Raw genomic sequence first — 144179 nt, 5'->3', positions numbered from 1 at the left:
TTATGCATTTGTGACCTTGGACCACAAAACCAGTCTTAAGTAGCACGGTCATATTTGTAGCAATAGCCAAAATTACATTGTATGGGTCAAAATTATCTTGTATTATTTTGTAAATTCCCTATCAAAACGTAATTTTTGATTAGTAATATGCATTGCTAATAACTTAATTTGGACTTTAAATGCAATTTACTCAATATTTAGATTTTTTTTTTTTTTGCACCCTCAGATTTGAGAATTTAATTTCATATCTCAGCCAAATATTGTCCTATCATAACAAACCATACATTAATAGAAAGCTTATTTATTCGGCTTTCATATGATGCATAAATCTCAATAATAATAAAAAAATTGATGCTTACGACTGGTTTTGTGGTCGAGGGTCAGTGTTGGGGGTAACGCATTACAAGTAACGCAAGTTACGTAATCAGATTTCTTTTTTCAAGTAACTAGTAAAGTAACGAATCAATTTTTAATTTACAAGAAAATATCTGAGTTACTTTTTCAAAAAAGTAAGGCCAGTTACTGTTTTCCCATTTATTGACTGACAAGTCTCCTGTCCCCATGTTGGGAGAAATCGGAAGTACAGATGTGTTGTGTATGAACATGATGTTACTGTAGTTCTAGACTAAATGAGAATGTGCATTAATTCATCTCACTCGGAAAAAAAAATCTAAACATCCAGTGGGTTCCCTCGTGGCATTTCCTCTTCCTCCTCAACAGCAATGATCAGGCTCCTTTTTTTAAAAGCATTAAAAAAAGTGTTAGTATATGTCACAACAAGTCATAGAATTAACCCTTGTGTGGAAAGATATATTTAAATTTTAATAAATGAAAATAAAGGTGTGAAGGACCAGAGTAGTGTTTATTCAGTAGGGAGTTTGCCCATTTAAAACCCTGTAGTACTTTTCCAAAACTTTTGTCTTCCAGAGCTGTTGGTCAACTGGATTTATTTGGGAAAAACTTTCAGGGTTTATCAGCTGAATGTTCTTGAGCTGGAATTGAATTTTTATTAATAAAACAACCAAATAAATATAAATGAACAAATATAAATAATAAATCAACACACCTTTATACAAACCCAATGTTACGGGGCTGACGAGACGTGAGACATGCGGATCCATATGCAAAGCTTTATTACAAAACATGGTCAGTAAACAGGCAGGGTCAGACAGTGGCAAACAGGTATGGTGGAGGCAAGACAAAGCAATCCGTGGAGCAAGCGTGGGTCGACGATCGGCGAACAGTATTCAAAGGGGCAAGGCAGAGAGATAATCCAGAGACGAGAGCAATAATCCAAACGGGGAGCGAACAGAGTCCAAACGGCAGAGGCGAAGGGTAAATCCAGGAAACACGGGCAGGGTCAGACACGGCAAGAAAAACAAGGCAAGACTAAGACTAATCACTAAGGCTCCGTAAAGTAGCTATCCCTGGGAGAGTGATAAGTGCTATACAATACAGGAACACAACAGAAACACGGAATGGCAGCTAGCGCTAGGTGAGCACTAAACGCAGATCAATACTCGGCCCTGATGCTGAGGAAGTCCATGGCTTAAATAGTGTGTGTGATAGGGTGATCAGTGAAATCAGCTGTGTAATCAGTGACAGCTGTGTGTATCGTCAGTGCAATGTATTGTGGGAACTGTAGTCCAGTGTGCTGTGTGGTGTACGAGTCCATGTGGTGAGGGAGTGACATCTGGTGGCGAGTTCACGGAAGAGCATGGCCAGGATTCGTGACACCCAAAGCAACTTTAAGATAGGTACAAGTGGAAATATAACACACATGACCTTTTTTGTAATCCATATTAAGAAAGCCTATTAGAACTAGAACTGTCAAGACCCAACTCTATTCTTCTGAAGCATAATGACTCTGAATCAAAGGCAAACTGAAATTTAATATGTTTTTCATTCTGCTAATAGGCCTACAGTCTGAATCAAAAATGGTGGCACACTACATTACATCTAACATCCTTGGATATCATGATGTCCTTCATGTGGTGTGAAAGAACCTGTGTTTGTCTGGGCTGTGTATGCATGAGTTGATAAATGTATAGATTTAAATTTCAGTCTAAAATATTGTACTGCTTCAGAAGACCCATTACATTAGCAAAAATAGCAATTCATCCAAAAATGAAAAATTAAGAAATATACTTAAATAACCCTTCATAAAGTGATGATGTTCATCTCAAATAACACTAAAACCCATCAGTTAAATCAATGTGAATTCTACTTGCTTCATTTAGGCCCATAATATTGCAGCCATCTTGTTGCCTTTGACATCCCAGCACTCAACCCCCTGTAACTACACACATGTAACAACCCTCAGAATGCTATGTGTAAGTACAAATGTATAAGAAGACATTGGTAACAACACTTTTTGGTAATGAAAGTACAAATGTGTAACAGGACTAAGCACTTTTGGTACAGAAAGTGTTACACTTGATATTAAGAAAACAATACCTATGGATTTACCATGTAATTACTCTGATGTTATACATCAGCGGCCAGTAAGTTAGGCTTTACATATAAATTGTGGTTGGTGTCCAGAAGTTACACTTTATATTAAGTGGACAGTTCCTGAGGAGTTACCATGCAAGTACACTGGTATTACAGTGGTGCACCAACTCCAGATCCAACTCCTCCCACTTTACATATCCCTAAACCTACCCGTTTCCACCCCCTTGATCCCATTTCCACCCCTAAACCTACCCATTTCCACCCCCTGGATCCCATTCCACCCCTAAACCTACCCATCTTCACCCCCTGGATGAAATTGTTCCATTTACTCTTATACATATTATTGTTACAAAATGTAGTACTCTGTTACACGAGTACTTAGTGAAGTGAAAAAAGTGCTGTTACCAATGTCCTGTTACACATTTGTACTTACACATACCATTCTGAGGGTTGTTACATGTGTGTAGTTACAGAAATATTACAGCTGTAGATATTATGTATCAATGTGTACTTATGGTAGATGTTTTGTTTCATTAACACTTATTTCCCAGTGTTTTAATAAGCTGTTGAAATATTGTAAATTATCTGTGCATAAGACGTTTCTTTTTGAAACAAGCACCAATAGCTTGAAAGACATCTGTATGTTCATGTGATAACATTAAAAAAACCTGATTCAATTAATAACATAATTCTTTGAAATTGAAAACCTGTTTTCATGTGACTATTTTATGTGAATTTATGTGACTAGATGGCGCTCTAATACATATATCTGCATTTTTATGGATTAATATATCAGGCAATTTGTTTTTGCAAATATAATAATAATAATAAAAAGATAGGTGTTTTATTGTTAATTGATTGTTTCAATACATTAAATAAACTAATTGAAGTATTGTTTAAACAATGTATTAGGCCTGGTAGATCTGGTCCACACTCCAAACCAGTTGGTGGCGATAAACCCTGGAAGAAGAAAGTCCTCTAGCGGTCAAACACTGCATTAGTTTCGTTTCTGAGGGTGTCTGCTTTCTCTGGCAGTTTTTAGGTTTACGAAACAGAAACATGAGGTGGAGACACATTTGATGCGGGATGCTATTTATGTAAAACGACACAACATGACAACTTTGCAGCCCAACACACACACACACACACACAAATCTAGCAGACGAACCGGAACGGATGCTAGTGCTGTTGCCGGTGTGTTATTATTATGGTCATTTAGTGTTCCTGCACATGTTTTATTATCATGTAGCATTAAATCCTCGACGCATTTGATGCTCTTTATTTGACTGAGAGATGTTTTGTGGGACCTCATAAACTCGGCTTCGGCTAAATAGCGTCTTTGTGTCATTTTTCTTAGTAATGAACGCAGATTTATTTATCAGTGTGTCAGCTTTAATGAAACACTTCAGTCTTGTGTTCCAGGAACGCATGGTTCCTCATTCTGTGTGTTGCTGAGGAGAGGTGTGCTGTTATTTATAGTTACCACCAGACTTGTGGTTTTCACCTGCTGGACGAGGAATCGGGTGAAGTCCCTCAGACGCACAATGAACGAGGGACCGACACATATACAGACCAGAGTATGTCAGAGACTATCATATCAGTCATGTGGGCTCTTTTGACCAGTAAACATCCACCTACTCGGAGCACACTAGCATAGGTAATCAAATTTACCAGGACATTCCTCTAACCACGTTTTGGCTATTGCTTTTGTCTACTAAGATTAAACAAGTGGTTTGTATTGTTAGTTGGATAACACTCCTTCACCCCATCACTCATGTTGTGTTCCCTGATCCTCAGGCGGCGGAGCAGAGCTGGAGCTGGAGCAGATATCCTGAGCACTCAACATATCTGATCTTTGCAATTATGACTGAAAACTTAAGGTGAGATCTGATTATGATCTTAATCTGACACTTTCAGTTTCAACCACTGGTTTAGTATAGACAGAAGTCATGCTATTGAAAAAAAAATGGTTTGTTGGTTTCTCATCAAAGCTGATGCAATCAAAATAATTGATTAACCACCATCAAACACAAATCATAAATTGTAAATCATACATTGCATTTATTCATTAAATGACCCAGACACTGGCAGAAAACAAACAAAAAAACAGAATAGTTCTGCTTAGCAAGATTAGAAACTACTGAAACAACACTCTCAGAAAAAAGGTGAGCTCTCAATGGTGCATCACCTTTTTGTCCATTTAGGTACTAAAATGCACACTTAATGGGTAAATAAGATACAAAGGTGTACTTTATGAAAAGGTACTGCACATGCCAGTTTGTGTACCTTTTTTTCTGAGAGTGAAGGACTGCTTCACTGCAGGATCACTGTATGAGATCATCAAGCACACAAAGTATATACTATTTCATTTTTTCATACTAATATCACTTTTTGATTGAGACCTTTTTGTCAAAAATCAGCATTAAAGGGGTCATGACATGAGAAATCAATTTTGCCTTGATCTTTTGGCATATAAGAGGTCTCTGTACCATTAAAACATCCTGCAAGTTTCATAGCTTTAAATGTCCCCAATATGGTCTGGCACTTGCACTCTCAGACACTTGCACTTCCGCGAGTGACGTCACTTGCAGTCTTTTTTATTTTGTTAAATTTATTGACTTCTATTTATTGATTATAAAAAATAATCAATAAATAGAACAAAATAAAAAAATTTAAAAGACTGCAAGTGACGTCACTCGCAGAAGCGCAAGTGTCTGATAGTGCAAGTGCAAGTCTGCAGCCAGACCCTTCTCAGATGACGTCACCAGGGCACAAATATTTGCATAAACACTGCCTCCAGAGCAAGACATCGACCTAGGCCCTAACCTCCGCCGTTCAGTCGCTAACACCTGATCATCACGCTGAATGCGAGTGTTGCGACGCGTCAAAAGCAAACAGAAATTGCAGTCACTGCCGATATCTTGTCCTCACTGGATACAGCACTGTAAAAAAAAAAAAGAAAAGTTGTTTCAACTTAAAATAATTTGTTAGCCCGCTGACTTAAATTTTTTAGTTTATACAACTAAAATATTCCAGTTGTCCAATTTTAAGTCAGCGGGGGTAACAAATTATTTTAATTTGAAGCAACTTTTTGGAACAAATTTTTACAGTGAGTATAGAGATGCGCGTTCACTTTTTGACACAGTCCACACACTTGAATCTGTTGCAATCAGGCAAATGGAGTGAAAGAACGTTCGCTTTGATGCGTTTGGTTTAAACAGCTTGTTCGTGTCTTTGTACAGATATCAGAAGGATCCCAGCATAAGGAACAAGTGGATAGTTTAGTTTTAATGGCACCCCAGATCATGTTAGAGGATTGATCAGAGGATTTTGTTTTGAAATCGAGGCACAGTGCCATGGAGAGTTCACAAAGAAACATTTGTTGAAAGATGAAGCGGTACTAGATCTGACTGCAGCTGCATCACTAACCGTAAGTAAATTAATTCTTAATGCTTTGTCTGGAAATGACCGTTTTCTTTTGATTATGTTGTCAAAACACTCAAAACATGCAATAGCGAGGGAGTGTTGATACCGTTTCCTATGCAGTGACATTAGCAGTGGCCGATTACTGAGAAGCCTTAAAGGACCCGGCCCTTTTAAAAACAGGCTGTTTCTGAGAAAGGTTCAGAATGAGGGTTAAAAAAAAAAAAAAAAGGAACATTTTAAAATGATTTAAAAAAAAAAATCCATGTCATGACCCCTTTAATGATTTTAGTATTTTGTAGTAAAGTGGCTTCCATGTAGTGCAAAAATCAAAGGTTTCATGTGAGCATACATGAGAAATCCTTGCAACGACATGTTGATCACACAGACTGGCACCTCAGACGCACTCGCACCGTCACACACTGACACCTCAGACGCACTCGCACCGTCACACACTGACACCTCAGACGCACTCGCACCGTCACGCACTGACACCTCAGAAACACTCGCACGGCACACACTCACACAGACATAGTACTGACACCTCAGACACAGATACACACTCAAACAGACACTATTGACACCTTAGTAACACACTAACGAACTGCCATCAAATGCAAGCATCCAGCAGTAAACACATTCTCATGCACAAACTGTTTTTTCTACCAAACAGATCAAACCACATTTCTGTACAGATGTTAATAATCAATACCACAGCAGAGTTCACTTTGTCACCTTTTGACAACAAGTTTGCATCTATGTTTTGCAAATGTGAAAATGCTGCAATGAAAATGCTCATCCATAGACCACAGTGGCTGAGGGCGTTGCAGGAGGTTCCCGATGAAGATGATCAGACAATAAATGTCTTGTATTTAGAACAGCATCAAAGTTTGATCATCTTCTGATTTTGATTGGTGCATATACCACATGATCCTCTTCAACTTTCTGTAAAACCAAACAAACAATTATAACACAATATATAATAATAATAATAATGATAACAATAACAAAAATATTAATACTAAATGTAATGTTTTTTTTTAACCAAGTCTTTTATAAACACACGGTGTGGTTGTGTGATAGTGATTGTTATGTTATGAAAGCTCATTACTGCCTTATGCCTGTTGCAATAATCAATATATTGAGTTATTGCACAATATATGCAAAATGCGGACAAGTTAAAAGAAGGCAACATTTGAGCCCCTATAGTGTTTTCCTTACAACTCCAGACTCCAGTATGAGTCAAAGAATCGACTCAAAGCCACACTTCACAGTTCTGGTGCATATGTGAATGTAACAACGCACAATGGTGCTCTCTCACAGCCAGCGTAAAGGGAGTTTCACAAAGGAGAGAATGCATTTTTGCATTCCGCTTGTGCTGATTATTTATTTATTTATTTTTGGATGTTTTTCTGTGTAAGCGTGCATTAGATGGATGCGTATATTATCATTACATATTTAGTGGCATAAAATGGTCTTAAAATGACAATAATACCAAATTATTTCTGGGACAATACATTGCAAAAGTAGTTATTGTGACAATAAGAAAAAAAAGTAATGCTCTGGTAAATCATAATAATAAAAAAAGGAAAATTATATTAAAAAAAAAATGTGATTAAAAATGACAAATTATAACATAAGTCAGATAATGATATATGCAAGTTAAAATTAGTATGTAATAATTTCAACATTTTCAATTAGAATTTTAACTTGTTAGTCGCATTATTTAAACTTTGTATATGAGATTTTCAGCTTTTAATTTATGATTTTGAATTCTCATACTTTCAATGTCATAATTTCTGTGATTTACCAGAACATTATTATTTTTTTTTTCTTAAGTAGTTGAATTGAACTTATATATTATCCAGACAAAATCAAAAGTACACACTGCTCTACATTAGACTCTCTTCTAAAAGTATAAGGCAACAGTTTACACTAAGGTTTCATTAGTTAACAGTACTTAACTACTTTAGTTAACATAAACTGAGAATGAACAATACTTCTACAGCATTTAAAAAAAAAAGAAGTTAATATTAAATTAAACATTTGCTAATGCGTTATTAAAATTAAAAATAGTTTGTTAACATAAGTTAATGCACTGTGAACTAATAGTGAACAACTGTACTTTTTATTAACTAACATTAACAAAGATTAATAAATACTGTACTAAATGTATTGTTCATTGTTATTTCATGTTAGGTAATAAATTAACTAATGTTAAATGACACCTTATTGTAAAGTGATACCAATTATACAAATACTCAAGAAATTAACAATAAATTGTCTTACTGATTTCGGTGCGCTTCTTTTGCAGAATGTCGTCTCGGCATAAGTGATCTCTTCTTCACAAGTCTCAGCTGTTTTAACTAATAACATGCAAAAACTCAGTCATAATTAGATCTGGTTCTTCACAGTCTGTTATTATTAGGGCTTTCAAATTTAACACCAAAGTAACACTCAAAGATTTGAAAAAAGGCATTAACAAATTAATTATAGCCATTAGGCAATAGGCCTATAACACAAATAGTTTCTAAAAGAGTGTTTATCATTACATCTAGAGAGACACATAAATCACACATTAATTTATACATAAATCAAACACAAATGTGATGTTTAACAAAGCAAAGTATTTTACAATCTTTTTTTATTTAATCAGCACTTAAGTTCAACAAGCCCAACAAAAGATATGTAAGATTACATGTAAGATTATGTTCATAAAATGGAGATGAGGTAAAATATTTTTTTTTCTTGTTTTTTTTGTGTGAGTGGGATTATTAAAGAAGGACGTTCAGTGTCATTATAAACAAATAGACATTTATTATAACAATAAAGTATGAAAATAATTGTAATTAAATTATAAAATAGGGCTATCCATTGGCTAAAATAGTGAGAACATATTTTTGAATAATTATTTCTGATTTGACCTGTTTAAAAGGAGATGGTAATACTTGCCTTCTTGATCAGTTTTTCTGTGTTTCCTGCAGATGCAGAAGATCACAACTACAGCAACTATCAACAGAGATCCAGCAGCAGAAACAGAGATCAACACTATCAGAGAAACTGGAGGAACTGAAGTAGAATAAAACAGAGAACGTGTTTAATGTAAGTGATTGAATCAGTCTGATCTACAACAGAAGACAGAGATCAGCTCAATGAATAAACACATATATCAGCGCTGCTGTACCTGCACATGTGTGACAGAGTTTCCTGATGTCCAGATGTTGAGTCTGGTTGCTGATGGGATTGTTGAGCACACAGCTGTAGGTGTTTTTATCCTGATATTCCACCTCCAGAGGTAGAGAGAGACTGATGCTGAGATCAGACACACTGATGCTGGACAATAAACTGTTTCCTTTGTACCAGGAGAGAGTCACATGACCCACATTCACCACTGAACACAGCAATGAACAATTCTGCTGTGATGATGATGATGATGATGATGAAGAACATTGTGAAGAATTACTCTTGATGACAGGAACAGGCAGACGAGCTGAAAACATGAGAATAAGAGGAATATGAACACATTCTCTGATTTTCAACATTGTGAATTGTAGTGAATCTGTAGATTTAGTGTTGAGTGAGTGTTTAGTGTGTTGACGGTCACTGAATGTGTCTGTCATCTCAAAATATAAAATAAATAAATATTTGACTATGTAAATAGAATATGTGAACATTTTGACAAGTGATCTCTACTCACCGTAGACAGAAACGTTGAATGTTTTTGATGTCTTTTTTGCTCCAGTTATCTGTAGTTCGTAACATCCAGCATGTTTAGTTGTGATGTTTGTGATGGTCAGAGATCCAGTTTGATTGTCCAGCTTCAGTCTGTCTCTGAATCTCCCATCAAGAGCATCAGATGAGACGTTTTGCTTCTTTTTGTTTATTCTAGCAATTTGTTTCTTTTCAGCTCCATATTTCCACAGTATGTTGTCGCGTTCATGTATTTCAGTAAGATCAGTGTTTAGAGTAACAGAATCTCCCTCCATCACTGACACTGAGTCACCAAACACACCTGATGAACAGATTGTACATGGATTAAATCCTCTGATGGCTGACAAACCCTGAAATCAGCTTCATTTACATGTGAAGTTACAGAAACCCGCTACTGTTACCAATACAGAGACTGTTAGAATCAAACAGACAGAGAAAACACTGAAGCAGCACTTACGAATTGCTGAAAATATACTTAAAATAGAAATTAGTAGAGTATATGGCAGCATAATTTATGAAACAGGAGAAAAAACACATATAACAATCTACAACAACCCCGAGCCCCCTTCATAGTAGCTTAATGCTACAGTTCTACAACAAGAATTATCTATTTCAAAAATGTCAGTTTTAAACACACAGTGATACACTATATTCACACTAAATACCTTATTGATGCAACACATCTTTAATCTTAAATTTGTTTTAAAGTGTAGAGGACAATCAATGTTTAAAGTTTCATAATTGATTGACAATAAATACATGATAATTATTGCTGATTGAAAGTACAGTTTTAATTGTTCTAAATATATATATATATATATATATATATATATATATATATATATATATATATATATATATATATATATATATATATATATATATATTTATGTTAATAAATTAGAGATTTAGATCATTAGTTCACTGGATAGTCTTCCATGAACTATAAAGTTACCTATAGTTTCCATGACATTTGTAGATTTATGATAGCTTATGATAGCTGCAGAAGTATTTTGAAATAAGTAATACTAATAATTATGTTACATACCTCCTTTAGACTGCAAAACAGTAGCCATGCGACGAGATATACATAAACACACACACACATATATACATATATATATACTTTTTTTTTTTTTTTAAGAAATGTATTTTTAAAAGGACAACATATGGCTGATATTCGAAAGCAGCTCAACAGAAAGTTCACAGTTTCTGAACATTCACTGATTCACTGTAATGGATTTCCATTATTATTCATGACCTTTTCCATACCTGGAAACTTTCCGAAAACCCCAAAAGAGACCTGAATTCAGAGTTAGTAAATATTGTATTATTTTCATTATTCATTTTGGTACATTTTTTTTACTTACCAGACAGACTCCAGCAGCACAGACAGTACAAGACAAACTTGTGAAACATTTTCTTCAGTGGTTCAGTGTGTGATCTAACAGAACTGTTAAAAGGTTGCGTGAATCCTCCCCTGACAGCGTGTCACAGTTTAATTCCTGTTTGCCCATATTTGGTTTTGTTCCGGTTCTTCTCATTAGTTCATTATTAGTCTATCATCGTTCATTCACCTGTGTTTATTAATCATCTTGTTTGCTCCTTCGGTCCCATTCCTTTATAAGTCCTCAGTTCTCCCCTTTTTGTTGTCTCTGCTTAATGTTGATTAAAGGTTTAAAGTGTGTTGATGCTACTTCGTTCTCCTGATCCTTTATTTTATTTGTCTACAACCACGAATACCGTAACTCAGCGTTTGACCCTCCTAGTTCACATCCTGCATTTGCATATGATATAATATTATATGTCATCTAGCCCTTATTAAGATTTTTACTGGATTTAATGGATAAAAAATATTGTTGACTTTTATCAAGTGTTCATATTAGAAGGGTTCATATCACTGCCTCAGTGACAGATTTTCTTCTGAGAACGTAGTTAGCTACCTGACTGTGTGAAATGGATACAGGTAGAACACCATTGCGTGAATTGTGGATGAACTACATTTCATGGTGAACATATAGTGATTTTAAAATTGTATATTTATTCAAAATTTTAGTGAATGGAAAAACCCAGAATACAAATTTAAAACCGTGTTACGGTCTCACAGTACAGGCTTTACTTTACTAGAGTCAAACTGAAACCAGCTGTGGTTAATATTCTAATTTTGATCCATTGGGTGGACAAACATATGTCAGTGACTGGGCATTCAGAGCATGAATATTTAATTTGTAGGTGACAAGTTTCTTCCTGTGCTGCTACTATTTACAGCGTTGTAAGTTTCTTTAATTTACTGGAGAAAAAAAAAAAAACATTAGAAACTGCTAAAAAAAAATGGCAAAATCATCTGTCACACTTTAGTATAGGGTCCAGTTCTTACTAACTTCACGCCATTACCAGCAATCCATGAAATGGGCCCAAGATCACTGAGAATGGTAGAAAGTGGCCTGGTCTGATGAATCAAGATTTCAATGCCGATTACATGATTCAATGATACGGCACCTTTATGCACTGTTGAGTGGACACAGGCCAGCATCAAAGGCAGTGTTATGCGAGATGTCTATAATCTAAGTGTAGCTACTCCATTTGATGATATGCGGAACACTGGAGGTCGACAAATGCGCTCTTCATGTCCAGTGTCTGCTCTATTTTTCCTATAGAGGAAATTCCTATTTGTTATCTACTGATAACAAATATTTTTGAACACTTTTAAACCAACGCTGGGCTATCCCATTCCCTCTCGCTCACAAGTGTTTGTCAATTGTTGCAGTCGCTATTTTGTTGTTGTTCCCTCTCTTTAGTTTTGTTTTCTACTGTGAAGCAACGGCCCGGGACAGTGTTGCCACCTTGTGGAACAACTGATTACTGCTAAAATTCAATGCGCATGTGCGACCTGTGCATACAAAAATATGACGAAATTCGTGTCTGTATGCTGACCCTTGTGTATGCATAAAAAGTGAAGTATACTTTGGGCTTTACCACAGGATAATGCATCATACCACACTGTCAGAATCATCAAGGAGTGGTTTGAGGAACATGATGGTGAATTTCTATCAATGCCTTGGCCTCCAAATTCACCTGACACGAACCCAATAGAACTTTGTTGTTCGACTTGGAAAAGTGGGATTGCGCAACCACCACCCTGCAATATACAGGAACTGGAGGACCAGTTGTTGACATTATGGTACCAGATACATAAGACACCACCTCGACGAATCAATGCCTCGTCGCATGGCTACTGTTTTGCAGTCTAAAGGAGGTCCTGCAGGTTATTAGGTGGCCATAATGTAATGGTTCATTGGTGTATAGATCTAATAAAAATCTATTATAATCTCTCATCTAGGAATATTGGATTTAGATATTTTACTAGATCTCGTCAGAAGACATCTATTTTGTTTACTAAAGCTGCCAGTAGACTATAGACTCGTACCCAAAACCAGCTTCAAAAACAAAACTATTTCACAGCACTTTAATTTCAAGTGTCTAAAGATCAACAGCACCATCAACTTTAGGAGCTTCAGTGTTTCTATCACTGCTGACTATAGTTTAGTCATTCACTGCATTTTCATTTGAGGAATGCAAAACATACATTTTTAAATCAGTCCAATAAATGAAAAAGTGAGCTTTGAACATAACAAAGATCATCTCTATCAACTTCACATGCACATCAAGTGACAGCAAAGTTTGGAGACACAATTTTCATATTATGTGTTATGTCACATGACACTTGCAGTCAACTGTTGCATAGTGCTGTAATGCTGTTTTAGCTGCTGTTATTTAAAACACACCAGATGGTGCCACTTGAAAATAAATGACAGTATAACGATATTTTATTCCAATAAACTGAAGTAATCTGTGTTTAATTGAGTTTGTTGTTGTTGTTATTATATATTATTATAAACTGCAGTGACTATGAAAACAGCAACATCTACTTATAGTGCCCTCTATTGTATAAAATGTGAATTTGTGTTGCTTTTTTGCTTTGGACACTAGAGAGCGATGATGTCCTTGTGCTGAGTTTGCCAGTTTTCTCTTCATACTGTGATAAAGGATTGTTGAAAATCTGACAGTAATCAGTGTTAAGTGCTGTAAGGTTACCCCTGCTTGCCTTAAATTTCTGAAAATAATTAACTGTTAGTTAAAAATAATCAAAAAGTAATCACATGTAATCAGTCACATTAGATTTAAATAAAGTGCATGAAATAATTACACTACTTATTACATTTTAAATAGGGTAACTTGTAATCTGTAACCTATTACATTTACAAAGTAACATTCCCAACACTGAATACAACTTAGGACAGTGCATGCCAAAAATAAATAAAAATAAATAATCAATGTGGCACAAACAGCAGAGAATAAATATGAACTAAAAGGTGTGAGTCAGGGCTCATATGAGCTCTCTAGGACATGTTTCATATTTCTAAGTTGAGAAATCTGTTCTCTGAGGTGAATAAAACAGAGCAATTAAAAAAAGGATAAGCGTTTTAAGGCACCACTTTCTCATTATCTCTCTTCAACCACGACAAATACGGAAGTAAATCTAACCCCAGATGATAAAGATTTGACTCTCTTTCTTCCGGTGTTATGCAGAAAGGGGCTGACGGTTTCCGTTCACGTTCATTGTATGAAAAAAGGTGATAATGATCGACGACAGGCTGTCATTCTGCCTAATAGAACTCATGCAGGATTATTACGGTGAGTAAATTATTATTATTATTATGGACGATCTAATCATTGAATATAATAATAGTAAGCAATAAAAATAATAATAATTTATCTTCATTCACGTAACACGAGTTCGTTTATTCAATAGCCTAGTATTCATGCATCGAAAGTGAAAGTGATATAATGTGACAACATAATAAGCAGTTAATAAATCGTAGTTGAAAAGCATGTTAATACCACTTAAAACAATAATGTTAACGGTTGATCATTGTGATCGGATCACCGAAAACGTGGTGTTACTTTCATCTCATCTCACTTTGCGTCTTCTCAGCCAATCATCGTGGAGAGTGACTCTCTCTCTCTCTCTCTCTCTCTCTCTCTCTCTCTCTCTCTCTCTCTCGAGCACAATTGAACGTTCCTGCCGCGTTTAGGTCGAAGTTTCCAAACCGAGGTCATTAACTAGGTAGCCTACAAAGGTAGGCCTATGCCTAGTTATTTATCTATTGTGGTAATTTACAGTTTGTGTCAAAAAGTTGTTGATCTAGATCAGAGGTTTTCAAACTTTTTTGTCAGCCGAACCCCTTTGACATAAATTATTTAATTAAAGTACCCTGATATTTTAATTAAATATTTCAATCATTTAATTGCACATTTGCACAATAGTTTAACTTTAAAAACAATTTTGTATCAGTTTTAAAGATTCAGTAATATTTATATAGCTATTGTTATTATAATTTTTTTTTTTTAAATCATATTACTTTAATTTACAAATTTTTTCACAATACTTTTTTTAAATAGGGTTTTCCAAAAAGATAATTATTTTATACATTTAAGATTTTACATTTACATGACAGTTGTATAAACCTGTAACATACATTTGCAAAAACTTTTTAATGTATTTATTTTTGTTATTTTTTATGAATTCGCTAATGGTATACATTTGTAGACATACCTTGTAACAACTCATGAACCCCCTGCAATTCCCTCACGAACCACCAGGGGTTTGCGAACCCCACTTTGGGAAACCCTGGTCTAGATAAATAGCTTTTTTCTGTACGTTTGACACATTTTCTTCCAAATACAATCATTTTGAGCTTCTGGTACGATACTTGGACATTTCCAATCCGGCACACTGTCTTGTTCTGCTTCTCCAGAATGAATAGGCCTATATATAATTAGTTTAATTTTCCGAATACAGTGCACAGCATAAATGAGTTCACCCCCTCTGAATAAATATAAATATGTATTTTCTTAATGATCACTAATATAATTCATAGAAAGATGGCAAAATTAAAAAGTATTAAACATATGCTTAATAAAAAAGTATTAGATGAGTAAATTAGCCAATTTTGTTTAAATGAAGGATTGCAGAAATGAGTACACCCTAGATTTAATAAAGCAAATGTATAATATTCTAGTAGGTACTTAGTATGTCCTCCAGAACTTTAAGTGCTCTGACCCTCTTGGCAAGGTCATGACAAATTTTCACATCTGTCCTGTTTAACTCCTGGAGGACGACCTCCTTGAATGCTCTGGTCTTTGATGGGGAGTTTTGCTCAGCTCGTCTCTACAGAATCCCCCACAGCTGCTCAAGAGTATTAAGATTGAGTGAAATACATGTCGACTCAAGGATTTTCACCTTAGGAGAATGAATATCTTCATTGTCATGCTGAAAAAATTCCCAATAATGCAGGGAATGAGGGGAGGGTAGCATCTTCTGTTTCAAGTTTTTGTGGTGTGTGAATTCATGACAGCATTGATAAAGCACAACTCCCTCACACCTTACTCCTCCTCTAGCAACACCAGAATCCGTAGTAGAGGGGGTGGCCAAGATGGCGTCGTAGCAAGACAGGTTTGCAGGAGCTCTTAAAAACTTTGCTCAGATCCCGTTTTTTTTATTTTTATTTTTTTTTAACAGTTCATGTTCAGAACTAACTGGAAAGATACAGTTTATATTATATATATCAGTTTATATATAATTTTTTTTTTACTATTTGAGCTATACTGAAGACGCTTTTGCCAGCTCGTCGCTAATAATAATAATTCACGTGCTTTTGCTATAAATTGCTGTGCTGACTTGCGAATATGGAGGATAAAGAAGAAACTCTCCTTGCTACGCACAGCTATGCAAAGAGAACTATAAACGCTGAATTGGATGCAGTTGGACAGTCTGAGTTCACGCTTTTACCCGATACACCTGAACCGAACCCTGCGAAAAAAGTAAAGAATAAAATTAAAGAATTAATTGCTAGCTATTGGAAAGCAGCCACAATTCAAAATTCTTTTGGTACCAATTGGGAGCTTTCTAAGTTTGAGACAGGTGTTTATTTAAGAAAAGCTGGAACACTTTTAGCCAAAAAAAAAAGGAAGGGTTCTTGAAGACAACCTAATCGTGAAATGATCTCAGTCTAATAATTTTGATTGCACGTCTCTAGAGGAAAGATCTGAAATTGCAGTTTTACAAATTAAATTGATGAATTGTACTTATCAAAGGCTAGGGGTGCTTATATAAGATCCAGGAAAAAATAGCTCGAAGACGGAGAACTCAATTCCGCATATTTTTTTAAGCTAGAAAAGCATAATTTTACCCTCTCAACAATTGAACAACTTTGTGTTGAAGGCAAAATTGTTAAAGATCCAAAGGAAATAGCAAACTACAGTGCCAATTTTTATAAGAATCTTTATAGTTCAAGGTATTCAGAGCAGACAACGTCCTTATTACTAGACTCGGTCAATTATGTTAAGGTTATATCTGAAAGTGACAGATTTTTCTGTGATAGCATTGTTACTCCTGAGGAAGTACAAAGAGCAATTAAGAGATTGAAAAACAATAAGTCCCCAGGGTGTGATGGATTTACAGCTGAGCTGTACAAATTATTTGCTGATGAATTTACTCCCTTTTTAACTCAGGTTTTTAGAGAAAGTATTGAAAAAGAGGCTTTACCTCCTACATTGATGCAAGCTATCATAACTTTAATTCCTAAACCTAAGAAAGATCTTACCAATTTAGACAACTGGCGACCCATCACGCTCCTTAACAATTACTATAAAATCTTCGCCATAATATTTGCTAAAAGACCTAAAGATTGTTCGGATACTGTTATAGATGAGACTCAGTCTGGATTTATGAGGGACCGACATATAACGAATAATATTAGATAATAATAGTAATATTCTCTATTGCTGACAAACAGATCAGACAGCTGGCTGATGATAACACTCTTTTTTTGCAAGATGCTAATCAAGATCCTTTAGCATGAAAGTTTATCCAGCAATTGTCCAAAGCATCAGGCCTGTTCTTGAACCTCTCAAAGTGTGAACTGATGTCCATCAAAGAATGTAATTTGTCAGAAATGTGTAATATTCAATTCAAAGATCAAGTATCTTATTTAGGTGTTATTATAACAAAAAATGAATTAGAAAGATGCTCCTTAAATTTGAATCCATTCATTGAGAGTACTCAGAAAAAACTGAATATGTGGCTCCAGCGTGATGATCTCTCATAGAAGGGAAGAATCTTACTAGCCAAAGCTGAAGGTTTGTCAACGTTAACATATGCTGCTCTCTCTTTGAATGTTGACACTGTCATTCTTAAAAAAAAAAAATGATGCAATGCTTCTCAACTTTGTTTGGAAGAATAAAACTCATTTTATTAGAAAATCTGTATTTATGAACACCATTGAGAAAGGGGGTTTAAACTTTCTTGATTTCACCACTTTAAACAACACCTTTAAAATAAATTGGATTAAAAACTGTATCAATAAGTCCTCATCTATATGGAATCGTATCCCTAATGTTGTTTTTTTCCAAACTAGGTGGTTTACATTTTTTATTAATCTGTAACTATAACATCATGAAAATCCCTGTCAAATTATTTTTTTTTCATAGGCAAATGTTATTAGCTTGGTCCCTCATTTTTAAACAATTTTACACCTCACTCGTATCTAATCTGGAATAACAAGAATCTACTGTATAAACACAAATCTCTCTCTTTTAAAAAAAAAATTGGTTTTAGTATTTATGGAATTCCTGTTAGTCTGAAAGAGTTTGCAGTTGTTGCTGATGCAGTGCCACATGAGTTCTCATGCTTTTTAGAGGTCTTTCTTTTCCAATCTCATGTCACTCAGTGGATCTTTGTGAAACATTTGTTGGAAAACAGTGCCTTTCGTCATCCAAGTCAAAAAACAATCAGAAAATGAGAGTTTTGTTTCAGATGGAGTCTGTTTCTGTGCCTTATGTAATCTCATATTGGAATGGTTTAGTAAGTGATATTCCCTGGAAGAAAGTTTGCTCATTACCTCACAAATATTTAATTACTAACAAAATGAGAGAAACTGCATTTAAGTTGATTCATAGAATTGACCCAGATAAGCGTTCTCTTAAAAGACTTAAGAATGATATTAACACCAACTGTTCTTTCTGTTTAGAAAACAATGAAATGTCTTTACATTTATTCTGGAAGTGCTCCTACACAACATTATTTTGGTGTGACATTCTTGACTTGATCACATGTGAATCCTAATTCTGAGTTTACTTGAAATGTAATTTTTGGCTTTCATGAATGTGAAAAAAGGAATGATGCTTATTTTATAAACCTTATTTTCCTGTTAGCTAAATATCATATTCATAAATGTAAATTTTCTAAAAGCAAACCTCTTTTTTTAAGATTCAAAATTGAACTGAAAATGTATTTTGATTCAATTGAGTTCTCTAAGAATTTAAAAGCAATGAAAACGGTGGCTTTGCTGAGGGACTTGGTGCTTCCTTTGGACTGAGAGACCCTGGATTGTTATGTTATTGTGAGTTAACAATGTTGACAATTGTTATTGTTCTTTTTCAAGTGTTCCAAAAAAAAAAAAAAGAATCTGTAGTAGAGTGTGGAGTGCATGAGAGTTTCCTCATTTCTAGTGAATTATTTTAATTGTGTGCATGCATCTAAAAAACCACACAAAACCCACATGTTTGTATCTGCTTGTGGAAATAAATCTTCTGTGAAGCAAGAAGCATCTTCGTTGCGTTTTGATCAGACGTACCACAGTGATTAATTCACCCGAACCACATTAGTACAGTACAGGTTATGTTACACTTTTAATTGTCAGGAAACTACTTGTGTGTTGTTGTTTTTTTGATAATAACTATAGACTTTCATAGCTTTTATAGTTTAACGGCATTGGGCAATGTGCAATAATTCCCTTTAAAGTTTCACAGAAGTGTGCTGATTGCAGTGTATGGTGTGGGTGACTGATTAATTTGTGGTGTGATTCCCTGTTTGTGTATTGGGTTTTGTATTTAAAGGGTTTATGACCTGCCTTGCCTACATTACATTATATCCTTATTTATTTTTTATTTTTAAATTGATCTTGTTGTGAAGCAAATGTCTTAGCAACGATATATGTATATGCAGGTGTAATAAGAAATAAAATTATGTAATTTTGTGCACCTGCCTTTCTCCTTTAATTAGGATATGTATGAATATCTCATTAGTCTATTAAATGTCTATACATTGTCCCTGTTATTGACAGTTTAATCTGACCTTTGGTTCACTTCTGGGTACGGTAAGGCACGTGAAGGCCACATAAGAGTGATTTCTGAATTTAAGTTTTAGAGGGGGTGGTGTACTCATTTATGCTGTGCACTGTATATGCAGGAGAGGTGGGATAGAGAATTGATATAGTGCATACACTTAGTTTAAGTAGCAAAAGCATTTACATTTTACGCCCTACTGAAGGTAATAATTAAAACTGACCATTTGCATCTCTTCACTGACCATCTGATGCTCTCACACACAAAACTTAATTCAGACTAACTGATCAAATCAACTTGCAACAGTCAAAATAATCTTGCCCTTTTTTTTTTTTTACACAATGCTGAATCATTTTTGTTTTTCTCCTGGATCTGGACTGCATTAACAATAACTATAAAACAACATTTTCAATCTGATATCAAGATTTGTGGCTTACCATATATTTATATGTATGGTTTTTATAAGTGTGAATGTAGATGGATATAGTTGCATTTCTATGAGAGATACAAAATGTTAATATTTTGGCATTATTTTACTTATTTATTTTTTGATGTCCTGACCACTTTTTTTTTTTTTTTTACATTTCCTGTAGATGCAGCAGACCATGACTGCAATTATAATCAGCAGAGATCCAGCAGCAGCAACAGGGATCAGCACTATCACAGATACAAAGTCTGGAGGAACTGAAGGAGAATAAAAGACCAACAGTCTGTCATGAATGTAAGTGAATCATGATCCTTCAGAAATCATCATAGCATGCCTATTTGATACTCCGTTATTATCAGTGCTTAAATTTTTTTTTTTTTGTAACCTGTGATACTCTTTTCAGGATTCAATGATGAATAAAAAGTTTAAAAGAGCAGCATTTATTCAAATATAAATCTTTTCTATGTGATAAGTCTTTCACATTTTATCAATTGAACGCATCTTGCTGAATAAAAGTTTTAATTTCTTTCATAAAAGAAAGTAAATGTCTCTCTCTCTCTCGTCTCATTTGAATAGATTGTCCCGTGACTCTTGAGTTCAGACGCACTCGCTGAATCCATTGGTGGTCAGATCGTTCTTTCACGGCAAAAAGAGGATTCAAATGCGAGTGCAAGTAAAACAGTTTATTGATGAGTTGAAGCAAGCAGGACACAAGGATCAGTAGCAGGTGCAACCAGAGAGAATCCTGGAAAGGAGGATGCAGAGTACAGACCATCCACAACAGGAATCCAGTCAGTACGACCGCAGAAGTCCAGAGCATGAACAGAACCCGGTCGACACAGGAGCTCCGCCAGGACAAGACTCCACACCTCAACAACAACAACTGACAACATAAGGTAGGAAGCAAGGAATTAAATAGAGAAGCTAAATGAGTCACAGCTGAACCTGCTCTGCTCATCAGCGGAAGAACACACACCCACAAACACACACACAGGCACACACAGGCACAGGGAGAGAGAGAGAGAGAGAGAGAGAGAGAGAGAGAGAGAGAGAGAGTCAATGAACCGGCGAACCGTGACAGTATTGTTACAAAAAATATATCTTTGTGAAAAAACAGCTGATTTTTTATTTTTTATTTATATTCATCAATGAATCCTGAAAAAAGTATCACATTACAAAATCAATAAAGTTTTTAATATATGTTACAAATGTTGTGGATTGAGTTGAAGTTGTACTGAATACTCTTTTAATAAAACAAGAATATTTGAAGAACAGGACAAATGGCGTCTCTACGGGAAACACTGAATGTTTTCAATGTCCGATTCTCTCCACTTATCCCAAGTTGATAAACTCCAGTGTGTTCAGTTCTGGTGTTTGTGATGGTCAGAGATCCAGTTTTACTGTCCAGCTTCAGTCTGTCTCTGAATCTCCCATCAGGAATGTCACGTGGAGAAGATTGTCGTCTTTTTTAATTTTAGCTATGGGATAGTTTTCAGCTCCATACTTCCACATAACATTGTTGCCTTCACATATTTCAGTAACACAGTGTATAAAGTGACAGAATCTCCCTGCATAACTGACACTGTCTCACCAAACACACCTGATGAACAAACCAGTTTTACACAGATTAAAGCTTCTGAGAGATTTCTATCCAGAGGATAGTATATGAAGCTACTAAATCATTTATATAATAAAAATCACCTTGATATTTAACTTCTGTAAAGAATGTTACTGACATTAAAATAAAAAATATGTATTTTCACTTACCAGTCAGACACCACCAGCACAGACATAAAGCAAACACATGAAGCTTTTTCTGAAATGTCTGATCTAATGAAACTATCTGCTGGAAGCACCTGAGCTGGTGTGTGAATCCTCCCACGACAGTTTAACCCTGCTTGTGGGCGCTTTACAGGCACTTTACAAATGATTTATAGTTACATATAAGTGCTCTTCTAGCACTTAAGACTTCATAGTAGAAAACATTTTTCATTTTATTATTTAATACTCAGCATTTTTTCAAATGTAGTTGATTTACCGTGTTATTGTGCATGGTAAAACACAACAAAAAGTTAAGACTATCTTCCGTCTCACATTGTTACTCTTGCAGATCATCTTTTGAATCAAACTGAAACCTGCTGCGGTTGGTTTGCTTCAGAGATGTGGGTTGATCTGGATGAACTTTCTTCCTGTCTTGCTTCTTTTTTATGAACCTCACAAGCAATTTTACAGTCAAATAAAATACCGTATCCTCTTAGCATTAACCATGCATATACATCATTCCTTTAGACTGGACGTAGATGGCAATAAAACATTGTGTGATGCTGTGTGTGTATATATGTATATGTGTGTGTGTGTGTATATATATATATAACCACGATTTGCTTACCCTCAAGCCATCCTAGATTTATGAGTTTGAAGCCTGAAAAAGTACATCCATCTATCAAGTAATCCACATAATAAAGGCCTTCTGAAGTAAAGTGATGGGTTTTTGTACTTTAAAAGCTATATAACTAGCTTCTGGAAAACAGCCGTACGCAAGTTGATTTATTGCAGAAGTGTGACCTCTAACCTTATTCTAATCTAGACTTAAAAAACAGTTTTAACTTGGCATAAACACAACACATTATCACATATCAATAATTTGAATTGTATGGCTCCATAAATTAGATCAACTGGAACCAGGAACACTTTCCACAACATCCAGTGTACTTGTATTATTAATGTGTAATATTTTTCTGTCTGTCTCATCCTTATCCCAAGGTTACAGTCAGCCGGATCCAGACCAGATGGTGAACCTGCACCTATACACAACCTCATGACGATCCTCATGAGACCTCATCTACATGTCAGCCATTGGAACAGATCCTCAGCAAAGACCACAAGAACCAGTCAAGCTGCACAGACTCTTGTGGCCAGCTTAGTCTCCATACCAGCGTGATGAATCCGATCTTTAAGCAGAAGGTACTGGATGAAATATTCTGAATGCTACCAATCCCAATCTGACTTGTGATCCAGGCTCAATCATAATTATTCAGTGTTCATTTGTTGGTCAGCAGAGAACTGGCCCCCCGACCAACGTTATTTCCACCAATAAATTCTATGATTTGGCATCTGGAACTCGAGTGATTTTTGCAATGAGGGGAAGACTATTTTCACAACAGCTTCAGCTGAACAACATCCAAAATGCATTGTCTTCCTGTTATCACTGTAAAGCTGCTTCAAAAGTGCTATATAAATAAAGGTGACTTGACTTGGAAGATTTGTTGTATTTAAGTGTTCACACACATTGTTGACTCACTCGCTTTGACCTGTTTAATCTGTAAATTTTGTCTTTTATAGATAGATAGATGGATGGATTTATTGAATTATTAAAGTAATAAACAATCATTTGACTATTAATAAATGAATAAACTCCTGACTCCCAGTTTGCTTTCACTTTAGGTGTGTTCATGGCGCTGCACTGAGTGGTCAATGACAAAGTATCGCGACAGCCAAGTCTGCTCTCTTATCGGTCTCGCGGTACTTTGATGTCACGTACTTGGCTAATGTTTGTTTTATATTCGCACATTCACAACATTCGCACATTTCCGCGTTCAATAACTTTATAGTTATATGTGCAATAAAGTTATATTTTGTAAGTTCTAATCAGCAACATCATTGTCAACCTACTTATTTATTTTTTTCACAATCGATCAAATTGGCCAAGTATTGTTTGATTACATATTTACTTGCGAATGTCCAATGTAGTGTGGTTAAAGTAATTGAATGCAGAAGTCCGAAACGCTGTAAGGCGGACGAACAATTATGAATCAGAAGCTGCATTAATTTTTTGAGGGGAAAAGTGGTGATAATGAAGTTTTTCCTCGCAGTGACTGTACTGTACCATGGTGAGATCTTACTCGCTATAATCTCTATTCCGTCCATTGCTACGCTTCTTTGTAGCCTTATTGTTGGGATAATTCGGCTGAGAACAAGAGCCTAACACTTCACAGGAATCGATAGTCACTAGTCAGTGGAAAACATTTTGTTCCAGCTGATCTCCCAGCCTGACGCTTGGGTAAAGTTGGTTTTATATTCGCACATTCAGACTTGCATTCAATTACTTTGTTAACCACACTACATTGGACATTCGCAAGTAAATATGCCATCAAAACAATACTTGGCCATTTTGATCGATTGTGAAAAAAATGAAGTAGGTTGACAATGATGTCGCTGATTAGAATTTGCAAAATATAACTTTATTGCACATATAATTAGAAAGTTATTGAACGCGGAAATGTGCGAATGTTGTGAATGTGCCAATGTAAAACCAACTTTACCCAAGTCAGCTAGACCAGCTAAGACCAGCCTGGCCAGCTGGCAAAGTGGCCAAAACCCCTCTAAAACCAGCCTGCTGACCAGCCAACCAGCTTGTCATTTATGTAATCTTTATTATGAGTCTATGAAAATGTTTGATTAATTGAATGTTCAAATAGGCCTATATTTATAGGGAAAGGGTGTAGAATTATGAATCAGGAAGTGGATTGTGTGAATCTCTTCTGCTGTTTGATTGCATGCTACATTATGAATCAGGAAGTGTATTGTGTTGTTTTAGATCATCCATGAGACTCTGATGAGTGAATGTGTGAATCTCTTCTGCTGTTTGATTGCATGCTACATTATGAATCCAGACATATTTCTCTATGTTTATGACCTGTAGAAAAACATTTTCACAGCATTATTGTATATTTTGCTTATGTTTCTTCTTCAGTTGTGACTAGTTTTGGTTCAGATAAAGTATCAGTGTCTGTGGCGGAGGGAGATTCAGTCACTCTACACACTGGAGTTCAAACAAACCAACAAGATGATATTCAATGGTATTTCAGCAACACTCGCATCGCACAAATCAATGGAGATCTCAGTGATATCTGTACAGATGTTCAGTGTAATAATGGTACTGAGAGATTCAGAGACAGACTGAAGCTGGATAATCAAACTGGATCTCTCACCATCATGAACATCACAAACATAAACTCTGGGGAATATATACTGGAAATCATAAGCAGCGAAGACAGTGAAAAGATATTCAGTGTTTCTGTCACTGGTGAGTCTTTTAATGATTGTTTAAATGCTGTTTTTATATATGTTTAAAATACAAGATCCTCCAGCAGCTGTTGGTTTGTGTTTCAGATGTTCCTGCTGCTGAACTATATGAAATGAAGGAAGGAGAATCTGTCACTTTAGATTCTGGTGTAATAAAACACCCAAATGATGTGATGACGTGGTATTTTAATGAAACTGAAATCACTGGAGATCAGAGTAAGATCTGTACAGATGATCAGTGTAAAGAGAGATTCAGAGACAGACTGAAGCTGGATCATCAGACTGGATCTCTGACCATCATGAACACCAGAACCACAGACTCTGGAGATTATAAACTGCAGATCATCATCAGTGACAGCAGCTTCAGCATCACCAGAGTGAAGAGATTCAGTGTTTCTGTCACTGGTGAGTAAATAACTTTGTCATTCAATGCATTTTCCCTTGAGGAATTGTAGGAAAAAAAAAACTTTACAACCCAATATGTTTTGGGGTTTGGGACTGTGGACAGTTTTGAGTCCGTAACACTTTGATGTTATGAACATGCAGAATGAATGAATATCAGCCAGTTTCACTATGAGTGATACCGCTTCCTGTTGAGTGGAGCGTGCTGTGATGCTGTTTAACTGCTGTTGCTAGAAGGTGAAGGTGTCACGTATCGTAACAAGAAAGTGAAGTGGCGTGTGGCCAGATATGGTGTTCCATACTCGGAATGTGTGCTTTGCATTTAATCCATCCAAGTGCACACACACAGTAGTGAACACACACAAACACACCATAAACAGACCCGGAGCAGTACATATAATTTGAAGATATTGCTAAATAATGGATTTATTATCATTCACTCTAGTAATAATGTCTGTCTGTCTTTATCTGTTCCAGAATCAGATCTGTCTTCAGGTGCTGTAGCAGGAATAGTTGTTGGTGTTCTTCTGGTGGTGGCTGCTGCTGCTGTAACTGTTGGTGTGATTTACTGTCGCCGCAGGAGCCATACAGCAGTACCACAGAATGTACGTATTATATACAGCTGATTTAACAAAATATATATGAGATTTACTGTGCAAAAAAGAAAAAAAAGTTTAATTATTGTTGACTGAAACAAACGTGCACTGTAAACAGTCATCTTGTATTTGAACAACACAGATCCAGATATTCACAAGTAAGGCAATGTCAAAACATTTGAAAAAACAAATAACTCCCAAATAAACTAAATAACAATTAATATAACAACACAAAGTACAACCTTGTTGCAAAGCTATTGTCTTATTAGAAAAAATCAATGCATCATTTCAAGAATCCTAGATTTGATATTGAAATGACCTTTGAATTGAATGACCATTCATTGAAATGAAAGTAGATGACCGTCTGATGCAGTTTAAGACATTGTGCTAAATTATTAGGGAAAGGAAACCCCTCCACAAACAACCGAGAAAAAAAAAAAACACAATTCCATGTCTCTAGTAAAGTCAAAAAAGAAACCTCATTCCACTTGCAGCTGCTTTTTTCTTGCAAATTTCTTATGTTTAAATATTGGTATGAACATATAAAGATTGAACAGTTAAAACATAAGCAGAACAAATTTCACAGACGTGATGAACAGTAATGGAAGAGGGTCGATATCAAAAGTTTCTTGCGTGTCGAGCAGCTGCTTTTTTAGAAATAGAAAATACTCTTTACTGCCCTAAGTTATTGAAACTCTGACATTAATTGTCTTCTGTTAGTGTCTTAAGAACTGTTTCACAAGTGCATGCAAAAATTGTTTGTTCATCGAACAAGAATGAAAGTCATTGATTAAACTCTTTCCAGTGAAGATCTGTAAAGCTTATTCAGATTATCTTTAAAGTACATTGGTCTGAAAAGTACATTTTTTGTTGTTTATTTTTGTGTGTGCAACTTAAACATCAGACCTCCTCATTAATTTGACCTTTTTTGAATGTTTTATTTCAGGTGGGTGATGATAACTCGCCGCCTGATCCAAAAGACATTCCTCTGAGATAGATTATAGGATGTTCTTAAACTCTGTTCACTCACAACGTGATCCCAAGATTTCAGTAGTCTCTATCAATGCCAGTACAATTGTCACACCTATTATATAGCAAACCAGTTTAAATCAAAAACTGTTTTTAAAATTTTTGACCTTTGACCTTTAGCCTTGAGCAGTATAGGAAAGGAAGTAAAGGATGTGAGGTGTGGCCAAGTATGGTGACCCATACTCAGAATATGTGCTCTGCATTTAACCCATCCAAGTGCGCACACACAGCAGTGAGTAGTGAACACACACACACAGACACACACCGTGAACACACACCCGGAGCAGTGGGCAGACATTTTTATGCTGCGGCGTCAGGGGAGCAGTTGGGGGTTCAGTGCCATGTTTCATGTCTTTTGCACTAAAAGAAGTATTAATCCACTGATCTGGTTTGACATTTCAGTCATTATGTCCAGCCTCTTTAAATCCGCAATGATAGAACTGCGTTTCCACAGATAGCGCACCAAGGTGGGCATTATACTGCAGGGAATTTTTATTTTTATTTTTTTCTCCCCAATATTTTTGTTTTGTTTCCCATTATATCCAGATGCATTAATGTAAGAATAAAAAAAATATATATAATGTCTTGTTTTCTGAAAAAATAAAAAAATAAAGAGTTTGTGCTTAATTAAAAAAGAAATAAATAATCTAGCAGTGGCATCAGAAAACTCAATCAGCTGAGAGTTAGATGATGCAAGCTTGATTAATATGACCTAACAGAGCTAAAGCTATGCTTGATTATGTTGTTAATGTCTATGATTCAACCACTAAAATTAACCCTTAGTCATCCACCTTCAACAGAAAACACTGGTTGACTAACTTTGAATAGCATAGCTCTTTATATATACCAGCTACACCAAAACTAAAACCATCTTAAACCCTTGTGCATCCGTTTAAATTATAGCTGCGAGCAGAAATTATAGGGGTTCAAGCGCTTTAAGGCCTTTAAAGCAATGCCTAAAGAATTATTCTGTTTTCTTTAGCAAGCATGTAAACACATCATAGAGAGAAAATATAATTTACAGCCAGCACAAGCCATTTACAGGTTGAGCCAATAATCTAGGACTAGTTTGCAAAAATTGGCTTTTTGCAAACTAGTCAAAAACAAAAAAAATCACCAGATGACCTTAAGGATGCACAAAGGTATAAGCTTGGACTTTTATTTATTTATTTTTGCTGAGTGTCTTTATGCCTGTAAATGGATGCATATGATACAAGCTGCGTTAAATACTCTGGCATTAAACCTTGCTAAAATACTAATGTGTTGTTTGTCTGGAGGGATGTTACAACACAATTTATGTGTGTTACTATAATTGCTATAAAAATGGACTGTTTTCATGCATTTGGTAGATATTTCTTTATATTCATCAAACAAAACCTTTGGGATATTTATGAGGTGCTGATTAGTATTTTATTTGTTTGTACGCTTGTTTTTTGTGCATGTGTTACTGATGTTTTACTGATGTCCATCTTCAGAGTCATTTTTCTTTAGAGATGTGGTTTGATTTGTTGGGTGGACAAACATCTTATTGAGTGGTTATTCAAGGCACAAATGTTCATGAAACCATGTCTATCTTTTGTCAGATGAACTCAATCGGAGTTATAAAAAAAAAACACTGGTTCTTCCAAGCTTTATAATTGTATTAATTAGCTATTTATTATGTTTTTCTGTTTCAGTTGTGTTTGCTTAAGTCATGTATTACCTTAATAAATATCTACTTTTGGGTTGATTGAATTTGCGTGTGGCCTCCCTGTTTATGTGACTCTGCCCTGAACCATGGGATTTGTAACTGTACTCAGCCTAAATTTACTCGTCTCCAACTGAAGATAGAAACAAGTTCAAGGGGTAAAGTAGTTGTAATGCTTTTCATTGGAACCCTCTTGTGGGTGAAAACCCTGTTAGCAACAGACCCGCCCTCAAGTCGGCAGCTCCGCTGTACAGTCAGACTCTGTTCGGTCATTGGCCCAGAATATGCCCCGCCTCCGGCTCGCGCGCTGTCATTTTGCGGACTCGTTACTGATACTGCATGGATTCTCCATCCGAACGCACTTTTTTTTTTTTTTTTTTTTTTAACCAGCTGTGCCGTTTCAGCCAGAATGGAGAAGCTGGGGCCGGCCAGGTTGAAGAGGACTAAACATGGTAAGAATACTGTTTAAATATGCTTTATTTGTATAGTTGCCATCAACATTAATAAAAATAGTTAATTGCTTTGTTGTCATTTTTAATTCTGAAATTGCGTTGTGGAAGGTCAAATTATGTTAGCTCTTCAGCACATTAGCATTATCATAGATTCTGAGATATAACAGGCCCGTTTAGATGGGATCTCCTTTTTGTGAGACAGGGTAATTTTTCACCCCTCTTCAGGTGATATTATGCTATATTTTTCATTGAAATTTAGTTCTGGAATATTAGCTCAAGTATATTTTTGTTTATATATTTTGACAAATATATTCCCTACCTCTTGTAATGTGGTTTCAAATAATATATATGAAATTGAAAAAAAAAAAAATAAAAAAAAAAAAATACTAAGATACTGTATGTGTGTGTGTGTGTGTGTGCTCTTTACAGCTCATTCAAGTGCTCCAGACTGGTTTTTGATTCTACTTCATCCTTCGATGTTCTGTTTCATCTTTAAAAGTAAGATTACATAGAGTTTAGAACTGGATTTAGCCAACTATTTTGTCAAATACTGACAATGATCTACACTACAGCTTTTACATGGAATAAATGTGCAATGTCAAAAGATTCCTATCAATAGAAAACAGGAATGTGGTTGTCACAATGGCAATGCATTCTGGGAATTTAGGACACAGGCTACAGCAGAGACTGGATAGTATTGAATGTAGATGTTGTATGTTATTTTATGTTTATATTATTTTAATTAAGATCACGTTGGAGTGGTTAAGGCTTACTGTATCATCAATTGCCATAGCCCTTTTCACAGCCTAGTGAAAAAAAGAAGCTTTTTCCGTGATAGAAAGCTGAAAAAGCAGAGGTATTTCATGCAGACATAGTCAAGGGCTATGGCAATTAATGATACAGTACGAGTTAATCATTCCAGCGCGATCTGTTAGTCAAACATAAAATATTATAAAAATGTCTACATTCACTACGGAACACCGATGAAAACTGAAATTCAGCATGGTAAACAACTAAAATTAAATGTGGCCTTATAATTGATATCTGTAGATTTAGTCTGTAGATTATAGATACAGGGATTTTCATTAAACTGTGAGCGCTCACACCACAAATAAATAAAGAAATCATATATGGAAAAGCTATCTGTGGCAGCTTGTTGATACCTGGCCACTTGTTTGTAGGTATTAAGATTATTCATTGATTTTTCTACTTTTAAACCCTACATTTAACAGTGATCTTTGCTATGAGATGTCATAAAATTTGTATGAAAATGTGCTTGTGTGATTACAGGTGCTGTGAGAAAAAGTCAACACTGATACTTATGTTTCTGTCTCACTCTTGTCCTAAGGTTATCATACTCAGCCGGATGCGGTCCGTGTCCAGACCAGATAATGGACCTGCACCCGGAGATTACCACAACGCAGCCCTGAATGTCAGCGAAGACCACGACAAGTGAACATCACGACTAGACAGACAGCACAGATCCTCAGAAAAAGACCACGAGAAACAGACAAGTCCTCTGCACAGACCTCTACGGCCAGCAGTGAACGTGTCATGCCAGGAGCTGCTAGGACCACGATGCAGTTTTATCATGCTTACAGTCACTGTTAAACCAGTCGTCCACTACTGGCTAAACAGCAGCCCTGCTGGACAGACTACAGCTTCTCCTCCAACCAAATGACAGCGTGACGTATCCTGATCTTCCAGCAGCAGGAGCTGGATGAAATATTGTGAATGACATCAGTCCACAATCTCACTAGTGATGCAGCCTGAAATCATAATCACACCATCTGTGTTCATTTAGCCAGAGGAGAGCTGAGCTGACTGCTCCTGGTTTATCCCAAGGTGTTTTTTCTTCGTTTTAGTCACCTGTTGGAGTTTGGGTTCCACTGTCACCTCTGGATTGCTTAGCTGGGGTTTAAAAGATGCTGAATATTCAGGAATAATACTGATTTGATTGTATTGCATAATGACAAAACTTGAACTGAATTGTTGGATTATGATATCACTGTTTTGTCCAGAGCTGCTTTATTGCTGAATCGACTTTGTTTCATAATGTATTAATTTTGCAACATTTTTACTGATATTGAGTTTTATTAAATCAACATCAAGCTGACACAAAGTGAATAATGAAACTTTTGCTATAAAATTCCTTATAGCTGAATTGAGCTAATTCATTCGTAAAGATTAACTTTACCAAGTTATCGAACTGAATTTTCTTTTTAGAGGTAAAGTTTTTCTAAATTTTTGTAAATGTTTTTGTACAATTTGTGGTTGCATTTTATTTTTATTTATCTTCATGTAATACCTACATTTTATATAGGGTTTCATTGTTATTGGCCAAGAAAAGTTGAGATTTTTTCCAAGTTTTGAACGATTTTCTGGTTTATTAATATTAATAAAGGGAGACATATGGAATATTTAAGCATTTATAGAGCAATCTAGTCTACATAATGTTTGTCAGCTCTATTTTAGGTATTTCCATAGCTAGTTTTGGCCAGATTACTCATTTTAAATAAGGTATAAACCCACCTGTTCGGATCTGGGTCGGATGAGCTACTTCATGAACAGGTCTGCTTGTTCGCAATGCAAGGGTAAAAAAGTAACTGGTGTTTGAACAAGTACAAGTGCCCCTCCTTTTTAACTAAAGTCATCACGCTGCGGATGTGGAAACTCCAGTTTGCTTTTATTTAGCTAGTGGGGACTTCACTGCTATAAGGCAGTCAAACACTTATGAATCAGAAGCTGTATTCATTTCCTGAGGGAGGATGTGGTGATAATGAAGCTTTTCCTTTATGTACTCGCAGTGACTTTGACTTTACAGAGTTTCTGATATTGTCAAGAAACTATCGTAGGCTGTGGTCGCAAGACCGTAACAACGGCCCTGTCTTCAGTTCGTACCTCTCTCACTGTATCGTGCAGTGTGTCTTGGGCTTAAAACAATTCCCAGACAACAAGCAGTGTTGGCCCACATCTGGCCCGCATGGATTTCACACGGGCCGGATCTGGGCCAAAACTATGTTGCTGTCTGGGTTACATCGTCGATAATGATTAGTATTAATTTTGATATTATGCTTTTAAATGTGATGTGAAGGAGATACCGCATAAACCATGATGGTGGATTTTTTATTATTATTATGATTATTTATAAACGTTCAAATATATGAATGGGGAAAGGGGGTGAAAATGTAAATATGATAATCATGATACTCGTATGTTTGTCTGATGGGTGAATGTGTGAATCGATGTTCTTCTGTTGTTTGTTTGCATGTGTTATATTATGAATCCAGACTCTACTCTCTGTTGAAAAGCATCTTCACTGCACTATTTTTTGCTTAGGTGTGTCTGTTGATTCATACAAAGTGTTATTGATGGAGGGAGATTCAGTCACTCTACAGACTGGTGCTCAAACAAACCAACAAGACCGAATTAAATGGTATTTCAATGACACTCGCATCACTCAAATCAGTGGAGATGTCAGCAGGATCTGTACAGATGTTCAGTATAATGAAGGTACCGAGAGATTCAGAGACAGACTGAAGCTGGATCATCAGACTGGATCTCTGACCATCATGAACACCAGAACCACAGACTCTGGACTTTATAAACTACAGATCAGCAGCAGTGGCAGCAGCTTCAGCATCACCAGAGTGAAAAGATTCAGTGTTTCTGTCACTGGTGAGTAAATAACTTAGTCATTCAATGCATTTTCCTTTGATGAATTGGAGAGACAAAAAAAATTTACAACTCAATGTGTTTTGGGGTTTGGAATTGTGCTGAGTCCGTAACACTTTGATGTTGTGAACATGCAGAATGAATATCAGCTAGTTTCACGATGAGTGATGTCGCTTCCTGTTGAGCTGAGCGTGATGCTGTTTAACTGCTGTTGCTAGAAGGTGAAGATGTCACTTATCAGTTTAATCAATGTCATACATCTGACGACTGAAGTAGAAAGTGAAGTGACATGTGGCCAAATATGGTGTTCTATACTCAGAATGTGTGCTTTGCATTTAATCCATCCAAGTGCACACACACACACACAGACACACACCATGAACAGACCCGGAGCAGTAAATATCATTTGAAGATATTGCTAAATATTGGATTTATTATCATTCACTCTAGTAATAATAACTGTCTTTATCTGTTCCAGATTCAGGTCTGTCTTCAGCTGCTGTAGCAGGAATAGTTGTTGTTCTTCTGGTGGCCGCTGCTGCTGTAATTGTTGGTGTGGTTTACTATCGCCGCAGGAGCCATACAGCAGTACCACGGAATGTAAGTATTACAGCCTCTTTAAATCCGCAATGATAGAACTGCGTTTCCACAGATACCGCACCAAGGTGGGCATTATACTGGAGGGAAGACATTTTTATTTTTTCTCCCCAATATTTTTGTTTTCTTTCACATTATATCCAGATGCATTAATGTAAGAAGAAAACATATGATATAATGTCTTGTTTTTTGAAAAAAAAAGAGTTTGTGCTTAGTTAAAAAAGAAATAAATAATCTACCAGTGGCATCAGAAAACTCAATCACAGGGGGATCACGTGACCCTTCGACAGCGATGCAGGCTTGAATCTTTCGCTCTGCTCACTTTGCCATATTTTGCATGATCCTGTCAGAAAAGTTTTAACCACTCTGCATTGGACCTGTCATGAGTGTTAAGGCAGACAAAGGGGATCGGAAAAGAGAGATTGAGCAATCGCCAATGAAGAAAATTTTTTTCAGAAAAAAAGAGTTTGAGATCATAGCTACCGCATCGAAGCAGACACGTGACCGCATAGATTCTGTTCAAGCAGCTGCACGTGAGGATAGGAGGACAGTCACGGGCTTAAGAAATCAGCTGGAGCGACTCACCGACAAGGTGACGGATATGGAGGACAGGTGCAGGAGGAACAACGTACGACTGGTGGGGCTGCCAGAGGGGGCTGAGGGATCCGACGCGGCTGGTTTCCTCAAAGTTAATATTTCTAAGTGGATTCCTTCCTTGAAGGGCCGTGACATTGAGATCGACCGGGCACATCGCGTGTATGACGGAGGGAGGGGCTCCGATCGGCCGCGCACCCTCATCTTCCGTGTACTGAGATGGCATGACAGATCATATCCTGAAGGGTGCTCGAAAGGCTTATCCGGTGAAATGCGCACAGAACAATGTCACACTGCTATTTTTTCCCGACTTTAGTCCAGCTACAGTGATTAGGAGAAAGGCATTATTTGGTCCGGTTTTGAAGAAGACGACAGCGCTTGGTCTCCAGCCCTTCCTCATCTATCCGGCCGTAATCAAGCTACGGCACAAGGGGGAACAGAAAAGCTTCGATTCCCCTCAGAAAGCGGAGGATTTTATTAGCTCCCTGTCCCAGCAGAAGACGTATGCCGCGGCTCTGCGTGGGGGAACGGCGGCCGCTGTTTCTTGATGGTCGGGATGAACATGGTCCCAGCTGCTCAGGAGCTGATGATGGCAGAATGGACATGGACGCTGACTAAACTTGGTTTTTGCTTTTTTTTTATTCTCTCCCCTCTACTACTGAGATATTGTTTCTATATATCCGGTAAAACGATCTCATTGCTGGCAAGACTGGCACCCCTTTTTTCTTTTTTGGAGGGGACTAATGGAGAGTTGGTTTAATTTTAATTATATTTTTTTTGGCAGTACGAGCTTTTTGGGAGACATTTCCTGCGTTGGAGTGGATCGGTCACGAACCATCACTATTTTTTGTTGCTCAGTCAGACCTATGTTCTCGGTAATGTGCGGTCTGAGTTGTTCCTTGTTTAAGGTTGTCAGTTCATGTTTTTATGTGGTTTTTACTTTTTACAACAGACGTTTATACTTTTATTTATTTTACCTTATTTCTAAAGGGATTTTTCATCTAGGAGGTTTGGTATCTAAAATACACGTCAACGTTTACACGCTATATATTCAATGCATACTCTAAATATTTTATCACTAAATGTGAATGGGTTAAATTCTGCGGTTAAACGAACTCGTGTGTTAGAATATTTACATCGTAAATCTATTTCCTGTGCCCTAATTCAAGAGACACATTTAAAGCAATCCGACGTGGCACGTTTCCAGAATAAGTATTGCAAATTGGGGAAGTCGTGGCCTAATGGTTAGAGAGTTGGACTTGTAATCCGAAGGTTGCGAGTTCGAGTCTCCGGCCGGCAGGAATTGTAGGTGGGGGGAGTGAATGTCCAGCGCTCTCTCCACCCTCAATACCACGACTGAGGTGCCCTTGAGCAAGGCACCGAACCCCCAACTGCTCCCCGGGCGCTGCAGCATAAAATGGCTGCCCACTGCTCCGGGTGTGTGTTCACGGTGTGTGTGTGTGTGTGTGTGTGTGTGTGCATTTGTTCACTACTCACTGCTGTGTGTGTGCACTTGGATGGGTTAAACGCAGAGCACCAATTTCGAGTATGGGTCACCATACTTGACAATACATCACGACTTTACTTTAAATTAGCAGCTTTTTCCTGCGCTCAAAATAAAACTAAGGGGGTGCTTATCCTTGTTAACCGGAAGTTAAATTTAACAATTGAACACCTTGGTAGTGATGAGAAGGGTAGATTTGTTTTTATCCGATGCAAAATATATAATAATAGGTTAGCCTTGGTCTCTATTTATGGTCCGAATGAGACAGACAGTGCATTCCTTTCACAGATCTCCAAAACTCTGCTTGAGCAGATTGATTGCCCTCTAGTGGTGGGTGGGGATTTTAATGCTGTCATAAATCCTGCTTTAGATAAATCTCAATCTGATACAACAGCTAATCCATCCTCTAAATTACTGAATAAATTTATCACTGAGCTTAACGTAATCGATCTTTGGAGAATTCAGAATACTAAATCTAAGGACTTCACTTTTTTCTCTAATAGACACAAGACTTTCTCTAGGATAGACTACATATTTCTCAGCCCATCTTTAATTTCGTCTGATTCCTCCATCTCTATATTACCAATTTTATTATCTGATCATTCTGCTGTGCTATGCAGCGTTCCTCTTTCCGATGTTAAAGCCAAGTCCCCTAGATGGCGCTTTAACGTATCATTATTAAGTAATCAGTCTTTCATTCCTTCTTTAAAAGAATATATTACGGAGTTTCTGGAAATTAATATGCCCTCTGGTGTGGATCCTCAAAAACTGTGGGAGATGACTAAGTGCGCTATACGAGGTTTCTGTATATCTTTCTCTTCTACTCTTGCCAAAGCGAAAACCCGCCAGTTTACACAATTAGAAAATAAAATCCAATCATTACAAAACCTACAAAAACAACATTTTACTGAGCAACAGACTACACAGTTGTCCTCTTTAAAAGAAGAATATGATTTGCTTTCACAATCAAAGGCGGAGTTTATTTTACATAGGACTAGGCAAAAATATTATTTTGAATCGGAGAGACCTAGTCATTTATTGGCTCTTAGGTTGAGAGAATGCGAGTCTAAGGCATATATTAGCGCAATAAAATCATCGGATGATCAGGTCACCACAAACCCTGTGGCAATTAATTAAATATTTAAAGGTTTCTACACAAATCTATATAAAGCCGAAACAGATTTTGATGAATCAATCTGTAAGCAGTATTTAGATAAATTGGAACTGCCTCGGATCTCACAGATGGATAAAGAATCTTTGGAGGCCCCATTAAGTTTGGAGGAACTCCATGTCTCTTTAAAAAGCCTTCAGAAGGGCAAATCGCCAGGCCTAGATGGTCTCCCCCCAGAATTATACGTAGAAATTTGGGATTTGGTAGGGACACTTATGCTTAATTCATTTAATTTTGCAATTGAACATGGGGTATTTCATAGAGATCAAAAAACATCACTGATTTCATTACTTCTTAAAAAAGGGAAAGATCCATTAGATTGTTCCAACTACAGACCAATTTCGCTTATCTCATGTGATCTAAAAATGTATGCTAAAGTTTTTGCTTCTCGTATGGAGAAGGTAATTCATAGTCTGATCAAGGAGGACCAAACTGGTTTCATCAAGGGGCGTAATGCATCTGATAATATGCGTCGACTCCTTCATATTCTTGACTTTGCAGACTCCCACCCAACCCCTTGTGCAGTCTTTTCACTTGATGCAGAAAAAGCCTTTGACAGGCTAGAGTGGAATTGTACGTGGGCAGTTTTGCAATGTTTTGGCTTCGGTGAACACTTCATTTCTATGATTAAGACATTATACCACTCACCTGCAGCATCAGTCATAACTGGTAATGTTATTTCCCCCCCATTCCCTTTACAGCGGGGAACGAGGCAGGGCTGTCCGCTTTCCCCCTTATTGTTTTGTCTATCTCTTGAACCCTTAGCACAAGCCATCAGGAAGTCTGAAGTATCGATTAAGATTTATGATCATAATCATAGTATTTCGTTATATGCTGATGATATTATTCTATATTTAGACCACTTTGATGTTTCAGTCCCTAATATAATTAAGGAATTTTATAATTTTAGTAGCTTATCAGGATATAAAATAAATTGGAGCAAATCTGCTTTAATGCCAATTAACAATATTAAAGTTAATTCTTCTATTCCCTCATTCATCCCTATTAAGGACTCTTTCACCTATCTGGGCGTTACCATATAAAAACATTCATAAGATTGCCAGGGACAATTTTAATAATATTTTAGTTAAGGTCAAGAATGACATTCAAAGATGGAAGAATCTTAACGTTTCCCTCCAAGGAAGAATCTCCACTGTTAAGATGAATTTGCTACCTCGATTAAATTTTTTTTTCTCTATGCTACCGCTTTCTCCCCCTCCAGGTTACTTTAAGGAGATTAACTCCATAATCACAAAATTTATCTGGAATGATAAATGCCCCAGAATTAAACTTACCACATTACAACATCCTAATAGCGCAGGAGGACTGGCTGTACCAGATTTTGAACTGTATTATTGGTCGTTCCAGCTTAAGGCTCTTCATACTTGGGTTGATCCTCAATCTACAATTTCTTGGAGAGTGATTGAAGCTGACAAGGTTAAACCAAATAGACTCCAAGATATTTTATTTACTGGCACAGGGAAAAAAGGGGATAATTATAAATTTGGTCCGGTTGTGGCCAATTCTATTCAAATCTGGAAAACGGTTGAACGTCGGATTGGAGGACCCTTCAAATTTTGTAATAGTACACCTTTATGGCACAATTTTAATTTTGTATGCGGAAATCGCCGATTTGTCCAACCCTCTTGGTCTTCTTTAGGTGTAAACACGTGCGGTGATATATATGATAACCAGGGCCTATGTTCATTTCAGACGTTAAGAACTAAATTTTGTCTACCAGCATCTGCATATTTTGTCTTTCTTCAATTACGTTCCGCTCTCAAAGCGTATGGCGTTCCTTGGTCTTCTCCCGTTTCCTCTCATCCTATGCGGGACTGGATTGCACCATCTGCTGGTCGGCCATCTGCTTCCTTAATATATAATACGATTCTTGATTGCATTATAAAACCTCTCTCTATTAAAACTATTTGGAATAGGGAATTATCTGACCTTAATTAATCTGTCGACTGGGAGAGGGTGTGGTCTAATCTAAGTTTAACATCTAAAAATCTGGCGCATCGTCTTATTCACTTCAACGTCATTCATAGAGCATACACAACTCCTTACAAAAGATTCAAAATGAAACTACAATCAAATTTCAACTGCCATATATGTAATACTACATCATCAGGTACTTTTCTGCATATGTTTTGGGAATGTCCTATCACTATCAGTCTATGGACACATGTAAACCTGGTTTTATCATCCTTACTGCAAATTGATTGATCAGTTAACCCAAGTTTGTGTCTTCTTAATGATGATTCTGGTCTTTGTATAAGTTCGATGCAAAAGAGAATGTTGTTTGCTGGTTTTACAGCTGCGAAGAAGACAATAATACAGAACTGGTTTACACCGCATATGTGTGGGAAAACATATTGGATCCGTAGCCTCCTGCAAATAGTGTCTTGTGAATGTACAACAGCACGAATCAATGGAGCCAAGCCTTCTACCATTGCTGCTTGGCAGTGCTTTCTCTTTGAAATACGTGACTGTATGGAGGAGTGACTTCTGTGGGTTTCTTTTTTCTGTCCTTCCTTTTCTCCCTCCTTTTGACTGGACTTTGAGATGTTGAGTATATGTCTGTTGTTTTATATTATTATTTTATTTTATTTTTTATATATTGTTTTTTTATGTTGTGTTATGTATGAAAAATAAAAATAAAAAATGTTGATAACAAAAAAAAAACAAAAAAAAACTATTTCACAGCACTTTCAAGTGTCTGGATTTTAACAACTAAAGATCAACAGCACCATCAACTTTAGGAGCTTCAGTGTTTCTATCACTGCTGACTATAGTTTAGTCATTCACTGCATTTTCATTTGAGGAATGTAAAACATACATTTTTAAATCAGTCCAATAAATGAAAAAGTGAGCTATGACTCAGCATTAAAGCATAATGAAGATCATCTCTATCAACTTCACATGCACATCAAGTGACAGCAAAGTTTGGTGACACAATTTTCATATTATGTGTTATGTCACATGACTCGTACAGTCACCTGTTAGTGCATAGTGCTGTAATGCTGTATTAGCTGCTGTTATTTAAAGCACACCAGATGGCGCCACTTGAAAAGACATTACAGTATAAAGATATTTTATTCCAATAAACTGAATTAATCGGTTTAATTGAGTTTGTTGTTGTTGTTATATAGTATTATAAACAGCAGTGACTATAAAAACAGCAACGTCTAGTTATAGTGCCCGCTATTGTGTAAAATGTGTTTAACACTGAATACAACTTAGGACAGTGCATGCACAAAATAAAATAAATAATGTGGCACAAACAGCAGAGAATAAATATGAACTAAAAGGTGTGAGTCAGGGCTCATATGAGCTCTCTGGGACATTCTGTTTCATATTTCTAAGTTGAGAAATCTGTTCTCTGAGGTGACAGAGCGATTAAAAAAAGGATAAGCGTTTTAACCACTTTCTCATCATCTCTCTCAAACCACGAAAAACACGGAAGTAAATATAACCTGAGACGATAAAGATTTGACTTTCTTTCTTCCGGTGTTATGCAGAAAGGGACCGACAGTTTCTGTTCACTTTCATTGTATGAAAAAAGGTGATAATCATCGGCGACAGGCTGTCATTCTGCCTAATAGAACTCATGCAGGATTATTACGGTGATTATTATGGACGATCTAATCATTCAATATAATAATGGTAAGCAATAAAAATAATAATAATTTATCTTCATTCACGTGACACGAGTTCGTTTATTCAATAGCCTAGTATTCCTGCACCGAAAGTGAAAGTGATGTAATGTGACAACATAATAAGCAGTTAATAAATCGTAGTTGAAAAGCATGTTAGTAATACTTGTAAACAATAATGTTAACGGTTGATAATTGTGATCGGATCACCGAAAACGTGGTGTTACTTTCATCTCATCTCACGTTGCGTCTTCTCGCCCAATCATCGTGGAGACTCTCTCTCGCTCTCTCTCTCTCTCTCTCTCTCTCTCTCTCTCTCTCTCTCGAGCACAATTGAACGTCCCCGCCGCGTTTAGGTCGACGTTTCCAAACCGAGGTCATTAACTAAGTAGGCCTAGTTATCTATTGTGGTAATTTACAGTTTGTGTCAAAAAGTTGTTGGTCTAGATAACTGTATTCTGTATGTTTGACACATGTGCGATCATTTTCTTCCAAATTCAATCATTTTGAGCTTCCGGTACAATACTAGGACATTTCCAATCTGGCACACTGTCTTGTTAACAGGCAGTGCTTCTCCAGAATGAATAGGCCTAGCTATAATTAGTTTAATGGGGCAGTGGCGGCCTAATGTTTAGAGAGTCGGACTCGTGATCCAAAGGTTGCAGGTTCGAGTCTCCGGCCGGCAGGGATTGTAGGTGGGGGGAGTGAATGTCCAGCGCTCTCTCCACCCTCAATACCACGACTGAGGTGCCCTTGAGCAAGGCACCGAACCCCCAACTGCTCCCCGGGTGGTGCAGCATAAATGGCTTCCGGGTGTGTGTGCACTTTGGATGGGTTAAATGCAGAGCATGAATTCCAAGTATGGGTCGCCATATGTCATTTCACTTTAATTTTCCGAATACAGTGCACAGCATAAATGAGTTCACCCCCTCTGAATAAATATAAAGGTGTATTTTCTTAATGATCATTAATATTATTCATGGAAAGATGTCAATGTAAATGTATTAAACATATACTTCATAAAAACAACAAAATATATGCCAATATTTTCTGCAAGATAATTAAATTAGCCAATTTGGTTTAAATGAAGGATTTCAGAAATGAGTACACCCTACAGTTAATTCAGTAAATGTATAATATTCTAGTAGGTTAGTATGTCCTCCAGAACTTTAAGTATACTGCTCTGACCCTTCTTGGCACTGAGTGTACAAGTTCCTGACACATTTTCACATCTGTCCTGTTTAACTCCTGGAGGACGACCTCCTTAAATGCTCTGGTCTTTAATGGGGAGTTTTGTTCAGCTCGTCTCCACAGAATCCCTCACAGCTGCTCAAGAGCGTTAAGATTGAGTGAAATACATGTCCACTGAAGGATTTTCACCTTGGGAGAATGAATATCTTCATTGTCATGCTGAAAAAATGCCCAATAATGCAGGGAATGAGGGGAGGGTAGCATCTTTGTTTCAAGTTTTTGTATTCCATCTCACAGTGGTGTGTGAATTCATGACAGGGTAGAGTTGATAAAGCACAACTCCCTCAGACCTTCAGCACTCACTCATCCCTACATAAAAGCTTGCTTTACTACCACTGAACGTCACTGTGGGCACCAAGCACTTCTCACTGTACTCCTCTAGCAACACCAGAACATTTTGGATGATTTTAGATCCAAAATGATTGACTTGGTCTCTTGAGACCAGAGTATGGATTCCCAGAAGTCTCTGTTTTGTAAATATGGGTAAATATAGTTCTCTCCCAAGTGGTTCCACTGCTGCCAGCATTAAGTTGGAGTATGATTCAGTAGGCTATGTTACACTTTTAATTGTCAGGAAATTACTTGGTTTTTTTTGTTTGTTTTTTTTAGTTTTATTTAGTAACTTTTAGGAGGGTGTACTCATTTTTGCAACACAACATTTTATCACTTTGATAAGAAAATCTTATTTTGATATATAATTTTGACATTCTTCTTTGGTAACTGATCAAGCAGGCTTGTTGGAACATTATATATCCAAAGAAACCTAATATGTCATCTAAGTAAAGAGTAATTGCTGAATTTGTTAAGTTTTAGAGGGGGTGTACTCATTTATGCTGTGCACTGTATATGCAGGAGAGGTGGGATAGAGAATTGATATAGTACATACACTTAGTTTAATTAGCATAACATAATTTACGTTACGCCCTACTGAAGGTAATAATTAAAACTGACCATCCACATCTCTTCACTGACTATCTGATGCTATTGCACACAAAACTTAATTCAGACTAACTGACCACAACAACTTGCTACAGTCAAAATGACCTTGCCATTTTTTGTGTTTTACACAATGCTGAATCAGTTTTGTTTTTCTTCTGGGTCTGGACTGCATTAACAATAATCATGTTAAAACCACGTTTTAAATCTGATATTAAAATTTGTGGTTACCATACATTTATATGTATGTTTTTTTATGAGTGTGAATGTAGATGGATATAGTTGTATTTCTATGAGAGATGTGAAATTTCGTTGTAAGCTACATGCAATGACAATAAAGGTATTCTATTCTTACAAAAGGTGAATATTTTGACATTGGCATTATTTAATTAATTAATTTTAATTTCCTGACCTCCTTTTTTACATTTCTTGCAGATGCAGCAGACCATGACTGCAATTATAATCAACAGAGATCCAGCAGCAGCGTTTGAATAGTTTGTCCTATGATCCTCCTGTTGATCCATATGGGTGGCATTACTCGCCAGGAAGTTCTGGAGCTCAGACGCACTCGCTGAATCCATTGGTTCAGTCAGGGCAAAAAAAGGATTCAAATGCGAGTGTAAGTAAAACAGTTTATTGATGGCAAGCAAGACAAAAGGATCAGTAACAGGTGCAACCGGAGAGAATCCTGGAAACGAGGATGCAGAGTACAGACCACCCACAACAGGAATCCAGTCAGTATGACCGCAGAAGTCCAGAGCGCAAACAGAAGCCAGTCGACACAGGGTTCTGTTTTCATAAAACAAGTTTACCAAATGAGCCAGGCTTATTTCAGTTATTCTGACTTATTTGGAATCAAATCAACTGACAATAATTCTGACTAACTGAAATAAACCTGGCTTATTAGGTAAACTTGTTTTATGAAACAGGCCCCAGGACAAGACTCCACACCTCAACAACAACAAGTTGACAACATAAGGTAAGAAGCAAGGAATTAAATAGAGAAGCTGAATGAGTCACAGCTGAACCTGCTCTGCTCATCAGCGGAAGAACACACACCCACAAACACACACACAGGCACAGGGAGAGAGAGAGAGAGAGAGAGAGTCAATGAACCTGTGAACCGTGACAATATTGTTACAAAAAATGTATATATTTGTAAAAAAAAAAAAAAAAAAACGTCTGTTCTTTTTTTTTTTTTTTTTATCAGCAGTATGCCTCAAATGTTGTTGATTGAGCTGAAGTTGTACTGAATGCTCTTAATAAAACAAGAATATTTGAAAAACAGGACAAATGTCATCTCTACTCACCATAGACGGAAACACTGCATGTTTTCAGTGTCAGAACCACAACAAAAAGTTCATATTGTCTTCCATCTCGCATTGTTACTCTTGCAGATCATCTTCTGAGTCAAACTGAAACTGCTGTGGCTGGCTTCCTTCAGAGATGTGGTTTGAGCTGGATAAACTTGTAGGTAAAGTTTCTTCATGTCTTGCTTTTATGAACCTGACAAGCAGGCAAATAAAATACTGTATCTTCGCATTAACCGTGCATATACATTGTTCCTATAGACTAAAAGTAGATGTCAATAAAACATGGTGTGATACTGTACATGTGTGTGTATATACATCACGGTTTACTCGCCCTCAAGACATACTAGATTTTGATTTTGAAGCCTGAAAAATTGCATCCATCCATCAAATAATCCACATAATTAAGGCCTTCTGAAGTAAAGTGATGTGGTTTTTGTACTTTAAAAACTATATAAGTAGCTTCCGGAAAACAGCCATATCCAAGTTGATTTACGGCAGAAGAGTGACCTAGTCTAACCCTATTCTAATCTAGACTGAACCCCCCCCCATTGTTTTAACTTGGCATACACAACACATTATCACATTTCAATAATTCAAATTGTATCGCTGCATAAATTAAATCAACCGGAACCAGGAACAGTTCCCACAGCATCCAGTGTACTTGTATTATTAATGTTTAATATTAGTCTGTCTGTCTCATCCTTATCCCAAGGTTACAGACAGCTGGATCCAGACCAGGTGGTGGACCTGCACCTATACACAACCTCATGACGATCCTCATGAGACCTCGTCTACATGTCAGCCTTTGGAACAGATCCTCAGCAAAGACCACAAGAACCAGTCAAGCTGCACAGACTCCTGAAATATTCTGAATGCTACCAATCCCAATCTGACTTGTGATGCTGCCTTAATCATAACACCCCCCCCTCCCCCCCGGAATCTGGAACGATTTTTTTTGCAATGAGGGGAAGACTATTTGAGGGGAACAACATCCAAAATGCATCATCTTCCTTGTATCACTGTAAAGCTGCTTCAAAAGTGCTATATAAATAAAGGTGACTTGGAAGATTTGAAGCATTCAACATTGTTGCACATATCATGTTGACTCATTCGCTTTGACCTGTTTAATCTACGAAGTTCTGAATTATTAAAGCAATATACAGTCGTTTGACTATTAATTATAAACACCTGACTCCCAGTTTGCTTTCACTTTAGGCGCCTGCGACTTTAAGAGGTGCTGCACAGACTGGTCAGTGACATCAAAGTACCGCGAGAGCCATTCGAAAGAATAGGATCCCTCTGCTCTCTCTTATCGGTCTCGCGGTACTGTGATGTCACTGAATCAGTTTGGGTTATGTTGGTTTTACATTCGCACTTTCACAACATTCACACATTTCCACGTTCAATAACTTTATAATATGTGCAATAATTTGTTTGGTAGTGGGAGCTTCACCGCTATAAGGCGGTAGAACTCTTGTGAATCAGAAGCTGAATTTGTTTTCTGAGGGGAAAAGTGGTGATGATGAAGTTTTTTTTTAATGTACTCGCAGTGACTATACTCTACAGTGGTGAGATATTACTCGTTACAATCTCTATTCCGTACATTGCTGTGGCCTAAAGGCCTATACGCTTCTTTGGCACTGTAGCCTTATTGTTGGGATAATTAGGCTGAAAACAGAGCCCAACACTGTTTACAGGAATCGATGGTCAGATGGTCAAAACATTTTAACAACAAAAAAACGCTTCTATGGCAGTTTAAGCGAGATCACGTAACGTATAAACAAGTAACTGAAGTAAAAGTTGACATTTCATATCAGTGCATAAACTGATCCAGTGTAATGCGAGTCGCTTTGGTTGAAAGCTTTTGCCAAATTCATAAAATGTTGGCGTAAATGTTGCCTACATACGTTATGGGAGATTAAGCTCTAAAATATGTTTATAAAATGTAGGAAACACGGCACTGTATGTCTTTAAGCCGTGTAAAATAATTATCTTGTGGGTACTAGTCATGTAAACTTTATTATGAGTCCATGAAAATGTTTGATTAATTGAATGTTCAAATAGGCCTATATGTTTAGGGAAAGGGTGTAAAATTATGAATCAGGAAGTGTATTGTGTTGTATTAGATCATCCATGAGACTCATGTGTGTGTTTGTCTGAAGAGTGAATGTGTGAATCTCTTCTGCAGTTTGTTTGCGTGCTACATTATGAATTCAGACATATTTCTCTCTGTACATTTATACATTTTCACAGCATTATTGTATATTTTGTTTCTTCAGGTGCATCTGGTGTTGGTTCAGATAAAGTATCAGTGTCTGTGATGGAGGGAGATTCAGTCACTCTACACACTGGAGTTCAAACAAACCAACAAGATTACATTCAATGGTATTTAAATGACACTCGCATCGCACAAATCAATGGAGATCTCAGTTTTATCTGTACAGATGTTCAGTGTAATAAAGATAATGAGAGATTCAGAGGAAAACTGCATCTGGATCATCAGACTGGATGTCTGACCATCATGAATATCACAAACATAAACTCTGGGAAATATATACTGAAAATAAGCAGCAAAGACAGTGACACAATCTTCAGTGTTTCTGTCACTGGTGAGTTTTTAATGAGCGTTTAAATGCACTTCAAAATACAAGATCCTCCAGGAGCTGTTGGTTTGTGTTTCAGATGTTCCTCCTGCTGAACTACATGAAATGAAGGAGGGAGAATCTGTCACTTTAGATTCTGGTGTAATAGAACACCCAAATAAAGTGATGACGTGGTATTTTAATGAGATTGAAATCACTGGAGAGCAGAGTAAGATCTGTACAGATGATCAGTGTAAAGAGAGATTCAGAGACAGACTGAAGCTGGATCATCAGACTGGATCTCTGACCATCACAAACACCAGAACCACAGACTCTGGACTTTATAAACTGCAGATCAACATCAGTGACAGCAGCTTCAGCATCACCAGAGTGAAGAGATTCAGTGTCACTGTCACTGGTGAGTAAATAACTTAGTCATTCAATGCATTTTCCCCCAAAAAAACTTTACAACCTAAAATGTGTTGGGGTTTGGGACTGTGGACTGTTTTGAGTCTGCAACACTTTGATGTTATGAACATGCAGAATGAATAAATATCAGCCAGTTTCACTAGAAGTCATGCTACTTGTTGAGCTTAGCGTGCTGTGATGCTGTTTAACTGCTGTTGCTAGAAGGTGAAAGTGTCACATCAGTTTAATCAATGGCATACATCTGATGACTGAAGTAGAAAGTGAAAGTGACGTGTGGCCAAATATGGTGTTCCATACTTGGAATTTGTGCTTTGCATTTAAACCATCCAAGTGCACACACACACACACACACACACACACCTGGAGCAGTAAATATCACTTGAAGATATTGCTAAATATTTGATTTATTATCATTCACTCTAGTTTTAATAACTGTCTTTATCTGTTCCAGATTCAGGTCTGTCTTCAGCTGCTGTAGCAGGAATAGTTGTTGGTGTTCTGCTGGTGGCTGCTGCTGCTGTAACTGTTGGTGTGTTTTACTGTCGCCGCAGGAGCCGTACAGCAGTACCACAGAATGTAGGTATTACATACAGCTGATTTAACAAAATATATATGAGATTTACTGTGGGAGAAAAAAATGTAATTACAGGAACAGTGATATGAATACTTTTTTATATTAATATTATTTATTTATCGTATAATACTTTTTTTATTTATCGTTTACTGAAACAAAAAAATGCACTGTAAATAGTCATCTTGTATTTAATTTTAACATCTCAGAACCAGATATTCAAGAGTGAGGCAATGTCAAAACATTTGAAAACACAAATAACTCCCAAATAAACTAAATAACAATTAATATAACAACACAAAGTGCATCCTTTGTCGCAGGGCAGTTGTCTTGTTAGAAAACACCAATGCATCAGTTCAAGAATTATAGATGTGATATTGAAATAAAACACTACTTCAAGTTTATACTAAAGTAGATGACCATCTGATGCAGTTTAAGACATTGTGTTAAATTATTATTTTATATAGGATTATAGTAGTCTTAAGAACTGTTTCACAAGTGCATGCAATAATGGTTTATGTTCATTGAACAAGCATGAAAAACATTGTTTAAACTCTTTCCAGTGAAAATTTGTTAAACTTATTCGATTGATCTTAAAAAAACAACAACTACATTGTAGTGAAAAGGTACAATTCTTTTTTGCCGAGTACGTACTTATTTATTTATTTATTTTTGTGTAACTTAAACATCAGGCAACCTATTAATTTTACCTTTTGTGAATGTGTATTTTTACAGGAGGATGATGATAACTCGCCACCTGATCCTAATAACGTTTGGGATCGTTTGAGGTAGATGGGATGTCTTTAAACTGTTTACTTACAAAGTGATCCCAAGATTTCAATATATTCAGTACCAATACCAGTACAATTGTCACACCTATTATGTAGCATACCAATTTAAATGACATAAAAATATTTGTATTATATATATATATATTTAAATAGATTAAAAAGTAACATTTAGCCTTGAACAGTATATGAGAAATACTGTAGGCAACATGGTACCATCATTAGAACATAGTTTTTTTTTTTTTTTTTTTTGTGTAGAGGTTTATCAAATCTCAAGTGATTGAGATGGAAACCGAATGTCTCGGTTACGTATGTAACCCTCGTTCCCTGAAGGAGGGAACAGAGACGTCACCTCGGTGACCGACGAATTGGGATCTCGCTTAGAGAAACCAATCCTCTTCGAGTGTAACTATACAAGCCAATGCACATTGGCATGTGATTATTGCATCCAGCTGCCGATGATCACAGCGTGATTATAAGTAGGCAGCAGGTGCAGCGCATATTCAGGTTTTCGCTTCGGAGCTGAGCGTTCGTCGTTCTGCTCCTGACTTCCGCTGACTGGTGGTACAGCAGCTGTGGCGACGGGACATGACGTCTCCGTTCCCTCCTTCAGGGAACGAGGGTTACATACGTAATCGGGATGTTCCCTATCAGTCGGTCACTCCGAGTCACGTCGGTGACCAACGAATTGGGATCCCTACCAAAGGGCCACGGATAGTGCCCCTTCCAGTGTCCTGTGGAAGCCTCCTGCACCCCTATTTTTTGGCGCAGGTCAGGGCTTAGCACAGAAGACCAGTTACTGTTGCTATGGCACTACCCACTCAGTAAGACTGGATAACACTGGGGAAACGTACCCGTTCCACTTGGAACCGGATGCTGCGGAAGCCCACCCTTCCCGAAGGAGGTTCAGAAGCACTTACGCATATGAACAACCGTTTAGGCGCATATGGAAGATTAGAGGAGATAGTACCTCTTGGACAAAGGCAGAACATCTGCCGGGGAAACACGGGCTCTCAGGCTATACCGTGGACTTTACACATATGGGATCCAATTAGGTCTCACCCAGCCCTCTACCGGTTCTCACGGATTCATCGAGTGAGGGCCTGGCGTCAGACGCTCCACCACGTCTGACTGCCGAGGGAATGGAGGAGCTCGACAGGGTCTACAGTACGGACTCTCTGGAGAAGTTTTAGCAAGCCGACCCGAAAAACCATGTCAATATGCATTGGCTCGTTTAGTTACACTCGAAGTGGATTGGTCTCTCTAAGCGAGATCCCAATTCGTCGGTCATCGATGTGACTCGGAGGGACCGACTGATAGGGAACAGTGGGACATCTGTTTCATGTCTTTTGCATTACAAGAAGTATTAATCCACTGATCTGGTTTGACACATCAGTCCGCACTGATAGAATGGCGTTTCCACAGATACACAGTTCTATCAGGTAGGCATTACACTGGGTGAATTATTTTTCAATATTTTTGTTTTGTTTCCCATTACATCAAGATGCATTAATGTAAGAAGAAAAATTAAGATATGTCTTGTTTTCTGAAAAAAAAAATGGTGCTTCATTAAAAAAAAAGTGGCAGTGGCATCAGGAAAAACCCGATTCAAAAAGAAAACAACTTTTCAGAGCTAACACTATGCTTGATTATGGTGCTAATATTTATAATTTAACCACTAACATTAACCCTTCCACCTTCAACAAAAAAACACTGGTTGATTAACTGAATAGCATAGCTCTTTATACACTCACCTAAAGGATTATTAGGAACACCATACTAATACTGTGTTTGACCCCCTTTCGCCTTCAGAACTGCCTTAATTCTACGTGGCATTGATTCAAGAAGGTGCTGAAAGCATTCTTTAGAAATGTTGGCCCGTATTGATAGGATAGCATCTTGCAGTTGATGGAGATTTGTGGGATGCACATCCAGGGCACGAAGCTCCCGTTCCACCACATCCCAAATATGCTGTATTGGGTTGAGATCTGGTGACTGTGGGGGCCATTTTAGTACAGTGAACTCATTGTCATGTTCAAGAAACCAATTTGAAATGATTCGAGCTTTGTGACATGGTGCATTATCCTGCTGGAAGTAGCCATCAGAGTATGGGTACATGGTGGTCATAAAGGGATGGACATGATCAGAAACAATGCTCAGGTAGGCCGTGGCATTTAAACGATGCCCAATTGGCACTAAGGGGCCTAAAGTGTGCCAAGAAAACATCCCCCACACCATTACACCACCACCACCAGCCTGCACAGTGGTAACAAGGCATGATGGATCCATGTTCTCATTCTGTTTACGCCAAATTCTGACACTACCATCTGAATGTCTCAACAGAAAACGAGACTCATCAGACCAGGCAACATTTTTCCAGTCTTCAACCGTCCAATTTTGGTGAGCTCGTGCAAATTTGAAAAAACTTTTTCCTATTTGTAGTGGAGATGAGTAGTACCCGGTGGGGTCTTCTGCTGTTGTAGCCCATCCACCTCAAGGTTGTGCGTGTTGTGGCTTCACAAATGCTTTGCTGCATACCTCGGTTGTAACGAGTGGATATTTCAGTCAAAGTTGCTCTTCTATCAGCTTGAATCAGTCGGCCCATTCTCCTCTGACCTCTAGCATCAACAAGCCATTTTCGCCCACAGGACTGCCGCATACTGGATGTTTTCACACCATTCTTTGTAAACCGTAGAAATGGTTGTGCGTGAAAATCCCAGTAACTGAGCAGATTGTGAAATACTCAGACCGGCCCGTCTGGCTCCAACAACCATGCCACGCTCAAAATTGCTTAAATCACCTTTCTTTCCCATTCTGACATTCAGTTTGGAGTTCAGGAGATTGTCTTGACCAGGACCACACCCCTAAATGCATTGAAGCAACTGCCATGTGATTGGTTGATTAGATAATTGCATTAATGAGAAATTGAACAGGTGTTCCTAATAATCCTTTAGGTGAGTGTATACCAGCTACACCCAAACTATAATATATTTATTAAAGTTAAATATACTCAGAATGGAGAAAAAAAAAAAAAAGCAGCAGAGGACTTTAAGAATGCACAAGGGTATAAGCGTGGATGTTTTTTTTTTTTTTTTTTTTGCTAAGCATTATGCCTGTAAATGGATATGTATGATAGAAGCTACGTTAAATACTCTTGCATTAAACATTGCAAAAATACTAATGTGGTGTTTGTCTGGAGTGAGGTGCTGATTAGTATTTTATGTGATGTTTTATTAACAAAGTTTGGGAGGAGCACGTCAGATAGTTAGCCTAATTAACACAGGAGGTTCGCACACAAGTTAATCAGTGCACGGATATAAATACAGCTGACATACCTCTATTCATTTGATGGTTAATCAGCATCCCTCCACCGCCCCTTCTCCACTCAAGCGGTATCACTAGAGTTCTCACCAGACTATGGGGGGTACTCTGGGTTCGGGCCATTCCTGAGCCCGGAGCCCTTCCCCAGGACAGCACGCCAACTACGCATTACTATACTCGCCAAATAAGCATTACCTTACCCGTGCTAAATATATGTAAGTGTGAACTCGTGAATTGTTTGTATGCTTGTTTTTTGTGCATGTGAGATGAATGACACAACAGGTCTTCATCTAGTCTCTTTTTCAGTTCTATTGTGTTCAGCTGTGATTGGCAGTTTTTGTTGTTGTTGTTATTGTATTTTGCTGATGTATTTGTCTTGTAGAATATTATCAAAGTTTGATGGCGATGAGTGCCTTTACATAATTTTCAGTTCAGCCATTCTTCTTCAGCTTTAGACTTCAGTTTTCAAGGTTCTTTGTTTTGATAGCATTCTTGTTTTTTGATTTGTCTTGCAATTGGTGTTGCTCATTTTCTTTTATTTACTATTAATTTTACATCAGTCAAGGGAAAAAGTGCCTTGAAGTAAAACCCACAACAGTCTTTTCTGAAACACAAAACATCATGTATGTATGTTTATGTGCTAAACGTTATTAAAAACATAATCAAAGGTTTTTTTTTTTTTTTATTCATTATAAATAACATTTCCTTTCCTTACAGGATTAATATTTATATGCTTTTGAATACTAAATGACTCTTAACACTTTGGCCAAAGTTACTGTGTGTTGAATAAGAGGAAACAACACAAGACAGCTGCCTGAAAACATATAAATATATAAACCTCACGACTTCAGTAACAAGCTGAAGTAATCAAGAAACCTAGATTTGCTTTGAGCTAGTAACAGGGTTTGCTGAATTATCACACATGAAGAACCAATAATATTAGAGAAGAAATATCTAATGATCACTTCTGTCATGCACTTACTCTGTATAAACTGTACTCTTTTTGTTGGGGGGACTGGTGTCAGATCCTCCTGGCCATTATTAAATCTTTTCAAAGGCATTGTCTGGAGTCTGTCTGGTCATTTATTACATCTTCTCTTGTAATGAGAAGTGTTTCTAAACCTGTTGTCCAACAAAAGAGAACATTATAGCATGTTTTTACTTAACATAAGTTGAATGTTAGAAATAACTTCCTTCTGTGATTATAGTATGATGCCTTGTCACAGTTGAGTGTTTATTCAAAAAGCTTCTATATTCTTTTTACTCAGTTACAGCAATAGCTGGATGCCTTTGTCCATGTTATGGATTTCCTGGAGTGTCATTTCTATTATTTTCGATTATCACGCATCTGTGGGTTTTCAGCGCGAGGGCGCCCTCTGGCGTCCAGACATTATATACATTAAATTATGTTATGAATGAAACTGAGATACATGTGTATAAAACAAATACAGCAAGAATAGCACATCTGTCAGTGAGGTTTCCAGTAATCTCAGCTGTCCTCCTAGTAACAAAAGTTACAAAAAAAAAACTTTAGTAATTTACCTAATATACATGCATTTTTTCCCCCTCAATGCATACTATTAGTCTTTGGACCCTTAAGATTTTAAGTGTTCTTATTGTGTGATAAAGTATTTGTCTGTTTTAAATGGCTAAAAGTAGAGAAATATTGTGTGAATTTTGTATTAACTACATTTCATGATAAAATAGAAAGCAACTAGTGTTATTGAAATTGTGTATTTATTCAATTCTCAATTATAGTGCATGGGGGAAAAGTACATACTTAAACTGTGTATGATCTCACAGTGCCAGTTTTACTGACGTTCATCTTCTGAGACATTTTTATTTAGGATGTTGTTTGATTTGTTGGGTGAGTTATATTAAAACATACACTGGTTCGTCCAAGCTTTATAATTTTATTAATTAGCTGTTTATTTTAATTTTTTTAATTTTCTGTTTTCTGTTTCAGTTGTGTTTGCTTAATTCATTTATGTATTACCTTAATAAATATCTACTTTTGGGTAGATTTAATTTATGTGTGGCCTCCCTGTTTATGTGAACCATGGGATTTGTAACTGTACTCAGCCTAACTTTACTCGTCTCCAACTGAAGATAGAAACAAGTTCAAGGGGTAAAGTAGTTGTAATGCTTTTCATTGGAGCCCTCTTGTGGGTGAAAAGTCTTTTTTTCTTGTTGTATTTGTTGCTTTTCTTATTTTTGGGCAACCACCTAACCAAATGCAACATTTATATTTTTATTCTGTATTTATTGTATTTTTAATTTAATTTTTAATATATACTAATTGAATCATAAATGTATTGTTTATTTGTATACATTTTTTACTTTTTTTGCTTTACATTTAGGCTATATGTTTTATATTTATTGTTTGTTTGTTTCTTCTATAGCCACAACATCAATAAAGAATGATGCTTGTTGCAGTCAGAGTGCTGCAGAGACAGGATGCTCTTGTTTTGTTTGTTTTTTTTTGTCCCGCTTATGATTTTTCCTCTGCACCTTAGCTCTCCCTTTCTGAAAAACTTGATTAAAAGTCATTTGGCCAGAGTCAATTTAATGTAATGTATGTATTTTATTTCCACAAGGCTACTCTCACATTACTCATGTTATGTAATATGTTCCCTGCACAGAGCACTTTTTCTGTGGTAGAGTCTGTCTTTAATGCAGAGGGACACTGTGATGGACTTTGGATTGGCAGGGGGAAGGTTAAGTCCTTCTTCCACTGCGGTCTGAAGATGAGCCATGCGAGAAGCCTCCAGTACAGCAACAGAAGCACAAACAAATGTAATTTCCCTTGTGACTTGAAAGTGAAAAAGGGAAAGTGAAAGTGTGAGACTGCAGTACTGTGAAGAGCACTGTTTTGTGAAGTAAACACATGCATGTTTTGTCATTGATTTCTCAGTAATGTTGGAGATGTGGCACTGTGCATAGATTTGGAGAGCACCAGACTTCAGTTGGACGGGTTTGAATATCCCACTTAGCAGCTCTGCCCTCTTTATGTAGGCCTGTGCATTCAGACCTTTTGTGGTGATGGTTTTCACTAGCTGGAGGAGGTTGTTGAAGTCCTCACTGCGAGCAATATTTGCAAAGGTAACACTATCGTTGTTTACGAGCAGAGGATAATGGCGCCTATAGGTGCCACGGAGGAGAGGAATTGTTGAAAAAGTTGTTATTTTTGTACAGTTGAACCACTGATGTCACATGTGTCAGAAAGTCCTTAATTTCATCAAAAATATCTTAATTTGTGTTCCAAAGATGAACGAAGGTATTTCGGGTTTAGAACAACATGAGGGTGAGTAATTAATGACAGAATTTTCATTTTTAGGTGAACTATCCCTTTAAACTATATTTTATAAACCAATTGATGAATTCTTTTGATAACTTTTTTTGTCATCGGGGTCTCTAGACCTTTTTTTGCATGGCAAAAAAACATTCTTATTAGTTTTATTCTGCTTGACTCTATATAAAAAAATAGATTGTAACGTATGGTTGCGCTGAGATATGAGCAAAATATAAAAGTAATACAATAGGGTTTAGGTTTGGTGCCTGGACATGGGAAGGTGACAAGAGTTGGAATGCAGTTCCATTGTGGAATAATGAATGTGGAATAGCTATTAGAACCAGGAACAGAGCATTTAAGAAGATAAAAGCATCTCACTCATATCTAGATCTAAATAACAGCAAGAAAGAACAAGCTCCAGTCAAGAACCATAAGAACTGAAAAGTGAAGTTACCAGAGAGAATTCTGCAATATTATGAGAAACTTTGAACATAAAAGAGCCATTGCTAGGGCAAAGAAGACCAAATGATCTGACTGCTGATGCTCAGAACTGAGGTGACACTGACCTCAGCTGGTGAAAATGAGTTATTGGTTCCGGATATGACTAGTGCTAGTCTATATTGTATAATATTTTAATATATATGTATAATATAGACAAATAAAGCATAAATCCTTCTGTCTTTCTTTCTTTCTTTCTGCTTGTTGACACTACTTACATCAAAAAGACTCATTTTGTAACATCCGAAAGGCGCATTTTTGTGCCTTTAAAAGAAAGGAAAGGGAAAGGGAAGTGGTGTGTGGCCAAGCATGGTGTACGGAATTTGTGCTCTGCATTTAACCCATCCAGGTGTACACACAGTAGTGAACATACACATAAATGATGTAAAAGAAACTGAAAGTTTTGCAGACAAGTCCAGAAGACGAAATGGAGATAGATAGACAGACAGACAGACAGACAGACAGACAGACAGATAGACAGATAGATAGATAGATAGATAGATAGATAGACAGATAGATAGATAGATAGATAGATAGATAGATAGATAGATAGATAGATAGATAGATAGATAGATAGATAGATAGATAGATAGATAGACAGACAAACAAACGTAGCTAATCATCAGGATGATGCAATTCAGAGGCACCCAAACATCAGATTTCTTTCAAATCTCATGCTTGAGATCGAGCGCCTTCACAAACCTTAACGCAACCTGACAACCGTTTAACCCACGTGAGCAGTTTAAAAGTTGGCCACTTCCAGGAAACCCAGACTTTCAGAGAAGCAGTCTCTCTTAAAGGATGTACTCTTGCCATGACGAGTGTTTGTGTTGAGAAACCATTCTCCACACGCTTTCGTTACTGCATGGTGCTCACGACCCTTGTGCAATTCCAAGTACATTTTTTAATTAATTGTTAGGTAATCCTTTTATAAATGCATTATGCAACGCTTTTTAATATAAAGTATCTCGTTTTATTTTAGGCTGTTGTTTTACCATGATGCAAAATCGAAAGCATCTAACGGATGTTATGCGGGTAAGTGAAATCAACGATGCTTTAATGTATTTGTGTAAAAAAATATCAGCTATGATTAAATAGAATGTTTCAGTGCACTTAACACAATTAGTCAGCTATTGTGTGAGCCTTTGAAATTAGTAATAAATTGTGAGCACGAGGTAATGATTAAATGATGTCTGCAAAAGGGCTATGGTTCTTTGGCTCATGAGTAAATATGAGTGTAATTTCATGTAAAACTGCAATACAGAAAGTTTTGTTTCTTACCAACTCACCATTCAATATTTTCACCTCTGCATGTAGGGGAGAGTGGGCTAAGATTAGCCGCTTTTTACTTATGTATTCCTCGAGATAAGGGAAAATGACGCAGAAGTACAATCAAAGTATCTAAAGTAATTTCAGGATGTTTCCTATCATTTTAAATTATGAGAATGTATCTATGACAAAGGGTTCTAAAAATATGGCTTCTTGTAAAAAAGTGTTCCTGTGGCTCAGTTTGCCCCAGGTTAGGGGTAAGTTGACCCGAGTCAGTGGGTAAGATGAACCACCTGGGTGTAAACTGACCATCTGACTGAATCTGGTTCATGTTCAATTTGAAAGATAATGTATCTCTTTTTAAAACTAATTTAATAATCAAATTTCCTTTTTTCAAACAATCTTATTTATTTTCTTAAAGTTTAAATTTCCATCTTTAATTGTTTGCATTTCTGAAATAATATGTCGAACACCAAAGTTGAAATCTTCCCAAAAAACAGACTAAACAGAGTGTTTGAGTAAAATTAAATACAAAACTGAATTAGAATGAAGGAATAAATGTTACTGAAACTGATGAACAATTTGGCATGGTAGCTTTTCTACAGTGTCGAACAGGCCATTAGAGACTACATGTGGAAAGATATATCTGATTATAATGTGATGAAAAGCATCTTCTGGTTCTTATCATAGATTGATTTGGTGCAGTTGTACACTGTCCCTATTAAACTACAAATAATATATATATATACAGTATGATAAACTAAAGCAGTTGTGTAACATCACATTAAAATACCAGTTAATTCAGATAATTTATTCAGTGCTTTATGGTAGGGTAAGATAAAATGCTGGCTCAATTTACCCAACGACATTTAGCTCACTTTGCCCCATAGCTGCCATTTTGGAAAAAAAAAACACAAAAGTAATATTGTGTCTAAAATGTAAGTCACTTAATGTTAACTACTTGTTATAAATATAAAAATGTGCCTGAGTGAGAGAGTACTTCTCCAGGCACTGACCAGGTTAAATGACCCACACGGTATTGATGTTCCATGCATATGAGTGGTAAAAACCCGATCGCCCGTTCCATGTATTTGCCCCCTGGGGTGTATTTCTCAAAGCAGCTATGGTTGCAAGTGCCGTCATTACCAATAGAGTTCAATGGAACTTAGTTATGACCATAGTTAGCTAATGATGCTTTTGGGAACCACACCCCTGGGTGGTTGCTCCTGTCTCCCATGCCTATATCCACCACTATCTACAAAACTGAGTGCAACAAACACTCAGTTATAAAGTGTCCAGTGATCAGAGTCCAATGGTGTAAGAGGTGTAGTGTTTAGCTTCTCAGTTACAACTTTCGTTTCTCTATCAAAAAGGCATTTTACAATGTCACAAAAATAGGTGTGGCTAAGTTTCTTTTAAAAATAGCCAAATTTTGAACAACAAGCTGTGAAAATAATATTTTTTTTTTTCCCAAAAACTGTCCGGATTTAATTCAGAACGATGATCAAAACGTAGATGGAGTAGATTGCTTCCATCAACACTCCCAAAGTTTCACAGTCTTATACCACTTCCTGGTCAGTATTTTGTTCGGCAGTGGTAGTTTTGATTTATATGCTGTTTAAAGTCTGATGATTGGGTTAGCTTACATGTGCATAAGTTTTGGGAGAATTGTTTTGGGAGATTATGTGTAATAGCGCCCCCTACCATATAACAGTGAAAACACGGATGGCTGGAAAATCCCAATTCTTTATTTCTGCAATACCAGAGGCTGCATTTTCGTGACTGCGTTTCCAGGACTTGCACCACCTAGCCAATTCTACTCCAGCGGAGGAAATCTGAATTAAACCTGAAACAAAGAGATGCAAAAACATAGTTCTAGCATTTCAAACTCGATATCACAGCCTGCTAATTATCATAATAAAATAAAGTCGACCAAATATGGGAAAAACCACACTGCTCAATTTAAATAGCCCATAGTATAATCTGTACCATTCAGCTTGACAACAATACTGCCGTGATTTTGTGCCAAGCACTTTTTTTATATACTGTACATGGATTTTGGATTAATGAATGAATCATACAATAAATCATAGTTTGACATCCAAATACATAGTGAATATGGAAACATTTGGATTCATGCCATATGAGAGAGGCTATGTGAGCACAATGTTGGTTCCTGTTTCAGTTTTGTTTTAAATGCGTTTGCTTTGACTTGTCATTTATAGAGTTGGATATATTTTAAACCCTTTATTTAAAATATTCTAGCTGACCCCTCAGCAATGTTCCCTTTATTTTTTTTCCCTTGTTGAGCAAAACTTTTCTCTATTGGGTGGGCATTTCTGCCATCTGAGGAAAAACATTCTATATACCAGACCCGTACAGCACACAAAGAGTGTAACTTTTAACTTTAATGTGCTATTTATATTTGATTTGACTAAATTATGTAACTAAATGATGTGCATTTTAGGTTACCTGAGAATATCTTTTGCAGTATAATACACTACCGTTCAAAAGTTTGTTAAAGACATTAAATATTAGTACTGAAAGTAACAAACTGGGTTCAGTTTTCTCACTCAAAGTGTTAAGCACAGTATAAATGACTATTCCCTAATGACCTTATACTTTGAGTCAGGTGTCAGACTACTTGATTATTCTACATATACTGTATATTTGTTTGTAATCAACTTGTAACTTTTATATAGTGTTTTTTTTTTTTTTTTCATTATTTTCCTGAATAACTGCTATATTATTGATCTCAATAACACATCATCATCTCCAGGTCATACTGAGAAGCTGACTGTATAGAAAAACCCGATGTTTAGCTGCAGTATGGCAGAGGAGCCAGGAAAGAACTCTCCGTCTGAGATGAGTCTCGCAGAGAAACAGAGGTAAGATTGATTATTTATTTATTAATTCATTCATTGAAATACTTTTAAACTATACATGGTACACAGGGCTTTATGGACAGTCAAACTTAATAACTAATGCTGGGTACACACTAAAAGATTTTTAAAATCTTATAAGATCTTCAAAATGTGAGAGAATAAAATCATAGGTTTAACCGATTTGCTCCTATAGTGTGTAGTGTCCTCGGGGTTCCCCCCCACAAATCAGGATTCAACATGTTGAATATTTACGATTCACGATCGGGGCACCTCCGACGTTCTTCCGAGCAGATTCATTCACTCTTAACACCACAGGAAAATCTGATAAAATAATCTGTAGAACCACCAAGATAATTGGGAGATTACCTAGGATTGTCGGAAGGGGAGAAATCGGCCCAAAATCAGCCCGATTATCTTGTGGTGTGTGCCCAGCATTAGTAACATATATATGTATATATATATATATTTTATTACAATGTATAAAAAGTGTCTACATTTATGATATGTGTCCAGTTCTGTGTCTGTAAAGAGTGACTTGTCAAAAGGTGGCATGCCGAACTTCAGAGAGAAAAAAGCATCATCTACCAAAAGGTATTTCATGTGTTTTACAGTATAGCGTTATAGCTTTATTTGTCCACAGGGGTAGTATGTGAAAGAACTTTACTGAAGCAGACTTAAAATAAATTACTGACCACACAATTTTGGTGACCATTATTCACCTCATTCTGGAGCTTCTTTCAGTAAAACAACTACACAGGCAACAGTGTTGGCAGCAATGCATTACTTAGTTATGCGTTACTGTAATTTGATTATTTTTTAGTAACGGACTAATTTAACGTGTTAGAATTTTCAAAATGGTAATTAGAGTATAGCTACAAGCCGAGGTCTCTATTTGTTACTGCTGCGTTTCATTGTTGACAGAATGCAGTGTTTTATAATCTAGATTGTAAAAAGGGTGTAGCACATGCACTGTCGAGTCTAGTGCCAGTGGTTTAGAGCAGTGGTTCTCAAACCTGTCCTGCGATGTCTCTCTCATAGGCCACACCCAGTTCAAGTCTTGCAGATTCTACTAATGAGCTGACGAGTTGAATCAGGTGTGTTAAATGAGGGAGACATACAAAATATGCTGTGGTTGGGGGTCCCTAGGACAGGTTTGAGAACCACTGGTTTAGAGACATGACGCAACAGAGTGCGGCGCAGGACAAGATGGACAAGTGCTGGTGCAGGCAGGTAGACTCCCATGCGTGTGCGGGATGCGGGAAAATAAAATGATTCACGGGATTCCCGCAAAATAGAAATATCGAAAAATAAAATATCTAAAACATATAAATTGTTATTCATCTATTGCACAGAAGCAACAATAACTAATATCGTATTTAAAACACGTATTTGCACATTTACATTTAGTCATTTGGCAGACGCTTTTATCCAAAGCGACTTACAATTTGCAGCGTTGAGTAATGTTGATTTCTGGAACGCAATGGCCAGTGCTGAAATGTGGGTGCTCACGAATCCTCTCCTTATAACACACGAATTGTAGACATTATGAAAGATTCATTATGCATATATTTGTAACCAAGCGATACTCTGCGATCACACTAGATTCCGACTATGCCTCCGGGGTTTATACCCACGTAAATAACTGAACACAGCAACACAAGATCAATAGCCCATAATGAAGGAAGAACAGAGACGTGACCTTCGAGTTTAACACTTTTATTAACAAGCCGTAGGTATTGTTTAGATGGATAATCAACTTTAATAACTTGTAAAAAGAGGTAATCACAACTTTAAAAGATCTGGGCCCATATTCATTAAAAATGTTAGTGCTAAGAGTTGCTCCTAGTAACAAAATTCTAAGAAAATTCTTAGAAATGTGGGTGTTTCCTCTTAAAATTAAAGAAAAGATCCTAGTAAAGAAAAAAGTAATTCATAAAGCATCTTAACCCTTAAAAGAGGTCTTAAGGTCCAAAATTGTTAGGAGTACGGACAAGGACTTTTAAGAGGCTTAATAGTTTCTTTAGCAGTGGAGAAAATGGACGAAACATGAAGAGGGAGAAGAAATGTGTTGCACACAATGCATGACAGTGAGTTATTAAGACACTACACATTAGATCGTGCAGGGATCATGTTTGTGACCGATCTTATTAAAGACATGCTAACATCTCAGACACCGCGCTGAAATGCCGTAGCACCAGAAATGAATGTAATCACTACATTAACATATCTGACAACTGGAAAAATGCAACTATGCAGCAGTGATGATTTGGGTCTGTTACAGCACTTATTAGGCTATGTCTCTGTTCATTTCCTATAAAATACGGTAAGTATGACAGCATGGTAAATCAAAAATAAAGAATATATAGACATTTATAATGTGTGTGTGTGAGAAAGAGAGCGAGAGCGAGTACGGTAAAACAGGAAAAATTACACCTGTAATTTCAAAGTGAAGGTTTATAATACACCTTACTCTTAAAATCGCTCTTTTATTTCCTTCTTCACAACAAACCAATCACAGTCTTCAAAAGAATGTGTCATAGCTAGCAACAGGGTCAGCCCCGCCTCCTCACTAAGATAAAAGATTTTATCTTTTCCTCCCTCATATTCATTGTGTTATAACAGAGCTTTGTGAGATTGCGTTGAACTGATGCCATCTTTTTAGAGATTATAAAAGCAGCGCTATTTGCTGGCATTCTGCCATGCCAACCATGTAGGCTACGCAGCACCCTATGCTTGCTTTAGTTAAAAATAACAGTGTTTGTGAATGTTGATGCTTTATTAACAAATATTTATCGGGAGCGTTTATGCTGGGATTTCGAGTAAATTTCATGGATGTAGTCACAGAAAAAAGTAATGTACCTATGTAACTAATTACTTTTGAAATAAAGTAATCAGAACAGTAACGTGATTACTTTTAAAAGGAGTAATCAGTAGTTTAATTACATTTTCAGAGTAACTTTCCCACCACTGACAGGCAATCACTAAGAGGCATACAGTACATGCAAATTCAGCATGGAAAATAAAGATCATGCAACCAAACATGAATATATCCATCCAAACATAGTCATAGCAGGATGAAATGCACAGCTATACTGTATCTAATTAGTAATTATCATTTGCAGCATTAAAACCTTTTAAATGATACTGAAATACCTCCTGTGTTATAGAGTTTTTTTCTTCTTTCTCTCTCTCTCTCTCTCTCTTTCTGCTCTTTATGTCATTAGTGTCGGATCAGACTCACATGTATCCAGCTCTGTGTCTGTGAAGAGTGAACAGTCAAATGATACACCAGTGAACTTCAGTGACAAAAAAACACCAAATGTCAGAAGGTATTTCAAGTGTTTCCGATTTTTGGTCTCACAGACTCTGTTAGAAAGTTTATCCGTGAATACATATTATGAAACTTTTTTTTTAGGTCAAATATTTATATAAACTATGATATGTTTATCAGGTATTTCTGTAATATTGTGCCTGGAAATGCAGTATTTTGTTCTATATATTTGCCAACAGGATTCAAAATGAGACATTAGATTCAGACTTCCAGACTCACAGGAACCACAAGAATTTCAAAGACAATCTTTTAGGGATCTTCCAGGTAAAAGTGTTTAATGTTTATAAATATGTTATTGAACACAGATTTAATTTTAAAAATTTAATTAATTAAAATTTATAAATAGCTTTGGCAAAATACGGATGTACAATTAGGTTTAAATTAGGTCTTTTTTTTTTTTTTTTTGCAGGAACTTGAGAGCAAAATAATCCGATTCCTGAAGAATGAGCTTGAAAAGTTTAAGAAAATATTACAAAACGACAACCCACAATACTTTGTGAAGGACTTTAATGAGAATAAATGTAGTATCAAAGAAGCAGCTCTTGACCTCACACTCTACTTCCTGAGGGAGATGAAGCAAGATGAAGCTGCTGATACTCTAGAAGGTAAGAGACTCATGACCATCTGTCATATTGTCACTTATCAGGGCTCCAGAATGCAACCAAATGGTCGTATTTTGTGATATTTTTTTTTCTGCCGGTGCAATTAAATTTTGTCCACTGTGCTGCCCAATTCATAAGCGCCACCATTTCTTTTTCATATGAGAAACGTTAAACCGCAAATGAAACAAAAGCGTAACGAAACTGCACTACTCATTTAATCTGCACAATGTGGACCATTTATTAATTCAGACCAATAATTGACCACAGCGCATGCAAACTGGTCCAAGCTCAGAAAAGGTTTACTCCAGAACCAATGTAGTCAAATGTTATTACATACTTCATTTCAGTGTTTGTACGACCTTTTGAAAGAGAAATTGATGACTTTGATGAATCAATGACGTTCAAGTATTTGACACAACTATTTCCAGCACTTTAAAGATCTAAACCAGATGTTAAAATTGTTATTTTTAAAGGGATGACTAAAATATACTTTGTAGTAAACAAACACTTATTTAAAATAAAAAAAGACATTAACTTACTTACTTAAAAGTTGAGCACTTTTTGTGTATGAAGTAAGAAAAATCTGTGCCTTGAAAAACACAAAATTAGATTTTGCACATTATTAATAAAAGTTCAGTTTAAAATCAAGTTCAGTGCTTTACAGTGAAATGTGTATTACTAAGGAATAAACATGTAATATTATTAGCAACTGCACTTATTAATGTAAAGCATTAGTAAATGTATGATTAAATTATCTTTTGTTTTAATTTCATTCAACCACCCCTCCCAGCGCTACCGAATCTGCTTCTTGTGCCACCATGTGTAGAACGTAGTGGCACTGCTGCCAATGCTCTCAAATTTTATTCTGGAGCCCTGCTTATAAATGTATTAAAGAAAATGAACTGACACCCCCCCCCCCTCCTGTGTTTAGATGATCTTATTTTCATTCATCAGCTAAAATGTAGCCTAAAGAAGAAGTATCAATGTGTGTCTGAAGGAATTGCAAAGCAAGGGGACTCTACACTTCTGAATAACATCTACACAGATCTCTATATCACTCAAGGTTTTAGTGAACAGGTCAATACTGAACATGAGATAAGACAAATTGAAGTTTCTTCCAGGCATCATGAATCACAAGAAATACCCATTGAATGCACAAAGATGTTTGAAACCCCTGAACAAGACAAGGAGATCAGAACTGTCCTGACACAAGGCATTGCTGGCATCGGAAAATCAGTCTCTGTGCAGAAGTTTATTCTGGATTGGGCTGAAGGAAAAAAAAATCAGGATATCAGTTTTATGTTCCCTCTTCCATTCAGAGAGATGAACTTAAAGGAGGAAAAAAAACAAAGTTTAATGGACCTTATAACTCAGTTTTTCCCAAAGACAAAAGGACTGAACCTCACAAGAAGGAATCAGTTCAAAGTCATGTTTATCCTTGATGGACTGGATGAATGTCGTCTTCCTCTAAACTTTCAGGGTAATGAGATGTGGTCTGATGTATCTTCACCATCCTCTCTGGATGTTCTCCTGACGAACCTCATCAAGGGAAATCTGCTTCCTTCTGCTGTCATCTGGATCACCACCAGACCAGCAGCTGCCAGTAAGATTCCTCCTGAGTGTATCGACCGGGTGACAGAGGTCAGAGGGTTCAGTGATGCGCAAAAAGAGAAGTACTTCAAAAAAAGATTCATGGATGAAAATCAGGCCAAAGAAATCATTGATCATGTTAAAAAATCCAAGAGTCTATTTATTATGTGCCACATCCCAGTCTTCTGTTGGATTTCAGCCACTGTTCTCCAGAGCATTTTAGAGGAGAAAAGAAATAATAACCTGAAAAACAATCAGGCTGACGACGGCTCTAAAACACTGCAGGAATCAAATATTGAAGACATTCCCAAGACTCTGACACAAATGTACACGCACTTTCTCCGCTTTCAGATCCAGCAGATCCGCCGAAAGCATGGTGGAGAAAACACACCAGATGTTTCCTGGAATAAAGATGCTATCCTTTCACTGGGGAAACTGGCATTTCATCAACTGGAAAGAAATAACCTGATCTTCTATGAATCAGACCTGGAAGCCTGTGGTATTGACATTGATAAGGCATCAGTGTATTCAGGCATGTGTACCCAGATCTTTAAGGAGGAAACAGGCATCATTCTCGGTACCATGTATTGCTTTGTTCACTTGAGCATTCAAGAGTTTATTGCAGCCCTTTATGCACATCTGTTTCTAGACAAAAACAAGAAAAGTGTATTTGCTCAAGACTCTACAGAACAGGAAAACAACAATGAAGCCATGATTGATTTGCTCAAGACCGCAGTGGACAAGGCACTTGAGAGTGACAATGGAAATCTGGACCTTTTCCTTCGCTTCCTTCTTGCTCTGTCACTCCAGTCCAATCGACGACTCTTACAAGGTCTGTTAACACAGCAAGACAGCAATGACCAGAGCAAGAAGGAAATAGTTCAGTACATCAAGCAGAAATTAGAAGATAATCTGTCTCCAGAGAGATCCATCAATCTGTTCTACTGTCTGAATGAACTGAACGACCAAACTCTGGTGAGAGAGATTCAGACTCACCTTAGCAAAGGAAGTCTCTCATCTGGTGACCTTTCTCCTGCTCAGTGGTCTGCTTTGGCCTTTGTGTTGTTGACATCAGAGGAGGAGCTGGAGGAGTTTGAGCTTCAGAAATTCAAGAAATCAGATGAGTGTCTCATTAGACTATCAGCAGTCATCAAAACCTCCAAAAGAGCTCTGTAAGTCATTTAATGCATTTTATCATGTTTTGGTTTAATTTAAAATGTGCATTTATCTTCATTGCGCTATGGGGATTCTTTAACACTTTACAAATATGATTAATGTTATATTTTTCTTATCTTTTCTTCTTTTTTATGATTACAGGATAATTAAAGTGTAATGCTCATTATTTATTGCTTTTTATTAATAGTGTCCCTTTTATATTTATGTAGTATGTAGCAGTGTTAATTTTGACAGCAAATTTTGATTTAGTTTTAGTCAGTCTTTTGACTAAAATGCCATTTAGTTTATTATATTTTAGTCTGAATTGTTTTAGTTTTAGTCAACTAAAATATTATACGACTTTAGTCGACTAAATCTACAGTAGATTTAGTCAACTAAAATTGAATAACGTTTTTTTTTTTTTTATGCATTAAAGTGGTAATGCTTTTTTTTTTGCAATGCATTAAAGGGTTACTCCTCCCCAAAATGAAAATGTTGTCATTAATCACTTACCCCCATGTCGTTCCAAACCCGTAAAAGCTTCGTTGTCTTCGGAACACAATTTAAGAAATTTTGGTTGAAAACTTGTGACTGTCCCATTGACTGCCAAGTAATGAACACTATCAAGGCCCAGAAAAGTATGAAAGACATCGTCAAAATAGCCCATATGCCATCAGTGATTCAAACGTAACATTATGAAGCTACGAGAATACTTTTTGTACGGAAAGAACACAAAAATAATGACTTCAATTATTAGTCACCGTAGCGTCACTGTAGCGCCATTTTGGAGAATATCCTCTGGAAGCAAATTGCGTATGCTTTTCTATGTCAGCTGCGCCACAGGGACACACTGTTTTCATTCAAATCAAAGCGTAAATAAACGTAGAAGATCCGTGTGGTGTATCGATTGTTTAATGTGCACAACACATTGGTTCAGATATTTTCACTAACTTTTACTATGTACTTCTCTTCAATTTCTGCTTTAAAGCATATACTGTACGCTCTTACATAACCTAAAATGTTTAAATCATTAAAACCCCAGAATCTCCTCCTCAAGACACTCATCAAGCAACTCATTGTTATTAAAGCTATTGATCTTAATAAACATGCTTAATTTTATCTTGCAAATGTCATCGTTTTTAAATAGGAATGTTAGTGTAGTTTACTGCTCATGTAAAATAATGGGAAAATATTTCATATTTGTATGTTGAAAATTTATTGTATACATTCCTCCTAATTCTGTGATGGGATTTATTTCCGTTGCAGACTAAATGATTGTAACTTAACAGACAAAAGCTGTCCATATCTTGCTAAACTTCTTGGATCAGATACTAGTCTGAAAGAGCTGAACATGAACAATAATAATCTGCAGGATGCAGGAGTGAAGAAAATCTGTACTGGATTGAAGAGGGTAAAGTGTGAGTTGGAGATACTGAGGTAAGTTGTGAGAGAACAGGTGTTTTAGGTATTTTTATTCTTTAAAATGTGTAACAATGTATTATTTGGATAAAACTAAATACAAAAGATGAATGTCCTGTTTTACTATTTCTTTTGTTAAGAAATATGGGCAGTGTGCAAATGCTGGATTAATTTTTTTTTGGTATATATATTATTTGCCTAAACTTATCTAACTTTCATTATCAAGGTGTTAAAAAGCACAATTTCTAAATTTAAATCTGGCAGCAACTAGCTACTAATGATTAAAGAGCCATTAAAACCAGACCACATATTACAAACCAGACTTGATCAAAAATATTATCCTCAGAATGGCATTAGAACAGGCTTGATCTTATAAGGATACATACTTTCAATAGTGCTACAGGTATGAAATGAGCAATGAGCAATGATTGCTTGTAGAGCAGGACTGCAACAACGTTCTATCTGAAGAATTAAGATTTGATAAGACAAACTCATGCATGTGCATTGAATTGACAGAGCTTAATAAGAAGCTCGAAAACTCTGACTGAAATCTTTTAAGTATTTGTCATTGGATGTTGTTGGACTTCAATCTGAGGTTTAAAATTGTATCTGGAATGCCTGTAATTGTGATTATTATGAGTGCAGTAACTCCAAAGGGATTTTAGTAATTGGATATAGACTACTCTATATATGTAGATTCCTGAGTTAACACTTAGATGGCGCTGTTTTTCTTTATTGTAATTAATTGTTTATCATTGATTTAATCATTAGTTGCAGTCCTAGATCAATTCTGACTGTGTTGTGTCAGAATTCAGATCAGTGTGTTATAGCTGGTTAATCATCTGCAAAAAGGAGAGTGAAATCTGGTAATCCCATTGCCCCTTTTAACGGCCTCTTACATTGCATGGAATCACGCTTGGGGGAAACTCTGTTTTCCTCTGAATACTAAAGCCTGATTTGTTAACGTTTCTGCAGCTGCACAAACCTATGGCCAAAGCCTGCCAAATTAGGTGGAGGCAACTCCTTATAAGTAGGCGTTGAATGCAATTTCTACAGAATCGTTCTCCTTCAGCCTAAAGATGATCTCCTCGCTGAAAGAATCGTCGAAGAGCCCCTGCTGAGGAATGCAGCACTGCCAGCTCACATAGCTGAGAATGACATCTCTCCGCTGCGGCTATCTGGCGATACTATTAGAGCATATTTAGCCTGAAAGAGCATATTTTTGCAGCATTTGCAGCATGCCACGATGTGGATCATGCAGGGCGCTCCTGCATTCCGTGTATGAGCACTCTGAGCAAGCTGACAGAGGCATGCTGTTCTCATTACATTCTCATCACTTTCTTTGTAGATAGCAACATCGTCCCTTGTGCTCCCCTGTTTTTTCTCCCTCTCAGGAACCTTGGAGGGAAAAAACAGCCAGCGAGCCCCCCAGCCCGATCTCATGGCAATTTGTACATATTTTACGAGGTGGCTAATTGGTATGAATTGGTACGACCTCACACAAATTCATATGCTTTTTGCACAATTCGTATTAATTTGTAAGAATGACCTACACCTAACCCCACCGCTAAACCTACCAGTTGCTGGGGTCTAGACAAATCGTACAAAAATCATATGAGTGAGGTCATACGAATCTGTGCGAATTAGCCACTTTGTAAAATATGTACGAATTGGTCATGAGATAGCATTGAGCCCCCCCATCAGAGACCTGCCCAATTCTTTCCGGGAAGTTCACATTGATCTTTCTACATTGTGGCAGAGCGACATTGGCCATAGCCAATCCACGTCATGAATTACTTCAACGACTGACTTGTAGGGTGACCACCTGGCTGTAGATCTGTTGCAGGACAGTAGATGTGATTTTGCAGGACATGTGTGAGACAGATACATATACTACTGTTGTGCTATGTAAATACTGATTTACATCCGATTTATGTTTCTGTTGGTGGATGTCCGCACTCCATAAGGTTGCGCTTCTGTCAACAGCAAATTCAGGAGAGAAGATAAGGTTTGAGCACACACATTTAATGTCTGACCGATAGAGAGTGTGTCCATTCTGTTTGAACACTTATTTACACTGCACACGTCTGTGTCGCATTAGAGCTCTGATACAGCCACCAGAGCTGATCGCGGCCACGTGCTGTTTCAGAAGCATCCCAGAAGCTGCTCTCCATGCTGCTTCGCTAAAGATAGGTGCCTAGTATATTTTTGCAAAAATCGGCTAGCAGATGAGTCACAATGTGGTTGCAAGTTGGGGCTTTCTTTCCACTTAAAGCTTTCCAGAGTATCTTGGGCCTGATGGCAGCCATATCCCCTATGATACCAATGGGTCTGCTCCACATGCAGCTCCAGCAGCATTGGCTAAAAGCCTGTCACTTCCTTCACCTGGCATTGGCAACATTTCTGTTGATGTCTATCAAATTAAAGTTCTCTGTGGCTTTTTTTTCCTCCACAGTTATTTATCAGTTTTTGCAACCAACTTTCAGTATATCTGTAAAAAGAATGGAATCTAATTAACTTTTGGGATTATTCAGGTAATTTTTAGAATAACAGTGATTATGTTTTGTTTCTGTCTTAGACTTTCAAACTGCAGTATCACAGAACAAGGTTTTAAAGCTCTGGCTTCAGCTCTGAGATCAAACCCTTCACACCTGATAGAGCTGGATCTCATAGGAAATGATCCTGGACAATCAGGAGTGAAGCAGCTCACTGATGTACTACAGAATGGACACTGTAAATTGAAGATACTCAGGTGATAAATGTCTTCAAAAATGTAAAATAAGATACAGATGTTTGAAATTTGTACAAATGGATTGACAGGAGAAATGTACTAATATTCAAAATTTTCATTAGTTCAACACAAGTTTTGAGACAAAATGCATAGAATTGCATTAACAATTCTCAAAAATAAACCTCCACTATGGCCCCCCCTAAAATGTATATATTAAAATTAAATATTAAAATAATTTTGATCAGTGACATTGTAAATATCATATTAAATTTCTGCAACTTTGCCATTTTTATAAGCTAAATTTAGCTATTTTTGTTTTTTAATTTTGTACAAAATGAAAGATTTTCAAAACAAATTTCTTGGTTAAACACTAGAGCATGCTAGTGTGCTAAACAGTGCATTTTTTCATATTTTGTTTAATATAGATACAATTATCCACAACTAATGCTTTTTTCATTCAAAAACACAAGTTGAGATTAATGAGGCCTGTTATGAATCAGTTCTAAAAATCAACACAAAACTAGTCCTAATTGAAAGAAAACAAACTGACATAAAGATTGACACCAACATTAGGTGATAATACTGCATAAATAAGAGATTTATGAGCTGTTTTATTGTGCCCCGGTCATTTTTGACCAAACTGAGCGTTATATTAGCCATCATAATATGAGTACGATTTTATTTTGGGAATAGGGAAACACTAAACCTGGTTAAGGTATTTAAGTGACAAAAGTATTTGACAAAAAAGGCAGTTCATATATAATCAACTCACGGGAAATAAAGTAAATAATGTATATTCAGTTATTATTGATAATTTAATATTACTGTTGTGTTTGATTAGTAGCCATTCTCAGTTAGCATGTTTCTTGCATTATCACAAATTAAACATTTGAAACACGGGGCACATACAAATGTTTTTCACTCTCCAAGCACAACTATATGATTAGAACATCTATATCAACACACTATCAGTATAATATCATTTTGTTTGAAGTTGAGCATATTCATTTTCCTCGGTCAGTTATCACTTTTGGACAATTTTGTAGCTAAAAGCAAGCTTTAAATTAACAGCCAAGCAACATGCCTTCAAATGTACGTATAACTCATTGTCATTAATGATATAAACATTAGAAAAACATCCATTCAGGTTTTTTATGCAGAAGATCTGATTTCTGTAAATTAAATTTGCTGCATATCACATTAAAATGCAATTTGCACAATTCACAATAAATTTAAATATATTTATTGTTTATGTAAAATGTAAACATATTTAATGTTTGCATTTAATTGATGTATTATATGCATTTAGTTTTATGATGTCATGTATGTTCCCTTGTAGGCTAAATGATTGTAACTTAACAGACAAAAGCTGTTCAGCTCTGGCTACACTTCTTGGATCAGAAACCAACCTGAAAGAGCTGCACATGATCAATAATAATCTGCAGGATTCAGGTGTGATTCTTCTCTGTACTGGACTGAAGGATATGAAGTGCAAATTGGAGATACTGAGGTAAGTTGTGTGACAGCATACATTGATCTCAACCAAAACTGAAGGTCTGAAATGTCTTAAATATTCCATAAATTCTACTGTAGGGATTAAAAAATTTACTCTTTGAATATAATAGTACAGTAAAGTACTAATACAGAATTAAAATAACTGATTAACTAGTGTAGTATTCCATTTGTTATTTTTGCTCTTGACCTTGAAACTGCTGAAGAAGGGTTTAAAACTTTAGCTTGAAAATAACTGAAAAAATTATATTATGATCAGATTAATTTAGAATCATCTGCAATTAGAGTCATATGCAATTAAGATTTAAATGATGAGTGCAATGAGTTTGCTTTCTTCTTTTTTGAGAAGATCGGTAATATTAGAAAGACAATCAGCACATCCTCAAGTTGTGCAGAGGTTAAACAGATCTGACCAAAAGTTAGTTAAAAATACTAAGGGTTCACTCTGTGGCTACTTAAATCTAGACTCAAAACACACAGGGCTCGCAAAATTTCAATATCTCTAGTAGCCTTTCAGGCAGGTACTCTTCAGATTTTGGTAGCCCGGAAATTAATTGAATTAGCCCAAATAAAATAAAGACCATAAATGTCAATCAAAAAAATGTACAAATACACAAATATCAATGAATAACAAGGATTTTTGTTTACTATTTACAAGGTATCTGCAGAATTCTTAAAAATCTATTTGAAAAATTATTTGAAAAATTTGAAAAATTATTTCTTATACAATTTAACGTATTTAAAACTGTCTAAGGCCTTAACAACTCTTCAATTTAGTTGTATCAAATTTAAGGACCCGTGGGAGCAATGTTCCCTCTAATTTTTTTTTCTTGCTGAGAAAAACTTTTCTCTATTGGGCGGACATTTCGGGCACATGAGCAAAAGCATTCTTTATACCAGACCTTTACAGCATGCACACAAAAAAGTGTGATTTCTGAAGGATCATGGGACACTGAAGACTGGAGTAATGATGCTGAAAATTCAGCTTTGATCACAGGAATAAATGCTATTTTAAAGTATCGGTATTGAAATATGAAACCAATATTTCCCTATATCACTGTTTTTCTGTATTTTTTAAATGAATACAGCCTTGACTCAAAGTCAAAGACTCAAAAAAAGGTCAATTAGTTATCAGGTTTATAATATAGACCTAATATAATATATTATCAGAAAAAAACTATTGAAACTGATAGAACAGAATAGAATAGATCTCATCTTAAGTTTTGCTTCAGTTTCTGTGTTAAATATATAAAAAACGTGAACATATGAATTCTTCTATAGCTGTCTAAACATCGTTATGAAGTACAGTTTGTACAATACTCTTGTGTGTGACTGTACATGTTTCAGAGTTTTGTTCTTTGCCCATCCTCCGCTATTTCCAGCACTTAATCAAGCCACTGTTCTTTAATACATGAGGACGTTTTATTTAACATGTCATTGCGTTTGCGTTGGCTCTCGTGTTCTCTTTCTAACTCTGTCGTGACTTCTGCTCTATAGCGGTTTGCCCGAGCATTGCTATTTTTTCCCTTTCACTGGCGGCATTCAATCAAATGGCTTCCCAATTCAATTTTGTGTGCGCGAGGCACATTATTTATTCTGCGTGGGCGCGGTGGAAGAAGAGCGTGGTTGCGCACTTGCTCAGCTTAGAGGGAACATTGCGTGGGAGCAATGTTATTTTTATGATTATTTTAATTCCTTTTTGTTACCATTGTGTATGAAATGTGTTATATAAATAAACTTGCCTTGCCTTGTTTATTTTTCTGTTGCTGCTTCACTTATTATCGCTACTGCTTGCAGCTGTAATGCTTCAGTTGTGTATCTCCTTCAGTATGGCTGTTTATTATTTCCAGGCTCAGTAAGTGTGATCTAACAGAGAAAAGCTGTTCAGATCTTGCTTCAGTTCTCAGTTCAGACTCCAGCAGTCTGAAGGATCTTGACCTGAGCAACAACAATCTGCATGATTCGGGAGTGAAGCTGCTCTCTGATGGACTGAAAGAGAACTGTAAACTAGAGAAACTCAGGTGAGTTGATGTCTAACAAATGAATGGTCTCTGGGCCTTTGTTTGCCTTCATATTCAGTTATTGTTTAAATTCATGTGTTCAAGGAACACAATTAATTAACTGTTTCTTTTTAGTGATTAATCTTGTACAGGTGTTTTATCGACGAACAGATTATACATTTGAAAGTTACATTTTCAATCTTGTTCTAGACTCTATCTGTAGTGTAACAGAATAAGGTTATAAAGCTCTGGCTTCTACTGGTCTTTGATTGTATTCAGTCATCAGTTTTTCTTTGAAAATTAATTGAAAAGAGTTCACAAGCTGCTTGCTTTTTATGGATTTGTGTTTTTAGTACACTGTGTAGAATAATTGATTCATCAACTGAATGTTTCATTTTTATTTATTTTCTAGATTTTCAGACTGCAATATCACTGAAGAAGGTTATAAAGCTCTGGCTTCAGCTCTGAGATCAAACCCTTCACACCCGATAGAGCTGGATCTCACTGGAAATGATCCTGGACAATCAGGAGTGAAGGAGCTCAATGATTTACTACAGGATGGACACTGTACCGTCAGGTGATAAAATCATATTGAAATACACACAGATTTTAAAATAAGCAGCAGATGAGATATCAACTGAATAAAAAAACTAGGCAGATGTGGTCAGATGGACCAATGTACAATTTTAATTTCAAGAAGAGAATTGTACTGCAATTCAAAATTTTGTCCAGCACCCAAGTTTTCATAGAAAACACATGAAATTATATTCTAAATTGTAAATATTTTTATTGAATTGCTCTTAGAACAATAAAACTCCAAAACGTCATGCACTCAACACTGAATTTAGCATATTATCCACAGAACTACTAAGTTATCCAGTTGTACTTTTTTTTTTTACTTTGCATTTTGTTAATTGAAACTAGAGCCATTAGTCTTAACTGCAAAAGGGGAAATAACATAAGACTGACTAATCTACAAATCTTATCATCTTTCTGTAGGTTTCTGCAATGTCCTTGTGCACAGGAAGTGTGTGAGTATCTCACTGAAGTTCTGGGTACAAGTCCATTATTACTGAAAGAACTGGATCTGAGTGGAGATATATTAGGAGCCTTGGATGGGGGAAAGCTATCTACTCTTTTGATGGACTCTCATAGCAAGGTGGAGAGAATTAAGTGAGTTAACATGATTTTATTCATTATAACTTTTTTTATTATAATGAAAGACCGTTAGTCATGTGTAAGCAAATCAGTGATGATCAGGTGTGTGCTGAATATGTGCTGTATAATAAAAAATGCTGTTTTTGTGTTTAGTGTGAATAATTGTGAGCTGACAGATAAAAGCTGTTCGGTTCTAGCTACGGTTCTCTCCTCCAAAACCATCTTGAAAGAGATTAACCTGAACAACACCTGTCTGCTGGACTCAGGACTCAAAGAGATCTGTGAGGGACTGAAGAATCCTGTGTGTGAGCTGAAGATACTCAAGTGAGTACATTTCACCATTGAATTTAAATTTAGTTGTATAGCTTTTCACTATCTAATCAAACATTCCATTCCATATCTATTTGTCCTGGTGTGGGAAGTAGAGCAAATGTGTGCAAGAATGGAACTTCTGTTTGCTGTCAGAACTCCAGTTTAGACAGTGCATCCAGTATAGAGAGAATCAATGTTTAGAATTTTTTCTATGTGCCTTTAACACAATGTGCTACACTGTTTGCCTCTAGTGTAGAAATAGTTTAACCTGCTAGTTCACACCAATGTGACTAGAATAGAAGGTATATAATTTGCGTAACAACCACTGTACTGGTTTTGTATCCAGCTAAACACTTACACTCAATAAAAGGACTTGACACCAAGCTGTAGTTCAGTAGAGCACTGTAGTTCATTTCAACCAGTTTCTGTGTTGTAGGTGATCAGTGCCGACGTGAAATGTGTAAAAAGAGAAAGTAAAAAAGTAAGTTGAAGCAAAATCTCAGCGGAGCGGCCTGAACGGCGTCCGAACACAGCGGCGCCATTTTGTACTGGCACCATTTTCACTGGAAAAGGCTTGTGACACTTCTCTTGGCAAACTTTTTGCACAATGATCCAACCAAGTTCCAATTTGTAGGCATATGCTGCATCACAAGGACCGCTAAGTTGTCTGTGGACTTAATGCGTACCCTTATTATGTATATTCTTAGCAGGAGCAGTAATTTCAGCATGCTTCAACTGCTTGCTTTCGTCAGGGATTTTAGCAGGATAAACATTCACAAAGTATATTTTAGAGCATGATTTCTCATTAAACCCTTTGTCACAAACCTTGGTGCATTTTGAGGACACATCTCCTTCACAGGACACTTCATCCTCTCTGCTGTAATGGAGGTGTAGAATCAGAACTCTATGGTGGTAGGCCTGGGTGGATAGCAGCCAGGTGTTTGTTCGTTGAAAGCCAAGCGTTCCTGTAGCTCAAATAGTAGAGCATGGCGCTAGCAACGCCAAGGCCATAGGTTCGATTCCCAGGGAAAGCAAGAGCAGATAAAATGTAAAAACTGTAACTTGAATGCAATGTAAGTCGCTTTGGATATAATATAAAGTTTGGGACTTAATTGCAGCTGGATCACGAACAGTGGGTACTGTTCCATCCTTGAGTTTGAACTTTTTAGCAAAACCTGCCTTAAATTGTCCCTTGTTCAGAAAGTAGTCTGGAGTAAAATGATTTGTGCAAACAAACACATTTCGGTAGATAAGGAGGCGCATTCCCATCAAAAATAAAGTAATACTCTGCGTCAGTGGCGGACTGGCCATCTGGAGCACCGGGAGTTTTCAATATTGAAAACTGTTTTTACTTAATATTTTTTTTGTGGAAACTGTGATACTTCAGCTTTTTCATGATTATTTAATGAATACAAAGTTAAAGAACAACATTTATCTCAAATATAATACATTTTTGATAAGTATAAATAACTTTACTGTCACTTAAATCAATTTAATGCAACCTTGTTGAATAATAGTATATATTTTTAAATATAACCCTTACTAAATAGTAATTTATCACATTTTACATAAAAATATGAAGCAGCACAACTTTTTTTCAACATTGATAATAATCAGAAATTAGCATATCAGAATGATTTCTAAAGGACCAATAGAAATGCACCATACAATTTTCAAGTCTTTTAAGCAGAGCGTTGTGGACGGATATTATATTTAACGTTAGTGGTATTAAACTGTCTCTCTGAAAAAGATGTGTAAATTCTTCTATATTATTTACTATTTGTCATATAAACCAGAAAATACTAATTATAATGTAAAAGTGCCAGTCATTTATTAATGTTAATGATAATAATAATAATTTCAATAATAATAATAATAAAATAGATAGCATTTTTATTTCTGAATTGTGTTATTTATTAGCTGGTGGTTTTATGATGTGTTCCGGACCGGGTGTGATGGGGCTCTCTGTGCCAGAAAGTCCAGGGCCACTTTTTAGCCCCTGTCCGCCCCTGCTCTGCGTCTTCAGCGGCTCAGATTTCGGGAGTAAATGACGACTGCTACTCTACGGTCATTATTACATCCAACAACAAAACACCTCAGTCGCTTAATCTGAGACATTCTTGTCTACACCAGCTCCGGCATCAAATCAATGACAGACTGTTTACAGCTCTCTCAGAGCAGGTCTATGCTATAACTGCAGTGCCCATCAACAGTTGTGGGAGGGGCCTGTGCAAAGTGACGTCACTTTGCCAAGAATCTGTGAGTGGCTTGCTCTGAGGAAGTGATTATGATTTGTGTGGATTTAAAAAGGCACTGGGTGGATTTTTATCATAATATAGTGGTTGTGTACACACACTGCCAAGACACATTTAAATCCTATGTCCGCTTTAAGGATTAATCTTTTACAGGTCTTTTCTTGAATTCATTTTCATTCCTGTTCTAGACTCTCTAACTGTAGCATAACAGAAGAAGGTTATAAAGCTCTGGCTTCAGCTCTGAGATCAAACCCTTCACACCTGATAGAGCTGGATCTCACAGGAAATGATCCTGGACAATCAGGAGTGAAGGAGCTCAATGATTTACTACAGGATCCAAGCTGTCAACTGAAGACACTGAGGTGAGACATGATGAAATAATACAAAACAAATTATATGAAGGTGAATAATTTATAGAATATTATTTCAGTAAAACAACAAGCTGCACAATGTGTTGTAGCATCACAGCTAAAAAACAAAAAATCATGTAAAATGGTTTTCATCAGCACCAAGTGCTGTTTTTGTTTTGTTTTTTTTCATTAAGATTTATTTGAGAACTGAGTTGAATCCTGCATCATCATATCTTCTGCAGGTTTTTGGGTCCTGCTGCAGATGAAGCCTGTCAGTATGTGAAAGGAATTGTGGATACAGACCCGTTACTCCTGAGAGAGCTGAATCTGCTGAAAAATAAACTAGGAGACAAACGAGTGAATCAGATCGCTGCACTACTGCAGGATAAACACTGTAAACTTGACAAATTGACGTGAGCATTGCACAACATTTTCATATTTATACTATGCATTTAAGTATCTTTAATCTATACCATTTCTTTTGTATTGTACATTAAATAAGTGGTTTCATGAACATTTTACATTTATTAATTTAGTGGACACTTTTATCCAGAGTAACTTACAAATGACAATAATACACGCAGAAGCAACTAAGACTGTTGTTGTTCATTAAAGAAGGCTTTCCGATTTATACAAACAGTTTTCTTTCTCTACAGGCTGAATAATAACAGGATCACAGCAGAAGGTTTTGCTGCTCTGACTTCAGCATTTAATTCAAATCCTTCAAACCTGATAGAGCTGGACCTGAGTGGGAATAAACTAGGAAACTTGGGAATACAGAAGATCTGTCCTCTGTTGACAAATCCTCAGTGCAGATTGAAGACACTGAAGTGCGTGTCTTTATTTATCTACATTTCTACATATATTTGTAAATGTCAATTTGATTAGCTTGACTGTCATGAGAGACTTTTTGTTTGACTACTTACCCTACGTATCCTTAAATAATTTATGAAAAATAAAAATTCAAATTAAGCAGATGTTATCATTAAGGTATTTGTTGCATATATAGGATCCATTTTATATTAAGTGTACTACTATATACTTACTTACATTTAAATTAATAATTTGATATTGTGTACATATGCACTTATTGTGTACAAATACCTGCAATTACATTTGTAATTAATTTCTGTAGTTACATCTATAATTACATTGTTGACCCAGCCTTTACCCCTTAAACCTAACCATACCACCAAACCTGCTCCTAACCTTACCTGTATCCCACCTCAATAGCAGCAAAAGTGTTTTCAGTAACACTTTATTTTAAGGTGTCCATAATACAGAGTAATTACCTAGTTAAGTACTTAGTAGTAGACGTTGTACTAACATGAAACAAAATGTATTTATCATGTAACTAAGTTATGGAACAGCCTGTAATCACAGTTTGTAATTATGTAGATGTAATAGGCAGCTACTGTTACACATATGTAACAGACCGTGTCTGTTACACAGTCACTTATGTAACCAAAATATTGTTACATGTGTGTTGCAGACTTTATACAACATAATTATAAATGTAAGTAGACTGACTTAAGCTACTTAAAATAAAGTGTATCAAGATTGTACTTAAGTGTACTTCATGTGTATCTATACTGTACACCTTATCCAGCTGCATCTTAGTTTGATTTAACCCACCAGTACACAGCTTAAATACATGTAGTACATTCCTAATTGCATTACAATTACAGAATATTACACAGGCGACTTAAAATAAAGTGTATCAAGATTGTACTTAAGTGTACAAGTAGCTATGTAACAGACTTCGGTCTGTTACATATGTATAATAGTAGATATGTTTCATGCTATCATGGCAATTTTTTATTATTAACTAAACTGATATCAGTTTAGTTTATTTGGCATAGAACTTACAGAACTTAACAGTATTTTTTTTTTAAATATATTACAGACTTTCAAACTGCAGTATCACTGAAGAAGGTTATAAAGCTCTGGCTTCAGCTCTGAGATCAAACCCTTCACACTTGATAGAGCTGGATCTCACAAGAAATAATCCTGGACAATCAGGAGTGAAGGAGCTCAATGATGTACTACTGGATGGACACTGTACATTAAAGACCATCAGGTGATGAATGTTTTCAAAGATTTCAAAATAAGCCATCAATGTGTTTTTAGCTGTGTGAAACTAGGTAGAGGGCTGAAATGTGCAAGTGTCGAATTGAATTACACAAAGAGGAATTTACTGAATTGTAATTTAAATAAATTCTACTCAGTCACACATGTATTTCATGACTCTGAAATGAGTTTTGTGATATAATGTAAAAACATGAGTAATTACATCATTTGCATATATTAATATGGCTTAATATCTATAAATATATTGTCTAAACATAATTTCCTGTAGAGCTGCTTTGCAACGATTTGTATCGTAACTTGATTTTCTATATTTCTTGCATTCACTCATACATGAAAATTGCATATCGTTATATTCAGAAGATGATCCTGATTAAATGACTTCCAACACAATGCAACACCTTACATATATTTTGAAATGGTCTTCACAGTGTCAAATTAAACACTTAAACAGAGAGTCAGAAATTGAGAAGTGAGATTCTCATAACACACAACACGAATACGGACAAAACAATCTACTCACAAACGAGGAATGGAAAAACAGGGACATATATGGGAGTGGGGGAATGAGCGACACGTGGGGGAGAGTCAGCTCGTGATCTGTGCCCTCCCGCTGCACGATCAGCACTGATTGCCCAGACCACGAGCTGCCGAACAAGACAGGACAACCCAGACAGCACGAGGAGCCGAGAAGGCACCCTGAACCGTGACAAATTTTTGGTATCAAGAATTGAATTTCTGCTAGTAACAATGGCTATTTTTGATATCAGCAATTACATTTCCACTAGTAAAAAATGTTAATTCTTGATATCAACAATTCAATTTTCAGTAGTTAAAAAATTATTGATATCTGTAATTGTATTTTCACTAGTTAAATATCGCCAAATTCAATTGTTTAAATTCAATTGTTGATATCAAGAATCGATTTCTTACTAGTTTAAATTCCAATTTTACAAATCAGAAATACAATTCTTACTAGTAAAAACCTTTATTTTTGATATCAGTAATCTGGTGGTTACTAATGCAAATTTATATTCTTGATATCAACAGTTGAATTACTACTAGTAAAAATTTTCATTTTTGATATCAATAATTCAGTTTAATTCATTAAAAATGCATGTTCTGAAATTTGATATACTTGTTTTCATTTTTGTTTTCATTTTACTTATTTTCACAAAATTGCAAGGTATTGCAGATATTTCTGATCTCAAAGCCCATAGGGGGTGAAGGGCCCTATTGTTTTCCTACATAATTGTTTTTTCAACTCTGGGGCATCTTGGGGCCCATAACATGCCCAAACTCTTTTAATTTGGCAATATTGGAATCTTCGGCAAGATTGTCTTACAATTTTTCCTGGGAAATTTTGTGAAAAGCATACAAAATGCTGGTGTTGACTGGCAACACCAAAACAACAAAAAGTCACTCTGGTTAATACTACTAGATAGCAGCACAATTTATATTGATGTTATTGATGGTATTGATATTAGCCACTAAGAGCAGAGAATTCCGTTACCAACACTGGGTGTAGCCTACTCATACTGCATAAGCAGGGTGGTGATGGCGCAGTGGATAAGACACATGCCTTTGGTGTGAGAGACCCGGGTTCGAATCCACTGTGAGACACCAATGTGTCCCTGAGCAAGACAATTAACCCCCTAGTTGCTCCAGAGGCGTGCGACCTCTGACATATATAGCAATTGTAAGTCGCTTTGGATAAAAGCGTCAGCTAAATGAATAAATGTAAATGTAAGCAAGATGGAAACTGCATGAATTGTGACAGGATTATCTAATCTAAAATTATTTTCTACATCCTTTAGGTTTTTGAAAAGTAATGATGCCCAGGAAGTATGTAATCATCTCACTAAAGTTCTGGGTAAAAGTCCATTATTATTGAAAGAACTGGATCTGAGTGAAAATAAATTACGAAACCTGTATTGGGAGAAGCTCTCTGATCTTTTGATGGACTCTCATAGCAAAGTGGAGAAAATCATGTAAGTTAACATGATTTTTACAGTACATTATCATTTCTCTGTTTATTCTTCATAAAGGACTGTGAGTCTCATGTGTGAGCAGATATGAAGATCTGATGTGTGTTAAATATGTGCTGAATAATAAATAATGCTGTTTGTGTGTGTGTGTGTGTGTGTGTGTTCAGACTGAATAAGTGTGAGCTGACATGGACAATATGCTCAGTTCTAGCTACTGTTCTTTCCTCCAAATCCATCCTAAGAGAGCTGAACCTGAACAACAGCCATCTGCAGGACTCAGGAGTCAAAGAGATCTGTGAGGGACTGAAGAATCCTATGTGTGAGCTGAAGATACTCAAGTGAGTACATTTCACCATCAGCTACACTCAACACCACAGCAATCACTGGAATATTTTATATTTATTGGATCTGCTCACTTCCAGCAGTGGGAAAATTTGAAAAATATGTTTTTGTTGTTGTTGTTTGTGTGTGTGTGTGTGTGTTGTAAAAGGTAACGTCATTTAAAGGAAACAAATCAATTTGTCTCAAAGGGAATCATTTTATAGGGATTTTGAACAGAATGAGTTTTTCACAGCTGATCACTGAGTCAGCAATGATTCAGTGGACGAGCCGTAACATCAACTCTGCACTGGATATTAAAATCCAAAATATAGTGAAAACACTATTAAATAACACAATAACAAGATCAGCAGTTTAAGACATTAAATTTTAAGCACAAAACACAAGATACTTCTCTTTTCAATATAAATATGACTATTTGATAAATCAAAGACATGTAAACTAATCTAACACATGGACACACACATTCATACATTTACACGTTGCAGAAAGAGAGAAAGTAAGGAAAGAATGAAAACGTGATATCCCAATTTTACAGCAATATGTGCTATTGCATAGACCTGAACAGAACTGAAAGAGTTTAATGGTGTCCGATTTTAAACTCGGCTTTTAGACACCTCCAAATGCTTGTCTTGACCAATTAGATACTGTCCTGGCTCGGGTATTGCTCTGTCTCTCCACCCAATCAATAAATCAACATGTCGTGGTCAGTCACATTGTCCAAATTTTAAACACTCTTGTAGAATATAATTTTGGACATGACTTCTATAACAAGACTATGATACATTTGACAAATAATTGATTGGAATAAACATTTAAAGCATGATTTTTCAAACTCATACATACCAAACACGAATATGATACTTTAAAGTCGTTCAATAGTTATTAAAAAGACATACACAATATGTGATTAAAACATGATAGTTAATTATGTGGATTACATACATGATATGGAGTTATGCATAGAAATTATTGGTTGCTAATAAGTCTTTAAGATGATTTTTAGGTGCATATGGAAAAGAAAGTCTCTTTGAAGTTTTGTGTAGGACCTAAAGGACATGTTCTGTGAACAAAGGAATTTCAATCTGGCCTGTCTTCTATGTGGAAGAAAAATCAGTCTAAGGAAGCTCGTGATTTCCAGCGTGGAACACATGTGATGGCCATCTCTTTGGCCATCAATCTTGATTACTTGCCCCCAGATTTAAAGATCTCCTTCCTGGTTGGAATTATCAATAAGTATTCCTATGAGACTCCTGAGTCTCCGCTGGTTCCGTCCAGCTCTCCTGCATCTCCTGAGCTCCCTGTGACATTTATGTGCCCTCCCTGCCTCCCTCTCCCACTTCCTCTCATATGTCCTCTGCCATCTTCTGCCCCTCTGCCCCTGCTTCCTGCCAGCCTCTCGGCCCTCGTCAGGTTGGGAGGGGTGGGGGCACTGGTCTGCTCATTTCTTACAATTAGAAATACTCAACCCACTCTCCCCTACTGGGCACATTCCTAGAGGAATGTCCTCATTCTGGGAGGATGCCAGTCCACTTTTAGTCTTTGCCGACATTTATCTGGACAAGCCTTATGCTGCAGACTTCCATTCACTCCCAGCTTCATTTGATTTCAGATGCCTTACAACTACAAACACTCACAAATCAGACAACCAACTTGACTTAATTTACACACACAATTGTATTGCTGACAACATTCTGGCAGGCTTGTGTAACCCCACTGCTTAAAAAACCCACATTAAACACTTCACTTATAGATGGCTACAGACCTGTCTCTCTCCTTCCATTCATAGCCAAAACACTCGAGCAAGTTGTTTTTAACCAGTTATAATTATTTATTTCCTAGAACAACCAACTGGACGTTAACCAGTCAGGTTTCAGGAGTGGCCATTCAACTGAAACTGCGCTACTGTCAGTCACTGAAGCCTTGTGGATTGGAAAAGCTGATTCCAAATCAACAATTCTTATTATGCTGAAGCTATCTGCCGCTTTTGACACTTAGAATCATCAGATTCTCCTGTCCACCTCTCATCACAGGGATTCCACTTCTTTGGTTTGAATCCTACCTCGTTGTTAGGTCTTTCAGGGTGGCCTGGGGAGGGGAGGCATCCAAAGCACTTCAACTGGTCACTGGGGATTCCTCAGGGATCAGTTCTTGGACCCCTCCTCTTCTCCATATACACTACAAGACTGGGACCCATCATACAGGCACATGGCTTCTCCTACCATTGCTATGCTGATGATACACAGTTCTATCTTTCATTTCAACTAGATGATCCAACGGTAGCTGCACAGAATATCTCAGGCTACCTGGCGGACATCTCCGGATGGATGGATGAAAGAACATCCCTCACAGCTCAATCTGCCAAAGACTGAGCTCCTTGTCTTCCCTGCCACCCCAACTCTACAGTATGTCTTCACCATCCAGTTAGGTTCATCAACAATTACCCCATCAAGTTCGGTCAGAAATCTTGGTGCAATCTTTGGTGACCAGCTGACTTTCAAAGACTACATTGCAAAAACTACTCAATCTTACAGGTTTGCATTGCACAACATCAGAAAGATCAGGCCCTTCTTAACAGAGAATGCTGAACAGCTTCTTGTCCAGGTCCTTGTCATTTCTAGGCTGGACTTCTGCAATGCTCTTCTAGCTGGACTTCCACCATACACAATTAAACCTCTACAAATGATTCAGAATGGAGCGGCACGACTGGTTTTCAACAAGCCCAAAAGGGCCTACATCACACCTTTCTTTATCTCCCTGCACTGGTTGCCTGTTGTGGCTCGCATCAAGTTCAAGATGCTGATGCTTAAATATAAAACGGCCACAGGCGCAGCACCAGCCTACTTCCACTCACTATTATGAATCTGCATTCCCTCCAGAAGTCTGAGATCCACTAGTGAGCGACTCCTCATGGTACCATCACAGAGAGGCACAAAATCACTTTCCAGAACATTTTTGTTCACTGTTCCTGGCTGGTGGAATTATCTTCCCACCCCTATCTGGAATGCTGATTCCCTGACAATTTTCAAGCAACAGCTGAAAACTCATCTCTTTCATCACTATTTGACTTAATTCTAAATAAACAACAACTTTTTATCTGTTCTTTAATCTTTCCCTGTCTAGCTTGTACTTATTTGAACAATTCTGGAAACTTGGTATTACGAGCACTTCCTGTGTCTATTGCCTCTTTAAGATTAATCGCTTGAGGTATTCCGCAATTATAAATCGCTTTGGAATGTAAATGTAAAAATGTGTGTCATCTTTGAGCAGCATTATTAATTGCAATGTTATTAATTGATAATTGTAATTCATGGATTTATTTTCTGCAGATTTTCAGATTGCAGTATCACTGAAGAAGGTTATAAAGCTCTGGCTTCAGCTCTGAGATTAAATCCTTCACACCTGATAGAGTTGGATCTCACTGGAAATGATCCTGGACAATCAGGAGTGAAGGAGCTCAATGATTTACTACATGATCCAAGCTGTCAACTGAAGATACTGAGGTGAGTGTAATGGTTTTAAGATTTTGACTAAAGGAAAATTGGACCACCAAACCGTCTTTTATCTGTCTGCGCCACTTAGACACACCTAGGTCACCACATCTTTTGGATAAAAAAGTTGTGTTAAAATGTAATGATGAACATTTCTATAAAGACAGCAGAAAAGCTGTTTTCTATAGAAGTGCTTTTTAGACTAGTGTATGGAAAATATGAAGTCCCATATGATAAAATTCCTAAAATCATCTGCTTAATGAGTAAATGTACATGAATAATCATTCAGTAGCATTTGGTTGCACTGTTTTATGTTCAGTTTGATGTGGAATAGCCTACCATGCGTATCAAGATGATCTTCATTATTGCCGAAGACAGCTCTGCAAGTACAGTTGTGAAATGTCAGTGTACTTCTACTGCCTCCAGGTTGTTACAGAATCCTTCTGCAGTTGAAGCCTGTCAGTATTTGACTGGAGTTGAGGGCAAAGACCCGTTACTCTTGAGAGAACTGAATCTGAGTGAACGTGAACTAGGAGACACACGAGTGAATCAGATTTCTGCTCTTCTGCAGGATAAACACTGTAAACTCAACACACTGACGTGAGTATTTTAGATAATTTTTAAATGTTATATTACTTTTAATAATTTATTACTTTTAACTGATGTGAGTATTGTGTTTTTTTTATTATTATTACTGCACATTCATCCTATGTGCATCCTGTTACTGTAAAAGTCAATTTACAGGGACCAAAACACAACAATTCTCAGTGATCACTAAATATAAGTAACATGCACTGTGTTTGTAAATTCTTCCTCTCATGTTCATAATTTTAGGCTGCGTGACTGTGGTATAACAGAGGAAAACTGTTCAGCTCTCGCTACGGTCCTGAGATCAAACACCAGTCTGAAAGAACTTGACATGAGCAACAATAATCTGCAGGATTCAGGAGTGAAGAAACTCCAGAACGGGTTAGAAAATACAAACTGTACACTGAAGAAACTGAGGTGAGTTTAATAACCCATTGTTTAATTGCAGTTAACTTTTTATTTATTTAAATTTTTAAATTAGTTTTTTCATAATACTAATTGTTTTATTTATATTAAGGATACATTTTGATTGTTATAAAACTTTTTTTCCTTTTTTTTCTGTAGACTTTCAGACTGTAGTATCACTGAAGAAGGTTATAAAGCTCTGGCTTCAGCTCTGAGATCAAACCCTTCACACCTGATAGAGCTGGATCTCACTGGAAATGATCCTGGACAATCAGGAGTGAAGGAGCTCAATGATTTAATACAGGATCCAAGCTGTCAACTGAAGACACTGAGGTGAGACATGATGAAATAATACAAAATAAATTGTATGCAGGTGAAAAATTTATAGAAATACTATTTCAGTAAAACAACAAGCTGCACAGTGTGTTGCAGCATCAGAGCTGACAAAGCAATTTCAAACAAAAAATCACGTAAAATGGTTTTCATCAGCAACGACTGCTGATTTTTTTTTCATTACACAAGGTTTATTTGAGAACTGAGTTTAATCTTGCATCATCTTCTCTTCTGCAGGTTTTTGGGTCCTGCTGCAGATGAAGCCTGTCAGTATGTGACTGAAATTGTGGGTAAAACCCCGTTACTCCTGAGAAAGTTGAATCTACATTCATGTAAAATAGGAGACACACAAGTGAATCAGATCGCTGCACTACTGCAGGATACACACTGTAAACTTACCACATTGATGTGAGTATTTCACAAAATTTTCATATTTATTCTTTGCATTGAAGTATCTTTAATATATAACATTTATTTTGTATTGTACATTAAATAAGTGCTTACATGAACATTTTACATTTATTAATTTAGTGGACACTTCTATCCAGAGTAACCTACAAATGACAATAATACACGCAGAAGCAACTAAGACTGTTGTTGTTCATAAAAGAAGGCTTTCAGATTTATACAAACAGTTTTCTTTCTCTACAGGCTGAATAATAACAGGATCACAGCAGAAGGTTGTGCTGCTCTGACTTCAGCATTTAATTCAAATCCTTCAAACCTGATAGAGCTGGATCTGAGTGGGAATAAACTAGGAGACTCAGGAATACAGAAGATCTGTCCTCTGTTGACAAATCCTCAGTGCAGATTGAAGACACTGAAGTGTGTGCTTTTATTTGTCTACATTTCTACATAATATACATTTGTAAATGTCAATTTGATTGACTGTCATGACAGAGTTTTTTGTTTGACGTCTTACATTGTTATCTTTAAATATTATATGAAATATAAAAATTCAAATGAAACGGATGATATCATTAAAGAATTTGTTGCTTATCTATGGGGTGAGAATTCTGTCAATATTGAAACACAATTTAGTAGGATATTTTTTGTGCTTTCCATTTATTTTTTTCTTTCTTAAGATTTAAATAATGATTTATCACTCTATTCATATCAATTGTGTTTATTTAGCATAGAATATTAAGTACGTAACACTTTTTATATATATATATATATATATATATATATATACAGACTGTCAGACTGCAGTATCACAGAAAAAGGATATAAAGCTCTGGCTTCAGCTCTGAGATCAAACCCTTCGCACCTGATAGAGCTGGATCTCACAGGAAATGATCCTGGACAATCAGGAGTGAAGGAGCTCATTGATTTACTACAGGAAGGATGCTGCCAATTGAAGACCATCAGGTGATAATTGCTTTCAGACATTTAAAAATAAGCCACTGATGTCTTCTGTGTGACACTAGCTAGAAGGTTAAAATGCAGAGCACAAATTCATGGGAGTATGAGATATAATACTTGGCCACACATCACACTGAGCATTTAAAATGCGCAAGTATAGATATTCGCCACTAAGCGCTGAGAATCATCAGTTGTTGTATCATCCTTGAAATGTATGAATTGTAATAAAACTATCTAATATGAAATTATTATCTTCTTCCTCTAGGTTTTTGAAAAGTCCTGCTGCAGAGGAAGTGTGTGAGTATCTCACTGAAGTTCTGGGTAGAAGTCCATTATTACTGCAAGAACTGAATCTGAGTGAAGATAAATTAGAAGATCTGGACTGGGAGAAGCTCTCTGCTCTTTTGATGGACACTCATAGCAAAGTGGAGAAAATTATGTGAGAATAACTTCTCTGTTCATCATTTTAAAAACTGTCTGTTACATGTATCATCAGATATGAAGACCTGTTGATCTGATGTGTGTTGAATATGGGTTGAATGCTGTTTTTGTATTTAGGCTGAATAATTGTGAGCTGACAGAGAAAAACTGCTCAGCTCTAGCTACTGTTCTCTCCTCCAAAACCATCTTGAAAGAGATTAACCTGAACAACAGCCGTCTGCTGGACTCAGGAGTCAAAGAGATCTGTGAGGGACTGAAGAATCCTGTGTGTGAGCTGAAGATACTCAGGTGAGTACATTTCACCATCAGCTACACTCAACACCACAGCAATCACTGGAATATTATATATATATTGAATCTGCTTACCTCCAGCAGTGGGAGAATTTGAAGAATATATTTTTGGGTCCCACTTTATATTAGGTGGCCTTAACTACTATGCACTTGCATCAAAAAATAAATACAATGTACCTATTGTGGTCATATTGTGTTGCAATACACTTTTGCTGCTGTTGAGGTGGGATACAGGTAAGGTTAGGGTCAGGTTTGGTGGCTCCCCCACACTCAACACACACTCTCAACCCCACACCCCCCATACAGACTTAGAAGTAGAGTGATATTAGAAGTTTTTTTAATTTTCTGTTATCCATAGAGCTTTGTTAATTCATGAAAACTAAGCATATTTCCTCAGAATGACTTGTTTTCTGTAAGTAAAACGTTTTGAAGAGTTTGGATAATGCACTTTACAAAAAAGACGATTACGGTTTCTTATTTTTACTATCATTTTAATAAATCGCCATTTCAACACAGTTCAAGCTATCCAAAAGGCGTTTGCAATTTAAGTTCCACAATGTTTTGGCATCATGTAGACAAAAACATGTAGTTGGTGTGCATAGTGTAATTATCCTCTGAGAAGTATGCATTAATTCACAGCCATGTTTTTCCAAAAATCCACATTCAAATCAAAATAGCCAACTTCCTGTTGATTGTAGGTAATGACTGTAAATTAGAAAGTTTTCTGGCATGATGAGAACAATATATGTACCAAAGAAGAAAATGATCTAGACCAGGGGCGCATCAAGTGATCACAAGCGTGACTATGGGTGCTCCAGAGCGGGAACAATATGTCAAAAACAAAAAGTGGATTCCATTGCAAAACAAAAAATCCACATAGCAAGGCACTCACATAGCAAGCGAAGTACAAAAACTTGTATTAGACAGAGTTACATATAAAAAAACACAGTGGTGCAGAGTGTGCGAAAAATATCGTCTGCTATAATATCGTAATTGTTGTTTTAACGATGTGCGATTTGACATTATCAGTATTTAGCCAAAAACCAAACAAAACACTCCTACAGAGTGCTCTGAAGTCTAGCAGATAAGACCGTTTAAATGATTCCGTTCAATCGCAATGATTCACTTATTAACAGTGACTTGGTGACACCTACTGGCGATTTTAATTTAACATTTAAAGTATCTTTTGATCTTTGTTTTATAATTTCAAATGAGTATTCAACATTTCATGTATTGTATATTAAAACATTATTTCTGTATTTGTAACTGCAGGTTAAATGCATTCATGTCCTGCATTAAACAGTGTCTAAATACATCTAAATGTCACTTCAGATTAAGCTTTTGTGTTTCCTCTGCATTGCAAAGATGAATTTTGTTGATATTGATTTAATTTGCTTGGTAACAGCCCAAATGTCTTATTATTCTAAATAACTGATTCCTTTAATTAAAAACAACTAGTTTAAGATTTTATAAGCCTATCCTCAGGCTAATTATCCTCTCAAAAGTCTTTGTTTTCCACCAGGTTTTTTTTGGCACATTTTTTCGTCATCTCCTTGAATGAATAGTGACGTTTTAAAGTGAATTTTACTGCACAATTCTAAAGTTAAAAATAATAAGGCTTTTAAATATTTTATAAGTGTTGTAATTTTTTTTTTTGGGGGGGGGGGGGGGGGGTGGATTGCATGTCTTTGTCACCTTTTTCACCCATGATGTGTTTGAAGAATGCATGTAACCAAACAGCTGGTGGCCCCCATTGACTTAATATTGGTTACCCACATTTTTACCCAGGGTTTTTCTCTTTTTTTTATTTTTAAAAGTACCCACATTTAAATCTCTTAAAGGGGTACTCCACCCCAAAATTTAAATTTTGTCATTAATCACTTACCCCCATGTCGTTCCAAACCCGTAAAAGCTTTGTTTGTCTTTGAAACACAATTTTAAGATATTTTGGATGAAAACCAGGAGGCTTGTGACTGTCCCATTGACTGCCAAGTAAATTACACTGGCACAGAAAAGTATGAAAAACATTTTCAGAACAGTCCACCCGCTTCAGTGGTTCAATCTGAATTTAATGAAGCAACGAGAATACTTTTTGTACGCAAAGAAAATAAAAATAATGACTTTATTCTATAATTTGTCTCGGTGTCCCTCCCCATCATCGTAGCGCCATTTTGGAGAATATATACTGAACGCTCTAGGAAGAGCTATTTGTGTTCAAATCAAATCGTAAATACACCTAGAAAATGTATCGCGGCTGACAGAAGAGCGTACGTAGTTTGCATCCAGCAGATATTCTCCAAAATGGTGCTACGGTGATGAGGAGAGACACAGAGGAGACGAATTATTGAATAAAGTCGTTATTTTTATTTTCTTTGCGTGCAAAAAGTATTCTCGTAGCTTCGTAAAATAACAGTTAAACCACTGATGGCAGATGGACTATTCTGATGATGTTTTTCATACTTTTCTGGACCTTGACAGTGGAAATCGTTTGGCAGTCAATGAGACAGTTACAAGCCTCCTGGTTTTCATCTAACATATCTGAAATTGTGCTGCGAGGATGAACAAAGCTTTTACGGGCTTGGAATGACATGGGGGATAAGTGATTAATGACAAAATTTTGATTTTGGGGTGGCGTATTCCTTAAAGAGTACATATTTTCCTAAAAAGTTACTCAAGTAAATGTAATGGAGTATGTAGTTTGTTACATACACCTCTAATCCTAAAAGGAGTTTTTGTGAGAGTGCATACCTCACGCTAGTCATTGATGGCTTCAGTGGTGGGAACGCTCTTTGCTCGCTTTCTGTATAAAATGTATTCCCAGTTTGAATAATCATATTGCTTTACATGCTACTGATTGATTTTCTTATAAATAATAAAAAAAAAAACGAATTAACTGTTCTTAGACAGAATATGATGTGCTCTTTCTCCAAACACAAAAATGTAATTATCATTATTTTTAATATCAGGAGCAATATTAAACAATAATCATAATAATTTAAAATAATTTTTGTATTCATAATATTGCAGTTCCTGTTTTTTTGTTTGTTTGTTAGTTTTTATTACTTCATGCAGTCTTTTCACATTATTGTTGTTATATTGAATACATTTGTGCCGCTTTTGAGCAACATTATTAACTGTAATGTTAATTGTTAACTTTAAATGTCAATTGTAATTCATGGATTTATTTTCTGTAGACTTTCAGACTGTAGTATCACTGAAGAAGGGTATAAAGCTCTGGCTTCAGCTCTGAGATCAAACCCTTCACACCTGATAGAGCTGGATCTCACTGGAAATGATCCTGGACAATCAGGAGTGAAGGAGCTCAGTGAGTTACTACAGGATCCAAGCTGTCAACTAAAACTGAGGTGAGACATGATTAAATAATAAAAAATAAATGATATGCATGCTAAATATTCATTCATTCAAAATATTCAATATTCAAATATTCAAATATTAAGTAAAACAGTAATCTGCAAATGTGCTGATATTCAGCAGTGTGGTATTTGATTTCCATCAAGCCCAGATTCCCAACACTGTATCTATACAGAGTATCAGAGTATCCAGGTCTTCACAAATGTGTGGTGTTCAGGAAGATCTTGGGACCATTCAAAAAGCCAACTTCATTTTCTGTATTTGTACAGAAAATTAAGATCTTGTGATCTGATGCCCTTCCGCTCCTCTTGACATTTACACTTTCTCACTGTTTCTTTCAAATAAATATTTGAATGTCAAAAAGACAAAATTATTATTTTGTGTATTTATTTGTTCAAAATAAAAGTGCTGAAAGGAACTATGAGTTCGTCATTAAGAACAATGACAATTAATTTTGTCTTGACATATTTTAAAAGCCAATGGACATTTAGTTCAGAATTAAAATTAATCGTGTATACATTTTTGCAGGTTATTGAGAAGAAAAAGCCTGTCAGTATGTGACTGGAATTGTGGGTCTTTTATCTGTCTGCGCCACTTAGACATACCTAGGTCACCACATCTTTTGGATAAAAAAGTTGTGTTAAAATGTAATGATGAACATTTCTATAAAGACAGCAGAAAAGCTGTTTTATATAGAAGTGCTTTTTAGACTAGTGTATGGAAAATATGAAGTCCCATATGGTAAAATTCCTAAAATCATCTGCTTAATGAGTAAATGTACATGGATAATCATTCAGTAGCATTTGGTTGCACTGTTTTATGTTCAGTTTGGTGTGAAATAGCCTACCATGCGTATCAAGATGATCTTCATTATTGTAGAAGACAGCTCTGCAAGTACAGTTGTGAAATGTCAGTGTACTTCTCCTGTCTCCAGGTTGTTACAGAATCCTTCTGCAGTTGAAGCCTGTCAGTATTTGACTGGAGTTGTGGGCAAAGACCCGTTACTCCTGAGAAAGTTGAATCTGAGTGAACGTGAACTAGGAGACACACGAGTGAATCAGATTGCTGCTCTTCTGCAGGATAAACATTGTAAACTCAACACATTGATGTGAGTATTTCAGATCATTTTAAAATGTTATATTACTTTTATTAGCAATGTTACCTTACTTCACAATAATAATGTAATAATAATGTGACGTATTAAAATTAAACAGTTACTGTAACTTTTCAAAAAGGCACAACAGTTCTGCTGTGGCTTTGGTTGGAACAACACTGACAATATTTTGTGTAAAATGTAACACATGTTTATTGAACGGTTATATAAAATTTAATTTAGTAGTGTGTCAATGGTGACTATGTCAAGGTGATGTCAATATATAATTTTATAACAGATATATATATATATACATACACATATACACATAACTGCTATACATATTCCATAACTGCTATCTATATATATATATATATATATATATATATATATACATATATATATATATATATTATTATTTTATTTATTTTATTTAGTCATTTAGCAGACACTTTTATCCAAAGCGACTTACAAATGAGGACATAAGAAGCTATGAAAGAGCAACATATATATAGCAGTTATGGAATATCTATAGCAGTTATGTGTCTTAATTGTTTAGCCAAAAGAACATTGATTTATCAAACTAGAGTGAATTATTACAACTGAGTAAACAATAACTTTACAGAATGATTTTCTGGCCGGCCCAACGTTGCCTTTTCTCTTTCTGTCTTCAGTCTGTGTGGATGCAGTATTACAGAGAAACAGTGTCTCATCCTGTCTTCAGCTCTGAAATCAAACCCATCACACCTGAGAGAGCTGGACCTCAGTGGGAATAAAATAAAGAACACAGGAGTGAGGCACATATGTGATCTCTTGAGTGATTTCCACTGTAAACTGGAGAGATTGAGGTGAGGAACACTTTATATTCAGTATCTCACGATTACCCTTCGTACTTTGTCTTTCATTTAATAGCACAGGAATTATATCAGGGGTCACCAAACTCAGTACTGGAGGGCCACTGACCTGCAAAGTTTAATGATGTGGGTTAGTCGTGGTCAGAATTATTGGCACCCTTGGTAAATGTGACCCTGGATCACAAAACCAGTCTTAAGTGTCAATTTATTTCTAGCGATTGTATGGTTTGTTAGGATGGGACAATATTTGGCCGAGATACAACTATTTGAAAATCTTGAATCTGAGGGTCAAAAAAAATACAAAAAGTTGTCCAAATGAAGTTCTTAACAATGCATATTACTTATTAAGTTTTGATACATTTATGGTAAGAAATTGACAAAATATCTTCATGGAACATGATCTTTACTTAATATCCTAATGATTTTTGACATAAAAAAAAATCTATAATTTTGTCCCATACAATGTATTTTTGGCTATTGCTACAAGTATACCCCAGCGATTTAAGACTGGTTTTGTGGTCCAGGGTCACAAATATGATCAAAGAAGGCTGTGACAATTAATCTGCATTGTTAATCGTTTTGATCTTTAATAAAAAAAAAAACAATCATAAAAATCTAACCTTTCATTGAACTAAAATAATTGAAAATGGAGGAAAATCTCATTATAAATGAAATGTTTTTTTCTCAAAAACACGTTCAACACAATTATTGGCACCCCTAGAAATTCTTATGAGTAAAATATCTCTGTATTCCCATTCATATTCACAATTTTGAGCACTCCAGGGTGATTATGAACATGAAATTATCCAGCCATGGTTTCCTGTTTCACAGAAATATAAATAGGAGGGACAACAAAGCCCAAATTGCCTTAATCATCCATCACAATGAGAAAAAAAAACAAAGAATATATTTCTGATGTGCAGCAAAAGATAATTGAGCTTCACAAATTAGTGAAGTGGCTTTAATAAACGAACTAGAGCAGTGAAAATTCCCATTTCCATCATCAGGGCAATAATTAAGAATTTACAGTCAACATAAAATGTTATGAATCTGCCTGGAAGAGGACATTTATTTCATAATGATATTTCCAACAATTTTAAATTCTTATTATCCAATGAAAGGTTAGATTTTTTTGTGAATTTAACAATGCAGATTAATTTTCACAGCATTCTTTGATCATATTTACCAAGGGTGCTAATAATTCTGACCAAGAGTGTAAATCATTATGTTTCTGTATATGATTTAGTTTTAACACAAATGATGCTTGTGTGCTGAGTGATGAGCAATGAAGAGCATGCAACAGATGTGTGTGCACTCTCTTTCTTTCTCTCGATCTCTATCTCTTTTTCTTTCTCCTCACCATCAAGTAGTTATGGGTGCAATATTTTACTTTCCTTGCTAGTGACATGTCCAACCAAACTACAAATTTCCCAGCGGTATGTGCGAAAGAGAAGTGCGCTCAAGAAGCTAGCATGTCTGTGCTGCTGCATGATCAATCCATGAATTAATTAATGCATTTATATTAGATAGACATCCTTAATCGCTGATGTCTCCATTCTGCTCTCTGTTTGTTCTGTTGTTGATGTTCTTCGTCTTGGCATAAGTACAGTACTTGCACTGCATGGTAGGCCTATCTGATTTTTTTGTATCAGAGCCTTTTAATGAGTATAAGTGCACAATAACAGTATCCGGGCCGACACAGACAGTGCATCTCTAGTAAAGATGATCTCTCTTCCTTGTTTAGTTGATGTAATAAAGAGTTAGCCTCTAATGTTTTATTGTATGCTCTCTCTCTCTCTCTCTCTCTCTCTCGATCTGGCCCAATATTAGGTTAAGAGACTGTGATATGACCATTGAAGGTTGTTCTGCTGTGACTTCAGCTCTGAAATCAAACCCATCACATCTGAGAGAGCTGGACCTGAGCGGGAATAAACTAAAAAACAACAAAGTAAAGCAGTCGTATGATGTACTGAAGGATTCACACTGTAAAATTAAGCAAATTAGGTCAGTAACAATCACAAAGTGTAGAAAATAGTGTTTTGGTATTTTAATGAAACATAATAGTTTGTTTGTCTCATTTCTCCTAATATAGGTTCACAGGCTGTGGCATGACAGATGAAGATTGTTCTGTTCTGACTTCAGCTCTGAAATCAAACCCATCACACCTGAGAGAGCTGACCTTAAGAGGGAATGAATTAGGACAATCAGGAGTAACAAACCTAAGGGATCTAGTGATGAACACACAATGCAAGCTGAAGAAACTAGAGTTAGTATCATTATGCTGTACATCAGTTACAGTGTGATGAAAGTTCATCATGCTTTTAACTACTGGACTGATTCAGTGTGTATCAGTAGAAAAATAATTAAACTTTGAAGCAAAATTTGTATTTTGTGTAGTAAACCACACTCTAAAAATACTTTTTCTCAAATTAAATTTAATTTTAATAATTAAATTGTTTTCCGGTGAGCTTTATGTTGATTCTATATTTTAATCTACATTTATAATTTATTCAATGAGTGTGTCATTTATTTATTTTATGAGAGTGCTGTAACTAGTATCCTCAAATCCTCGTTAAGTTACCCTCCTACATCGGTTTATGGTTCTATAATTGGGTTTTCATGTTCTGCTGTATTAGTGATTTTAATTTACTCATGATGAATTTAACCCATACATGAACTTTCTCTTTCTGTCTTCAGTCTGTGTGGCTGCAGAATTACAGAGAAATTGTGTTTCATCCTGACTTCAGCTCTGAAGTCAAACCCATCACACCTGAGAGAGCTGAACCTCAGTGGGAATCAACTAGGAGACTCGGTTGTTGAAAACCTTGGGCTTCTGCTTGGCAATTCACATTGCAAGCTGGAAAAACTACAGTTAGTAACATTATACTTAACAGCAGTTACAGTGTGATTAAATTTGACTAATAAGTTATTTTAACACAATATCTTCTGGCATTTCCATTTACGTTTTACAAAAAAAAAAAAAAAATATTGTAGTAGCAATGGCATGTACAAAAAAGTACATAGATGTCCATAAGGTGGGTCTGTATTAATTGTGTTTGACCTGGTTTTGAGAACTGCACTCTTGGCATTGCTTTATCTTGCTGCAAGCACATCTTTTGAGAGCACCACTAAGTGACGGAAGGCTAGAAGAGGAAAGGTTATATGGAAAACACTTATGTTTGTGTGTGTTTTATGCAAATCACTTACCTTAGGCACTCTCTTCAGTGTGGACTATGATGATGGTTTGAGTTGAGTACTGGTGTGTAGGTTACAGGCATTCATTTTAACAGAACAAACATCACTAATGATGTCAAAATTGATCCCTCTAAAATAATGATGTAAAAAAAAAGGTGTGTCCATAAATGTCTTTGAGCGGGTAACTGTTTTTCACTGTTGTTTTGACTCATTGAAAAGAGTTGGTTAATAAAATAACATTGAAAAAGTTAGGCAGCTCTGCTGTCTGATACTGATACTGTCGATCTCTGGGTCCGTTTTTAAAGTCTCTCTATCTCTGAAAAGCCAGTCTGATGATTCTACAGGCTCTGTCACTTTCCCTTTTTATTAGTAAATTCTTCTCCAGATATTCTTTGTTTAAACCACGAATGATTGATCCACTGTTGTCTTTTTGTACGTTCCTTTGTGTTAATAATTTTTTTCCTTAATTATGGTTTCAGGCTGTCATAACTGTTAACAATATTCCCACCATATCCTACCTGTAGTGTAATAGCTGACGCTTCTTCTCTTTGTTCACGGATGTGATGTCGGAGACTTTTGCTAGAACTCCGACCAGACAGCTCAAATGATAAATTTTTATAATGTGCTACAGCTTTAAGCAACATTATTTGTATTTAACGATGGTAAACTACACTAAAATAATTTTACTGAAACATACAATTTTCTTGATTTACTCACATTAAGAACAAGAAAATAGTGCATTTAAATGTTCATTCAGTTCTGTATTGATTCTGTATCTTAATCTACATTTGCAATTTAAAAGCTTTTTTTTTTTTGTCCAACTTGCTTCAGACTTGGATTGTAACTAGTATCCTCAAATCCTAGTTATAGATTGGTTTGTGGTTCTATCATTAAGGTTCCATGTTTGTATATTAGTGACTATTGTTTAGTCTGGATGAATTTAAATCACACATGAACTGAACATGGATCTCTTTTCTCTTTCTGTCTTCAGCCTGAGTGGATGCGGAATTACAGAGAAACAGTGTGTCATCCTGACTGAATCCCTGTGTTTAAACCTTTCACACCTGAGAGAGCTGAACCTCGGTCAGAATAAAATAGGAAACAAAGGAGTGAAGCGCTTGTGTAAAATACTGAATAATTCACGCTGTAGTCTGGAGAGACTGAGGTGAGGAATATTCCCATACAAAAATCACAATGCTTAAAATCACTTCAACACTGTATTGTTAACTAAAACACTTTTACTCAATATCTCCCATATTTGTGGAAAATAATTCCTGAAAAAGAGTGAATGTGTGTTCCTGCAGACACTTCGATTGTGCCTTTATTTTTCTTTATTATGTACAACTGAATGATTTTTAAACTGTCCTTTTATCTTTATATTTTAAACCATTTGGCAATGTAGAGCATAGCTTCATACATTTAAAATATGTGTGTCTTTTTATGAATTAGCTGGATTTGATCTATCATGCAATAAGGTGCAGTCACATTATAGAGTACTTCTGCATGTTAAAATTATGCAGACATTTAAAAAATATATAAAAAAAGACCGGATGCGACGTGTGTGTGGGAGAAACATTTTCCAAACAGCTCTTTATTCTGCAGCACTTTCTATTCTAGAACAATATACAAATTAACAAATATACTTTTATGAAGTGGCTGAGGATGATAGCCTCGTTCATTGTAAATATTTCATGCAGTTTCACCTGATGGACATCCATTGGATTGGCAGAACAAGGTTCCAGTCACACTGAGTTCACTGAAGAAACTTATGTTGGTCAATTCTGTTAATTTCAATGCAAAATCCCATGCCACTGGAAATCCATCAGGCGAAATTCCTCATCAAAATGCATTCCCATTGAGATGACTGTGATTTTTTTTTTTCCTCCAAAACTTTGCTGAGAAAAAGCAAACATGAGACATAAAAAACATATATTTCTTCCTCTCTTTCTAGTCTATACGGCTGTTACATTACAGATGTTGAACATTTAACTCAGTCTTTGGCCAAGACAAAAGCATTGACGTTTTTAAAAGAACTTGATCTGAGTAACAATAAAATAGGTGACTCCAAAGAGCAGCTCATTGACATGCTACGAGACTCAAACTGTAATCTGAGGTGAGTAAACATCCTTATGTTACAGTCAAACAATCATAAACAGACAAACATGGAAATGTAATTTGTTTTAAATGTATTATATTGTAAACACAAATATTGTTTTTGTATATGCCAAAAAAAACTAATTTGATAACAGAAAATGTAATTTTGTTATAGTCTATTATGTTCTGTTTTCGAATTAGTTGAAATATAGTAACTTACAAAATTTGTAACTTTCCAATGACCACTGTTGTTCTCTTCTGGTTTCTCCTTACAGCCTGGAGAAAAAACATTCGCTCTGGAACTACATTAGTAGTATTGGTGGATGGTTAACTCATTCTAAAGCTCAAGAGGAGCCTGTGAAATCAGCGGAACAAGAAAAGTCACCATCAGATGAGGAATCCTCAGAAGAAGAAACGTCACCATCAGATGAGGAATCCTCCGAAGAAGAAACGTCACCATCAGATGAGGAATTCCAGGAAGGTTCTATAAATGCAGCTCAAGAGGAACCTGTGAAATCAACGGAACAAGAAAAGTCACCATCAGATGAGGAATCCTCAGAAGAAGAAACGTCACCATCAGATGAGGAATCCTCAGAAGAAGAAACGTCACCATCAGATGAGGAATTCCAGGAAGGTTCTATAAATGCAGCTCAAGAGGAACCTGTGAAATCAGCGGAACAAGAAAAGTCACCATCAGATGAGGAATCCTCAGAAGAAGAAAAGTCACCATCAGACGAGGAATTCTCAGAAGGTTCTCACAATGGTACTGTTATAAATGCATATGTGTAATTGTAATTTTGGTGAGATATTACTAAACAGCAAGCAATAAATAAAGGCAGCGGCTATTTGCACTTAGTGTAAATAACATATCATTAAAAAATACTGCTATTTACACTCAATACTGCTATTTACACAGTGCAAATAGCATATTTTTTTAGTGACAGATGCTATTTACACTAAGTGCAAATAGCAGTATTTTGTAATGATATGTTATTTACACTAAGTGCAAATAGCTGTAGATTCTATTTACACTATGTTAAAATAGCAAGATTTTCTGCTATTTATACTACTTATTGCAAATAGTGGCAATTATCTGCACCTCAGTATTGTAGTACATTATAAAACAGTACGCAATAATAACGTACTGAGTGTAAATTATAATTTTAATTCAAATTTATTAAATGGATGCCACCTTATTGGGACAATAAAGCCCTCCCTACACCTACCCTAACCCTACCCAATACTTTATTTTCAAGTTTTTGATTATGTCCTTCATTTTTATTGAAAAAAAATGCCTTTCTGATGTGATATGAGATTTGAAAAGGGAGAAAAAAATGTTTGGCAAAAGGTGGGCTCGAACTCGAATACGCCTTACCATTTACACCACTGAAACTGATGTCAAACTAACTTCTTTTTTTATTCTTGACTAACCCAATCACACGTTAGTGGGCGGAGTTCGTGTAAATAGCCTTTGCCAACAAGATGGGCTATTTGCACTTAGTGTAAATAGACACTCCGATAAATAAAATGGCAAACTTACAACTACAAATACTATAGTTTCAAATAGCACTGCTTTAACAAATCTAAAGCCATTATAGCTCTCATACATTACTATTTAAAAATTATTACTAATGCAGCATACAGGTGGAAAAGGATTATATCTTCAAATTAAATAATGCAGCATTAATAGAAACATACATGTACATGAGCAATGTTGAGCGTTTATATTGGATTTGTATTTATCTGAATGGTATTTTACTTTTTTTTTTTTTCAGGTGAAACAGAGAAGGGAGACAAGGATAATGAGGGCTCAAATGAGGTGGATTGGCTGGATATAAGACCATAGGATAAGGCCTTCATCATGATGTTTGGATTAAATTCATCCATAATGAAACAATTAAAATATTGCTAATCATGACTGTGATTGTAATTTAGCACTTAAATATATCAGATGATATTAGTAAAAGTGTAAAATGAAAAAGAAAATATGGGCTGCATGTCCACAGTTCAAATGCACTGATCTACACTGGAAAAAAATCGAATAAAATGGTCCTTTGAATTTACTTAATTTTATTTTGTACATCAGCCCCACATGATCAGAATTTGGTCAACTGACATAATTGTCCTCTTTTTCTTAACTTGATTTCTTAATGATGATATTGAGGTATTATGCAACTCTAAAGTAATTTAATTATGCCTCTGGAACCAGAGTTGTGTAAACCTAACTTGCCTTAACTAAACTCCATCCAAATGTACTGTGAACATGTTCAAGTGTGTGTGTGTCAATGCAAAATATGAAATGTAAAAATGCGTATTGGCATTGACAATAAAAGCAAAAAGCAAGAGTTGGTAGATACGTTTTGTTATATTGAGTTGTCAAACTTCACAAATTTGCAAAAATGGAGGACTGAGAGCAGTTGCTGTGAACTGATTTCACAGAAGAATCAAAACAAAAACACTTTATTCAAATACATAATGCAAAAAACAGAGTAGATTCACAAAACTAATGTAAACTCTGTATTGAGTTTAACATGCAATACATGAAGAAAACCTGCATAAATGTTTACATTGAATATCATATACATACTTGATGTATGATCACAGTGGATTAAGTACGGCAAGACATTTATAAACTTACTATTAACTACAATTAATTAAAAACAGCAAAGACATTATAGAAATATTAACTATCACAGTAGATTTGAAAGTGGATATACAAAATGGTAAACCGTGCATTCTGAAAAAAAAAAAACTTTTAATGAAGAAATACAAACATGGCACAAAGTGAACAAGTCAAAATAGAGCAAGAGGTTGTTATAGCTCACTCCCAAGGTTAAAGCAATAGTTCACCCAAAAAGTCCACATTGCAGGAACTAGGAACATATTTAGTTCTAGGAACTAAATTAGCTTCTACTTCAGCATGGTCTAAACCAGCATTATAGGAACTACCAGTGATGTTAAGTGTACATTGATTGGTGAAATGCACACAAAATGCCTGCGCCCGACATTTTTAAAAAGCCATGTAAACATATTTAATCCAAAAACATGAAAAACAGTGATAATGGCATTTAATGGTTGTTTGCAGTGTTGTGTTCTTTTTTAAGCCTTGATGATATGTTACACTGCAAGTTGTCATGGAGATTCCAGGTGCTTTCACATTTGGTTCAATTGCTCCCTCATGCTCATCAGGAAAGTGAGTGAAACACACACACAAACAGACATTTTTATCAAATAATACGCTATTACTAGTGGTTCACTTCCGCAATTTGGTACAATTGCGTTCAATATCAGCATCAAAACGTAACAGAGTTGACATAAACCGTACCCCAGACCACCCTTTTTAAGCAGACTCGGGTACGGTTCGCTGGTGTGCACTCGAGTTCAGAAGACAGAGTTTGCGGGGCCCCGGTGCAAATTATACCCGTGTACCCTGTTTGAAATTGTATAAATAGCACAAATAAATAGAACAAAGATACAAATTAAATAATGTTTTTAAGTTAGTAGGTGTTCAGGTACAGAAACCGAATAATCATATGTAAAATAGTATTACATAGTCTTCACTGTATAAATTAAATATTGATTCATTCTGGATAAAACTACAAAGTAATTCAGTCAAGAGCAATAAGGGATTTTCTCTTTTATTTTCTAGTAAATTAGGCACAGTCACTTAAAGAGACAATGCTTCCGATGTAATGATACACATCGGATTTCTTTCTCATCTGTTTATGTTTAATTAAGACATAACTGACAGTTTTTCGAGGATACTCACCTAGTCGGGTATTTCAACCTACTTTTTTATGCATTTGTCTGTTCAAGCGGAGGAAGAGGCAAAATTCTGTGTTCTACTCGATTCAAGGGCTGTGAGACACAGCTTTCCCTGTGCGCGCTTTGCAAACAGAACACAGTGCATGGGTGCTGAATTTAGGTATTTATTAAGTTTTTTAAGTATTTTTGTACTTGCACTGGCAAGGGGTATTTGTTCATTCAAGTGCAAAAAGACGAAAAGAATAGAAGATGAAAGAGAACTCATTTTGTTGTTTGCACGCTGTCTGAGACGTGGCTCTCTGTGTGCGCACCCAGCACGCGAGTACTCAGTTCTTTTGTGTTTTGTGCTTGAATGCTTTAAAATCTCGATAGTGTTTAAATTGGCAAGGGTTAAAACATGTGCAAATGATAAGCTTTCGTGATGACGCACAGCAGTGGCCCGTCAACCTTTCCTGAGCATCTTTTATGCTAGCCTCGGGTAGTCGGTTGGAATAGCCATGGTCCCAGCCGTGGGCCCCTATAATTGTCACCACCTTTCAACCCACTAGTGACGGCACTGGCAGACGGTATCGGGCTCTGGCCTCTGATGACTTCTCCGTCCCCTCACAGACTGCAGCCAGCCCTCTTTGAACCAGGTGGATGACAGTGAGTTCATCCATCCCCTGGGCAAGTAACTCCGGCCCACCGCCTCAATTAATTTAATTTGCATGTGGCCTCTTCATTTGTGTTACGCTACCTTGAGCCAGGTGGTTTTTAATGTATTTACTGTATTTAAAGGCATCTTTACTCCTTTCTAAGGGAAGATAGAAATGAGTTTCATTCAAATTTTTATTCTTGTAATTGCGAGTTTATGCTTAAAATAGTCAAACTTGAATCAAGTTTGTTAGCATTGTTTAGTTAGTTTCTCTTCAAAACTAATGAAAAAAAAAAAAAACATTAAACATAAATTGTAAATCGTGTTTTTTGCATGTTTTCTTTAAATGACCCAGACATTGGCAGAAAAAAACAAACAAACATAAAAACAAACATTAAAAAAACAGGATATGACCTTTATAAGAATAGTTCTGCTTAGAAAGAAGTCTTGAGATGGAAATAACTATTGAAACTAGCACTGCTCCACTGCAGGATCATTGCATGAGTATATAGATCCTGATGCATTTGTGCATATGATATTTTCATACTAATATTGTCATGCTAATATGCACAGTAATATCTCTGCTTGATTTGAGACCATTTTGTCAAACATCAGCTTTGATAAGTTCAGTATTATATAGTAAAGTGGTTTCTCTGTAGAGCAGAAGTAGATGTTAGCAAGAATGGAAAAAAGCCCTTCAACCACACGCTACCAAAACAGAAACAATTTCACACCTCAGATACACTCACCAACAGACATCAAACACAAACGTCCAGAGGTAGGCATGTTCTCATGCACAAGCTGTTTGTTTACCAGCAGATCAAACCACATTTTGTTACAGATAATAGATGCCACAGAGGGGTCTCCATTCCTTTTGATGAGTACTTTTCATGTTTTGCACTTTTAACTTTAAGAGTAAAAACTGAAAATGCTCCAATACGTGTAACATCATTCGTTAAAGGTCCTTGTATTACATGGTAATGTCTTTTGAAGTTTTAGGAGACCAGCTGCAAAATGTGGTGATGTGTACAAACTCAAAACTCAACCATTGAATCGTTGCAGGAGGTTTCTGGTGAAAATGATGAAACTCTGGGTCTTGTACAAAGAAAAACATTGACGTGTGATCACCTCATCATTATTGGTGCATATTCCACATGATTCTCCTCTTGAACCTTCTGCATAACACAAGATATAATAATAACAATAAATGTGATGTACTGTGATTATATAGTTTCATCATCATTTAGACTTAGTATGTCATTAGTTTGACTGTTTATTATAATAATTATGAAGTATTTTATTATTGATGGAAATAGGACAAAAACACAAGCGTACATTGATCTACATCTGACTCTCTGCTGAAATTATATGCATACACTTAACAAATGAACAATGAAATGTCTTACCGATTCCTCTGTGTTTGTTCTGTTGAATGTCGGCTCAGTGTAAGTGACCTCTTCTTCAGAAGTCTCAACTGTTTCAACAATAATATGCATTAAAACAACTAAACGCGATCCTAGACAATCTGGTTATTCACATGTTTTATCAATAGGGCTTTCAAACTTAAAGCAATAAATATGTAACCCTACAGGTTTTATAAATGTGTTAACAAATTTAATTTGCCATTAGGTCACACAAAACGTTCCTAAAATATCACTGGATTTAAATAGCCATTTATTACATATAATACCCAAACCCAGCTGAGATTTAACAAAAGTCAAGTCATTTACATTCTTTGTATTTAACCAACATTTATGCTAAACTTGCATAATAAAAGTCATCATTCATATAGATTTTAATTTTAGCACCAGCTGCATTTTTACACTTGTAAGATTGTTAAAAAAACAGAGAAACCTTATTTATTTTAAAATTTAATAAACAATAACCTTCGCACACAATCAACTTAAAAGTTTAAGGCAACCAGCTTCATCAGATTTTTGCGTTTTCTCAACTTTGAGAAAACTCAAACATCTGCTGAAGCTGGTTGCCTTAAACTTTTAAGTTTGCCCAAATCTTATTTTTTTTTTTTTTTTACAGTGTAACTAATAGTTGTGTAGCAAAAAATGACTGAAAAAAGATCCAACTTCAGAACAACAACAACAAAAAAAGAATAAATCTTGCAAATGTATCAACATATTTATTACCTAACAATATTTCGGTCCATGACCTTTATTAGGGATTTTTACATTTAAACATTTTTAGTGTTGATACATACAGAAGACAACTAAAGAGTGATGTTCAGTATAAACATGCGAACAGACACAAATTGTGATATTAGTGTGATCTACAGAAGTAGTCAAACCCAATATTAGTTTGGTTTCATATACAAAATGTTAACTACAAAAAATTGTGAAATTAATTTTAATGAAATTATAAATTAACTCTATCAGTTGACAAAAATTGTTGAGCTTATTTTCAGATTCATATTTTTTGTTATAGAACTTGTTTAAAAGCAGTCGGAAACACTTGCCTTCTTGATCGTTTTTTCTGTGTTTCCTGCAGATCCAGTATATCACAACTACAGCTACAAGCAACAGAGATCCAGCAGCAGAGATCAGCACGCTCAGAGATACAGAGTCTGGAGGAGAGTGAACGAGAAACAATAATGTAAGTGATTGAAATCAGTCTGATCTACAACAGAAGACAGAGATCAGATAAATAAAGACACTGCCATACCTGCACATGTGTTACAGAGTTGTTTGATGTCCACGTGTCTCGTTTGGTTAGTGAATGAATTGTTGAGCACACAGCTGTAGGTGTTTTTATCCTGATATTCCACCTCCAGAGGTAGAGAGAGACTGATGCTGAGATCAGACACACTGATGCTGGACAATAAACTGTTTCCTTTGTACCAGGAGAGAGTCACATGACCCACATTCACCACTGAACACAACAATGAACAATTCTGCTGTGATGATGATGATGAAGAACAGTTTGAAGAGTTACTGCTGATGACAGGAACAGGCAGCCAAGCTGGAAAAAATGTGAGAGAATAAAGGGAAAAATGAACACAACAATCGGTCTGAATTCGGTGATGAATTCTAGTGAATCAGTGTCAAAGGTTTTGTGTTGAGTGAGTGTTTAGCATGTCGATGGCCACTGAATGTGTCTGTCATATCAAACTATAAAACAATTTAACATATTAAATAGAATATGTACATGTTTGGATACATTATCTATTTATACCAGGGATATATACTGCCTATCCCTGCTCTATACTCACCATAGACAGAAACACTGAATGTTTTTAATGCTTTTTTTGCTCCAGCTATCTCTAGTTGATAAACTCCAGCATGTTGAGTTGTGATGTTCATGATGGTCAGAGATCCAGTCTGATTGTCCAGCTTCAGTCTGTCTCTGAATCTCCCATCAGGAACATCCGTTGTGTTGAAGATTTGCTTCTTTTTCTTCATTTTAGCTATTTGACACTTTTCAGCTCCAAATTTCCACAATATATCGTCGTCTGCACGTATTTCCGTAAGATCAGGGTGTAGAGTGACAGAATCTCCCTCCATCACTGACACTGACTCACCGAACACACCTGAAGAACAAACAGATTTCACATAGGTCAGTGCATCTGTTGATTTTATTGTTTACATGTGCACATGATAACATCCAGAACAGCAGCAGAAACACAAAAGAAAATGAGATGTTCATGAACAGACAGATGTGTGAGAGACATATTTAGGGTGAGTTACAGCAAGTATTAAATTAAATGTATCATCTTATAGCTGTATATCACTGCCATATGGGCATTTATTTGACAGATATATATATATACGTGTAAAATATTAGCTGCCTTTATAAACTGCTTCTGTAAGCTGTTAATTTCTACCGTTACAGGGAGACTTTCCAGTTTTTCACTTTTCAAAACTTTTCAGTAATTGTTATATTTATTATTACTTCCACAAATATAACTTTTAAACAAGCACATGACCCAACACTCATGTAATGCATTGGATTTCCATACGAAATATTCCAAGCTATTTAATACATTGAATACATGTGTTAACCCCTGGTATAAACTCAAAGCAAACAGGTTTCCAAAAACGGCAACTACTTTTACAGTCATGCGATTTCCTTCAGGAGTTTATAGCTGAAGTCAAAGTTAATCTTAAATGTAAAGGAATACGTTAATCAAAATGATGCTTTAAATGTAAGTCAGCTTATTTTAAAGTTTGGTGCAACAGATTTATTAGCTAAACCTTCATTTAAGCTGCTGCAACACGTTCTCAGTGGTTCGTTGGTTTTAAAGTTATCTCCTGTAGAGGAACACCAACATAATTTACTGAAAACAGACAAATTATACATTTAAAAAATTATTATTATTATTTAAAAAATTAAAATAGACTAGGCATTTTGACTAATGGTTTTCCATAACTTTTATATATTTAAAGAATTAAAAAATAACCCGATGTAACCAAAGTTTCTTCAAAGTTTTCGCAGCCTCCATTTATATTGCAATAACATTCATGACTTTCAACATTTTATTTCCATGACCTTTCTACACCTGGAAATTTCCATTTAAAATTCTAAACAAACTGAAGTCAGTATATTTCACAATATTCATGATTCATCTGGTACAGAGGGCAGCGGATGAAAATAATCTAATTTGAAGAGTAGCGGCAGCTTTATTAGTCTGAAGTGGATTAAAAAAAATAAGATATAATAAATGTTTTATAACTTACCAATCTCATGCCACCAGCACAAACAGAACAAAACAAACATGTGAAACATTTTTTTTTCCAGTTGTTCAGTGTCTGATCTAATAAAACTACCTGCTCAACCAACAGCAGAACTGTAAATGTGTGAATCCTCCCACGACAGAGTTACAGAGTTTGACCCTCCTATAGTTCACACGCTGCATTTGTATGATATAATTATATAGTTCATCTGGCTGTTGTTAAAACTTCAACTGTTCTTAATGGACAAATATTCTTTATTTTTTGTCATTTAACTTGCTTTCTGTAAGTATGCTTTAAGAAAAAAAAGGTACAAAACTGTCAATGGAGCAGCACTTTGAAAAGGCATCGTATTTACCGCCTAAGGGTGGATATTAGTATTGTAAATGCACATATAAGTTTCTAAAGTGTGCATATTTCTACCGAAAAGGTGCCACCCCAATGACAGTTGATCTACCTGTTGTTGTCTGATTGTGTTAAATGGATAAAAGTAAAATAATATTGTGTGAATTGTGGATGAACAACATTTCATGTTTGTGTGTGTGTGTGTTGCAGCCATCAAAATAATTTTATTTTTTATTTTTTTTTACAAAATACAATTTGGTCAATGAAAGCATTGGAAAACTTTTATTTGTACTTTTATCAGTTAAATGAAGAATTAACAAATTATTTTTTCATTTTTTAAAGCCTAACTCTACTGATTTCTTATTTTGGTGAATGGAAAAACCAAAGTACATAGAATAAAGCCGTCTGCCACCTCACGGTACCAGGTTTTTAAAGTTCATCTTCTGAGTCAGACGGAAACCTGCTGCGGTCGGTGTTCTACAGACACGTGGTTTGATCTGCTGGTGGACAAACATCTTGTAGATGAGAGTGGGTATTTATCGCACATGTGTTTAGTTTGTAGGTGAAGAGTTTATTTCTGTCCTGCTACTATGAGCACCTTTTTAAGACTTACTAAACTACTGAAAAAAAGCCAAGATGAGCAACTGCTTGACACTGAGGGAGAAACAATAACATAATGATCATATTTAACTTTCTTTCTTTCTTTCTGGAGGTGGAGACCAAGGTGGAATCAGAGGAATGAAGGAGTGGAGGCAGAGGAATGTAGAGAAGCCCTTATAGCCAGTGGGATGGAGGGCCCAAGTGCAGCCGCAGGCCTGGAAGTCCACCTTGTAGCTGAAGTCCGAGGGATCACAGAGACATGGTGGAGTCTTGGGCTCTGTTGGATGATCTCAACACCAGGAATATTGGATTCAGTGTCTTGGGGCAGTCGTTGCCTAATGGTTAGAGAGTTGGACTTGTAACATGAAGGTCACGGGTTCGAGTCTCAGGTCTGGAGGGGATTGTTGGTGGGGGAATGACTAACCAGCACTCTCTTCCACTCTCAATGACTGAGGTGAGACCCTTGAGCAAGAACCGAACCCTGTATTCACACTACACTTCTATCAACCTGGGGAATACAAGGAAGAGCAGAAAGCTGGAGATGAATAGACAATTATATAGGCTATATGAAAAAGTAGAGTCTATTGAAAAATTACATTCATAAAATTGCACAAGAGTCACATTAGACATAATTTAGTCATTCACTGCATTTTCATTTGAGAAATGGTGAAACTGTTTAATAGCCTATTTTACATCAAACCAGCAGCTTAAATGAAAAAGTGAGCTTTGAATCAATATTAAAGCACAACTGAGATTATCTCTGTTATCTTCACATGCACATCAAAGTGACACAATTTTCACATTACTTATGTCTCATGACTTAAAACCAGCTGTTGCATTGTGCTGTGATGTTGTTTTATCTGCTGATATGCAAAACACACCAGATGGCGCCACTAGATATAGTGAATGAAAGTGATGACTGCAGAAAGGTGTAAATATGAGTCAAAGATATCTGTCAATGTATAATAATAACAATAATAATAATAATTGTATTATTTATCAATTCAGCTTTAGGTGTGTCTTTGGCAGGAATATGTGTTGTTTTTCTGCTAGTGTGATTTACTATCAACACAATAACTATACTATATACATTCAGTACAAAACAGTAGATTTCAAGATTTATTGTGCGAAGAGAATCCATGAAAGTTGTGGAAATATGTATTTTTTCATCAGTTGTTTCCCAACATGCTGCTGACCCCTGCTGGTCAGAACAGTAAATGCAGTGGAAACACAAACATGCATAAAAACATTCATGCAATTACAAACCAACTTGCCAAATAGTTTTAAAGCTGTAATATATTAAATGAAATGAACAAATATGCAATTAAATATGAAGTGTCTTATATGTGTTATTTTATTAAATCGTAGGACTTGTTTTATATGTTTTGCTGATAACAAATAAAACAAGTCCTGCAATTTAATAAAATGTAGTCTAGAGTCTGTAGTCTACAGCTCTTCCTTTTTATTATAAAAATGTTTCATAAAATGCCCAGAAATTTGTAAAACTGATCTGAGATCTGGGCTGCGTTCAGGCCCAAAAAAACGGTGCAAAACGTTTATTAAACGGAAACGGTGGTGCGTTGAACACCCTGTTCTGATGATGCAAGAGTTGCAACTATGGAAGCTGAGAAGATAACTCTGTGTGTAGTTTTTGAAGAATTTTCAGAGCCTGATGAAATCGGTATAAATACATTTAATACTGCGAAATACGCTCGATGTTACTGTCACTGCCGTCCAGAATACAAGAGAACATCCCAATGGAGTGAAGAGATTTGTGGAAACTGTGGTTCCTAATTATTGTGATCCAACATTTGCCTCGCATTTCAGGATGAAAATATATTTCAGGTGAAGGCTAATCCACTTCTTACCTCTGAAACTGTGTTATGATCTATATGACCTTATTATTTTTATTGTGAGTATTAGGCTTATTATTATTGCTGATCACTGCTGTTGTGCTATGATATTGTAATATTTACTATTATATAATCAGAGGAGCATAGAAAAGTTTATGAAAGTGTCTCTCCACAATACAATAGCAACATATATAAATATGTATAGTATTTTTTATGTTACATTAATCAGTGACTAGCACACCTTCCTGATGAAAGGATATGGACCAGAAGACATTGCAATTACTACATATTTAGACAGACTTAAAGTTCCAGGTCTATACTTGTGCTCTTATTATTTCAGTTATTTTGCCTTTAATGTAAATAAACATGTGCAAACAATATACTTGCTCTTGTGATTGATGTTAATTACATTTACTTACAAATTCATCATCATCATGTTGATATGCTACATTACTATAAAACTCTTACGACAAACATCTAATATCTTCAGTTGTTGCGTATACTGAGCTGCAGCAGACACATATTAAACGACTTCACTTGGACCCATTGTGTGATCTGTCTCTTTAATACCGCGTGGTTTATATACACGTTGGGCTGACATTTTTGTTTTAAAGTTAGTGAAACACTTTTGCTGAATGTTTGGGGGTTCCATTTACTGAAGGTTCAGTTTGTTATATTTTTTCAATTATTTCAATTGTAGGGAGCCTGTTATTCTGGGTGAGTCAGGGATGTATTGCTATTGTTCTTTTAATTAGGGGTTCTAGTGTGTATGATGCTGAATCTCTCTTGTTATAGCCAGTATTCTCTAGAAGTTAATGGGGGAAAGAAAACCAGACATAGAGACATTAAACTTTGAGGGAAGGTAGTAGCTACAACATCACCAAGGCTCACCTCAGTCGGCTTTACGGTGGCACTATACAGCGATCAAAAGTATGAAATTGCTAATAGCTCCTAAATCATTCATCAAATTTTCACTTAAGTGTCGTATAGCATTGGAATCCTTGGGTCAGGAAAAACAAAACGTATGTCTCAGATTTGATTTCTTGCGATTGATTGCCCTCCGATATTTTGGAGTTTTTGAAACAAACAAACTTATTTTTGCGAACTAGTCCTAGGTATTTTGTCCAGCTGCAACAAAACCAGTGCAGTTATATTCTGGATTCTGTAAATAATTATTGAACGATAATTTAAATTTTGATTTGTGTCTGTGATGGGACACCAACATGTTTTGAGTGGGTGGAGCCACTTTTACTATATAACATCTAATACTCTTGATCAAAATGAGATAATTTCACCAAACCCGCATGCAGTGCCTGGACACTTGGTAGAGCTATAAAATGAAAAAGCAATGCAAAACTAGCATGCAGTGTCTTTGTCCAAGGTCCCTTGATTGTATTTGAGGACATTTTCAATGAAGGCCAGGTTAATGGAAGCCCATCACAACAAAAATGACTGGGTCTGTTAATTACTAGACTCCTGGCTCTAGAGGCCAACGAGAAATTAGAAAGAAATCAGTCTCTGGGGGTGCCATTGTGTTTTTCAGGTGCAAATTGTATGTTATGCGATTTTTTATTTTTTTTTTACACATGCATGAGATATTCATAACACAATATCCTCATTATGAAAACAACTTTGCTTCTACAGCCAGTGCTGTCAGTCATATAACCTCAATAAAACCATTGCAGTTAAATTCTCTAGAGACGTTTAACGTTATCTAATCATCAGAGTCATCGGATTATAATACATTTGCGTTTATGAATTACACAGATGGGAGCACGGCGGGATAAAAATAACAACATAGCTGGTCTCATGCTATCACAAACTTTCTAAGTCCCACTTCTGATTATGAGCTCAACAACTTCAAGCGATCGACTCACAATGCTTTCATACGCAGATTTTAACTACCGCGTTCCTATTCACGATCGATCTGGCAGCACATGAAGGCAGCATCAGTGAAAACACACAAGAGACAATGATAGCTTTAGTAATAAGCATTGCAGAGTGCCAAGAAGCTCTTTCAGAAAGGCAACCTGGAAAACAAACGCATGATACTTACTTTGTCTGGAGCTGGCGTTCGTGCACGAAGCGTTGGTATTAATTCCTAAACATATAGGGGACGTTACAGATTTTTTCTGGGACATTTCCTTCGAAAATGAAATTTAACCACAGTATCCTCGGTTCAGATGGGGAGAGATTATGGTGACTCCTATGTTCATTAGTGCATCCCAAAACACAACACTTGTGAAGCCTTTTTGGGGCTCACATTGTATAGTAATGGCGGACCGCAGCTTCTCACTCAGGGCTGTGTTTATGCTAATAGGGCAGAGAGCATCACAGATGGGTGGGACTTTTTCCCCTCAGTGACGTGAACAGAGGGAGAATCTGAAACAGCTCGTTCCGAGAGACTGTTTATTATTTATTGGTTTTTATAAAAAAAATTAGTTGGTGGAGTTTTAACATTATATAGGCTGGTTGTTTTCACACACTGCGGCCACACAACTGTGTTCAAACACCTTATAAAAGTGATTTTTGCATAATAAGTCCCCTTTAAAACATTGTTATTATTTTTTTTACTTTATTTCTTCTCTCACACAAGTTGAGTTGTAGAGCTCACAGAACTGATGCTGTTTCAATACCGTTCTTCAAAAACACAACAGATTGCGCCATTTATCAGTTCAATCAATATCATACAACTGATCAATATAGAAAGGTGAAAATATCAAAGGATTCAAATGATCAGTTTCAAGGTAGTCATCTAACTATGCTAGTACTATATATAACAGGTCATGAATAGGGGGTGGGATTATTTGTACACACTTTATAACATTACTTAGAGTTGGGTAAAACACCCTGATATGTATAAAGTCACCTTAACAATTACATTTGCAACAATTCTGCAATTACATTTTTAGAAAGCCCATAACTGCTCAAATAATCAAAGCAAAATAATTAGGGATAGGAAAAAAAAAATAGGATCCATTTCCAAAAACATAAATATAAAATAAAGCTTGGTATGACCACTTGGCCAACAAATAGGGTATATATACAACTTCCTCTAGCCCCTGATGCTTTCAGATCATAGAAACGCCCTGCGCCAGAGCTCTCTATTACTGTTTCACATGTGAAGTCTTATTTGAACACTAGATGGCGCTCTATATTCCAGTTATACACACTTTCTATTAAATTAACACCTGCTGTTAGATTTAAGCATTATGTGGGGGAAATGCCTACATTGATAACAGTTAATTTAGTATTACAGCAGATGTTTCACCAGTGACAGATTTATTATTATTGTTATTATTATTAAAATTACATTATTTATTATGGAGTGATCAGTTATGTGATATGTATGGCTCATGAGTTATGCTACACACTAACAAAGATAAAACATTTGAAGACGTTAAGGTCCAGCTATAATATTTATTGCATGATATGTACCAATAAAAATTTCAAGCTCATGAACTGTCCATGGGCCTAAAGTGGGCCATTCGTGATTTATCAAAAATTATGTTTCACAACAATTCAACACATTTTTTAAATATTTATTTCTTTGCATTTTATTCTTTGTTAACTGTGCTAACAAACAACACAGATGTAGTGTTTACACAGGAGCCCTGTCATGCTAAAAGGTGATCAACCTTGAATCAAGTTTGTTAGCATGGTTTAGTTTCTCCTCAAAACTGATGAAAACCAAATACATCAAACATAAATAATACATTGCATGCAAGTTTTCTTTAAATGACCCAGACATTGGTAGAAAAAAAAAACCAAAAACAGGATATGACCTTTATAAGAACAGTTCTGCTTAGAAAGAAGTCTTGAGCTGGAAATAACTACCTGCTTCACTGCAGGATCACTGCATGAGTATATAGAGCATGATGCATTTGTGCATATGATATTTTCATACTAATATGAACAGTAATATATCTGCTTGATTTGAGACCATTTTGTCAAATATCAGCATTGATGTGTTCAGTATTTGTGGTTTCTCTGTAGAGCAGAAGTCAACAGTTTCGTGTAAGCAAGAATGGAAAAAAGCCCTTCAACCACAAGCTACTGACACAGAAACACTGTTCACACCTCAAACACGCACAAACAAGCATCAAACACAAACGTCCAGCAGTAGGCATGTTCTCATGCACAAGCTGTTTGTCTATCAGCAGATCAAACCACATTTTCTGTAGATATCTAAATCATTTTCCTTTTGATGGGTAGTCTATGTTTTGCACTTTTAACTTTAAGAGTGAAAAATGAAAATGATAAGAGTTGCATCATTTGTAAAAGGTCCTTGTATTACAAGCTAAAGTCTTTTGAAGTTTTAGGAGACCAGATGCAATGTGGTGATTTTCACAATTTCAAAACTTAACCACTGACCCAGTATCTGAGGTCGCTGCAGGATGTTTCTAGTGAAAATGATCACACAAACTGGGTCGTGTTCTAAGAAAAACATTGACGTTTGATCACCTCATCATTATTAGTGCATAATCCACATGATTCTCCTCTTTAACTTCCTGTAAAAAAATGCATAACACAAGATATATTAATGACATTAAATGTGATTTAGTTTCATCATCATTTTGACTTAGTATGTCATTAGTTTGACTGTTTATTATAATAATTATGAAGTTTTTTAGTATTGATGGAAATAGGACAAAAACACAAGCACACATTGATCTACATCTGACTCTCTGCTGAAATTATACACATGCACTCAACAAATGAACAATAAAATGTCTTACCGATTCCTCTGTGTTTGTTCTGTTGAATGTCGGCTCAGTGTAAGATAACTCTTCTGCAGAAGTCTCAACTGTTTCAACAATAATATGCATTAAAACAACTCAAATCTGGTTCTTCACAACGAATGTATTACCAATAGGGCTTTCAAACTTAAAAACAAAACATATTTAACACCACAGTTTTAAAAAATGGCATTAACAAATTTAATTTGCCATCAGGCCTATTTTTTCTCCATACACAAAAAGTTCCTAAAATATCACTACATTAAGAGAGAGATTCTTTACACATAAATCAAACCCAGTTGGGATGTTTACATTACATTTACAAGTCATCATTCATATAGATTTTAATTTGAGCACCAGCTGCATATTTACACCTGTAAGATTATATTAATAAAATGGAGATTTTTTTTATTTATATTTAAAATGAAAAATTGATGTTTTTGCATTTTTAGTGTTGATACAGACTGAGAAATGCAGATTTCTGCATGTAAGACGAGTAAAGAGCGACGTTCAGTATCATTATATACAAATAGACACATTTTGATACGAGAATGATCTACAGAAATAGTCATACACAATATTAGTTTGGTTTCATATACAGGATGTTAAATACAAAATTGTGAGATTTATTTGAATTAAATGATAAAATAGGGCTATCAGTTGACAAAAAATTGGAGCTTATTTTCAGTTTCGTATTTTTTGTTATATTACTTGTTTAGAAGCAGTAGGACACACTTGCCTTCTTGATCAGTTTCTCTATGTTTCCTGTAGATCCAGAATATCACAACTACAGCAACTATCAACAGAGATCCAGCAGAGATCAGCGAAATCAGAGAGACTGAGACTGGAGGAACTGAAGGAGAGTGAAAGAGAGACATTAATGTAAGTGATTGAAATCAGTCTGATGTACAACAGAAGACAGGAATCACATATATCAGCGCTGCCGTACCTGAACATGAGTAACAGAGTTGAGTGATGTCCAGATGTGTGTTCTGGTTGCTGATGGGATTGTTGAGCACACAGCTGTAGGTGTTTTTATCCTGATATTCCACCTCCAGAGGTAGAGAGAGACTGATGCTGAGATCAGACACACTGATGCTGGACAATAAACTGTTTCCTTTGGACCAGGAGAGAGTCACATGACTCACATTCACCACTGAACACAACAATGAACAATTCTGCTGTGATGATGATGATGATGATGATGAAGATGAAGAACATTGTGAAGAGTTACTGCTGATGACAGGAACAGGCAGACGAGCTGAGAAAATATGAGAGAATAAACAAAAATATGAACACAACAATCAGTCTATATTCTGTGTTGTGAAATCTAGTGAATTTGTGTAAAAATGTGTTGAGTAAGTGTTTATCATGTCGATAGTCACCTCAAACTATACAATGATTTAACGAACGGAATATAATATGTGGATGTTTGGATAAATTATGTCTTTATACCAGGGATAGACAACATCCATAGTTGAACAAGTTAATCTGTGTCTTGGTGAGTTTTTATTTTTTTTATCTAAACTCTGCAGGACAGCGGCTCTCTAGGACCGGTGCTGCCTATCCCTGATCTCTACTCACCATAAACAGAAACACTGAATGTTTTTGATGCTTTTTTTGCTCCAATTATCTCTAAATGATAAACTCCAGCATGTTGTGTTGTGATGTTTGTGATGGTCAGAGATCCAGTCTGATTGTCCAGCTTCAGTCTGTCTCTGAATCTCCCATCAGGAACATCAAATGTGTTGAAGATTTGCTTCTCTATCTTCATTTTAGCTATTTGACACTTTTCAGCTCCAAATTTCCACAATATATCGTCGTCTGCACGTATTTCAGTAACACCAGTGTGTAAAGTGACAGAATCTCCCTCCATCAGCGATAAAGACTCACCAAACACATCTGGGGGAAAAACAATAAAAATACACAGATTAGGACCTCTGATGGTTTACAAAGCCTGAAAAAAAAAAAGCTGTATCATTTACATGTGAAGTTGAGAACATGCAGAATAGCAGCAGAAACACTAAACACAGTGAAAGGTGAGATATACGAACAGACAGATGTGTGAGAGCCTTTAGGGTGAGTTACACCAATAAGGTTTGAATCTGTATATGACTGCTATATTGACATTTCTTTGACACAGATAAAAATAATTGTCTAAAGTATCAACTGTTTTTATAAACTGCTGTAAACGGTTAACCGCTAGCATTACAGAGAGACTGTTGGAATCAAGCAGACAGATAAAACACCGCAGTGTCAAATAATGGAGCAATATGGCATAATTTATGAAAATAGGACATATAACCAGTGCCAAATTAAGAAAAAATTGGATCCTGGAGATATAACAACCATGAGGTGTTCTTCATAGTAATGCCAGTGTCTTCTAACACAAGCATTATTATTATTATTATTAGGTTTTGTTACATTTTTTTACATTATTATTATTATCAATACTACTACAAATGTCCATTTTAAACAAGTACATGGCCTAAAAAAAGTAATACATTGGATTTTCATATTAAATATTCGAGGCTATTTAATACATTAAACATAAATGCATTAATTCCAGATATTTCTATCAAAATAAATATGAACTCAAAGCAAACAGGTTTCCAAAACTAGCAACAACTTCGACTTCATGCGACTTCCTTGAGGAGTTTAAAGTAATAGGGTCAAAGTTAATTTATCTTATATATAGAGGAACATTGGGATCAAAATAATGATTTAAATGTATGTCTGCATATTTCAAAGTTTAAAGCATGATGCAACTGATTTTATATATATATACAGAAGAAAAACACATCAAAAACATGGAATGCTATTCAAATATCTCTAAAACATGAATGTTGATGAGCATTCCAGTTCATAAACTATTCTTATGAAGAATTAGAGGAAGAAGAGGTTAGCCTGATGCAACCGATTTATTAGCAATTAATTTAGTGATTTATTAAACTTTGATTTAAGCTTAATTCTTATGGTCCAACATATTCTTTATCCTTCAGTTGTTTTAAAGTTAGATGTCGAAGAAGAAAATCGATGCATAAAGTTACATAATTTATTGCAAAATGAAAGTAAAAGTTTAATTGTGCCAGATATTATCAATACAGTTTGAAAATAAATAAGAATTATTATGACCGTTCTAGGCCTGGAAATTTCAATGTAAAATTATGAACAGAGACTTAAGTAAGTAGATTTCACAATATTCATGACACAGAGAGCAGTAGATGAAAAATAATCTTTGAACAGTAGAAGCACTCTGAAGTGGGGAAAAAAATAACCCATAAAAATGTTTTCATAACTTACCAACCTGATGGTACCAGAACAAACAGATCAAAACAAACATGTGAAACGTTTTCTTCAGTTGTTCAGTGTCTGATCTAATAAAACTACCTGCTCAACCAACAGCAGAACTGTAAATGTGTGAATCCTCCCACGACAGAGTTACAGAGGTTGACCCTCCTCGTTCACACGCTGCATTTGCATAATTGTATAGTTCATCTGGCTGTTGTTAAAACTTTAATGAGCAAATATTCTTTATTTTTGTCATTTAACTTGCTTTCTGTAAGGTATGCTCTAAGAAATAAAAAAAAAAAAAAAGTTACAAAAACTGTCAATGGAGCGGCACTTTGAAAAGGCATCTTATTTACCCCCTAAGGGTGGATATTAGTATTGTAAATGCACATATAAGTTTTTAAAATGTGCATATTTCTTCCGAAAAGGTCCAATGACGGTTTATAGCTTTTCTGAGAGTGTAGTGCAGTTTGGTCAATGAAAGCACTGGAAACCTTTTCTTTGCCCTTTTGTCAGTGAAATGAAAATAAGAATTAACAAATGACTTTTACATTCTTAAAGCCTAACTCTAGTGATTTTAAAATTATGTATATTTATTCTAAATTGTAGTGAATGAAAAAACAGTCAGCTTTATTCTAAGTTTATCTTCTGAGTCAGACGGAAACCTGCTGCAGTCGGTGTTCTACAGACAAGTGGTTTGATCTGCTGGTGGACAAAGATCTTGTAGATGAGAGTGGGTGTTTATTTCACGTGGGTTTAGCTTGTAGGTGAAGAGCTTCTTCCTGTCCTGTTACTGAGAGCAGCTTTTCAAGACTCACTACTGAAAAACAACCAAGATGAGCAACTGCTTGACACTGAGGGAGAAACAATAACATAATGACCATATTTATATTTTTCTTTCTTTATTTCTGGAGGTGGAGGCCAAGAGGAATGAAGGAGTGGAGGCAGAGGAATGGAGAAGCCATTATAGCCAGTGGGATGGAGGACCCAAGTGCAGCCGCGGGCCTGGAAGTCCACCTTGTAGCTGAAGTCCGAGGGATCACAGAGACATGGTGGAGTCTTGGGCTCTGTTGGATGATCTCAATACCAGGAATATTGGATTCAGTGTCTTGGGGCAGTCATGGCCTAATGGTTAGACTTGTAACATGAAGGTCATGGGTTCGAGTCTCAGGTCTGGTGGGGATTGTTGGTGGGGGAGTGACTAACCAGCACTCTCTTCCACTCTCAATACCACGACTGACAGATGGCGCCACTAGGTATAGGGCATGAAAGTGATGATAGCAGAAAGGTGTAAATATGAGTCAAAGATATTGGCAAAATCATTATCTGTCAATGTATAATAATAATAATAATAATTGTATTATTTATCAATTCAGCTTTAGGTGTGTTTTTAGGTCTTATGGCAGGAATATGTGTTGTTTTTCTGCTAGTGTGATTTATTATCAACACAATAACTAGGATATATACATTCAGTACAAAACAGCTGATTTCAAGATTTAGTGTGCGGAAAGAATCTATGAAAGTTGTGGAAATATGTATTTTTTCATCAGTTGTTTTGCTACATGCTGCTGACCCCTGCTGGTCAGAACATTCATGCAATTACAAACCAACTTGCCATTAAAAACTTGCAAATTATTTTAAAGCTGTAATATATTAAATAAAATGAACAAATATGCCATTACATATGTCTTATGCGTGTTATTTTATTAAATTGTAGGACTTGTTTTATTTGTTTTGCTGAGTTTGGGTAATCAGACCAATAGGAGACTAAACTACAGACTCCTATAAAGCTCCGGCAACTGTTATATAATTATATCACTGTGAGTACAGCAGACATCATAAATGTCATGAAATCTTACCCGTTTAATCCCAAATGGTGTGTGTTAGCATGTTTTATTGCAGTGAGCCATTTTAGTCGTCTTTAGTATATGATCAAATTATTTCCCCTTTGCTTTATGGGACAAGTGTGTATATAGGAAAATGCATGTTTTCAATTAACTTATAAATTTAATATGGGCTGCTTTTGGTGCTGGACACTTTTTTATTTTGCGTGTTTTACGAATAAGACAGGCTGCAAGGTTAAGAAGCTTACTTAAATGAAAAATGCATTTTTTTAAGTATATTTTGTAGCAAGACGGTTTCCCATATTTATCACGTCTGGGCTAGATTGCATGTTCTCTTGCACGGCTGGATGTTGGACTTATGAAAAATAATCACGTTGTTTGTATTTGCCGAAATAGAAATTTACTTAAGGGGTCATTCCTGGTATCCGGTAACCTTTTGGCTTCATAATTTTTGGAAAAAAAGTTACATGGTTTTCATGTTTTTAGCATTCTACCAAAATAGTGACATGTTTAACTATATGGAACACATACTGGTCAAGCTCAGTGACTTAAAAAATAATAACGATGGGTATATTGTTCAGACACTCGCTGTGAATGTATTCCTCCCTGTTAGGGACATATACATAGTTATCACAATTTTTTAATAATGCAAATGTTAAACAATAATGAGCAACAATAAGATAGTATATGTCCCTTATGCCATAACGTTTTTTTTTTTTATTCTTGAAACAAAAACAAAACAATTATTAATGAATATAATATGTCTTGATTATTAAGAACAGGTACTTTTTTGCCAATTCATTCTTTTGCCAACAGAATGGTAAATAATATAAAAATTTTGCTCAGAAACATATATATGCTGGTAATGCTCCTCACCTCACAAAATAAGACAAAGGTATGCCAAATATTTAATGTTGTTTTCAAATTTTTATTTAAAATGACTTGTCTAACCGGGTGGAATGGAGCATAACAGGGTGGAACACCAGTGTTAACAGGTTCTAACAGCTTCCCGTAATTGTCCTGCATGGTTTGCCATTTATACTGTGTGGATCTGCACCTACATAATATTCTTTCAAAACAATACAAAACATAGCTATGTGGGTATAACTACAATCAAATTCAACATTTATCAGGCTTTAAAAATAACTTTTAATTTAAGTGAGCTTAAAATAATCTTCACATAAATCCATTATAACAATGTCATATTTATATGGCCATCCTACCTGTCTAACAGGTGCACTCTTAAGAAAATAAAAGATTGGGGTTCTTTGGCTTGAAACAATAGCAGAATCCTGTTTGGTGCTAAATAGATTTTGGTGCTTTTTTATAAGTTTCCATAAAGAACCATGCTTTGAAAGTCCTATGTATGACCTGCTGGTATGAATACCTTTTTTATTAACAGTTTATTTTCAATAATCAGTATCTTTATATTATTAATACAATTTGAAAGTTACAATTTAAATATTTTTTAATAAAAGATTTTAAGAAATAAATAATTTACCTGTTAATAGTATGTTGGCAGTCTGTCTTGAGCTACAGAAAGCCAGAAATCAGGCTTTGATAGTTACAGATTTGAAAAACAAAAGGCAGGAAAAAAGTATAATGCAAAGAACCATCTCAGCATATGAACTACATGTAAAAAAACCTTTAAAGGACCAACTTTTATTTCAACAGAAATAAAGTGATCAAACACTTTACAGTATTAACTGCATAAATTATAAATTAAATATAGACTAGTCCATATAGCTACAATTATTGTTTTTATCTTTGTTCTTTGATTTGATACCTTTGTTGCTCTGATGCACATATCATTTTCTCACAACTCTTTAAGTTAACTTAAGATGTTATCTAACTCATTTTAGACTGCGCTTATGAGGATACCCAACAAAACAGGATTAAATATTGTTATATTTCCCTGCTCGCCCAAGCTCGGGTTGTCTACCAGAGACCTGGGAGCTTAATGGTTATGCACAGTATTTTATATATATAATATATAATATTATATACACTACGCTCAAAAGTTTTAGATCAGTAAGGTTTTTAATGTTTTTAAAAGAAGTCTCTTCTGCTCACCAAGGCTTCATTTATTTGATCAAATATACAGCAAAAACAGTAATAGTCTGAAACATTTTTACAATTTAAAATAACTGTTTTCTATTTTAATACATTTTAAAATGCATATTTCTGTTGGCAAATCTGAATTTTCAGCATCATTACTCCAGTCTTCAGTGTCACATGATCCTTCAGAAATCATTCTAATATGTTAATTTGCTGCTCAATAAACATTTATTATTATTATTATTATTATTATTATCAGTGTTGAAAACAGTTTTTTACAATTAGGGTAAACATATCTATTAAACTCACGTACCCATTAAGCACACTTTCATTTTTCAGATCAGATTATAAAAAGAAAAAATTATTTCAAGATTCAAGATTTTATTCGTCACATACACAATTATACAGAGTATAACCAGCAGTGAAATGTAGGTCAGGTCCGCTCCAAGGACAGTGCAATTATATAGAATACAAATATTAAGAAAAAGAAAAGTAGAAAAAATAAGAGGAATAAAATAAAATAAGAGATAAAAAAATATAAATATAAATGTGCAGGTCAGTACAGGTCAGTATGTTGTTGACTTAAATAGTACTAAGAGGAATGTACAAAAAGAATGCAAAAAGTTGTCCAGGGTATTTAAATAGCAATATGATAGAGAAAAATTATGAATAGCTATTGATATAGTGGTATATACATGGAATCATGTGATGTTATGACACGGAGTTAGAGTTTAGGAGCCTGATGGCCTGGGGGAAGAAGCTCCTCCTAAGTCTCTCAGTCTTTGCCATCAGGCTACGGAAGCACTTACCAGATGGAAGCAAAGTGAATAGACGGTTAGCAGGGTGATTTGAGTCCTTGATGATTTTGACAGCTCTATTTTTGCAGCGTTTGAGGTAGATGTCCTGCAGAGAGGGGAGAGCAGACCCTGAGATGCGCTCAGCTAAGCGCACAACTCTCTGTAGTGCTTTGCAGTCCTGATTGGAGCTGTTTCCATACCACACTGAGATGCACTGAGTCAATACACTTTCTATGGTCCCTGAATAGAAAGTTTTCAGGATTGCTGGTGAGACCCTGAATTTCCTCAGCTGTTGCAGATGGTACAGTCTTTGCCTGGCTTTCTTAACCTGTGTTTGGATGTGTGTAGTCCAAGTCAGGTTCTCGGAGATGTTTACGCCGAGGTACTTGAAGCTGCTCACCCTCTCCACAGGGGTCCCACTGATCATAAGAGGAGTGTGGGGAGTGTATTTATTATCCTACTTGATGTCTTAACCAATTGATATGTGTGTTACTATATACCTCCTATAATTTCAAGTCAATCAGATCATTACACACTGAGATACGAGTCTCCATGTGTTCACACTGTCTGGTGGCCATTTTGAAAGCGGTCTAAAAACTTTCACCAAAAGAGGAGCCCCTTAAATGTGCATTTTTTTTAGATGTTTAAGCCTTTATTTTGGGTAAGTTTCACTACTTATTGTAAAATTTAAGATTTTAATGTTCAAACTTTTGCATATTATAACCAGTTAGCTGACTAGCTGTATAAGATTGTGTGCTATGCTAACATATTACTTTTACATCCATAATATTATAAATTGACAGTTTATTGTTGGTCTGCCGTTTTACAGTGCTCTAATTTTTAAAGATTTTATATTATTTTAAGGTGAGCTTAAAGGGTACACGTCTATGAAAATCACAACTTCAGTGTGACATCAATAAGAAAAAGCATAATTTCATAGATATAGTTAATAATAGTTTTTCATATTAAAATATGTATGAACTTAATACATGACCTACACTATTTATTAAGCAAAAATCCTGCCATTTTAATAAATATTATAGGAAATGTATTAAAAATTGTTGCTGCTCCAGTTAAGCTCAGTGTGCTATCTTTAAGCTCCTCCACATTGAACATCTATGTAAATGAACTTTAAGTTAAGTTAATCGATTTGCTATGGATTCTGTCGACTCTAATCTGCAGACTGGCTCTGATCTTTGGCAACTAGCATCATCTTCTTCAGACTGAAAATCAGGCCAAAAATCATGTAGTGTATTCCAGCCTTAAGAGACTATATAAGTTTACATTCATTTAAAAACGAGGCATCATAATGAGGCTAGTTTCTCATCCCCATTAATGAAATGTTTAATTGGTTTGTTTTATTTGATTTTTGAATGTGTTACTTAGCTGAACACAGACTAGTATAGATTCTGCAAGTTGACACTTCATTATGAATATATAACTGGTCAAATTTAATGCCTTGTTGCTTGATTTTAGTGTTCTGTTTTTTTTTTTTTTGTTTTTTTTGTGATTGACTTGTACCTTCAAAAAAATTATTTTTACAATTATTCTTTAAAGATTTTCCTAAAAATAAGCAATAATGTTTAATAAAATATGATGTGAGCTTAAAGGGGTGTGCTTAAAGGGTACAAAAATGTACCCATTAAGCACAGCCAGACCTTTTGAATTTAATGATGATCTTAATTTAAAGGCTTTTGTCATTTGAAATGAAATTAAATATTTTTGTGCGAGATTAATATTTTATTTAACATAACTTTTTGTATTGAAACCAATATCTTGTGCAGTAAAATGTCTCAATGTAGATTTTGGTGAGCTTAATAGGTATGTTTACCCTATTTTTTCAGGATTATTTGATGAATATAAAGTTCAAAAGACCAGCATTTATCTGAAATAAAAAGCGTAACATTGTAACAAGTTTGTAACATTATCGCTACCATTCAAAGGTTTTGAGGTCAGTAAGAATTTCTTTCTTTCTTTCTTTGGAAAGAAATTAATACTTTTATTCAGCGAGGATGCAGTAAAGTGATCATAAGTGACAGTATAGACATTTATAATGTTGCAAAAGCTTTCATTTCATTTTGGAAACAGCATCTATATAGTTTTTACCTGATCTCAGATCACTTTAATCAATTTGTAGACATTTTTAACAAGACATTTGTGTAATTAAAATAATGAGAAATAGGTAATAGTCTCTTACTGGCCTCTATATAGCTGTTCTTAAAACAAACAAAGCAAGCCAGCAAATTAATATAAAATATTTTTAAAACCACATATCATACAGACACTTCATATTTAATGGTATTTTATTATTTTTATTGCATTTAACATAGTATACTTTCAATAACACATTTGCAATGGGCTTTAAAAGCTGTTTTTAGGCATATTTTAGCCTGAGTTTTTGTTGCATTTACACACTTTTGACCAGCAGGCGTCACCAGAGAGGGGTGTTTCGAGCGCTTCGAAACAATGAATCAATTGATTCGAATCTTTGAAAAGCTTCGTTTCTGCTCCACTCCAAAAAGCCTAAGTCTACGCAGAAAATATAATCTTTGCTGCATACGAGAACAAATTGTGTACACATGGATTTCACATGAAGTTTATTATCTATATGGATATCAAGATACTTGCTTAATTGATGTTTCATGTATAAACACTGGTATGTGTGTGTGGTCACTTTGATCTAGGGTCAAAAATCATCCCCTCTGTCTTTTTTTTTTTTTTTTTGTATTTAGAATGAGATGATTTATTTTAGATCACACCACTCTACAAACCTTGATACCTCTGAGAAGTAAACTGACAAATCAGCACAACTTGAACACTCGTTGTTGGTATACAATGTAAAAATGATAGGAGAACTAACACATCCCTGTGGAACACCTATGCTAATACTTTTCAGCTCTGTTAAAGTGTGATTGACTCTGACCTCTTGGGTCCGATTAGTCAAAAATGAAAGATACCACCTAATTAAAAAAGGAGTCACATTCAGTGCCTTCAATTTCTGAATTAAAAGGTGGGGCCTTAATTGTATTAAAAGCAGAGCTAAAATCAACAAATAGCAGCCGTGCATACGCTTTTGAATTTTCCAGGTATTTAGTAATAAAGTAAGTGACAGTGTCGACAGCATCTTCTGTACTACAGCCCTGTCTATATGCAAATTACAGTGGGTCAAGAACACTGATGACTTCTGTCTTTAAAATAAACACCATATACTTCTCAAAACTTTTCATTACAGAGGATGTCAAAGCTACTGGTTTCTTTGGTATTGGAACAAATATTGATTTTTTTATTTTTTTTCTTCCAGAGCTCAGGTAATGAGTCCACAGATTGCTGAAAAATAGGACACCATGCCACAATAAGTTCCTCAGCACAATATTTAAAAAATAAAGCATATATACTATCAGGACCTGTGGACTTTTTGGTACACAGTCAACTGAGGATTAAACAGATTTTCTGTGTATCAACAATGATCCTATCCTGTATTACAAGTGACTCCAAAGCTTCTCTACATTCCAGTGCACACTCCTGTGTATCAAACCTGAGGTAAAAGTCATTTCATTCATTTGCTTTCCGCAGATCATCATTAGAAATAAGACAGTTCCTGTCTTCACATTAGTTGGCTTTAAGGGTGTCCCATAATTTCTTAGAATTTGTAGAAATAAAACTGTTCTAAAATATATTTCTGTCTTTTCCTGGCATTTCTTTGCAAACAGTTTAATTCCTTCTGGATCCAGAAGTTGAGTTTCTGAATGCTATTCTATTTGTGAACAACTACATTAAACAGCAGCAAAATTTCAAGACATAACAATGAGAGTGGATGTGCAAAAGAAAAAACTAAAGAAAAAAGAAAACATACTGGCAGAGAATAAATGTAACCTAAAGGGGTGTGAGTCAGGAGCTGCAGAGCTGTAACATTTATTTTTATTCCGGTAGACGTGTTATTTGATCATCGCTTTGGGGCCATATTTCCATACACATGCTCATCCTTTGATTTCTGCAAGGAAAAACATAGTCAATCAAAAGAAACAGTAAAAAATAAATAAATATATATATACATATATATATTAGAATTTTGCTTCAGATTCACTCAGAGTGAATATGCAGGCTTTACAAGACCTTAACTGTCACCGTCCCGTATACGGGACACCTAACTTTACTTCAATATATTACCATTAAATCCTAATCTAATCATGACAAACTATATATCATTGGAAAGGTCCAAGACTCCTAAATAGATATTTCACCACTGTTTGTTATAAAAAATTATGTAGGAGCAGTAATAGATTAATTTATGACAAGAGCGCACCTCAAAACATATACACCATAATAGGAGCTCTGACCTTTGACACAAAAATTCTATTCGTTTCCTTTTTTTCCTATCACATGTTTTAGTAATCATCATATATTATATATCATTTGAAAGCTTAAAATCTCAAAATTCATCCTGTGAAAACCGTTTTGAAATCGGATATTGCGTCACCATAGAAATGGTACTTTAAAATATTTTAGCGGGCTCCCTCCCCTTAGTGCAGTGCTTCTCAAAGTCCGGACTCCGGTCCGGATCCGGACCCGGAGGGAATTCAATCCGGACCCGCTTCTATTTCATATTTCAAGAACACTAATTATATTTCCTACTTTGATAAACGCACGTTAAACTTGTAAATCATTTGTTTATTTATTCTTATTTTTTTATGTCTTTTGGAGAAGGTCCGAAATTGCAGGCGAGATATTGAATCTTTTCCTTCATGACATTTGTTGTCATCATGACATCCAGTGAGCGTATGACGTTTGACGTAATCGGGCGACATTTCACCGCTAATATTTTTATTTTTTTGTTTTATTTTGCTATCACTTATATTATGGCAATTTGTCTTATAGCAGTGCCCAGTGTATACATTTATTTGTGGCAGCTTGTCACAATATCAAAACTGACCGCTACAAATAAATTTTCCAAAAGGCTTATACTTCGTTGAATAAACTGAGCACTGCGCGTTTCAAAAATAAAATGCTGTGCGGGTGTTTTTATATGAATGTATCTTTTAAAAGAACCGTCCGTTTTCTTCAGAAAAGCTTTGATGTCAAAGCTTTTTGGTTTTTCATTTGGTCTTTCCTGTAATGGCTGATAAAGTAGCGCTTATTTGCTTACAGTCGTTACCGGGGAAACAGCTATATATCACGCTCCAACAGCGCCTCCTGCTGGCAGAGAATCAACTTGCATTTGCTAGTCTGCAGGAAACACTGGTGTCTGTCAGCAAACATAAACAAAAAAGCATGCTTCAGAACTGTTTTGAGCCATGTATTATTACTATGAATTAGGCTACTACTACTACTACTATTACTATCTTGTGCCCTGCAATAACCATTTACGCAAACTCTCTTTTGATATAAAGGGAAAAAAAGAGAAAATCGGCCCAAAAAATCAGCATCATGTATCGGCCATAGGCTGCCCTGATTTCTAAATATCGGCATTGGCCAGAGAAAAAACATTATGTGTCGACTTCTACTGCTGACACTTAAATTAATTGTTTTGCCACTTTTGCACTTATTAAAGTATTTTGAATGCGAAGGGAACCTTTTTTTTTTTTAAATGAGTGTTTATTTGTTATATGTTATGTATGTTTATTAAAAACACGTTTTGTAATAGCCAATTGTTCCGGACCTTTGACACTGATGAAAATTCAGATTTGGACCTTTGAATGTAGACTTTGAGAACCCCTGCCTTAGTGGGAGGTGTCATATTCCAAATGTATTACGGTCTTATAGAATCAAAACTTTTTATAATCTTGGCAAAAGAGATATCATCGGAAAGGTCTGAGTCTCAAGATTCCATATTTGGTGGTTATTTTGTGATAAATTGATCCATTTGTTACAGAAAAGTGCATAAAAAAAACTTCAATGGGGTTTGAATGGCACCCGGTGGCTGTTTGTGGTATAACGCCTAAACAAAATTGCATAGTAACCTCAATTGTTTTTATATCAACTTCAAATTTGGAACACAACATATTTAGACATATGGCTTTAATTTTATGCAAAATTTGGATTAAAATATATTTTGTAAAATATTTATTTGATATAATATATAATAATAATAGTATCGTACATGTTATTTACAGTAAATTTAAACTTTTATAACTTTTTTTTACTTTCGTTTTTTGAAATTATTTCACTTCTGCAATAATCTGCTGATTGTCTTCTTTAAAAGGTCTGTATTCAAAAGCATTCATGAATTATTACAATTTAACTTTAAATAGTGCACTTTCAAAACGTTTTCAAAAAGGGGGGGGGGGGGGGGGGGGGGTGACAGTTAAGGGGAGCTTCTGTAAAATAATTTCATAAAAATGTCTACTCAATAAAAAAGCTTAGAAAAATATAATAAAAAAAAATAATCATCCAATGCATGAACATCAATTTATAAGAACTATACTGTACAAAAGAGTAACAGACTAACTGACTGCAACAACTTCTTACCTTTTTTCGTGATGTTGATTTACACAGAGCTGAATGAGTCCTGTCTTTCCTTTTTGTCTGACCTGCATTAGCAATGAAATAACACATACATGTTAAAACAACCAAGTTGTCAATATTATATTGAAATTTGTGACTTATAAAATATAAATATTTCATTGTATTCATTAATTTTATAATCTCCTAAGCTTTTTATTTTATTTTTTTACATTTCTTGCAGATGCAGAAGATCACAAATACAGTGACAATCAACAGAGATCCAGCAGCAGCAGCAGAAATCAGTACTATCAGAGATACAGAGTCTGGAGGAACTGATGGAGAGTAAAAGAGAGACAGTCATGAATGTAAGTAACTGAATCGGTCTGATCTCTACAACAAAAGACAGAGATCAGCTAAATGAATGAGCATTAATATCAGCGTTGCTGTACCTGAACATGTGTGACAGAGTTGAGTGATGTCCAGATGTTGAGTCTGGTTGGTGATGGGATTGTTGAGCACACAGCTGTAGGTGTTTTTATCCTGATATTCCACCTCCAGAGGTAGAGAGAGACTGATGCTGAGATCAGACACACTGATGCTGGACAATAAACTGTTTCCTTTGTACCAGGAGAGAGTCACATGACTCACATTCACCACTGAACACAACAATGAACAAGATGATGATGATGATGATGATGAAGAGCAGTTTGAAAAGTTGCTGCTGATGACAGGAACAGACAGACGAGCTGAAAGCATGAGAGAATAAAGAAAAATACTGATAAATCTAAACAACAATCCTATTTCCAGCTCTTATTTTTCTATAAATCTCAAACAACAAAATCACTTAGGGTCAAAGACATTTAGGTGTCACCGTTAAAATACATTTACAAAAATGATTTTATATACATACACTGTAAAAAAAAAAAAAAAAAAAAAAGTTAAAAAAAAAAAAAAAAAACCTTAAAAAGTTAAAAAAAAAAAATTAAGGCAACCAGCTTCAGCAGATTTTTTTGTTTTCTCAACTTATTTTTTCTGAAATTTCTCAACTTTTTGTTTTATCTGCTGAGACTGGTTGCTTAAACTTTTAAGTTTGCCCAACATTTTTTTTTTTTTTTTTTTACAGTATAGAAAGCACATTAAATTCAAGCAATGTGTCTATGTTTCAAATACATTTTAGGAAATGTTGGTAAACGTAAAAGTATCGTCAAGTTATGTTTAGACTTTATTTTATTCATAAATTGAAAAACCCCATTATAAAACCCCATAGGAAAATCTCAAAGGAACCTTCGGCGAATTACACTCGCTTCGGACGTCACAGTTCTCCCACTCTATACATGACCATGCTGAAAGTCATCAACAACTTCTGTTTCACACGGACTTTAAGGAGTTTTAAAAGCACGACGCTTTAAATGTACGGAACGGAATTTGGCACAATGGCCATTTTATTAAAATTGAAACTGAAACTAAAATTTGATTCACCGCAATACTACTGCTAGCACAATTAGCAATTTAAACTGTTTTCAAATACATCACCATGCAGTGAAGGCATCATATTGGAGACGTGTGATATAATTTGGCCATCTAGTAGGCAACAATTGCTGTAGTTTTAACATTTTTACGAAGACGTGATTCACTTGAAAAGTAAATCATTGACGTCTTCAAGATCGTTTACGATATAAAATCATCAGACTGTCCATCCTTAATCAACATTATGCCTTTAATAAAACAAGCTATGTCAATGTTTGGACTACTCACCATAGACAGAAACACTGAATATTTTTGATGATTTTTTCGCTCCAGCTATCTCTAGTTGATAGAGTCCAGCATGCTGAGTTGTGATGTTAGTGATGGTCAGAGATCCAGTCTGATAGTCCAGTTTCAGTCTGTCTCTGAATCTCCCATCAGGAACATCAGATGTGGAGAAGATTTGCTTATTTTTCTTCATTTTAGCTATTTGAGACTTTTCAGCTCCAAATTTCCACAGTATATCATCATCCGCACGTATTTCAGTAACACCAGTGTGTAAAGTAACAGAATCTCCTTCCGTCACTGACACTGACTCACCGAACACACCTGAAGAACAAACAGCTTTTAAGTTTGTGATGGTTTACAAAGCCTGAAATCAGCTCTCATTTGTGACTAAGTGTAAATTGAAGAAAAAACAAACAAAAAAACATTCAGAACGGCCATAAAAACACAAAGCAAATAAAAGGTGAAATATGAACATGATTTTAATTGAGTCGTTGCATTTCATTAGCCCGCCTTTCAGTGTGCAGTCTCACAGCTCTCTTTCGCACACTTTTTATTATTCTTTACAGGATTGCTTTCACTCTACATCCGTATCTCTCATTGAAACATTTTCTGAGCAGTTTTCTGAGGCTTCCAATCACCTAACTCAAATCTGATCACTTACCATAATGTCTCAGGTTTTTAATTGTATTGCTTCCACTCTGTAAATATGTCTATAAACATGACATAAATATTAGAAGAAAATCAGAAATATCAAAATGTTAGAAGAAAACAGTAAATATTGAATTGAGGGTGGGGGTTTATATGAATGTATCTCTGAAGGGAACTGATTGTTTGCTTGTTAAACGCTTCAATGGCATTTCCTTTTCATCTTATGTGCATATAATACCTATTAAAGCAGCATTGCTTTGTTTACAGTGGTAAGCAAGGAATCGCTGTATGAAGTCCCATTAACTACCATGAAGAAGATGCAGCCTTCACTTCAAGGGGTCCTTGAACTACATCTCACTAGTCTAACCAAGGAATACAAGTGTTCTAAAGTAAGACTACAGATGACACTGAAGGATTCCAGAGACAAGACCATCAGTACTGCTGTATCTCCCCTGGTAACTGGGTGGACACCATTCGATGCAGTGCAGCAAGCTATATCAGCCCTGAAGCACAAAGATACTGTGGGGCAGGTCCAGCAGGGAAGAGGAGGTTTTGGCTTGAAAGCAAGTGAACAAATCTGGTGAAAGGCTACAACATCAGACCAGAGAACACTGGTGGTCGAGGAGGTGCGCTGACAGGAGGTTGAGAGAGGAGAGAAAGATACCTCTCTTGTTAAGCAGGGGAAATATATGGATGCAGTTGGAGGGAGATATGGAAAATGCAAGCTAATAAGAGTAGCTTTATCATCAGGGCAACTTATGAATTGCTTCCAACATCAATGATCGCCAACAGTGGTACTTTGAGGATCCAACCCATGCCCTCCGCCCAACTCCAACAACTCTCAAACACATCGTGACAGGCTGCAAGACCAGCCTCACGCAAGGGAGATACATCTGGAGACATAGTCAGATCCTCAAGATCTTTGCATCAGCTTTGGAGAGCAAGCGTAGCATGACCAATTCCTAGCCACCCGAAGGCAACATTATTTGTCAGAAAACGGCAGAAAACACCCAAAAATCCTTCCACCAAATCATGACAACCATGCCTGGCCTGTGACTGGAAAATGCTAGCAGACATTCGCCAACAGCTAATCTTTCTACATGAGAGTGCCCTCACCAACCTAAGGCCAGACTTGATACTCTGGCTCCCCTCACTTAAGATTATTTATATCATAGAGTTAACACTTTGTTGCTGCTGCATGTTTTGAGTTTGAGCTCCATCAATTTAATTCTTTATCGTCTATTTTCTATCTTAAAATCAATTTTATACACTATCATTTTCGATTCTATAATGTGTGAATATATCCCCTATTGCATTCTACAACTAAACCAATCAGAGCAGCTTGTTATCACTAGTTTTATTTTGATTTCCCGAGTCTGCTATTAGCTTATAGCCCGTTAGCATCGCCAGCGCGGCTGCCGCTAATCTCGCTTACATTTCTAATACTCTATTCACACACATTACCATTGTTTAACTGTTACTTGCTTAAATGGCAGATTTGTGTCTACCTTTGAGTGCAGGTGAGGACATGTTCGAGCTGCATTCGGTGCAGCTGGAGGCCGTGGAGAAGCAGATCCATGACCTGTTGGAGAAGCAGGCCCAGCTGAGAGAGCAGAGAGCCACGCTGGAAACATCCCGGGGTACCACTCACAAGTCTGGGGTAAGTATGCACTCCCACCACCTCTACTCCGTATGTTTCTCTGCACAGGTCCTGTGCACCCAGGACGCGACCTTTCCAGATGTCAGCAGCGGAAGACACGAGCCAGGCCCTGACGTCATCATGTCAGGACCGCTTCCCACGCATCAACAAGGACACAAAAGGCTCAGTAGACTTTTTGCTTTAAACGAATGGTTATTGTCATGGTGTAAAGAACAGAAACTGCTCTTTGTTAACAATTGGAAGCTTTTCTGGGAGCGTGCTAGGCTTTTTCGTGCTGATGGCCTGAACCCCAGTAGAGTCGGAGTGGAACTCCTGTCGGACAACATCTCCAGGACGCTACACTCCATCTGACTAATAAGCCAACTCTCAAAATACTGCTATGATGACTTTTGTTCTACCCACTTAAAAGATAGAAGTACTTGCGTTGTCCAATCTATACAGACTGTGTCTGTTCCCCGAATAGCGAGGTCAAAATATAAATTTAATGCAGGATCTAGAAAACATCTGATCGTGATTAAACCAGAAAAATGCGAAATAAATGAACAAAAACAATTTTTAAAGCTTGGGCTCCTAAACACCAGATCACTCGCACCCAAAGCAGTTATTGTAAATTAAATAATAGTTTTGATGTACTCTGCTTTTTGACGGAAACCTGGCTTAAACCAAATTAGTATATTGGTCTAAATGAGTCTACTCCACCAAGATACTGTTATAAACATGAGCCCCGTCAGACTGGTCGTGGCGGCGGTGTTGCAACAATATATAGTGATATTCTCAATGTTACTCAGAAAACAGGATACAGGAGGTTTAACCTGTTACCCTGCGCCCCTATTTTTGAGCATTTTGTAAAAAACGATATAACCAAATAAAAATGTCTGTAGCTCTTGAACCCTAAGGTCTATATTTAAAAATCTGGTGTTGTTTGAAACTAGACACTTGATCCTTTGTTACTCTAGAGTCATAATAACTCAAAATTAGTATAGCAATAGAGTAAAACAAGGTAAAATATACATGAAATTGACTCGCGATATGTTTTAATGAAGCTCACTAAGGGAAAAATGGATGAGACTTTCATGCCAAAGGCCTGAAAACACCATAAAGATAAAGCTGAACATCTGACCATGTTTTGATTCAAATTTGAGGATGATACTCCCAAAAATGTAGTTTCTGTAAGCTTTTATTTAAAAAAAATCTAGGCGTCCTTTCAAAAAAGCCATTTGGAGACCCCAAATAGACACTTTGTAAACAAATGTCCAAATGAGTCAAAACTACATAATACATATATGTATATCAATTCAGAACTGCTCTGCCCACCAAAACACACAATAAAAAACTATTTCTGAACAGCATTTGTAGTGCTGACTCATTTAGTCATTTGGTTAGTCTACAAATGGCATTTTTGAAAAAAAACGCCTAAATATTTCCTGAAATAAAATATGAAATAATAATTTTTTTATAGGTAAAGACTTACAGAAAGTACATCTTTATGGTATTTCATTTCAAGAAAAGCTTTGGAAAAGTCATTTGGATATTTTATTTCAAGAAAAGTCTAGGAATCCTTTCAAAAATGCTATTTAGAGACTCCATAAGACACTGCATACTACATATGTATATCAATTCAGAACTGCTCTACCAATGAAACCACAAAAAAACACAAAACTATTTCAGAATTTGAACATAACTAAACAGTCTTTATTCTGAACAATTCCAATAATGAAAACAGTGAACCAAAACAGATTTGATCATTTTTGAACTAGTGAAAACACAAAACATGCAAAATACATTGTTTTTACAACATTTGTATTTTTTATTTATTTTATATGGTGAATATTATGAATATTACTATTTTACTAATATAGTAATAGATTACTATTACTAATATTACTAAATAATTAAAAAAAAAAACTATTTACAGTATTTACAGTGGAGGAAGACGCTCTAGCAGCCACTAAAATTGTTTTTTTTCTGACCATCTGGATTAACCAGACCTCTGAAAAGACAGGGAAGAGTGAGAGAAAAAGAGTGAGAAAGTGTGTAAGCAAAACAAATCAAACTTGCAACACTGTTTACATTTTGTACACACACACACACACACACGCGCGCACGCACACACACACAATAACCGGGACATACCCACAAACAAACACACCCACCCACCCACACGAACAAAACTCATGTAATCCCCTCATATTATCCCTCTCCGTTGTCATTTTTAGAATCTAAAACAGCTAACATGAAACAAAAGCTGCAAATACATGATAAAGACACATAAACATTCAAGAGGAGGGTGGAGACACTTACGTGCTAATGCTATCCACGCTTCCCAGCGATCTCAGCGCGTATTCGGCTACTAAATTAGCCATTTTTCTCCCCACGTCCTCCAAAACACCACCAAACGCCACAGAAACACTTCTCAAGTCGAAGATCCACGATGGAGAGATTCAGATGTGAGCTTTGGACAACATCTGTTCGCTGATAGCCAGTCTGTGTAGCGCCGCGACGCCATTATGTGTACGCTTCATGCGTAACCCGAGAGCGCACGAAAACACACGGACAATACGCCGAGCTATTCTCTAAACAATCTTACGTAAACTATTCAAACTGTCAATCACTTTAAACGTCCTTGTGGTTGGCTAACACTTCCATCCATCAAAACTGTGCTGGCGAGGCATTGGCTGGGTTCAAACACCCCTATTGTGATGTGTCCGGATTGACACCTCGCTGACCCATTCACGGACGCGCTTACTGTCCCGGGTTATAACAGCTCCTGCGATTGAAGGAGAGAGACGAGGGAGGGCTATTCTTACTCGGAAGAGACTATTCTGCTGGAAATAGATGGCGTTTCAAAGCTGGAATACGAATTATAATCGATATTTATTGGAAAATGGACGCTATCGATAACTATAACTCGAATCGCTTATGTAAACAAAGGAGGATCTATCGTGTTTTCCCCTATTTTTTCGTTGTTTTGGATTAAAAAGTGGATGCATTTTGAAGAGTGGACCCTTCTCTTGAAATGTATGCTGGTGTGTCTTGGAATAGTCTGAGCTGACCAGCGCTATTGGCGATCAAACGTGAGTACTGCGGTTCGCTTTGTTCATTTTAAATGGCCGGTCTTTCAGCATTTCTGTTAACCCTTTCCTCTCTGGTGTATTGATTTCAAAAACAAGCTCACATCGTTAATCTTGAGTGTTTTAGCTTTCAAATGATATATAGTTAATGATAATTGATTGAATATTGTTCTAAAACAAAGGTAATAAAAAGTCCGACCACGCCCGACCACGCCCTTCCGGCCCGCCCGCGGGCCGATGCGGGTTAACAGGTTAACTCATCTGAAATACTTCTGCTTAATGTTACCCTGTCAGATATGCAGAAGAAATCTCTCGTATCTCTTGCTCTGGCTACTGTGTATAGACCGCCAGGGCCATATACAGATTTCTTAAAATAATTGGCAGATTTCCACTCAGATCTATTGATTAATGTTGATAAAGTGCTAATTGTCTGAGATTTTAACATTCACGTTGATAATACAAATGATGTGTTAGGACTTACATTTACTGACCTCAAGCAAAACGTCACCGGGCCCACTCATTGTTTTAATCCTACGCTAGACTTAATTAAATTGCATGGAATTGATCTTACTGATATAGATATCATACCTCAAAGTGATGATGTTACTGATCATTTTCTTGTATTGTGCATGCTGCGTATTACTGATATTAATTATATGGCTCCGCGTTATCGTCCGGGCAGAACTATTGTTCCAGCCACCAAAGACAGATTCTCAAATAACCTGCCTGATTTATCTCAACTGCTCTGTGTAACCATAAATACACATGAACTAGACGAAATGACTAGCAACATGGGCACTATCTTCTCTATTACATTAGAAGCTGTTGCCCCCCCCCCCTCAAATTGAAAAAGGTTAGAGAAAAACGTACTGTGTCATGGTACAAGTTATACCCATTCTCTCAAGAAAGAAACTCATAATCTTGAGCACAAATGGACAAAAACTAACTTGGAAGTTTTTAGAATTGCGTGGAAAAACAGTATGTCCAGCTATAGACAGGCTCTAAAAGCTGCCAGGGCAGAGCATATCCGCAAACTCATAGATAATAACCAAAATAATCCAAGGTTTTTATTTAGCACAGTGCCTAGATTAACAAATAAACAGACACCACCCGATCTAAATATTCCCTCACAGTTTAATAATAAGTTATGAATTTATTCACTGATAAAATAGATAACATCTGAAATACAATAAAAAATGTAGATTCTACTGCGTCTAGTATTTCAGCTTCATTCACCGCACCCAAAGAAAAACTGCAGTGCTGTACAACTATAAGACAGGAAGAGCTAAATAAACTTATCAATGCATCTAAACCAACAACATGTTTATTAGATCCTGTACCCACTAAACTACTGAAAGAGTTGTTACCTGTAGCATAAGAACCGCTTCTCAATATTATTAACTCATCATTATCTTTAGGTCACATCCCAAAACCATTCAAGCTGGTGGTTATTATTAAGAAACCACAACTAGATTCTAGTGAACTGGCAAATTACAGACCCATTTCAAATCTTCCGTTTATGTCTAAAATTTTAGAAAAAGTTGTGTCTGCTCAATTGTGCTCCTTCTTGCAAAAAAAATATCTCTATGAAGAATTTTAGGTCAGGTTTCAGGCCTCACCATAGCACAGAAACTGCACTTGTTAAAATGACAAATGACTTGCTTCTTGCATCAGACCAAGGCTGCATCTCATTGCTACTATTACTTGATCTTAGTGCTGCATTCGACACTATAGACCAGGGCTGTCCAAACTCGGTCCTGGAGGGCCGGTGTCATGCAGAGTTTAGGTCCAACCCTAATTAAACACACCTGAAACAGCTAATCAAGCTCTCATTAGGCATACTATAGACTTCCATGCAGGTGTGTTGAGGCAAGTTGGAGCTAAACTCTGCAGGACACCTGCCGGTAGGTAGGATCTAAACCATCTTAAAGCCTGCCCTCGAATACCCGTATAGTTTTGTAATCGATCTATGAGTATGTCATGGTCTATAGCAGGGCTGTCCAAACTCAGTCCTGGAGGGCAGGTGTCCTGCAGAGTTTAGCTCCAACTTGCCTCAACACACCTGCATGGAAGTCTCTAGTATGCCTAGTGAGAGCTTGATTAGCTGTTTCAGGTGTGTTTAATTAGGGTTGGACCTAAACTCTGCATGACACCGGCCCTCCAGGACCGAGTTTGGACAGCCCTGCTATAGACCATGACATACTCATAGATCGATTACAAAACTATACGGGTATTCGAGGTCAGGCTTTAAGATGGTTTAGATCCTACCTGTCCGATCACTACCACTTTGTTTATTTAAATGGGGAGTCATCTCAATTATCACCAGTAAAGTATGGAGTACCACAAGGATCTGTCCAAGGTCCTCTGCTATTTTCAATATACATGTTGCCCCTTGGTAATATTATTAGAAAATACGGGATTAGTTTTCATTGTTATGCTGATGATACTCAGCTATAAATCTCAACAAGACCAGATGAAACTTCTAAACTATCTAAGCTAATAGATTGTGTTAAAACTGTAAAAGATTGGATGACCAATAATTTCCTCCTATTAAATTCAGATAAGAGAGAGTTATTAATTATTGGACCAAAAAACAGAACACAGAATCTCTTAGATTACCATTTGCAACTAGACGGATGTACTGTTACGTCCTCTTAATTCAAAAATCTGGGTGTTATATTAGACAGCAACTTGTCCTTTGAAAATCATGTTTCCCATGTTACTAATGGTTTGTTACTAATGGCCTTAAAAAAAGATTCTGAAGTTTGTGCTAAATAAATAATATCGCTGGTTCAAAACCACTCTACGATCGATATTTTTAGGTGCAGAACAATTGATCCGCCCACCCCTACAACACACTGCATTTAGAGTCAGGGGGTGTAAACTTTTCCACAGGATGGTCGGGGTATATTGCTCATACTTTGTCTAGAAATGTAAATATTTCATGTACTGTTGCTTACGAAGGGCAGTACTAAAAAATGATAACTTTAAACAAAATAACCAATCAGTTTCCACCGATTCAATTGTTTGAAAGTCTGGAAAAGATAATAATTCCTGCCATCTCACATTGTGACAGTCATCATGTTCAAAAGTTTACACCCCAGGGCTCTTAATATTATGTGTTGCCTTGAGCATCAGTGAATGTTTGCAGATTTGGATCATCTAGGTAAAAGCATGCATATCAAATACAAGAATCAAACATATGGAAACATTTGACCCAGTTCTTTGGTTTAAATTCAGTTATCAGATGTTCAAATGAGGTCTGGTACGTACTGAATCAAAAAAACAAAAGCTTATGATCCCTCTTTATTATTATTGTTATTATTTTAAATCAATCTTTTCATTGCAAGATAATGTGATAAGTTCTCGAAATGCCCCCCAGTCATGCAATTCTAGAATTGGGCCTGGCATAAAATTTTAAACGTGGCATGATGGAGAATTCACAATTTCCATTATTTTCCGTGATTTTTAACATCTGTCAAAGAATGCTACTGACATTAAGCCAAAAAAATATATATTTATAACTTACCAATCAGACGGCACCAGCACAAACAGAGCAAAACAAACACGTGAAACATTTTCTTCAATTGTTCAGTGAGAAGTGTGCAATAAGTTAATAACGTCTGGCATTTCACAATTGTGAGAACTTCTCAGCTCATTTTCAGAGTCAAACTGAAACCTGCTGTGGTTGTTTTTTTTTTGAGAGATGAAGTGTGTGTTCTTGTACATGCGTGTTTTGTCTGTAGGTGAAGGGTCTTCTTCTTCCAGTCCTGCTTTTATTGAACCGCACAGTTGTTTCCTTCACAAAACAGATTTACAGTGGAATAAGAAATAAGAAATAAAAGTCAAAAACAGTCAAATCGGTGTTAGCGGTTAAACTAGGCTCTTACCTGTCATGTGCTAAAATGCTAAATAATATACTAAATTAAATACCAGACCTTTTTTTTTTTTTACTGCTACTGTAGCTTTAAGCAGTTTTGATAAAACATAGCGTTCAAAAGCCATTAAGGCATTTTTAGGGCTGTGATGTTGAGCCTCTTTGTTGAGCACAATGTGAACACGACACGAGATAATGTGTGGAGCGCACCACAAAAACCAGCACGACAGATGCTCAACGAAGGCCCGACATTACAGCCCTAAAAATAATGGTAAGCAAGCGCTGCTTTGGTCACAGTTTGTATATCTGCAGTCCTAGTTTCAGTTTTCCTTTTTGAATGATGAATATAGACTTTTGATACCTGCTGATATAGATCGTTATTTTCTTACACGCAGGTGCATGCTGGTTGACAGTCAACTGTAGGCCTTATGGTGTGTTCAAGCAGAGCTTTGTACAACAACAATATGTTAACCGCTAGTTCTTTGATGTTGACCTGGTGCGTCATGGCCTTTAAACAACAGTATTCATAAGTACCTCTCTGTTTTAGAGTAGGGACTCCAAAAAACTAGTGCTGCAGAAAGTCGACTGTGGTGTTTCCTCAGGTTGTCTCGCTTGCTTGCTCGATTGATTATGTCTGTGTGTGTGTGTGGAGTGATATTTCTATAGCCATGCCATGATTAATGCAGTCAAAACATGTAAATACAACATCTACCAGCAGGTGCTTATGGGACAAAGGATTATGCTCTGTCTTTTTTTCTATGGTTTTGCATGAACATAAAAACTGCATGAACATTCACTACATCATCGCTCTACCTTCCATAGGGAGACTTCGATATCACTTTCACTTGAACTAGCAATAAAATCACATCGCCAATAAAGCAGAAGAACAGAGCACTTTTATGAATCTGAATCTGGGTTCATTTTCTGAAGGGAAAAGTGGTGAAAATTAAGCTTCTCTTTAATTTGCTCACCGTCTTTACTTGACAATGGTAAGACATTTATTTGTTACAATCTCTTTTCTGCTGTTGCACAGACATCTGCGAGATATTTGAGACCCGTGGGGGGCTTTACTGGTCAGAGGAAGTCTGAGCATTAAACATATGCAGCTGATTGTGTGAATGTGTGAATCAATGATGTCCTTCTGCTGTTTCATATGTGTTTTGAATCCAGGCATATTTCTCTACTCACAATCTTTGTGATATGTAGAAAAAAAAAAAAGTTTTCTCACTATTATATTTTGCTTGGCTGATGTTAACTGATTGTTCTTCAGGTGCATCTGGTGTTGGTACAGATAAAGTGTTGGTGTCACTGATGGAGGGAGATTCAGTCATTTTCCACACTGGTGTTAAAACAAACAAACAAAATTATTTTACATGGTTACATGGTAATTGTAAGCACTTCATACTGATATCTGAGACCCTGGGTTGTATTTTAAGGTCTGTTATTACTAAAATGTAAACAGCTATTGACTATTTATAGATGTAACTCTCACCCAAAATTGTATTGCTTTTTTATGGAAACTCCCCCTAGATATACTTACCATTTGAGCCGTTCAGCGGGAGAGGGCTACATAATGAATGTTTAAATGCAGTTTATACGTTTAAAGTATTGTTAATGTATTTCTTGATTTTTTTTACAGTGATATTTAAAGTTATTTTCTTTACCTGTATATTAATTTATATACAGTATATAGACAATCTTTGCAAATAAATCTACATATAAATGCAGGATTTACTCTTGGAATTGCAATTGGCATAGTGAAAACTAGAATGAAACAAAAATATAGACTGGATTAATAGAACGATATTAGTATCTGTCAGACAGTCACAATCACCGCCGCCAACGGCTATGACCAGATCATAATCACCTGAGTTCTAATCACCCGCACCTGCAATACCTCATCAGCACTCCTATTAGTACCCCTCTCTCTCTGACACTCATCATCTGGCCTATGGTTCACTACCCCGAACAGTAACCTGACTCC

General features: G+C 36.1%; 5 protein-coding genes across 8 annotated transcripts; 2 read left to right on the top strand and 3 right to left on the bottom strand.

The window, feature by feature from the left end:
* Window positions 1-4492: 4492 nt before the first annotated feature.
* On the bottom strand, window positions 4493-11012 carry LOC306875054 (SLAM family member 9-like). The gene is made up of 6 exons (XM_079425432.1): window positions 10959-11012; window positions 9575-9889; window positions 9062-9367; window positions 8830-8946; window positions 8167-8243; window positions 4493-6822 (listed from the first exon to the last, which is right to left on the bottom strand). The coding sequence occupies exons 1-6, from the start codon at window positions 11005-11007 to the stop codon at window positions 6772-6774; spliced, it is 915 nt and encodes a 304-aa protein (XP_079281558.1). The 5' UTR covers window positions 11008-11012; the 3' UTR covers window positions 4493-6771.
* Window positions 11013-23936: 12924 nt separating this feature from the next.
* Window positions 23937-29047, top strand: LOC306875072 (uncharacterized protein). The gene is made up of 5 exons (XM_079425462.1): window positions 23937-24093; window positions 24957-25289; window positions 25376-25693; window positions 26168-26295; window positions 27233-29047. Exons 1-5 carry the CDS (start codon window positions 24057-24059, stop codon window positions 27281-27283), a joined length of 867 nt encoding a protein of 288 aa, XP_079281588.1. The 5' UTR covers window positions 23937-24056; the 3' UTR covers window positions 27284-29047.
* Window positions 29048-56049: 27002 nt separating this feature from the next.
* Window positions 56050-102493, top strand: LOC306874979 (uncharacterized protein). Of its 4 annotated transcripts, XM_079425318.1 has the most exons (40): window positions 56050-56527; window positions 56615-56667; window positions 59681-59789; window positions 60300-60377; window positions 63011-63115; window positions 63297-63381; window positions 63527-63722; window positions 64651-66481; window positions 67731-67901; window positions 70462-70635; window positions 71954-72124; window positions 73977-74147; window positions 74539-74703; window positions 75126-75299; window positions 75438-75608; window positions 78040-78213; window positions 78444-78614; window positions 78858-79031; window positions 80108-80281; window positions 82107-82280; window positions 82445-82615; window positions 85946-86119; window positions 86534-86707; window positions 86942-87112; window positions 87260-87433; window positions 87671-87841; window positions 88085-88258; window positions 88631-88804; window positions 89064-89237; window positions 89357-89527; window positions 92725-92895; window positions 93837-94010; window positions 94670-94843; window positions 96680-96853; window positions 96942-97115; window positions 97547-97720; window positions 99036-99209; window positions 99996-100157; window positions 100414-100786; window positions 101914-102489. In XM_079425318.1, the coding sequence occupies exons 3-40, from the start codon at window positions 59716-59718 to the stop codon at window positions 101974-101976; spliced, it is 7974 nt and encodes a 2657-aa protein (XP_079281444.1). In that variant the 5' UTR covers window positions 56050-56527; window positions 56615-56667; window positions 59681-59715; the 3' UTR covers window positions 101977-102489. The 4 variants fall into 4 exon arrangements, with proteins under 4 accessions (XP_079281444.1, XP_079281445.1, XP_079281446.1 ...); XM_079425319.1 differs by lacking the exons at window positions 74539-74703; window positions 75126-75299; window positions 75438-75608; ... (1 more) ...; window positions 78444-78614; window positions 78858-79031 and having other exon boundaries at window positions 100414-100901; window positions 101914-102493; XM_079425320.1 differs by lacking the exons at window positions 67731-67901; window positions 70462-70635; window positions 74539-74703; ... (3 more) ...; window positions 78444-78614; window positions 78858-79031 and having other exon boundaries at window positions 100414-100901; window positions 101914-102493.
* A 12933-nt stretch (window positions 102494-115426) lies between these two features.
* LOC306875058 (uncharacterized protein) lies at window positions 115427-120178 on the bottom strand. Its single transcript, XM_079425438.1, has 6 exons — window positions 120060-120178; window positions 118341-118658; window positions 117706-118017; window positions 117496-117609; window positions 116757-116824; window positions 115427-116528 (listed from the first exon to the last, which is right to left on the bottom strand). The coding sequence occupies exons 1-6, from the start codon at window positions 120097-120099 to the stop codon at window positions 116478-116480; spliced, it is 903 nt and encodes a 300-aa protein (XP_079281564.1). The 5' UTR covers window positions 120100-120178; the 3' UTR covers window positions 115427-116477.
* A 6885-nt stretch (window positions 120179-127063) lies between these two features.
* Window positions 127064-142026, bottom strand: LOC306875071 (SLAM family member 5-like). The gene is made up of 6 exons (XM_079425461.1): window positions 141848-142026; window positions 132943-133260; window positions 131637-131933; window positions 131418-131519; window positions 131212-131273; window positions 127064-128737 (listed from the first exon to the last, which is right to left on the bottom strand). The coding sequence occupies exons 1-6, from the start codon at window positions 141894-141896 to the stop codon at window positions 128690-128692; spliced, it is 876 nt and encodes a 291-aa protein (XP_079281587.1). The 5' UTR covers window positions 141897-142026; the 3' UTR covers window positions 127064-128689.
* Window positions 142027-144179: the final 2153 nt, after the last annotated feature.

Source organism: Barbus barbus, assembly GCF_936440315.1.
Source record: "Barbus barbus genome assembly, chromosome: 9".
Classification (NCBI taxonomy): Eukaryota; Metazoa; Chordata; class Actinopteri; order Cypriniformes; family Cyprinidae; genus Barbus; species Barbus barbus.
This window is presented reverse-complemented; position numbering and strand designations above follow the sequence as displayed.

Bases quoted from the DNA above. Each gene is read 5' to 3' on its own strand.
- LOC306875054 (XM_079425432.1), bottom strand. From the start codon at position 11,007: ATGTTTCACAAGTTTGTCTTGTACTGTCTGTGCTGCTGGAGTCTGTCT. The intron at 9,890-10,958 runs GTAAGTAAAAAA...TCTGTTCATCAG, and splicing joins GTGCTGCTGGAGTCTGTCTG to GTGTGTTTGGTGACTCAGTG. The intron at 8,947-9,061 runs GTACAGCAGCGC...ATTCTACTTCAG, and splicing joins ACTCTGTCACACATGTGCAG to TTCCTCCAGTTTCTCTGATA.
- LOC306874979 (XM_079425318.1), top strand. From the start codon at position 59,716: ATGTTTAGCTGCAGTATGGCAGAGGAGCCAGGAAAGAACTCTCCGTCT. The intron at 75,609-78,039 runs GTGAGTACATTT...TTCCTGTTCTAG, and splicing joins TGTGAGCTGAAGATACTCAA to ACTCTCTAACTGTAGCATAA. The intron at 96,854-96,941 runs GTCAGTAACAAT...CTCCTAATATAG, and splicing joins TGTAAAATTAAGCAAATTAG to GTTCACAGGCTGTGGCATGA.
- LOC306875058 (XM_079425438.1), bottom strand. From the start codon at position 120,099: ATGTTTGTTTTGATCTGTTTGTTCTGGTACCATCAGGTTG. The intron at 117,610-117,705 runs GTACGGCAGCGC...ACTCTCCTTCAG, and splicing joins ACTCTGTTACTCATGTTCAG to TTCCTCCAGTCTCAGTCTCT. The intron at 116,529-116,756 runs GTAAGACATTTT...ATTTTTTTACAG, and splicing joins GAACAAACACAGAGGAATCG to GAAGTTAAAGAGGAGAATCA.
- LOC306875072 (XM_079425462.1), top strand. From the start codon at position 24,057: ATGAAGTTTTTCCTCGCAGTGACTGTACTGTACCATG. The intron at 24,094-24,956 runs GTGAGATCTTAC...TTTCTTCTTCAG, and splicing joins AGTGACTGTACTGTACCATG to TTGTGACTAGTTTTGGTTCA. The intron at 25,290-25,375 runs GTGAGTCTTTTA...TTTGTGTTTCAG, and splicing joins ATTCAGTGTTTCTGTCACTG to ATGTTCCTGCTGCTGAACTA.
- LOC306875071 (XM_079425461.1), bottom strand. From the start codon at position 141,896: ATGTTTCACGTGTTTGTTTTGCTCTGTTTGTGCTGGTGCCGTCTGATT. The intron at 131,274-131,417 runs GTAAAAAAATAA...TTGCTAATGCAG, and splicing joins CTTCTGCATCTGCAAGAAAT to GTCAGACAAAAAGGAAAGAC. The intron at 128,738-131,211 runs GTAAGAAGTTGT...TTTTCCTTGCAG, and splicing joins AATCAACATCACGAAAAAAG to AAATCAAAGGATGAGCATGT.